At 42.7% G+C, this 144,179-nt stretch overlaps 1 pseudogene; it reads right to left on the bottom strand.

Annotated features, from left to right (window-relative positions):
* Positions 1-62,730: 62,730 nt before the first annotated feature.
* LOC126087496 (G protein-coupled receptor kinase 4-like) lies at positions 62,731-63,819 on the bottom strand (annotated as a pseudogene).
* Between the last annotated feature and the right edge of the window lie 80,360 nt (positions 63,820-144,179).

The raw sequence follows: 144,179 nt of genomic DNA, 5'->3' as shown, positions 1-144,179 counted from the left end.
TTAATAGCCTTGCCCAAAGCCGCTTGAGGAAGGAGGCTGCTGGCTGTCCTCCCTCACCCTCTTCAGAGAAACTTTAATCAAGGTTTATTCGCTCAAGGACTCTTGAGGCCAACAGCTTTGTTAGCTCTCAGAGAGCCTTTATTCCTTCCCACCTTGCCTGTGTCTTTCAAACCGTTGAGGCTTGTGCACTTGAACAGGCTTTCCTGACCATCACAGACAATTTCTGCCTCTTGAGGAATAATCCCCTTCAAATGGAGCAGCACAAGGGACTAATCATGGTAATGGTTTCACCCCTGCCTTGTTTAACTGGCTGGGGCTGTGGGCAGAGGAGCTGAAATGAGGAGACAGAGGCTGGCAGGGTAGACCAGAAAGCAAGATATGAAAAACTTTAACTTCGTAATTCTTTCAGGGCTCCCAGGACCCATTCCTCCTTTGTAGCTACTGCTCTAAAACAAAAACAAGACAAAACAAACAAACAGCAACAACAACAAAAAAACCCAAACACAAACTAAGCCATTTGCCATCAGGTTGATCCTGATTTCTGTGTGTTGCAGAGTAATACTGCACTCCGTAAGATTTTTAAGGCTGTGACCTTTTGGAAGCAGATTGTCAGGACTTTCTTCCGAGGGGCCTCTGGGTGGGTTTGATTCACCAACCTCTTTGCCAGTAGTCAAGTGCTTCACTCTTTGTGCCACCCAGCGACTCTGCAGCTACTGCCCTAACCCACTGTCATCAAGTCGATTCTGACTCATAGCGACCCTATAGGATGGAGTAGAACTGCCTCATAGGGTTTCCAAGGGCTGTAATCATTACGGAAACTGACTGCCACATCTTTCTCCTGCAGAGTGGTTGGTGGGTTTGAACTGATGATCTTCGGGTTAGCGGCTGAGTGCTTAACCACTGCGCCACCAAGGCTCTTCACTACTGCCCTAGGATGCTATAAACTAAGACAAAGACCGTTGAGCTGAGAAGATGAATGAATGGTCTATTTATACAATCAGAACATTTTGGGCCCCATGTTGAACCCAAAGCTAGACTACAAAGCTCAGACATGACAACGCTCCCTGTTCATAAAGACAGGTCTGCAATTTCTAAAAATATGACATAATTATTTTTACAACAGCCTAAATGTCCATACATCTTATTCCCCAACAAACGAGAAACAGGAAGAAGAATAATAAAGATAAATTTCCTGATAACTATTGGTATCAAGACCAATGCCTGCTGGGATGCTTCTCTGGTTTGGGGGCATGGGGCAGGTGCGACATCAGGAGAACTCAGGTAGGGTACATAATCCAGCTCTCAGGATGTGGAATTGAGAGCTACGGGTTCAGGTACAGTTCTGTGAATCTCCTATCCTATGTAATTATTGAAAAATTGAACATCAGATGAAAACTCATCAGACGTCTTCTTGATGCATTTCTTAGGTCATTAGCACCTGTTGCAGAGGTGGCAGGAGTGGTGTCAGCAGTGGGATGAGCCCCAAGCTTCCTGAATCAACCAGGGAGAACCCCTCACTGGTTTAGGAAGAATTCTAACATCCCACAACACGGGACTCACAAAATGGCCTGGCCCTTTCTCACTTAGGAAAAAGGCTTTCACAAAGATTTTAAAGCTCCAAATTACAATAGTTTTCAAAATCTTCTCCTGTCAATTCTTTCTCCTTCCCAAAATAGCACTGTAGCCCCCCAGTCATATGTGAATGGGAATAGTGGTAGATTTTCCACGTGGTGCAAATGGCTTCAGACTGACTACTAACATAAAGCTTGGTGGTTCGAACACACCCAACAGTGATGTGGAAGAAAGTCCTGCCGATCTGCTTCCATAAAGATCATAGCCAAGAAAACACAGGTGGTTGCCGTGAGTTAGAATCAACTTGACAGCAACAGGTTAATGGGGAATGGTGGTGGTGGGGGAAGATAGGAAGATACTGACTTATTATGACAGACCATGACATTTTGGCCTAAGAAATCTGGTATTCCAAACCTTGATATAGATTCTTTGTCATCCTTGACAAACCTCAAAAATTCTAATTCTAGATTTTATATATCAGTGTATCAGTTGGGAATGTGTTTGGCTGCATGTAACAAAGAGTGGCTTAAACATTGTAAATTTCTTTTCATGTGACAAGAAACCCAGAGAGGTAAGCAGTCCAAAAAGGGGACAGTCGGTTCTGCTATTATACGACATACATGCTAAAAATCACTGCGCTATGCAGATTTCACAATAACAACCACAGGGCTTATGGGAAAAATGCGTTTAGGTCACAACACTCAAAATCTTCGTCAGGGACACGTTAACAAAAGATACTGCTTGCTGTTGAGTTGACTCCAACTCATGGCGACCCCATGTGTGTCAGAGTGGAACTGTGCTTCACCAGGTTTCCAATGGCTGATTTGAAGCAGGATCACCAGGACTTTTTTCCAAGGTGCCTCTGTGTGGACTCGAACCCCCAACATTTTGGTTAGCAGCCGAACTCTCATAACTGCTTGCATCGCCCAGGGACTCCTCTGCTTTGTAAATCCCTTGCTTTTTTTGACTCAGATGGAACTCAGGTTGCCAACCACCGCGTCTACCTCCTTAGTTCAGAAATGTTGCTCTTCACTGAACTTTGTTGGAAACTTCGTGATGAGTGAATAGACATGTCAGCACAGGCTCTGGGCTATTCCCCACTGACATCACTGTCTAGGTTTTGGCACTTTTTCATTCCCTTCAAAGGGAGCCTGGTTGGGGAGGAGGAGGCTGTCTGGAAAGAGATGTACTGGCAATCACATTTAATGTAGCTCAGTGACAAATTTTTTTTTTTTCAGTGACAAATTACTGTCTACTGTGAGTATAAATTTTTGTTTTATATTGGCATAGTCAAAAGAGATGCACTAAAAAAGTAAAACAGCAGCAACAACAACAACAAATGGCTTAGGAAAAAAAAAATCAGGCAGCTACGGTCTGACATGGTCTCCGCACCAAGCCTCGACAATAGATTCTTCTAGGTGCCTTGTTCTTATTCTGACGGGGAAGGAAATGCCCTCAGGTCTTCTCTCTCTCCCTTCCTCTTGCTGCTTTTTCATTGTGATGGTGCTTTTTGCTGTCACCTTTCGGTGACAAATGTGCACTCGTGGGCGTTGAATTTATGCAACTAGTCCACCTAGCAAAGATTACAAATGAGGAACAAGGGTAAGATCTATGAAACACAATTGTAAAAGGAAAAAGAGTGGCTTTAGAATGATGTCGGTGTAACATCTCCTCCAGCTAGCTGGCAAAGAAGTGAGACAAATCCAGTTCAGTTCTGATTACTACATATTTACAGAGGGAGGTGAAAGGCTAGTAGGCAAGGGAATGGGAAAGATGACCTGAATAGTAATTATGGACAATCAAATGCAAAACAAATTGGCTCAAGCTAGGTGATATTTGGAGCCCTGGTGGCGAAGTGGTTAAGAGCTCAGGCTGCTAACCAAAGGCCGACAGTTCGAATCTGCCAGCTGCTCCTTGGAAACCCTGTGGGACAGATCTACTCTGACTTACAGAGTCACTATGAGTCGAAATTGACTTAATGGCACACCACAACAAGAAGGTGATATTCAGGAGTCCCTGGGTGGTGCAAATGGTTAAGCACTGGACTGCTAATTGAAAAGTTGGTGGTTCAAATCCACCCAGAGAGCCTCTGAATAAACTCCTGATGACCTGCTTCTGAAAGGTCGCAGCCTTGAGAACCCTATGGAGTGCAGTTCTAGGCTGCACACATGGGGTTGTCATGAGCTGGCATCAACTCAGCCGTAACTAACAATAACAACAGGTGATATTTGGTATTAACCCTGCATTCCTTTCACATTTGTCTTCTTCTGAGGAAGACTGGATGTGGAGGATGGGGGGCTGAGGAATAATACTGTGCAAAAGTAATTCTTAAAACAAGCATAACCAAATGATGGATGCTCTTTCAGCGAAGAGACCTGACATTCAAGAGGCGATGGTTGGATAAGGAACGCAAACAGCTGGTACTTACTGGGCTGTTGACAATAAATCTTGGTTCAAGCCGCTAAAAACTTGCTGCGGTGGTGTGGGAAGCCTTCTGTTGAGCTCTTTTCAGAAGGAGGCTGGGAGGAAGTGGGAGAAGGGAGAAAGGAACGCAGGGTGAGATGAAAAGCGACTGCACCAACTCCGTTCCCTACGTTGAGGTGTGTTGAAAGGCACTCATAGGGAAGAAGAAAGATGTCCCCAGCGCAAGGTGAAGCCTGTTGCTCATTATTGGTTCCTGGCTCTGCACTGAGTGCTTAGTTATTATCTTTAATTATCACAATAACTGTGAAAGTTAGGTAACACTATCCCTATTTTTTTAAAAAAAATTAAACCTTTTTAGAAACATTTTAGACTTGCAGAGAAGCTGCAAAGCTAGTGCAGAGATTTTCAGCAGACCCCTCAGCTGTTTCCCCAGTTTAACGTGTTACGTTGAAGGGTAGCGGAACCTAGTGATCCCTTAGAGCAGCTGTGACTAAAGAACTCCCCAGCCTTTGTTCCAGAGAACTGCTTACTGCAAACTGTTGCCCAAGACAGGCTTTAATGATCTCCTCTGTTTGAATTAACTTTGCTGTTGTTAGCTGTCATAGAGTTGGCCCATGACTTATGGTGACCCCATCCACAACTGAGCTAAATGCTGCCTGGTTCTGTGCCATCCCCATAATTGGTTGCGAATGGGACCATTGTGATCTAAAGGGTTTTCATTGATTGATTTTTGAGGATTGCCAGGGCTTTCTTCCTAGTCTATCTTAGTCTGGAAGTTCTGCTGAAACCTGTTCAGCACTGTCACAACACGCAAGCCTCAACTGACAGATGGGGGGCGGCTACACATGAGGTGCATGGGTCAGGAATCGAACCCTGGGTCTCGGGGACAATTCTATCACTGAACCATCACTGCCATCACAAACTTTACACAGGCCTTTTCCTGCTTTATCTCCCTGACCATTCTCTCTCCCTCAGTCTTTACAACCTTCAGGTGTCTAAGGAGAGAATCCCTTATCTCTTTCTTCCCCTGGGTCTCCCAGGATTCAGGTGGCCTTAACATGAGAAAACATTCCCAGCCAATGGCCCTAATTACAAACTTGGTATACCAGCTGTTCATCCCAACGATCAATCCCCCTTAACTTTCTTTAACAAACCTCTCAGTTCTCTGCCCCTGGTGGCACAGTGGTTAAAGTGCTCAGCTGCTAACCAAAAGATTGGCTGTTCGAACCACCCACCGCTCTGTATGAGAAAGATGTGGCAGCTTCTTCTGTAAAGACCACAGCCTTGGAAACCCTATGGGACAGTTCTGCTCTGTCCTGTTGGGTTGCTATGAGTTGGGATCGACTTGACAGCAGTGGATTTGGTTTTTTTGGTTTTCTTTGTCTCAGTGGAGTAGGAGCTGGTCTCTCTCATCCCCTCTGCAGCAGTGTCCCTCCTCTTATCCTTCTGTGGAAACGCTGGTGGCGTTGTGGTTAAGAGCTCGGCTGCCAGCCAGAATGTTGGCAGTTTCAATCCACTAGATGTCCTTGGAAACCTTGTGGGGCAGTTCTACTCTATCGTATAGGGTCGCTATGAGTTGGAATCAACCGGACAGCCGTGGGTTTGGTTTGGATTTCTCCTCTTGTCTCTTCCTTCCTTACAACTATCCTTCTGAATAAAAGTCATCCTTGCCTATTTTCACACTGTCCAAAACAGTTTTTTCTTTGACAGAGCATTTTCACAACTAAGAAACTGATATGGGTACGTTTGCTATTAACCAAAGACCAGATTTTACTTGGATTTTGCCAGTTTTTCCATGAAGGTTCTTTCTCTCTTCCAGGATTCTATCCATGGTTGTTGGGTGCTGTTGAGTCAATTCTGACTTACAGTGTCCCCATGTAGCAGGGGAGAACTGCCCCATAGGGTTTTCTTAGCTGTCACCTTAATAGAAGCAGATCGCCAGGCCGTTCTTAAGTGGTACTGCTGTGTGAGTTCAAACTACCAACCTTTCAGTTAGCAGCTGAGTGCTTAACCATGGCATCACCAGGGCTCCCTGCCATCCACGGTACCACAACGCATTTAGTCATGTCTCCCTAGTCTCCTCTGGTCTGTGACAGTTTCTCAGTCTTTCCTTGCTTTTCATATAGTTGACAATGCTCATCATTTTTATTTTAACAGATCAAAAAATTAAGAAATTAAGCCTCAAGAAGGTTAAACGACTTGCCCAATTTCAGACAGTTTATGGAGCAATGCTAGGCTCCTTCTGAGCCAGTTTCAAGCCTGCTGCTCACACTTGAGCGTCCATCAGAATCACCAGGAGGGCTTGTTAAACTCGGGTTGCTGGGATCCAACCGAGTCTCAGATTCAGTAGGTCTGGAGTGAAGCCCAAGAATTTGCATTTCCAACAAGTCCCCAGGTGATGCTGTTGCTGCTGGTCTGAGGGGACCTCACTTTGACAAGCACTGTACTAAGCTGAATCCCAGAGCAGAGTTATTTTTAGGTGGAAAAGATCCATTTGAGCTGTTTACCCAGGTCACATTAATTAGATAGTTGTCAAATCTCCATTTCACTGTCTGAAGTGTAAGAATGAAATCAGACTCTGAAGTGATGTTCTCTCCACCCCTCTTTCCTCTCTCTCCTATCCTATTTTGAATATCACTAGGTTTTTTTTTTTTTTTTTTTTAGGTGCTAGTGGCTAAGAGCTCAGCTGCTAAGCAAAAGGTCAGCAGTTTTAATCTACCAACTGCTTCTTGGAAACCCACCAGGGTTTCTATCCATATGTAGAGGGGTTAGAATTCCAACACATATTTTTGGGGGACACAGTTCAATCCATAATACCTTGTGACTTTCTAGGAGTCTTGGGTCTTAGTTCCGTCACCCGAAAAATGTTGATAATAATTTCTACCCAGGTACGGAGTTGAGGCTGTTTGCTCTTAGGAAGAGGAGGCTGATGAATGAAACGATACAAATTCCCTCTTTTCTCTTGGAGGTATTCCTATTTTTGTTTTCTTTTTTCTTGAGAAGGTTTTCATATTTAATTCTTTTTTTCTTTTTTAGCTTTATTTCCTCCTTTTTTATACTGCTGCAAAGCTGACATGTGCTAAAAACAAATTTTGGAGCTCTTTAACTACCCATTTGAGAATTAAGCCACTAAGGGGAATGGACAATGGGCCCTCACTAAAGAGGCCTAAGTTTTTATTGAATTTCAAAAGTGAATAGCCAAATAAACCTTTATGCCAGCGTAACTGTGGGCCAGCATTGAATAAAGCCACGGGTAAGAAATTACCACGTCATTGTTACGTACTTGAAAACAAATTAACTATATTATTTGTTGCTTTCAGGAGCAATTTAGAAAGTAATAACTCAAACTCATGTGCCTTCCTTTAGATGATCTTGACCCTCAGACTGTTTTAAATATTTCTTAAAAAGGACCTCGAGGGAGAGAACAATAAAAATACTCAGTCTCTCAGCGTTATCCACAGAAGTGCTATAAATTTTCTGAAACCCTTGAAGAATTCATAACCTTAAGTACTCTCTTATTAATGATTAATATTATTTTCAAGCTGTCTCCCTATTTCGTATTTTGACTGGAATTAAGTCAGACCCAGTTCACGATAAAATATGAAGCGTTAGTTGCTTCATTTGTTATCCGTTACATCTCTGCTCCTTAATCATTTAACACTGCCAAACAATTGCAGGTTTTCTAAAACAAAGTACAAAGTACCATGCCCATAGGCCTGGGGCAGAGAACAGGATTCTGCGTGTGTTAGCATATTTAATCATCCCATTTTGGGGAAGATAATCCATTTTAATTTTCTGAGACCGCGTTCACTTGCTTTCATTATTTTCTTTACTTCAAAGATCAACCTGACAACTATTTTTCTTCACGAGAAGGCTTATGGTATTACCCCAAATCCGTCTGATTTCCTAGCCTTCAGGGTTGCTTTCATGTATTATGAATGTCTGAATTGGCAGTGTTGATTAGATGGAAACTTAAGACTCTTCACAAAAGTATTATCTTGCAGAAATTGTTGCTAGGGTTTTTCAGAAAGAGAAGGAAATATTAATGCTTTCAGAGAAAGGCGGAGGAAGAGTTTGCTAAACCTACTCAATAATAGTGTGTTAGGTTGTGCACTAGTTTCTTTCTGCCTCCTGGTATTTCTCTCTCACCACCCCTTCTAAGCAGTGAATGGGCTCTGTGCTCTTTGCCTCAGGCAAGGTTTGTGTCAGAACCATCTGATTTCTTTCCTTGCCACTTCAAAATCCTAAATGAATTAATAAGAATAGTTTGAGCACAGAGGATTTTTTTCCCAGACTTGTAATAGGGGTTTTGCAAAGAGTTTACAATTGGCAAAGATTTAGTCGCTCTGGGACAGGACTAAAACAGCAGAGAGAGCTAACAGATTTTGTAGCATGAATTGCACATGGCTGCAAGTAACTCCAAAAATAGTGGCCTAAGCAGAATGTTTTTTTTCTTTTGCCCTCACATAAAGAAGTCCAGAGGCAGGCAATTCAGACCTGGTGTACCAGCAATACAAAGTCATCAGGGACTTGTGCTTCTTCTATCTCTTTGTTCATCCATCCTCACTTTATGGCTTGAATCCTCAAGGTTACCTCATAATTCAAAATGGCTACCAAAGCATCAGCCATCACATCTGCATTCCCAGCAGGAGAAAAGTTGAAAGGCTGCTTCTCTCAGTCAAAGGAACTTCTTTTGAAAGAGTTTTACCAGAAGTCATGCACGATATGTCTACTTATATCTCTCTAGACAGAACTTAGTCACATGGCCTGCCTAGATGCAAGGGAGGCTGGGAAGTTTAGCATTTTATAATAGGGTCTGTTACTAAGAAAGAAGGGGAGATGGGTATTTGGAAAGTAACTAGAGGTGCCTGCAACAAGCCTGAAGAGGGTGATGGGACACTCAGCAAGAGTAGTCCATAAGCATGAGCCTTTGGCGTATTGAGTCTGTTGCGAGATGCATTTATTGATTAGGAGCAATGTAGGAAGAATGTCATGATGGTGAATAAAGCATGGATGATGGTGCCTCAGAGGCACCTGTCTGTTTCAGTGAGGAAAAATCTCTGTCCCTTCTGTGATAGAAGGGGTCCAACGTAACCATCTTGCCACCAGGTAGTGGCAAGGGAATGGTAGTACGCAGGCAATGGCGTACTATCAAGCTTCAGCGTTGCTCTCTGCCGTTGGCAGATTAGGCACTCAGCAGAGGCCACCTGGTTAGCATTGCGGTGGGCCATTCATGTGGCTGAACTCATGCCATGGCCTCCATCCCTGCCACCATGCCCAGTTTGTACATGGGCCATTGAGAAAGCACTGAGGAAGCTGGGAAAGAGGCTGATGGACATCTACAGAGCATGTCATTTTGTGTACCAGATTATTGAGAACCTTTTCTAATGTAGATGCATGGGACACAGAAGGCTTCTTATTCTGAGTCCATTCTAGGATGTCCATCTACATACTGCTTCCAGAGAACCCAATCACTAGGCTCTAAGTCTCTTTTTTCCCAAGAACCTAACCATCCAGCCAATCATTAGCAACTCCCATGTGTCAGTGTAGCTCAGGAATTCTGGCTATCTCTTGGTGCAGACAAAACAGACAAGCAAATGTTGTGCTCTGAGTCCTGCCCACGGGGCAGATTCTCCCTCACCACTGTCCACAGGGCCACTTCTGAGTGGGGCTGTGAGGCTGCAGCTGCCCATTTCTGGTTGGTGCCAGCTAGGTCTAGCATCTGCCTTTATTTCCGGCCCTTTCTCCTGCCATTTCCCATCATGCTCTATCTTGCAGGCTTCCGGGTCTGGCTCAGCCTAGGAGGACTTTCCCTCTCTGTCTGCTTGCGAATCAGCTGGAAACAACACTGTGCCTGTCCACGCTGTCCCTGGGGCACTTGGCGCACATCTCTGCTACAGGACTTGTCTCAGAGTTTTATTATTTAAGCCACACAGTATCAGCTGGGGGTCTCCTGGCCTCCTTCTAATCTAGAGCTCATTAGCTTGAACTACCATTTCTCACCCCTTCAGAGCTTGGAGAGTGAAATGGAGATATTTCCTCATGCTAAGGAAGTATCTACTTTTTTAAACGAGTGGGTGTTGACTCTTATAAATACCTTTTTTACTATCTATGCAGATGATATTCTGATTTTTCTCTTTTACTCTATTAATATGGTAACATAGTGAATTATATTTTTTAATAGGGAGTGTGCTTCAAGTGGAGCCCTGGTGGCGCAATGGTTAAGAGCTCGGCTGCTAACCAAAAGGTTGGCAGTTTGAATCCACCAGCTGCTCCTTGGAAACCCTATGGGGCAGTTCTACTCTGTCCTAAAGGGTCGGTATAGGGTCACTATGAGTCGGAATTGACTCAACGGCAACAGGGTTTGGTTTTGGTACTTCAAGCAATCCTTGCATTCCTGGGAGAAACCCCACTTGGTCATGGTATGTAAATGTTGTTGGATTCTGTTTGCTGGTATTTTATTTAGGATTTTTGCACTGGTATTTATCCATGAACGTGAGAACGGTGTTTTCTTTTTCAGCTTCATGAAAATACACGCAAGCATTTTTTTGAAAAATCTGTTCTCACCAGAGGAGTCTCTGGGTGACGTAAACAATTAAGCTCTAGCCTACTAATCAAAAGGCTGACGTTTGAACCCACCCAGAGATGCCTCAGAAGAAAGGCCTGGCCATCTGCTTCCGAATGGTCACAGACAAGAAAACCCTACTCTGCACGTGGGGTCACCATGAGTTGGAATCAACTCAACAGCAGCTGGTTTGGTTTATTTTATTCTCACCTGTTGTTTTTCCCTGTTGGTTGAACTCGGAAATGCATCTCACCTATAAACTAATTTGGGAAGGCATCCTACTTCAACAATCTTGGGTATTCCTATCTTGGATGGATCAGATATAGTCTGGATTTAATCTCCAATTTATAGAGATCGAGGGAAGAGTGGCTTGAAGTAAGTCTGGAGAGAGGTAGGAACCTTCAGGCAAAGCTTTGCAAGGATTTGGTTTCATTTTAAGAACAAAAGCCAGTGAAGTGTTTTCAACGGAGCAGCAGCACAATCAGATCTTATATTTTCAAGCTCATATGGGCTTTCTGAAAATTACTTTCCCCCTCAAAATCACAGAAAAACAAAATGCTATGTATGCCACAGTGTTTGAGAAGATCATTTGAGGTAACACCTACGAAATGCTTCTCCCAGTGTCTGGCATCTCATAACCCACTGCTGTGGAGTTGATTCTGACTCATAGCGGCCCTGTAGGACAGAGTACAACTGCCCCATAGGGTTTCCAATGCTGTAATCTTTATGGAAGCAGAGTGCCACATCTCTCTCCCACGGAGCGGCTGGTGGGTTCAAACCACTGCTCTTTCGGTTAACAGTTGATGGCTTAACCACTGTGCCACCAAGGCTCCTTTGGCATATCATACGCATTTATAGATGAAGAGATTATTATTTCTTGTGCATGTTCATTCAAGTAATTTTTCATGTTTCAGCAATAGTTTTGTACTTCCTTCATATAAAAACCAGACCGTTCTTGGAAAGGCCATTCCTACACCTATATAAGTACTTTTGTGAGTGGGACCCTTCTACCTTGTTAGCTTATGGGAAAGCCATTGACTTCTGTATATTTATCTTGTATCCAGCCATCTTACTGAGCCTTTTTATTAATTCTACCCATTTTTTCAGCTCCTTCTCTTGAACATCCTGGTTATTTAATCATGTCTGCACAGAGGTCATTTCCTTTTCGAACCATTATTTCTGAATCCCCTTCAACTTGAATTTGTTTAGAGGATAATATTTATCCTTGGAATCCGAGCCAGAACTGAATATTACATATAAACTGATGGTGAAGTGACCTGAAGTCTAAATTACCTCTGCTGCTGAATAGGATGGTAATTGCGATGACTGTGTAAGATATCATTTGGAAATTAAAAGCTGGATTTTTAAACTACCAGGTGCAATAGAAAACAGGCTATTATGTGTGATTGATTTTAATGTGCTGTTTATATGACCTCCATGGTCCACGTTTAAAATCATGCACTTATTCCATTTTGAACTAAAGAAAGGTCAGAGAGGTTTAAATACATACCTCTTCCTCTCATACTTTAATATTGACTTGGAATATCAAATGGATCTTTATTTCTAAAATTGCTGATTATGCTTGACACTCAATAAACATTATGTACATTTAAATATAAAGAGCTAAGATATGAAGGGCACCTAGCATAGCCCCAGGAATATGAACTTGCAGCTGCCATAGAATGTACTCTGACTCATGGCAACTTTATGTACAACAGAACAGAATGTTGCCCAGTTCAGTGTCATCCTCACAAACGGCCAGCACGTTCAAGTCCATCATTGTTCCTATTGTGCCAATCCGTCTCACTGAGGGTCCCTCTCACCCTCTCTGGCTTTCTACTTCACTAAATACGACGTCCTCCTTCAGCGATTGATCCTCCGATGACATGTCCAAAGCAAACGAGTCAGACATTGTTCTACTGTGATCCATAAGGTTTTTATTGACTAATTTTTTGGAAGTAGATTGCCAGGCCTTTCTTCCTAGTCTTTCTTAGTCTGGAAGCTCTGTTGAAGCCTGTCCACTATGAGTGACCCTGCTAGTATTTGAAATACCGGTGGGATAGCTTCCAGCATGGCAGCAAAATGCAAGCTGCCACAGTACGACAAACAGACAGTTGGGTGGTGGTGACATATAATAGGCATACAATAAACATGGCTTTTCCTTTCCTCCCATTTAAAGGTATATGTTCAAGGACTATGGCCAGTCTTTCAATTCCCAAATTTAAGTTCTTGCTGTGCCCTACCAGGCCTCCTAGACTTCCCCTTTTCTACCCTGTACCTTCCTCTTCTACGACTTTTCCCTTGCTCCCTTTGTTCTAGCCGCAAAGGTCTCCATCTTCCTCAAAGCTTTGTGCTGGCTGTTTCTTTTGCCTGAAATGCTCCTTCCCCAGGTAGTCACATGGCTTCTCTCTGGCTTAATCCAGTTCTCTTCTCAAACCTTTGCTCACCTGGAGTTAGCACCCCCACCGTTGCCACGTTGTACCCCTTTTGGTGTTCAATTCTTCTGCATAGCACTTAACACTAGCTAACACATTTTTTCTATTTATTTTGTTTATTTATGTATTTATTGTTCTCCTAACCCTCCGACACACACACTACAATGTTAGCTTTGTGAGGTTACATCCTACCTACCTTGCTTTCTGCTCCATCCCCCATTTTTAAGATTGTGCCTGAAACACATTATTGTTATTGTTAGTTGCCTATCCAGCTCTGACTCATGGTGACCTTAAATATAACGGAACAAAACATTGCTTGGTCCTGTGACATCTTCATGATCATTTATATGTCTCAATCCATTGTTGTGACTTGTGTCGGTCTATCTCATGGAGGGTTTCTCTCATTCGCACTGACCTTCTTCTTTACCAAACATGATGTTTCTAGAGATTGGTTCTTTCCTGATGACGTGTTCAAAGTAAGTGAGCCAAAATCTCACCGTTCTTCCTTCTAAGCAGCATTTTGGTTGTAGTCTGGCATGTAGTGGGTGCTTAATACATGTTTGTTGACCGAATGAATGAATGGATGTTCCAGCCTCTGGTGCGTCCTTTGTGATGATGAGCAATGAAATGATTGTGGCTTGAATTAGCAGAATCAAGCAACCAGATGCTGTTGTTTCCTGGGGGTTCCCTTGGACGCTGAAGTCTTACAGCTTACACATATAGAGATACTGTTTGCAAAGGGTTCATGTAGCCTTCTAGTCTGCTGAGAGAGGATCTGGAACATAGGAGTGGCTATACTTTTAATAGCTAAGAAATAGGCCTAGGTTCAGGTCTCTCCATGTGTTTCATGTTCTCCTTGGACAAGTGCCTACGTGGATCATGGGCTTCTCATGATGAATGGCAGATGTGCAAGGCAGTGGGCAGAAATACCTGATGTCTCTTGAGGCCTGTTCCGGGAACTGGCACATTCTATTGGCCAAGGCAAGTCATGTGACCAAGACAATCTCAGTAAGATGGGGAAATATACTCTACCCGCTCTAATGGGAAGGACTGCCATTGCAAAGGGTGTGGATGTATAACTAATAATACAGGGAGGGCATGAAGAATTGTAAACAATGGTCCAATCTACCACAGTTGTTTTTATTATTATCACTTGAGCTTGAAGCTAAATAGAGGAAAATAGGACCAAGAGATGAATGGAGGGTAAGCACTTTTAACAGTGTTTGATTTCTGAATCCAGCTGTACCTGAAGCCCGATTCTTCCCTGAGCTAAAGCACTAGCTTTTTTTTTTTTAAAACTTAAGTTGGTCAGAGTTGGATTTCTAGTCCTTGCCATTGCAAGTGTCTTAACTGATTTAAAAAAAAGAAAAGTGGGGTTGGGAAGAATTTATTACGTAGGCTAGTAGATTAGATAATGGTTAATAAAATTTTTATTTAGTCTCTCTGCCTCAATAATAATAACAAAAAATTGTTTATTTATTTATTTTTTGCCTCAGTAAGACCGGTATATTCCCTAGCCCAATGATTTGGGTTGGGCCATGGAACTTGAACTGACCCATAATTTGTGGGTGGGAGTGACATTGTGAAGTTCTAAGATTAGACCTTCAGAGACATTGCATGTTTCTGCTCATCTCCCTGGGAGTTTCCAACTCCTGCCAGCAAGTGAACATGTCCCCAGGGAGCCATTGCTCCCAGAATGACAAGAAACGCAAGGGTAGATGAACTGAACCTGTAGCCTGGAGTCAGGACCAGTTGAGCTCTCTCCCACTTTCTTTCCTCAGCTGCTCTGCTTATGCAAAGGCAAGAAGAGACAGAAACCTTGGGCACAAACAAATGGATCAGGTCCAGTTCTACCATGAATGATGCTTGCCTGTCTCCTAGATCATAACTGAGTCAGAACCCAAATGCCTAGATTTTTATGCTTTTGCACTTCTCATAACACTTTCATGTTCATTTAACAATAACGTTAAGAGTTTGGCATTGCAGGACTTATTTAGTCCCATTTTACAGATGAGGAAACTGATCCTGGAGAGGGCGAGTGATTTGCTGAAGGTCATACACACACAAGGAGCAGTGGCAGCGCCAAAACTCAAGCCTGGCTCTTCCTGCTTTAGTACATGAGCTGCTGTTCCATGGCATTTCTTCTATGTTCCCTTTGTGCAGTCTCATCAAGTCTGCTCAACCTGTAATATCAGTTTTCTGCATCCTATTATCATCCATCCTGCAACCTCCTTAAAGCCAGGAGAGCAGTGTCTCAGCAATCGATCAATGCTAATACGCCAGCGATTTCCCAGGGCTTTGTTGTTGAGGAGCCTGTCTTGCTTTATTATTCTAAGAGTGTTGCTTAGGCAACATTGATTAATGATCAGTTTCTATATTACAAGGCAATCATAGGGCCTGATGAAGAGTTCAGGAAGTAGAGATGGCCTCTTGAGCATGTATGGGATGTTCTGCCCTATACCAGTGTGACTGCCGCTCTATACATTTTCGGCCAAGTCTTTACCTGCATGCTACACTGATACCACATGTGGGCTCCCAGACTTCTGGGAAAGATATTGGCTTTCAGGTTCTAGTTTGTTGTCTGTGACTACATTGCAGGGTACGGTGCAGACAACATGTAGTGGGATGGCTTTGGACTCTCAGTTCTATTTTTGCCAGTGGCAAGCAATGCCTAGCTCTTAAATGTTGTTGAACAAATGAATGAATGAATGGGCCCTTGGGTACCATGCACAGTTCTCGCAGCCCTGGATGGACATCACCATCTGCAGGCTTCCTGGACATTCACATGTGAACATAAAGGTACCAGAGTCCCCTTGATTCTGCAATGGCTGGGTAGGGTCCATTCACTTTGGAAAATACCTGGCGGGAAGCAATAGAGTGATATTGTTAGTTATCGCTGAGGTCCGATGGTCTGGGTTTGAATCCTGCTTCTCATGTGACTTTGGGCAAATTTTTACCCCATTGAGCCTCAGTTTCTTCATCTGTAAAATGGGAATTCTACAGTCAGTGCTACCTCATGGGGGTGGTGCAAGATTAAATGAATTAATAGCACAGTGCCTGGCACTTAACCAGTCCTAAATGGTTATTAGCTTTTATTACTATTTGTCTTAGTCTGCTAAAGCTGCTGTAGCAGGAATACCACAAGTAGGTGACTTTAAAGAAGAGAAATTAATTTTCTCACAGTTCAGGAGGCTAGAAGTCCAAATTCAGGGCACCAGCTCTAGGCGAAGGCTTGCTGTCTCCTTCAGCAGCCTAGCGTTCCTCGGATCGTTGGCGGTCTTCAGGTGGCATCTATCTTTTCCCCTCATATGTATGTGCTTGCTCGTCTCCGCGTCTAGGCTGCCCTCTATATCACTCAGAAATGATTAGGTTTAGGGCACACCCTACGCTGATATGACCTAATTAACATAACAAAGAAAGCCCTATTTCCAAATAGGATTACATCCACAGGTGTGACTCCAACACATATTTTTGGGGGGGCATAATTCAGGGCATAGCACTATTTAACTCAAGACTTAACAATGACAACATTAAGGATGAATGAATCCATCCAACAGAATGAGAACTCAATAAAGTCTTCTAAAGAATTAATTCAAGTCAAATATTTATGATCACCAGGAAAGGGATCCCAGAGGGATTGCCAAGATGCTTAGTCTGATGAGGCTAAGAGAAAAGGGTTTACTCTTGCTGGCTTGGAGCTTGCTTTCCTTGCAGCCACCACAATCTGCTGATCTTACCTGCGTTTCTCTCACTGTTCTTGGACCTCCCAGTCTGCACTGGGATAGGGTTTTTTGCTTGTTTGTTTCTGATTTTTCATTCTCAGTCTCTGCTTTGATAATTTGTCAAAACTCAGATGTCTACTAATCAGGACTTTATCAGCTGTATTCCCAGGCACATGGCTTCTCTCCAACTCCCTTGCAAACTGCCTGTTCTGTTTGTCCAGGAAAGTCATCAGTGTTTCCTTTTGCTCATCTCTACGGCCCTTAGTCTCTTAGCAGTCTTGGGCCTTACACTTCGACAAGTTTTTAATGGCTGCATAATGACAGAGAGTAAAATGCTCAGATTTTAAGTGTACAGTTGGATGTATTTTCACAGTGTTTACAGCTATGCAACCAAAACCCCTATCAAGACATAGAACATTTTTATCACCCCCGAGAAAGATCCCCTATACCCAGTCCATCCCCCTTCCCTCCAAAGGCAACTATTGCTCTGATTTCTGCCCTTATAGATTAGTTTTGCCTGTTTTTGAACTTCTTTGGCCCAGTCTTATGTCTGTCATCACCTGTCTTGTTGCTGCATGTATTAGAAGTTCATCCCTTTCTACTGCTGAGTGGTTTCCATCGTATGAATATACTGTGGCTTATTTATCCATTCTCGTATTGGACATTTGGGTTGCTTCCAGTTTTTACTATTATGAATATAGCCACAATTAACATTCTTATACAAGTCTTTTTGTGGGTGTATGTTTTTGTTTCCCTTGCAGAAATATTTAGGAGTGGAATTGCTGGATCATAAAGTGAATGTTTATGCAAATTGCCAAACTATTTTCCAGAGTGACTACTGTATTTTTATGCAAATAATGCATATCTTATACGGTTTTTGCTGACCTCACAACCCCCTTCCTATTTTTGTAAGCAAGCTATGCCGTGGACACGTTATTTGCGTGGATGTGCTATTTGTGAAAAAATATGGTATACCATTTTGCATTCCCACCAGCAATGTATGGGAATTCCAGTTGCTCCACACCCTCACTAGCACTTAATACGGTCAATCTTTTAAAAAAAATTTCAACCATTTTATTAGGTGTGCAGTGATCTCATTGTGGTTTTAATTTGCAACCACCTGATGGCTAATGATGTTGACCATCTTTTTTATCTCACTTGCATTTTTAAACTAATTAGTATTTATCCTATAGCCAGGAAGAATAACTTCCCAATTAGGGTCTACACTGAAAACTCTTTTCCCCATGAGCCCAATTATGGATGTCACCCATCTCCTTTGGAACTCTGCTAAACACCCCCTCCCTTCCTGCCCGCTCCTTCCAAAGTCCTCCAGTTCAGCTCTATTTCTGCATCAGCATTGACACACAGTGAAACAGGCCATAAAAGTGTGCAGCACTTTCACTTTACACTTGGGGCTGCAATTAAAAACCTTTGCTGGAAAAAGTTATCTTAAGGCATTCAACGTTCAGAAAGGGTGACCTCCATTAGCACCGCATTAGAGATAACTGCGGGCGGTGTGTCCCTGGCTCTTATGCTGCTGCTCTTTAACAATGTTTTCCAGCTGAAAGATATGATCAAGCAACATAAAAATGAAATGGTTCTTGCCCTCCTAATAGCAGAGTGACTAATAGAATAACCAGAAGGATGATAAACCTCCACCGAAGAACGATGATTAAGGGCGCTGATGGATGCTGCAGTGCTAGAATAAAGATCTGTCGCCTTGTTTCGGGATGGATGCAAACCCTTTTTTACTTTATTTTTTTAATGATGTGAACTCAAGCATAACATTCTGGAGAGCAGAACACACATTCATCAAAAGCCTGCCTGCACTGCTTTAGAGACATGAAGAACATGTTTCTTGCTCCCTCTCTCGGCAAACAACTTTATTTATTTACTTGTTTATTTATTTTAAGGAGCCCTGGTGGAGCAGTGCTTAAGAGCTTGGCTGCTACCCAAAAGGTTGGCAGTTCAAATCTACCAGACGCTCCTTGGAAACCCTATGAAGCAGTTCTACTCTGTCTTATAGGGTTGCTATGAGTCGGAATTGACTTGACGGCAAAGGGTGTTTGTTTTAAAGATGTGAACAGAATGACTTGCTTCCCCAGATTGGAGTAGAATGTAGTCACACCCTTTTCATTTATCTAATTAACTCCCCCCTCATATCCATGTGGAGGAGTCTCTGGGTGGTACAAATTGTTGACACACTCAGCTGCTAACTGGAAGGGTGGAGGCATGAGCCTACCCAGAGGCACCTTGGAAGAAAGTCCTGGTGATTTTCTTCCAAAAAATCAGCCAGTGAAAACCCTATGGATCACCACAGTCTCATCCACAACCACTCATGGGAATGGCACAGGACCAGGCAGTGTTTTATTCCACTGGGCATGGGGTTGTCATGAGTCGGAGGCCCACTCGACGCCAGCTAACAACAGTTACCCAGTATAGACCTTCATACAGATCGTTTCAATCTCTTTTCCATGTCCCTGAGTGCGCGCACGCGGGCGCGCGCACACACGAGACTGAATTATTAGCATTATATCGTAACTATTTTTTTTCACTCAATAACGTATTATTCATAAATTCATTCAAAGGTATCTATTGAGTATCGGCTATATGCTAGGCACTGGGCATGCAGCAGTGACAAAAATCCCTGCCCTCACAGAGCTTTCTTTCCAAGTGGGGTGGGAAAAGATGGATAACAAGCAAAACAATTAGGCGCTATAGTATGTCAAATGAAAAGCATGAAGGAGAAAACATAAAGAAAGGAAAAGGGATATAAAGAGTAGTTGAATGTGTGAGTGCGTGTGTGCTTAGGGATGTTGGCATGTTAGATGGGGTGCCTCGTGCACAAGGTGACTACCAAGAAAGGCCTTGAAGGAGGCTAGAGAGGCACGCCTCCAGGCAGAGGGGACCAATGGTGCAAATACCCAAGTCCACAGTACGCTTGGCTTGTTGCAGGAAATTCAGGGAGGCCCGAGGGGGGTGTAGTGGACAAAGGGGAGAGGGAGAAGGCGGGCCAAAGGTGTGAGGAGAGAGGGGAAGATTGTGACAGGAGGCTCATCCTTGCTATTCACTATATTCTGTAACAGGATTCTTTTTTCTTTTCTTTTTTAAATTTTGTTGTCGTTAAGAATATACACAGCAGAACAAATACAATTCGCCAATTTCTACACGTACAATTCAGTGACATTGATTACATTTTTCAAGTTGTACAACCATTCTCACCCTCTTTTTCCCAGTTGTCCCTCCCTCATTAACATGAACTTGCTGCCCCCTAAGCTTCCTATCTAAACTTTCAAGCTGCTGTTGTCATTTTGACCCCATACAGATAGTTCTTAAAACGGCACAATGCTCAAGGCAGACATACTTTACTATTGTTTGGGTTTAAGAAGACTTCAGAGGATATTTTTCATTTCTAGTTTAAAGATTACCTCAGGGTAATTGTTTCAGGGGTTCATCCATCTTCCATGGCTCCAGAAAGTATAGATTCTATGAGAATATGAAATTCAGTTCTGCATTTCCCCCAATTTTGATCAGGATTCTTCTATAGAATCTTTGATCAAAACATTCAGTAGTGATAGGATTCTTTATTTTTTTAGCAATAAAGTATTTAAAAAAAGTTTTTTTTTTTTTTTTTTACTGTACTTTAGATGAAGGTTTACAGAACTAGTTTCTCATTAGTACACATATTGTTTTATGACATTGGTTAACAACCCCATGACATGTCAACACTCTCCTTTCTCAACCTTGGGTTCCCTATTACCAGCTTTCTTGTTCCCTCCTGCCTTCTAGTCCTTGCCCCTGGGCTGGGGTGCCCCTTCAGTCTCTCTCTTTTTTTTTTTTAATGGGCCTGTCTAATTTTTGGCTGAAGGGTGAACCTCAAGAGTGACTTTATTACGGAGCTGAAAGGGTATCCAGGTGTCATGCTCTCAGGGTTTCTCCAGTCTCCGTCAGGCCAGCAAGTCTGGTCTTTCTGAGTTAGAATTTTGTTATACGTTTTTCTCCAGCTCTGTCCAGGACCCTCTATTGTGATCCCTGTCAGAGCAGTCAGTGGCAGTAGCTGGGTGCCATCTAGTTGTACTGGACTCAGTCTGGTGGAAGCTGTGGTAGATGTGGTCTGTTAGTCCTTTGGACTAATCTTTCCCTTGTGTCTTTAGCTTTCTTCATTTTCCTTGCTCCCAAAGGGGTGAGACAAATGGAGTGTCCTAGTTGGCCGCTCACAGGCTTTTGAGACCCCAGACGCTACTCACCAAAGTAGAATGTAGAACATATTCTTTGTAACCTATGTTAAGCCAGTTGAGCTAGGTGTTCCCCAAGACCATGGTTGCCACAGCCCTCAGTCCAGCAATTCTGTCCCTCAGGGAGCTTGGGTGTGTCTATGACCTTGTCCTGTACAAGTTGTGCTGACTTCCCCAGTATTATGCACTGTCTTAACCTTCACAAAAGTTACCACTTAACTATGGTCTATTTAATGTTTTTCCATCCCCACCCTTCCTCTCCCTTATAACCATCAAAGATTGTTTCTTTTTGTGTGTAAACCTTTTCACGGGTTTTTACAGTAGTGGTCTCATACAATATTTGTCCTTTTGTGATTGATTTATTTCACTCAGCATAATGCCCCCCAGACTCATCCATGTTATGAGATGCCTCACAGATTCACTGTTGTGCTTTATCTTTGTGTAATACTCCATTGTGTGTATGTACCACAGTTTGTTTATCCATTAATCTGTTGATGGGCATCTAGGCTGTTTCCATATTTTTTGCTACTGTGAATAATGTTGCAGTGAACATGGGTATGCATATGTCTATTTGTGTGATGACTCTTATTTCTCTAGGAGATATTCGTAGGATTAGGATTGCTGGATCATATGGTATTTCTATTTCTAGCTTTCTGAGGAAGTGACATATTATTTTCCAAAATGGTTATATCATTTTACTTTCCCACCAGCAGTGTATAAGAGTTCCAATCTCCCCGCAGCCTCGCCAACATTTGTTATTTCCTGTATTTTTGATTTGTGCCACTAATGCCAGGGTGAGTTGGTATCTCATTGTGGTTTTGATTTGCTGGAGATTGTGAGCATTTCCTCATGTGTCTGTTGGCCACCTGAATGTCTTCTTTGGTGACGTGTCTTGTTCATTTCCTTTGCCCATTCTTTTAATTGGATTATTTGTCTTTTTGTTGCAGAGGTGTTGGATTTTCTTGTAGATTAGACCTTTGTCTGATTTGTGACAGCCAAATTTTCTTTTTCCCAGTCTGTAGGTTCTCTTTTTACTCTTTCGGTGAAGTCTTTTGATGAGCATAAGTGTTTAATTTTTAGAAGATCCCAGTTATCTAGCTTGTCTTCTGGAGTTTGTGTGTCATTGGTTGTGGTTTGTATCCTGTTAATGCCATGTATTAGGACCTCTAGCATTGATCCTGTTTTTCTTTTTTTTTTTTATGAACTTCATAGTTTTTGGCTTTATATTTAGGCCTTTGATCCATTTTGAACTAATTTTTGTATATGGTATGAGGTATGAGTCCTGTTTTATTTTTTTGCAGATGGACATCAAGTTTTGCCAGCACCATTTGTTAAAAAGACTGTCTTTTCCCCATTTGATAGACTTTGGGCCCTTGTAGAAGATCAGGTGACCATGGGTGGATGGATTTACATCTGGGTTCTCAAGTCTGTTCCATTGGTCAATGTATATGTTGTTGTACCAGTACCAGGATGTTATGACTACCGTAGCTGTATAGTAGGTTCTGAGGTCAGGTAGTGTGAGTCCTCCTACTTTATTCAGCTTCTTCGATAGTGCTTTACTTATCTGGGGCTTCTTCCCTTTCCATACAGAGTTAATGATAAGTTTTTCCAACTCTTTAAAGAATGCTATTGGTATTTGGATTGGGATTGCAGTGTATTTGTAAATTGCTTTGGGTAGAATGGTCATTTTCACAATGTTGAGTCTACTTATCCATGAGCATGGTATGTTTTTCCATTTATGTAGATGTCTTTTGGTTTCTTGCAGTAGTGCTTTGTAGTTTTCTTTGTATAGGTCCTTTACATCCCTGGTGAGATTTATTCCTAAGTACTTATTATTATTTTTTTTTTCCTTAGGGGCTATTATATTGTTTTCATGATTTCCTTTTCATCATTCTCTTTATTGGTGTATAGGAATCCAACTGATTTTTGTATGTTTATCTTGAATCCTGCAACTCTGCTGAATCTATTAGTTTCAGTAGTTCTCTTGTGGTGTCTTGTGGGTTTTCTATGTATAGTAATTGATAGGATTCTTGATTGCTGCTTCCTTAGGTGCCATAATTTATGTAGCCCACCACCCATTACTAGACTCTTACATTGTTTCTAGTTTTCCAACATGATCAACTATGTGCACTTGCTGAGACTTTCATTATTGACGGAAATGTTATAACATTACAATGTTAGAGATTGTGTCCTAACCCCTGGTACCTGTGAATGTGACCTTGTTTAGAAATAGGGTATTTGAAGATATTATCAGTTAACATAAAGTTGTATCAAAGTAGAGTAGGTCCTAATCCAATCCTACTCATGTCCTTATAAAAGAGGAGAAAAGACACAGACAGACAGAGGGAAGACAGTCATGTGAGGATGAAATGATGCTGCAGCTGCAAACCAAGGAATGCCTGGGGCTACCAGAGGTCTGGAGAGACAAGAAAGGATCTTCCTCTAGAGCTTTCAGAGAGGGCACTGCTCTATCGACCCCTGATTTGGACTACTATTCCCCAGAACTGTGAGATAATACATCTCTGTTGTTATGAGCCACCCAGTTTGTGACACCTCATTACGGCAGCCGTTGGGAACTAATGGTACACTGGGTATCATGATCGCAGAAGGAAAGCAGAAATGGGTGAGAAATAGGTCTTTGGTTTCAGCCCATTTAAGCAGGTGAGGTGAAATTTTTAGTCATTGCCCTCGACTCCCATTTGTTTTAGATTTGTGTAGCAATCTTTCTGGTCCTGAGCAAAATTAATGGGATGATGTAATGCCTGTTAATTTACAATATAGAGAAAGGGAACAAGAAATGAGAATCAGAAAGGATAAGGACAAAGAAAGACATACAAGAGAGACTTGGAGGGGAAAGCTGGACATCTTTATAAAATTAAATTTTTTTTCTCTGATTAACAAAGTAAAGCACGTAGATTACAGAAAATTTGGGGAAAAAATTCAAAGTAGATATTTAAATAAAAATCACCCATAATCCATAATATCTACAATAACTACACATCCTATTGCTTTCCATGTAGATATTCACGTGGTCATATTTGTACGCAGTTTTGGATTTTGCTTTTTGTCACTTACAATTTTGTCTAGAACACTGATTGACTCGGAACAATCAGGCTATTTAAAAACACGATTTTTAATCACTGTGTCATAGTGCATTTGTAAATGAGCCAGTATTGTAATTTATGCTATGATTTCTTTATCATTGGATGCTTTGGTTGCTTTTAATATTGTACTACTATAAATAACGCAGCTATGAAATCCCTGCTCAGGCATCTTTGGCCGTGCCTCTGAATATTTTATTAGAACGAATTCCTAGGAGATGGCTGGTATGAAGCCGATGGAATTTTCTGTTTTTACATCCCTGACGTCTTGAAGAGACAGGAGGGAAGCAGTTGAGAACTTTGGTTAATGATAGTTGATCTGTTTAACTAGTTGTAAACAGACGAATGGCTGTCAGATCATGATTCTATCATTTTGGTATGACTATTGACTTGATGGAAGCTCCTTAGATTGTATTCAAAATATTTTGGAGGAAGCACAGGGAGTCTTGAATTATCTGTGGACTTAATTTTTTTTTTTTGAAGAAAACATACCTTATAGCTAAAAGACATGAAAATGGAATCAATGGGAAAAAATATAAAGGAGACTTGAAAGCATAATTAATTGCATCTGATCAATTGTATCTTAATTGCATCCGACTAAAAAAACAACTTTTAAACATTTATAACATTTATAAGATACCTGGAAGTTTGAATGGTGATTGGGTATTTGATGATATTAAGACACTCTTGTTGATTTTTTAGGTGTGATGTTAAAAAATGAGTCCTTATCTTTTAGAAATATATTTAGAAACATTTAAGATGAAGTAATATGGTGTCTGGGATTTGCTTTCAAGTAATTTGGGGAGGGGTAGCTAGGGGCGTGGATGGGGTAGCATTGGCCATGGCTTGATGGTAATTGGGGTTGGGGACTGGGTATATAGAGTTTCATTTATATCAAGGGTCAGCAAACTATGACCCAAAGGCTAAATCCAGTCCACTGCTTGTTTCTGTAAATAAAGTTTTATTGGAACACAGCTACATCCATTCATTTACATATTGTCTATGGCAGCTTTCGTGCTACAGTGGCAGAGATGAGTAGTTGCAACAGAGACCATCCAGCCTGCAAAGCCCAAAATGTTTGCAGCCGGCCTTTAAAAACATTTGCCAACCCTTGATTTATACTATATTACTTCTATTTATATTCAAAATCATTTATAATAAAATATTTATAAATCATTAATATAAGAAGTTCTATATGGTTCCTACAAGTACCACCACATACCCAACCAACCAACCTATTGCCATTGAGTCGATTTTGACTCTAAGCGATCCTATAGATCAGAGTAGAACTGCCCCATAGGCTTTCCAAGGAGTGTCTGGTAGATTCGAACTGCCAACTTTTGGTTAGCAGCCGAGTTCTTAACTACTGTACCATCAGGGCTCCAGCACCATTCATCTACTATCACCGTCTCAAACACAGTAAATCACAGCTGAAATGCATGGCACCCATAAGAAACTGCTGAAACATCTGTGAGTTTTTTTTTAAATAAAAATTTATTGTTCTGTATAGATAACACATGCACCATACAAGATTCAGTCGTGCCCTGGAGAGAAAATCTCCTTCCCTCTCCTGTCCTCACCTACCCTGCTCCCCTCCCCAGAGTTTCTTGTTTATTCTTCCAGGGATAACCATCCATGTACAAACATAATATAAATATATAGTATCTTTTTCTCCTCCATAGAAATGATATTTGTTGAAAATGAATGAATGAATGAAATTTTTCACCACCATTCTTAACACTGAGAATTATAACATAACACGTCCTCTCTCTGCAGTCAAAGACATCTTGGTCAATACGTCAATTACCAGTAAAGTCATTCGGATTATGAGGACTTAGTGAGAAATGTGCCCTACGTAAATGAGTGACATAATCCTAAAATAACTCACGAACAGTCCATTTATCACTAGAACCCCTTGTACTAGGAATAATCAGCACCTAAAAAGTAATGGCAAATATTACAGTCACCAATCATTACTTCACGGACAGTCAGCATTACTTAGGGTTAAAAAAATTCCTGATTTCCTTTAGGCTCTTTACATCTTATAATGTCACCGACTGTGTGAACTCTAGGTCCCTGCATGGCACCAACTGTTTGTGCCTGGTTACTAACCTAGAGGTTGGAAGTTCAAGCCAACTCAGCTGTGCTGTGGAAGAAAGGCCTGGTGATCTGTTTCCATAAAGATTACAGCCAAGAAAACCCTATGGAGCAGTTCTACTCTGTTACACATACAGTCGCCATGAGTCGGAATCTACAGCAATGGGGTTGTTTTTTTGGGTTCTGGTGTGAACTCTATGCATAATTTTTTTTTTTTAATGTGACTTACATATACTTTGGAATTACAAAATGCTGTATGGCTCAAACTGGATGGTGGCTCAGAATTGGCATGTATGGTTGGAGGATTCCACTCTGAGGATGAAGACGGGCTGGGGCCCTGGGATCTTGGGGATGGGGCCTCTCCCACACAGGGCTGCCTGTCCCTCTTCCTGGTGCAGAATGAAAGATGCACTAGGAATGCCAGTCTCTCTGGAAGGAGCAGAGAGATGACAGTATTTACATTTTGGCTCACAGCCTTCAAATTAGGGTTTATGATCAGATGAAGCTCCTGGAACCCTTGTAACTGCCACCCTGTTCTGCTCCCAGGCCTTTTCCTAGGGCTTCTCCTTTGGGAAATGATTCCACTTGTCTTAAGCTTGTTAGCATGTTGCTCAAGTCTCCCCCCATGCCTCTGCTCCAGAAAAATGTTCTCATTTTCTTCCCCTAAACTGCCCAAGAGGGTCATAGCCCAGAAAGGAGCCGTCATGGAATTTTCTGTTCTTTACAATGATTATTTTTAGAGACATTCCTAGCTTTTAAATCCCAAACAAGAGAATAAGGGCATTGAAAAGTCTCTGGTGATTGTTTTTTTTCCCCCTCCAAATACCTTTCTTTCTTGATTATAAAGGTAACACAAGCTTGTTGTTCAAATTTGGGAAATAAAAAAGAAGAAAGTGTTAAGAAGAAAGCGAAACCACCGATCATTCTACCACCAGAAATGATCATCGTTATTTGGGTTTATTTTCTTTCAGTGCTTTTTAAATGAATATGTATGTGGATGAATATCGATATATAGTCACATTTATATGATTACACGCCATATATTATAAAATGATTACTCTACTTTGCATATAGGGTTTTCAATATTTTATTGTGAAAATTTAAACATATAGAAAAACTGAAATAATTATATAGTGAACATTCATGTACCGATCCTCCACTACTCTGGGGGAGGCCGTGGTTATAGAGAGAGGGGTCCAAGCCAAAATCCACTGCTGTTCAGTCCATCCCAACTCATAGTGACCCTATAGGACAGAGAAGAACTGCCCAATAGGGTTTCCAAGGCTGTAATCTTTAAGGAAGCAGGCTGCCACATCCTTTCTCCTATGGTGTGGCTGGTGGGTTCGAACTGCCGACCTTTCAGTTAGCAGACAAGTGCGTTAACAACTGCACCACCACTGAGATTCCTCAGCAGCAGTGCAGGCATTGCTAAAGCTAACCCACAAATTTCAATTTGGAAAAATAATTCTTTGGGTTCTTGGTCAAATTCACTGACTACCCTGCCCGAACACAGCTTTGCAGAGGATTTTCTGAGCCATCCAACCTTGCCTGCAGCTGAGAACAAGAAAGACAAGCCGCTGGGGCTCCAGGTCAGGGAGCTGCTGTGGGATTTGCTGGGAGAGGGCTCAACCGAAACAAGAGATAATATGGACTGATAGAGCTTGCCTCTCTTCTCCCCTGGAGGGCAGAGAGGTGTGCACAGACCGTGGCTGCCTCCCTGTCCTCTCACAAATGATGTGTGAGGGGACAGACACCAGCCACTTTTCTGGACTCCTTTTTTTTTTAGGACAGGCCAGGTTTAGAAACCCATGATGCTCCTAGCTTGGGAGCCAAACCAACCAGTTGCAGTGGAGCCGACTGTGTCAGAGTAGAGACGTGCTCCATAGTGTTTTTGATGGCTGATTTTTTGGAAATAGACAGCCACGCCTTTCTTCTGAGGTGCCTACCAACGTTTCTGTTAGCAGCCGTATGTGTTAGCGGTTTGCACCGCCCAGCTTGCGAGCAGCGGCCTTTTTTTTTCTGACCACAAGATGGCGCTCCGATGCCTGCATTGGTAACTGGGTCGGCTTGGGAAGCGGGCTCTTCCGGCGACTGTACCAGCAGAAAGCCACTCTCTCATCCATATTTGCTTTACATCTTTATGCTAACAAGATGCAGTAATTTTATTCCAAATGCATAAATATTATTGGGTTTTCCAAGGATGTTGCCTGAATCCAGGACAGAAGACTGACGTTGATGGCTAAGAGGGGAGGGGAGAAGCAGGATGGGTAAGGAACAGAAAAGCTTGCCCACCTGGCTTGTGTCAGCCCTTAATTCCATTTATTTACACGCTTTAGTATTAACACGCTGCAGGGTGGCTTTCTTTGGGACTGTGGCTCACACAGGTTCTGTTCTCTGGGCTCAGTAGGTGGCCTGCTGTTCGCCTATGGTCACAGGAGAGATTCCAGAAGGTGAGCTGATTGCCCAGCCCGTTTCCTTTGATTGCATCTCCTTCCTCCTGATGGATTATTATCTGATACCTTGTTTCATCGAGGGGCCAAATGTCCTTGAAGATCAGTTCTTCCCAATTTTAACAAATGAGAGCCACTACCTGTCTCTATCCAAGTCAACGCGCCCCAGTTCAGACACTGGGGATTCTGCAGAACTAGGGGACATCCAGCTGGGGGCTGGTGTGGCAGTTTATGGACTCATTGCCTGGGATTCGTTGGTCTTATCCGAGTTATAGGATTCCCTGGGTAGCGCAGATTGTTAAGCATTCAACTACCAACAGAAAAGTTGGTGGTTTGAACCCACCCAGAGGCACCTCTTTGAAAGACAGGTCTGTTGATCTGCTCCCAAAAGGTCACAGCCTTGAAAACTCTATGGGGTTGTTCTACTCTGTACACCTGGGGCCATCATGCATCGGAGTCGACTAGATGGCAACTAAGAACATCCAAGTTGTAGAGAGAAGGGCCGTCTTAGTTACCTAGCGCTGTTATAACAGAAATATCAAGACTGGGTGGCTTTAAAGAACAGATTTTTTCCCCTGGTTTGTTGTTGTTAGTTGCCATCTAGTCCATTCCAACTCATAGCGGCCCCATGCGTGCAGAGCAGAATTGTGCTTCATAGGCTGTGCCCTTTTGGAAGCAGATCACCAGGTCATTCTTCAGAGGCATCTCTGAGTGGGTTTGAATCGCCGACCTTTCGGCTAGTAGTCTGAATTCCAGGCACTGGCTCTAGGGGAAGGCTCTCTGTCCACTCTAGGGGAAAATCCTTGTCTTAGCTTCTCTAGCTCTGGTGGTCCTCAGTTCCTTGGCAATCTCCACGTGGCATCTATCTTTCCCACATTTGTGCTTGCTTGTCTCTGTGCCTAATTTGCTCCTTTTATACAGGTTTCCCCCGATATCTGAAAGAGCGTTCCTATGAAATGTTTCATAAGCCGAAATGGCATAAAGCAAAGAGGCATTTACCATTACTTTATACGGGAAAAATTTTTTTTGAGTGTTTCCAGAGCCAAAAAACTACATACCAAATCATGCCAAATAACACATAAACGCTTATTGCTGCAAGAATGGAACAGAACAAAAATCCACAAAACAGTAAATGCTGGCGAGGGTGTGGGGAGATCGGAACTCTCATACACTGCTAATGGGGATGTGAAATGGTACAACCACCTTGGAAAATGATATGGTGCTTCCTTAAAAAGCTAGAAATAGAAATAGCATATGATCCAGGAATCTCACTCCTAGGAATATATCCTAGAGGGATAAGAGCTGTCACACGAATAGACATATGCACACATGTTCACTGCAGCACTGTTCACAACACCAAAAAGATGGCAACAACCTAGTGCCCATCAACAGATGAATGGATAAGCAAATTAGGGTACATACACAATGAATGCTACTCAATGATACAGAACAGAAACATCTCACAACATGGATGAATCTGGAGGGCATTATGCTGACCGAAATAAGTCAGTCATCACAAAAGGACAAATATTGTATGAGATTATTATTATAAAAACTCAAGAAATGGTTTACACGCAAAAATAATCTTTGATGATTACCAGGGAGGGGAGGAGTAGGGAGGAGAAATCACTAGCTAGATAGTACCAAACCCAGTGCCGTTGAGCCGGTTCCGATGCATAGTGACCCTATTGGACAGAATAGAAGTGCCCCATAGAGTTTCCAAGGAGCCCCTGGCGGATTCGAACTGCCGACCCTTTGGTTAGCAGCCGTAGCACTTAACCACTATGCACCATGGTTTCCAACTAGATAGTAGACAGGTGTTGACTTTGGTGAAGGGAAAAGCAGTACACAACATATGGGAAGTCAGCACAACTTGACCAAGGCAAAGGAAGACACCGAGAGGAACGCAAGGAAAAAAAAAAGACAATCACAGTAAATAATATACACAACCGTAGGGAAACCCTGTTGGCGTAGTGGTTAAGTACTACGGCTGCTAACCAAAAGGTCGGCAGTTTGAATCTGCCAGATGTTCCTTGGGAACTCTATGGGGCAGTTCTACTCTGTCCCACAGGGCCGCTATGAGTCGGAATCGACTCGGTGGCAGTGGGTTTGGTTTGGTTTTTGATACAACCCTATGACAACAGTAAAAACAAACAATAATTTACAAGCAGATACGCAGGTAGATATGTACGCTGAATAGGGAAAGGAGGGAATACGGGAGTATACCCACACATATAGGTTAGGCTGTGGGTATTTTCACATACATGCATATTTATATGTGCAGCATATATGTGCATACATATAACACGGCACAAAGTGGGCACAGTCATAGAAATGTTGGCAACACAATCAAACACCTCATGGGACCAAGTTACTGAGACTGAGGGCTGGGGACCATGGTTTTGGGGCACATCTAGCTCAACTGGCATAACATAACTCATAAGGAAAATGTTCTACAAGCTACTTTGGTGAGTAGCGTGTGGGGTCTTAAAAGCTTGCGAGTGGGCATCTAAGATAGATCTATTGGTCCTGTCACGTTTGGAGCAAAAGGGAATGAAGAAAACCAAAAACACAGGACACGGTCTCAAGGACTAATGGACCACAACTACCATAGGCTCCACAAGCCTGAGCCCAGAAGAACTAGATGGTGTTTGGCTACCATCACCGACCGCTCAACAGAGGGTCCTGGACAGAGCAGGAAAAAATGTAGAACAAAATTCAAATTCACAAAAAGGACCAGACTTACTGGTCTGACAGAGGCTGGAGGAACCCCCAAGACTATGGCCCTTGGACGCTCTTCCAACTCAGAACTGAAGCCACTCCCGAAGTCCACCTTTCAGTGAAAGATTAGACAGGTGTATAAAACAAACAATTATACCGTAAGGAGCATGCTCCTTAGATCTATTGACTATACAAGACCAAAGGGGCAACACCTGCCCAAAAGCAAAGATGAGAAGGCAGAAACAGGCAGGAAAACCGGAAGAATGGAAACAGGGAAGTTCGGGTGGAAAGGGGGAAAGTGTTGATATACATTGTGGGGATTGCAACCAATGTCACAAAACAATTTATGTATAAATTTTGAGTGCCAAACTAATTTGTTCTGTAAACTTTCACCTAAAGCACAATAAAATGTTAAAAAAAATTAAAAAAAACACATAAAACCCTTAGGAGCTCTCTTTGGCTTTTCTGATACCTTAGGACACGTTGTGCTAATGGACAGACAGAATAAATTGAAATAAAGCAGATACTCACAGACACAGCTCAAAGCTATGGCGACGTGATGCTGAGTGTAGTTCCCAGGGGAGGAGCTTGGCAACACAACTCTTGTCGGTTAGGTTTAGGGATGCCTCTTTTAACAGCTTGTTGCAAACCAAATGCTGAAAGCCATTTCCGCTTTTTTTTTTTGTAGAAGTGAAAATCCCCTTTGGATTTCTTTCAGGTGTAGGTCTTTTGTAAAAGCAAAGTGGTGTAAAGTGAACTTTCGATAAGTGGGGGGTTGGCGGGGGGATACCTGTATCTAGAAAGAGATTAGGTTTAAGATGTAACCTCGTTAACATAACAAAGAAAATTCTATTCCTAAATGGAATTACATTCACAGGTACAGGGGTTGGGATTCCAAGATATATTTTTTGTGGGGTACGATGATCTAATCCTAATAGAGGAGGTGACCAAAGGACTGGTTTTCTCCTTGGGCTTCCGCAGAATGCAGGGACGGCGGGGGGATTTCCGATTTCACTTGAGTTTCCCACATTCCCTCCTCAATGCTTTCATAGGAGCCTGGAGGCTTTTGGGTAAGGATTTTCTTAAAAACAGCAACAGCCAGAACAAAAATCAAAAGCAAAAAAAAAAAGAGAGAAGAGGAAGGGGAGCTCTATATTTATTTAATTACTGAACAGGAAATTCTAGGCTGAGTCATTGTCATCTTTTACAAGCGTCTCATAGCTGAACTTGATTGATTTTACTCGATTATAGAAAATTTTGAAATATAAAATTTAAAAAATGTATACATTTATTTCAACTATGTTAACTGCCTCAGAATAGTTTTTCAACTATATTAACTGACCCCATGATTTATTTTTCTTACTACCTCTCTAGGTTTATTCACTTCTCATCCTAAACTACAACTGTACCAAGCTTTTGGCAGATCTTTGGTCTGCAATGTGCTGTTCCAGTCCTTCATGACTTGAGTTCTTATTTACCCCTTCACCTTCCTATTAGTTAGGGTTCTTTTGGTTGCAAGTGACGAAAATGCAACTCAAGTTGGCTTGATTAAAAAAAAAAATGTGTATGTGGGATTTCTTGGTTCATGTAACTGGTAAGTCCAGGGGATCTGTGGTTTGCTTTCAGGAGTGGCTGGATCTAGGGGCTCGAATGGTGTCACCAGAACTCCACTCCTCTTTCTCTCTGTCTACCTTTTCTTTCCATGTAGGCTTTATTCTCAGAGAGGCTGTCTCCATGTGAAGGCCCACAGGAGCTCACGCTTCCATCCTACTATCTTCGTAACCCCAGAGCAATGCAAGTTCCACTATGAGTTTGGGCATGGAGGAGCCCTCATTAGATTAGATTAGGCAAATGACCAATCCCTGTTGTCAGGGAGAGGTTGTACTAGTTGGCTAAATCTTGGTTATGGGATCACCCTGGTGGCTGCAGATAGCAACTTGGGGAAGGAGAGAGAGACAATGTATAAGTAGGCATGGTTGTAAATTATTTAATGGCAGGATCCCTGTATAATGCTTATTTTTATGTTGCTAGAATCTTGGCACGCAGTAGGCACTCTCTTGATTAAAGGGAATATTGGAGAGTATTGAATGAGGCTAACTATTCCTGCAGGATGTGGGACAATAGACATACCAATGGAGGGAAGAATTGGTTAAGTCCAAACTCTAGTAGACAGAAACAGTTGTCCTGTAAATGTTGGTAAACTTCATGGGAGTTGGTAAACTTCATACCAAATTCAGTGATATAAGCTAAACTGATGCATTAGTACATTTTTGGGGGGGATACCTTCTCTTTTTTCTTTTACTCCTCTTTGCTTCTTGTTCTATGATTAAGACATGAGAAGAGATCATTTTCCTATTTAAAACCAAAGGGAAAAGCTCAGATCCCCAACATCTCTTTAGTCCAGAGTGAAGGACAAGCTGACAGCAGATGACGACTTGGTTTTACCTGGCTCCTTCCTCCTGGAGTGTGACTTTCTGGACTTGGCCCAAAGTTGGATTTGCCTGTCACTTCAGATGTGGTAAAGAAGCTTTGCAAAAGCTCTATCAGGGAACTTGCTGATGGAGGGAAGGAATGATGCAGTTGAGGCTGGAATTTTCTGAGAGATGAAGTGAAGTAAAACATTGATTATCAGGGAAAGATCAAGAAAGTAACTTTCCTGAAAAAAAAAAGTAGCAGCATTATTAAAGTATTAGGCCTCACTGCATGCTTGAAGACTATAAATTTTTATTTGAAAAGTTTTGAAAATACAGAAAGGAATATAGACTAGAGGAATATAATAATATAATGTAGTACAGTAGAGTATAATATATATTGTTCTGTTGTTAGGTGCTGTCGAGTTGGTTCCGACTCATAGTGACCCTACGCATGATAGAATGAAACCCTGCCTGGTCCTGTGCCATCTTAAAATCGTTATGCTTGAGCCCATTGTTGCAGCCACTATGTCAATCCATCTTGTGGAGGGTCTTCCTCTCTTCTACTGACCCTGTAGTTTACCAAGCCTTATGTCCCTTTCTAGGGACTGATCCCTCCTGACAACATGACCAAAGTATGTAAGACGCAGTCTTGCCATCCTTGCTTCTAAGAAGCATTCTGGCTGCACTTCTTCCAAGGCAGACTTGTTCGTTCTTTTGGCAGTCCATGGTATATTCAATATTCTTCACCAAGACCACAATTCAAAGGCGTCAATTCTTCTTTGGTCTTCCTTATTCCTATAACAATACAATGTAATAGCTACCCATTGCAGAGAATTAACAAATACTAACATTTTATTGCACTTTGGATATTTTTAAAACATAAAACATTGCTGATAAAGTGATTCTCCTGAGTAGATATGATTGATGTACCACCCCATGTCCTCTTGGCCAATCTGAGTCCCCGTACAACAATGATGGACAGCCCCTGTGCATGCTGACTGCTTGCCACCTCAAGAGCCCACACCTTTGAGCCTCTCTGTCCAAGGACTTCCCCCAGTGGCAACAGAACATGCTTGGCCTGTCCACAGAGCAATCCAGAAGGGCCAGAGAGATAATGCTCCAAGACCAACCCTTAATCAATGAGACATGGAAGTTGGAAAATAAACATTCCAGATTCCTTATTCCTTGGAGGTACAATTCTGAAGTGTGTTCCATGTGGCTCTTTAGAGGGTCCCCAATGCGATTTTACCCTAGTAGTCCACTCAGATTCATACACCATTTATTGGCTTTTCTTTTCTTCCTGTCTCTCTTGCCACACATCATCATCACACATGCTTTCTGTAATCACCACCCTGTGATGGTTAAGGTTGTGTGTCATCTTGACTGCGCCGTGATTCTCAGTGGTTTGGCAGTTGTGTGATGTTGTGATCACTTCCATGATGAGATCTGATATAATGTGATCACCTCCATGATGGCATCTGCTGTGAGTAGCCAACCAGTTGAAAGGGAGTTTCCTTGGGTGTGTGGCCTGCATCTAATGTAAGTGGACATTCTGGCAAGGCTTATAGGCTTTTGCTCTCGATGGATCCTGCAGCTGGTTCCTGTTTGTCTGACCTCCAGTTCTTGGGACTTGAGCTAGCAGCTTACCTGCGGTCTTGCCTGCTGCTCTTGGGATTTGTCGGTTTTCACAGCCTGTGAGCAGGAGCCCTGCTGTCTGACCTGCTGATCTTGGGTTTACCAGCCCCTTCAGCTAGGCGGGTTAGGAGAAGCTTCCATTCTGGCCCATGGACTTGAGCCATTCCAGTCCCTACAACCATGTGAGCCATTTCCTTTATATAAACCTCTCTCTTTCTATATATATTTATATGCTTTACTGGTTTTGTTTCTCTGGAGAACCCAGCCTGAGACAGATACTACTTTCCTTCCCCTTCACTTATCAGAGGCAATCACTTTGATGAATTTGGTGTAAATGTTTCTGCTCTATGTTTTTAAACTTGTGGCTAATAAATCAACAATATATAATTTAATTTAAATAATTTTATGAATGGTGCCATTGTGTGTGTATGGTTCTGTAACTTCTTTTTTCACTCGATGTGTCTTTGAGATCACTCCATGTGATAATAGAGATCTAGTTTATTATTTTTAACTAAAAAAAAAAAAAACTGTGTGTAATTTTAACCATTGTATGACTGAACCACATTTAAAAAATAATTTATTTTATTTTTGTTGAAAATATGCACAGCAAAACATATACCAGTTTCTGTGTGCACAATTCAGTGACATAGATTGTATTCTTCAAGTTGTACAACAGTTTTCACCCTCCTCTTCTGAATTGTTCCTCCCTCCTTAACATGAACTCAATGCTCCCTAAGCTTCTTATCTAAACTTTCAAGTTGCTGTTGTCAGTTTGATCCCATATAGAGAGTTCTTAAAAGAACACACTGCTCAAGGCAGACATTCTTTACTAATTAAGCTAAATTATTGTTTGGTTTAAAGTAGACTTCAGGGGATACTTTTGGTTTAAGGTTTAAAGATTATCTCAGCACAATAGTTTGGGGATTCATCTAGCCACCAAGGCTCCAGAAGGTCTGGATTCCATGAAAATTTGAAATTCTGTTCTGCATTTCCCCTTTTGATCAGGTATCTTCTATAGAATCTTTGATGAACCACATTTTAATGACTGCCCCAGGGAAGTTAAGTGTAGGCATGTGACTTACTTTGGCCAAGGACATGCAAACAAAAGTAAAGTGTGTCTGGGCAGAGAGTTTGTGAGTTTGTGCTGGATCCACACACCCCTTCCTGTGGTTATGATGATGGTGCCGATCGTTTCAAGACGAAGCCTTCGTTGCCCTGAGCCCCTTGGGAACGATGAAGAGCAGGCGTTTCCCTCCCTCAGGACCCGCATTGAACATGTAGCATAAGTGAAAATAAACTTTTGTTGTGTTAAGTCACTGAGATTTCGGGTGTGGTTTGTTACTGCACTGTAACCTGGCCTATTCTGACTGATACATATGACTACAACATAATGGCACTTTTTGTTATTTTAAAAAACAAAATGAAACAAAAGACCACAAGTGTACTCAGCTGAACCGAAGCTTCCTGCAAATATTGGCCTCTTCAAGGTCTCCCTTTGGGACTCTATCTATTACCCCATTACTGTCATCCCTTGAAAGAGACTTTTCGAATTGCCACAAGAGCCTGCAGCACATTTACTTGCAAGTCCCTGGAGCTAGCAAATCTTCATTCTCTGGGTAAGAATTTTCTGTTTGCAAAGACAGCATATCAACAGGCACTGCAGTCAGGTTTAGAGAAAGTGTCTAAGTTATCTAGTGCTGTTATAACAGCAATACCACAAACGGATGGCTTTAACAAACAGAAATTTGTTCTATCACAGTCTAAGAGGCTAGAAGTCCGAATTCAGGGCGCTGGCTCCCTGGGAAGGCTTTCTCTCTCTGTTGGCAGTGGGGGAAGGTCCTCATTCCTTGACTCCCTGGTGATCTTCATGTGGCATGGCATCAACCTTCCCCCATCTCTCCGTGTGCTTCTCTGTGCCTACTCCGCTCCTTTATATCTCAAGAAGATTGATTTAAGACACATGCTACACTAATACTGTCTGATTATCATAACAAAGAAAATCTATTCCCAAATGGGATTATAACCACAAGTAAACACCTATTTTGGGGGGACACTTATCAATCCATAGCAGAAGGTAAGATTAGGTAGGCTGTTATCATTTTGGGGACTATAAAGAAATGAGGTGTGTTTCATGGCTTATAATCCAGCCTGGAATTAATAGTATGGGCTACTGCTATTAAAAAACAAACAAACAAGCAAACAAACAAGCAAGCAAACAAGAAAGCAAACAAACCTGTTGCTTTCAAGTTGATTTGGACTCAGCGACCCTATAAGACAGAGTAGAAATGCCCCATAGGGTGTCCAAGGAGCAGCTGGTGGATGCGAACTGCCGACATTTTGGTTAGAAGCCAAACTCTTAATCACTGTGCCACCAAGGCTGTTATTAAATGTATATTACCACTGTGCCAGGCTGATGTACTTCTGAAGAATCAGCTATTGAAAACCCTGTGGATCACATGAGACGGAGTCGACTCAATGGCAGTTGGATAACTGGGTATGTACTAGGCATACTCTTTACAATGGTCCTGAGATGTGGGTTTTAGGACTCGCATTTTACAGATTGGCTCAGAGAAATTAAGTTTCCCCCTAACAGTTGTGCGATGGGAAACAAATTGGATTTGCCTACTGGTTTATCTGACCCCAAATCATTCAGTCTCAAGAGAAAGAAGAGCCTGACCCTCTGCTACAGAACAGAAGAAAGCAGGAACTTGGGTCCTTCAGCTCTTCTAGAAACATAGTACCTCACAATGGTTAGTGCTTGTTTTTGAAAACCTGTTTGCTCATCTGCAAAATGGAGCTAACAATCATCCCGTGACCAGGTTATTGTGAGGACTGGATTGGTTGTCTGTAAAGCATTTAGCATAGTGCTTTACTTAGAATTACTCCTAACCTCACTATGACCTAACATCAAAAGCAGCTTCCATTAATTTGAACATTTACTACATACTAGAGAACTAACTGCCTCCTGCTGATCAGTTTGTCATACTGTGGTGGCTTGCGTGTTGCTGTGATGCTGGGAGCTACGCCACAGTTGTTTCAAATACCAGCAGGGTCACCCATGGTGGACAAGATTCAGTGGAGCTTCCCAATTAAGACAGACTTGTAAGAAAGACCTGGCAATCTACTTTCAAAAAGGAGCCAGTGAAAAACTTATGGATCACAACAGAAAGTCAGAATATTGTTTGACTTGCTTGCATTGGACATATCATCGGGGGGATCAGTCGGTGGAGGAGGACATCATGTTTGGTGAAGTAGAGGACCAAGGAGGGTGTGGGAGACCCTTGGTGAGATGGATTAGCACAACAGTCACAATGGTGGAGGGGAACATGCTGGTGGTTGTGAAAATGACGCAGGACTGGGCGACATTTCTTTCTTCTGTACATAGGGTCACCATGAGTCATAGTTGACTCAATGGTGTCCGTCCGTCCGTCCGTCCGTCCGTCCGTCCGTCCGTCCGTCCATCTATCAGTCTATCTATCCAACTAAAGGCACAGACTCTAGAGCCAGACCACATGCATTTGAATCCTAGTCACACTCCTTCTGTGGTCTCGGACAAGCCCTTGAATACTCCACTAACTTTTTGTATCTGCAAAATGGGGGTATTAACTGTATCTACTTCATAGAGTTGCTGTGAGAGTTAAATGAGTTATATATGTACAGTTTCTAGAACTGTGCCTGGTGGCATCATTAACATCACCATCATCACAACGCACATCGTCTCTTAACCCTCACAACAACTATGCAAGATAGGTGATGCTACCCGTTTTATAGAAGAGGAAACTGAGGGAAGTGGTGGATCCAGGATTTGAACACAGATTCACTCTAACACCTGTGCTAAATAGTTCTTCCCATCTACCACTTCCTTCAGATCTGCTAAACATCATAGCTGCTCTGCCGCCTGATCTTGTGTCTTCTTATCTGGGTTCTAAATGGCAGTCCGGAGCCCCTGCTTCACTTTCCTTTTTTTATTTGCTGAGATGGATCCCCTGGCTCTGGCAGTTGGGGTTGGAGTATTTTTCTTGAGAACTGGAACTTGATTTCTGCCTGCGTACCTGCTGCAAACTGATCTTCCTTCTCCTTCTGTGGATCACTACTTGAATTTGCTCCTTTTGGAAAGGCTGAGTGAAAAATAAAATAAAACGAGAGCTGGAAATTCAAAAATTAGCACAGGCCCTGATTTAAACTTCACCCACCGGCTTTTTAAACTGGTTATTTGTGGGCCAGGAACCCAGCAACTTCCCCAGGAATCTCTTTGGGTGAGCTCTGGGGTGCCCTTAGAGAGGGCTTTGCTGTGATGTGTTGCATTGAACCAGTTTGGGAGCGGGGTGGGCTGGAAAGGAGAGGTTGAAGCTGCCCATATCACTAAGCACTTTAAAGCACACCATTTTCAGCACAGTTGAAAGTAAAGAAAACCGCTTACGTTGCAGAAGCGGGACACAGAGTTTAGTAATGCAAACAACACACAAAACTGCAGACGTTCGGGAGAGCTCTGTGGCTGGGTCTCTTGGCAGAGTGCTTCCATAAAATGTTTGTTTGAACAGCAGGGAGGCTGGGCCTGCATGGGTTTATATACTGGTCATTAGCAGCTGGAGAAGATGGGGACCAATAAGCTGAGAAGCTTCAAAGTAAAAGAAATTTCCACCATTGAGGATGAAGAAATGGTTATAAGAAAATTTCTAAAACTCCAAGGCAAATTATCAACAACGACAAAAAGGGTCCCTATAACCCAAATTCTACTTACCAGCAGCCACCTCTAAAGTTTAGCAGACACTGGCCCCTCTGCTTGGCTCACTCTTTGAAGCCACATCTCTGCCTGCCTAATCCTATTTACCACCACCCGTCTGGCCGTTGTTGTACTCTGGTATCTTGCAAGTTGCTATGGTGCTGAAGGCTGTGCCACTGATATTTAATACCAGCAGGGTCACCCATGGTGGATAGGATTCTGTGGCACTTCCAGACTAAAACAGACAAGGAAGAAAGGCCTGGTGATCTGCTTCTGAAAATCAGCCAATGAGAACTCTATGGATCACACGGTCCGATCTGCAGTGGGTCATGGGGATGGTGTAGGAGTGGGCAGCGCTTTCTTCCCTTTTGCATGGGGTCACCATGAGTCGGGGGTCAACTGGACAGTAGCTACAAACAATAATAGCAAACAGAAATATACATAAAACAAGGCATTTTGAAACAGAAACACATATAAAGAAAGAATGGTTGATGAAAATGTTGTGACCAGAGGCTCACAGGAACCTAACCCTGTTATTTCTCCTAGGAGCAATGGTTCAGTATTAGCTAATTCGTTGTAAATGGTGACTTTATAGAACATAACTATCCCAGATAGCTGGAATCAACTGTTTGTTCTACAGGTTCTGCTTCTTTGGTTGAGTTCTGTTATGGATTGAATTGTGTTCACCAAAACTATGTGTTGTAAATCCTAATCCCTGGACCTGTGGAAGGAGCCCTGGTGGGGCAATGGTTAAGTGCTCGGCTGCTAACTGAAAGTTTGACGGTTCAAACCTACCCAGTGGTTCCTCTGGAGAAGACCTGGCGATGAGCTCTCATAAGCATTGTAGCCTAGGAAACCCCATGGGGCAGTTCTACTCTGTCCTATAGGGCTGCTGGGAATCAGAATCAACTTGACGCACCTAATAACAATAACGTATCTGTGGATGTAATCCCGTTTGGGAATAGAATTTTCTTTGTTGTGTTAATGAGACCATATCAGTGTAAGGTGTGTCTTAAGCCAATCACTTTCAAGATATAAAAAGAGCAGATCAGGTACAGAGAAGGAAGCACAGATGGGGAAAGATAGATACCACTCCACATGAAGATCGCCAAGGCGTGGAGGAACAGAAGCTGAAAAGAGGTAAGACCTTCCCACACAGCTGATAAGAGAAAGCTTTGCCTTAGGGCTGAACGCCCTCAATTCGGACTTGTAGCCACCTCATCTGTGAGAAACTAAATTTCTGTTGATTAAAGCCAACTACTTGTGGTATTTCTGTTACAGCAGCTTTAAGAAACTGAGACAAATCCTGGCTGATACAGCGGGCTTAGAATGTATTTCAGAGGCAGAGTAAGAGGTTTTGTTGATGGTCTGGATGAAGGGGTGAGACAAAGCAATTGATCAAGGATTGCTGGTACCTTTGGCTCATAAAATTATCCTTTCCACATCCCCTTTACCCTTCGAAGACTAACAGCTTCGCCAAAGTCAGGGCCAGGCCATTCACTCGCACCTGTCTAAGTGATTTCATCCTGAGCCTTTGACATTTTCCTCCAGAACAGGGCTCACCTTTTCAGATCCTATTTACTCATTGTTCCTTGAAGCGAATGCATATTATCCTGGCCATGCTCACTTGGCATTTTAAGAACAAACCTGTTGGAACTGTCGGCAGAATTCCATGAGGCACAAATGAGCATTTTCCAAACAGTGCCAATAGCTCCAGTCCCGAAATATCTCTGAACACATTTTTTATCCCTTTTCCTTTTAGTCTATTACCTTCCTGTTGTGTTTAAAGGGTTAGAAGTGGCTTTGAGCTGTACGTATCCTTCTGGAAGATCCCCAGATTGGGGGAGACTGAGGAGAGAAGATGGTTCTGAGAATTTCTGTATGTGTGCAGTTTAACAGGTGGTATCTGGAGCCGTTTCAAAGGAGTCTGGCAGGTGAGGGGAGGGGACCGTTTTTTCTCGTGGACTATTCATTGGGGGATTGCTTAGCTCACCCCAGAGTCTCCCAGAAGTTTCTAGAAGCTATTGAAAATGCATGCTCTGTGTGGGCAAAGAGGAATTTGAGAAGTGGAAAATTGGGGCAGATGCCCCCACTGAGGCTCAAGAGGGGGTCTGTAGTTTCAGATTTTTCTGAGCGGCGAGAGTGAGTCTAGACTGCAGGGATGAAAAGTTTAAGGAAGCAAAGTTCATTTACAAGTCGGTCAGCTCATGGCCCTTTCCTCTCTTCCCATCATGAAGGCAAGGAGGGGGGCGGTTTCCCTGTGGCTTCTGCCCCTGCTCAAGGCTTTTCCTTGAAAGTCACAAAAAGCAGGAAACAGCTACCTCACTGTAAAAAGCATGTCTGGTCATTATAAAAACAAAATTCACATGGTACCGAGATACATACACAGGAAAGACAAACTCTCCAAACTCTCATGACCCAGAGATAATCACTGTTAACATTTGGATAATCTTCTGGATATCACTACACACACACACACTCACACACACACTCATGCACACACACTCTTACACACATTGTCATACACACTCATGCACACAGTCATTCTCATACATACTCACACACTCTCATACACTCACACACACACTAACAATACACTCACTGTCACACACATGCTCACGCACATACGTATGATCACTTACACTCAAACACACTCAGTCACACATCCTCACCCTCACTGTCACATGCACACACACTCACACACTCACATGTACTGTCACATACATGCTTATGCACACATACTAATATACACTCCTTCACACACCCTCACACACTCATACACACTCACACATACACACACACACAATACTCAGTCACACACTGACATATACTCACATGCTCATGCACACACACACTGTCAGGACTAACACACACTGCCACTCCTACTCACATGCAGTCGTTCACGTACTCCCGTATACTTGGACACACGCTCACACGCTAACACACACTCACACCCATCCAACGCTAACACATACACTGTCACACACACTAATGCATATACTGTCACACACACACTAACACACACACTGCCACACACACTAACACACACACAGTCACACATACTAACACATACACAGCCACACACACTAACACATACACAGCCACACACAAATACACTGACACACACAGTCACACACACACTGACACACAGTCACACACACTGACACACCCACAGTCACACACACACTGACACACAGTCACACACACTAACACACACAGTCACACACAAATACACTGACACACAGTCACACACACACTGACACACAGTCACACAACACTGACACACCCACAGTCACACACACTGACACGCAGTCACACACACTGACACACACTAACACACACAGTCACACACACTAACACAACACAGTCACACACACACTAACACAACAGTCACACATACTAACACATACACAGTCACACACACTAACACAACACAGTCACACACACACTAACACAACAGTCACACACACTAACACATACACAGTCACACACACTAACACACACAGTCACACCCACAGTCACACACACACCGACACACACACACAAATACACTGACACACACAGTCACACACACACTGACACACCCACAGTCACACACACACTGACACACCCACAGTCACACACACACTGACACACACTAACACACACTAACACGCACAGTCACACACACGCTAACACACACAGTCACACACACGCTAACACAACACAGTCACACACACACTAACACAACACAGTCACACACACTAACACACACACTGTCACACACACTAACACACACAGTCACACATACTGACGCATACACAGTCACACACACTAACACACACAGTCACACACAACAACACATACACAGTCACACACACTAACACACACAGCCACACACACTAACACACACAGTCACACGCACACACCGACACACACACAGTCACACACAAATACACTGACACACACAGTCACACACACACACTGACACACACTAACACACACAGTCACACACACTAACACAACACAGTCACACACAGTCACACACACTAACACACACACTGTCACACACACACTAACACACACTGTCACACACACTAACACATATACTGTCACACACACACTCATGCACACAGGCTAACACAGAGGTGCACATTCTCATACATAGTTGCACATACTTACACACTGTCACACACACACACTTGCTCCCATTCCTATGTAACTGGGATCACATCGCGTGTGTTCTCTTGTTCTGTGGCCGTCTTTTTTACTCAACATTATGCCATGGTCCTCTTTCTGGGTCAACGAATTTAGAAATAGTTCATCAATTTTAATGGCTGCTTAAAATTCCACTGTGTGCTTAAAACATACGATATTTAACCCGCTCCCTATTGGGCATTTAGGTTGAGATCAGTGTTTATTGTAGAGAACATTGTTATGAAAATCCTATGGTTACACTTTGATCCACATACATAATTTGTTACTTACATACTTGTGTAAGTCTTTTTTTTTTTTTTTTTTTAAGTATTGAGCTAATACAGTCTTTTTGAGAGGTTGAGATGAGAAAATAATGTGGTATTTCCAGAGACTTCTGAATCCCCTAAGAGAGTTTTCAGCATGGAAGCAAAACCCAGAAGCCAGGCCTAAGTCATTGCTGCCCACACTTGCCTGATTGTATGGATTGGGGGACACATGTTAAAGTTCAAGTTTCTGGGCTCTCTCTGACCTACGGTATCAGTCCCCTTAGGGACTGAGACAGAGGCAGCAGGTGTGAATGGCGATGCAGGCGTAGAGAGAAGGGGGATGCTGTGGCCATGTAGCTAACATTTGGGCCACGTCTAAATGTCTCAGAGGGCCGCAGGAACCCAGGCAATTACAATACAGTAAGATAACTGTGGAGTACCAGTAAGACTTTCAAGTCCTCGGAGGCCTGGAGGGCTTCTTGGAGGAGGTTACCTCCAATCCGAGTGCTCTGAAGTTTGAGAAAATGGTCAGGTGATGGAAAAGTATAGAGGGTTTTAGGAAAGAATGTCATGGGAAGAGAACAAAACTATTATAAAGGCCCCCCAAGCCCATTGCCATAGAGTTGATTCCAACTCATAGTGACCCTATAGAACAGAGTGGAACTACCCCATAGAGGTTCCAAGGAGTGCCTGGTGGATTTGAACTGCTGAACTTTTTGGTTAGCAGATATAGCTCTTAACCACTACGTCACCAGGGTTCTATCATAAAGGCCAGGAGGTGAGAAAGCACGCTCCTGGTCCTCACCGAATCACAAATCTAGACTAAGGAATGAAAAGGTAAGTTCAAAGCAGTGTGCTAAGTGTGATGACAATGGTGGCTGTACCTTTACCAGGTGCCGTGGAGTCGACTCTGAGTCATGGCCACCCCCTGTGCTGCAGAGAAGAACTGTGCTCCATGGGGTTTTCGTGGTTGTGATCTTTCTGAAGCAGATCTCCAGGCCTTTCTTCTGAGGTGCCTCTGGATGGATTTGAACCACCAACCTTTTGGTTAGTAGTCAAATGCTTAACTATTTACACTACCAGAAATTTGGGGAAGTGCTTAGGGTCTGACAAAACTTCCTGAAACCTGATAGTCTCCTGAAGGACATTTCTTCCCTCTTGTCCTTGGGGACCAAAAGGATTTTTTCTGTAAATCAGAAAACAATATACTCATGCTTGCTTCAGTGCCCAATATTATTGTTATTAAAGGTGCTTCATTCTCATGTGGCCAAGATAGTAATTTCAGTAATTTACTGGTCGGTCGGCAGAACTCAGGCATGTAAATGAAGCCAGGCTTGCTCTGTGATTACTTCTGGTTTTAAATGAGAAGGGGAAGACAGCTTCATAATTGCCAATATGGGATTATGGGAAGAAGGAAACTGGGAGAAGAGGTCCATTTTAAGAAACCAAAATACCTCTTAGAGTTGGTTTGACATGAACTTCATAACCTAAAGTTTCCAGGACTTCAAAGAATTCCCTTTTCAGGCTGCTGTGGTTTCTGAAATTTCTACAGTGGTTAAGAACTCAGGCTGGATGAACCAAAAGGTTGGCAGTTTGAATCCACCAGCTGCTCCTTGGAAACCCTATGGGGCAGTTCTACTCTGTCTTATAGGGTCACTATGAGTCAGAAACAACTCAATGGCAACGGGTTTGATTTTATTTTCCTTTTTAGATCTTGCTTAAAGGAACCCTCGTAGCACAATGGTTAAGCCCTCAGCTCTAACTGAAAGATCAGTGATTCAAACCCACCAGCAGCTCTGTTGGAGAAAAGACCTGGTGATCTGCTCCCATAAAAATTACAGCCTAAGAAACCCTATGAAGCAGTTCTACTCTGTCCTATAGGGTAGCTATGAGTCAGAATCGACTCGATGGCATACAACGATAACAACAGTCTTGCTTAGGGCAAATACAGACAAGTATCTACAGCATGATGTGGGCCGTGGTTCATGCATCATATACTTTAGAATTATCTGGAAGCTTCTAGAAGGCACATCACTGGCCCCACCTTAGGCCAATGGAGGTGAACACTTCCATTTCAGCTTTCCCTCCTACCTTTCCTCTTTCCTAACAGAACCAAGATCTTGTGGTCCAGGTTTACACCCTTCCTTCATGTCACCATGAAACTCCAAGAAAACAAATCACAGGTGTGGTCCCCCAAGAAAATGCTATCTTCCTGCCAGTGACTGTTCCAATAATGGGCATTTGACTCAACTTGGTCCAGTAAGAAATAAAGGAAAGCCTGTTGAAATCTCCAGAAAAAAGTTTCTTTCTTCCTTAAAAAAAAAAAAAGCTTCTCTTCTTCCTCTGTATGTTTTTGAGTCTTAGTGTCCTAGCTGGAACTGCTGTTGCAGGTGTGTGACTCACCTGAGGATGGAGCCAACAGTGAAGAGGGCAGAAAGAAGAGCCTGAAAGAGCCTGGTTCTTGATGGCATCACTGAGTGGCTGAATCGACCTGCCCTGAAGCTTAACCTCTCTCTGGACTTCCTGATTTGTGAGCCTTGGGCTTTCTATTACTTGCAGCAGAAGCATCTTAACCGATATAATCAACCAATCAGTTGCCGTGGAATTGCTTCTGACTCATGGCGACCCCACATGCATCAAAATAAAACTGTGCTCCTCTGGGTTTCCAATGGTTGATTTTTCAGAAGTAGATCAGCAGGCCTTTCTTCTGAGGTGACTTTGGGTGGACTTGAACTTCCAACCTTTTGCCTAGCAGTTGAGTGTGTTAACCACTTGCACCATTCAAGGAACCCCTAACCAATATACACCCATTCAATTAGAATCTCTGGTGATGAACCTGCCTCGGGACATCCTGACAGACCCTAAAGTGTGAAAACCACTGGAGAAGTGGAAGGTACACTGAGCGGGCCGTCACAGGCCCAGGCTCTGCCACTAACTTGCTGAGCCACCTGAGCGAGTCATTTTCCCTCTCTGGGTCTCAGCTTCCTCCTGCGACAAAGGAGGGATTCACCCTAGAGATCCTCTCTATCTTCACGTTCTCCTGTTTTACCACAATGTAGCTCTTGTGGCAGGGGAGAACAGAAATAAAGGAAAAGATTTCACCAAAATGGCTGACATTAGTACTATACAGCAAGAAGGAACGTTATTGCTATATTAGACAGGAAACTTGTCTTTCTAGAGGAAAGGCACAATTAATCTCAGGGTTCAATGGTTCTATTGTTTAGGACAAGGTTAAGAAAGGGGGCCTGCTCCTTGCCCCCAGCAAAGACTGAATGGGTGATGGTGAAACAAAGAGAGGGCTAGATTTCTCTGTACTGTGTATTGAAGTGTGATGGGATCTTGAATTTCCAGCAGTCCATGGAAAAAGAGGGTGGGGGGCCCCAGAACAGAGAGAAGGGAGATGTGAGGAAGGTCTAGGTGGATGGCAGTGACCAGGGCCACAGGAGGACGCGGTCCGAGAGGAATTTCTTGGGATGGGGTTGTTGTTGGGAAGCTGTTGAGTCATTTTCATCCGATGGCGGCCCCAGGTGGCAGAGTAGAACTGTCCCATAGGGTTTTCTTAGCTGTGGTCTTTACAGAAGCAGAGCACAAGTTCTTTTCTCTCACGTAGCAGCTAGTGGGTTTGAACTGCCAGCCTTTAGGTTAGCAGCCAAGTGCTTAGCCATTGTGCCACCATGGCTCCTTCTGGGACGGGGAGTGGCCCATAAATATCAGGACCAGTTTCCTCTTGCCATTGAGTTGATTCCGACTCACGGCAACCCTGTGTGTCAGCGTAGAACCGTGCTATGCATGGTTTTTAATGGCTGATTTCAGAAGTAGATCACCAGGCCTTTTTTTCCAAGAATCCTCTGGGTAGACCCGAATCTCCAACGTTTTGGTTAGCAGTGGAGCACAGTAACTGTTTATACCACCTGGGACATGATAAATCCATTGCTGTTGAGTCGACTCCGACTCATAGTGACCCTACAGGACTGAGTAGACCTGCCCCATAGGGTTTCCAAGGAGCGGCTGGTGGATTTGAACCGCCGACCTTTTGGTTAGCAGCTCTTAACCACTGTGCCACCAGGGCTCCAGGGACATGATAGGGGTAGCCATACACCAATAAGACCACAGCTGGCTACAATTTTAATAGCCAAACAATCCTCTCCACTCTCCCAACCTCATTGCCCAGTTATAGGCCGCTGAAATCACAATCTTAGTCAACTGCCCACTCTCCCTGCATTTCTGTTGCCAAGTCCTGTTGAGTCTATCTCAGCAATAGCTTACAGACTAGAATCCTTCACCCCAATTGCTCTTTAACTGCTCCTGGTTTATTAGTTCAGCCTTTCATCATCTCACACAGGGATTATTGTCATAGCCCTTAGCTAGTCTCCCTCCTCTGTCTCTAAATTCTACGTATTCTTTAATTGACCATCAGAATTGTCTTAGCCTTTCTTAGCTCTAGTGTCATAAAGAATGCCCTTGGCTTTCACTAAATCTCACTTGTATTTCTCTTATGTTTCCAGGTTCCCAACCTTCATTTTCCTCTTATAAATACCTTCAGGAGATAAGAGCTTTTAAGCACCAGACTCCACTTGTAGATTCCAGAGGCAATCAGATAAGCGATAAAGGATAGTAACATACTGGCAAATTTTAATTATTTTTTATAGCTCAATATTAACTCATAGTGATATGAGCCCTGAATTTCCATTTGAGATTTATTTTTGAGCACCTTCTCTCTGCTGGGCATCAGAACAATTCTGTAGAGAGGTAGGTTAGTCAGTTCCTGCTCAAAGGGACTTATAATACTTGATAACTTTCTGTAAGACTTCATACTCTTGTCTAAATTGACAAAAAACATGTCAAAAATTTTCCAGTTCTTATAAACATCCAAGAGGGTGCCTGAAACCACCTCATTTTTGCCTTTTTTTCCTAACCTAGTATTACTCAGGCTCCTTCTCTATGGCTGTCATAACTCAATAGGAAAGGCATTTGCAAAACCTTTTCTAATGAAGTGCAAAGGAAATTGAGTTTTCAATGCGGTCAGCTAGCCTTATGCTTCATCTGTAAAAGTTTTCTCTAACTTTGTTTTAGCACCATAAGATAAAATTCTTTTTTAATGCAAATAAGGCAACCTTCAAATCATTTTTATCGAAGTTTAGGATGCCATGGTATAGGAAAGAGTAGACAAAAATTAAAGGCTCAGGCTTCTAGTTCTGCTTTTGGTTAAGGACTCGGCTACTCACCAAAAGGTCAGTGGTTTGAACCCATTCAGTGGCGCTGCGGGAGAAAAGACCTGATGATCTGCCCCCATAAAGATTATAGCCTAGGAAACCCTATGAGGAAGCCCTACTCTGTCCTATAGGGTTGCTATGAGTTGGAATTGACCTGAGAGCACACAACAACAACAAGACTTGGGCCATGTGTTTAATTTCTAAGGACCTGAGTTTCTAATCTGTAAAACTGGGGAATAGTCCTAGATGAGCAATATCAAATAGGTTCCAACACAAGTCATTGCCAGGAGTTCTGTGTTGAGAAGAATTCTAAGGCTGAGCATCCAGGATCAATTAGTGATGCCTGTCCACCATGACCAATTAGTGATGTCTGCCATGGCTGCAGGAGGAAAGAGAAGCAGCACAGGTGCAGTACACTGCCCATTCTTTCTATGTGACTTTTATGTCACTTTTCAGCATGTAAAAGTCCATGCTTCTATTCTTTATGAAATAATGAGCCACTTGGGTAAACTATCTCCAATTTTTAGCATAATTTTAATTTAAACATAGATTTTAACACAAACATACTCTAATCCCAATTCAGCCATCACAGTTTGGAGCAGTGAACTGTAGCTGATGCTTGACATTTAGGGTTCACTGCCTATCTTTTTGTTCTGTACAAATATCTTTTGACATTTGGTCTCTGGGAATCAGAGACACTCTTCATATTATTTCCCTTACATTGAGTTATTTTGAAGGAATTATTATTATTATTTTTTAAATTTATTGTGGGGAAAATACACATAACAAAATACACACCATCTCAATAATTTCTACATGTACCATTCAGTGACATTGATTACATTCTTCAAGCTGTGCAACCATTCTAGCTATCTAGAAGTAATTACTCTTAACATGATAATCAAAGGGATTTGTGTGTGTGTGTGTGAGTCTGTGAACTTGAAAGTACCTGGGAACACATGAAGAACAAATGGGATATTATGGCGACAATAGTGAAGTGAAATATCAAAGACCAAACTGTGAAGCTCTAAATGATGGATAAAACCAATTGCCATCAAGTCAGTTCTTACTCATGGTGACCTCATGTGTGTCAGAATAGAACTGTGCCCCATAGGGTTTTCAGTGGCTCATTTTTTAGAAATAGATTGCCAGCCCTTTCTTCCATGTTGCCTGTGGGTGGACCTGAACCTCCAACCTTTCATTTAGCAGCCCAGTACATTAACCGTTTGCACCCAGCACTGTTCTAAGCACAAATAGCATCTCATTTCACCTTCATAACAACTCTAAGAGGAAAGCACTATTATTAATCCCATATTACAGATAAGTAAAGTGAGGCCAGAGAAGTTGTATAAGTTGCTGAGGTTGCGTAGTTAAAAAGCAACGAATCCAGGATTCAAACCCGGGAAGTCTGTCTCCAGAGTCTGTTCCCTAAACCTCTCCACCAAGTGCTTTTCAAAACAAAGCAGAAAATGCCACCTTTGCTTTCTAATTAATGTAGAGTCATAATCAAAATGGACAAGTGGAGTAAAGAGAATGCAAATGAGCCAGACTGCTCTGACTTCATTTGTAGTTGACACTTTGCAAAGCTTGGTAAGGACCCGGCCAATCCCTTCTCTGTATCCATCATGGAAATTATCCCCCGAGCCCAGTGAAGCCCCCATTCTCATCTCTTCTGTAATGTGGCTAGATTATTGCAGAGGGGGAAGATGGCTGCGAAATCCGAAAAACAGAGAAAAGAGATGAAGTATTAGTCTCCCTATAAAAGATAATTAGACCCAGAGAGATGATTTTAAAGGCTACCTTAAAAAGAAAAAAGAAAAAAAAAAAAAAAGAGGCAGACACAGCTGAATTCATTTCTAGCCATCAAAAGTATTCTTCATAATGTCAGTGTCCAGGCAGAGGAGGGGAGAGGGGGCCAAAGGTGCATGCATATTTATGTTCCATCAAGAAAGCTCAAGGCACTCCAAGGAAAGAAAGCAGCAGCCACTTCTGTCTGCACTCTTTGACACAGATGGTGTGGTCAAAATTGCTGAAAGTCTACCAGCAGATCTGGGCATGGCCCCAGGCCCTGCTAGCCCCGTAGGCATTACTATAACAGACTGACAAAAGAAACAACTCTGTGTTTTCCAAGTGCTAACGAAGTTCCTGCAGGGCCATCGGGAAACCAGTGAGTCTCCGAAAATGAGAGACCTCCATGTGGTTGAAGGCGTGGGGTCTAAGATCATCAGGTTCTCACTTCCCTGTGGTCAATTTTCGTTGGTGGAAATGAGGAGGAAGCCAACCAGCTAATGGTTTTCACACATGGTGGGAGAGATGGGTTTCTTTCTCTTGGAGGTTAGGGCTACGGGAATCCTGGGAGGAGAAGCCAAGTGGAAAGGAATGTGAGAGGAGAGTTGGAAAACCGGAGTTTAGCCTGTACCTCTGACTTTATGTGCAACTGAGTTGGGGATTTCTGGATCATGAGCTGTCAACACAGGCTCTCTGGAGCAGCTGGAAGGCCCAAGAAAGTCTCATGGAGAAGGAGCTCTGGTTCACACTTCCCAAATGAGGCCTGGAAGGAGGGATCTAGGGTATACTTTCAGCCTGACTATGTTGTTGTTAGGTGCAGTCCAGTCGGTTCCAATTCATGCAACCCTATGCATAACAGAATGAAACACTGCCCTGTCCGGAGCCATCCTCACAATCATTGTTATGCTTGAGCCCATTGTTGCAGCCACTGTGTCAATTTATCTCGTTGAGAGTCTTCCTCTTCTTTGCTGACCCTCTACTTTACCAAGCATGATGTCCTTCTCCAGGGACTGATCCCTCCTGATAACATGTCCAAAGTATGTGAGAGGTAGTCTCACCATCCTTGCTCCTAAGAAGCACTCTGGCTATACTGGTTCCAAGACAGATTTATTTGTTCTTTGGACAGTCCACAGTGTATTCAATATTCACCAACACCATAATTCAAAGGCGTCAATTCTTCATTGGTCTTCGTTATTCATTGTCCAGCTTTCGCATGCATATGAGGCGGTTGTAAACACCATGGCTTGGGTCAGGGGCACCTTAGTCTTCAGGGAGACATCTTTCCTTTTTAACACTTTAGAAAGTGTTCAGCTTAACCAGAGATGAAAAATACCTATCACAAATGCTGACTCTTTTCTGTACTGCACCCATGGTAGACATTGCTGATCAATCACGATGCTTTTCAACACTGCATTCTAGGCAGCCACTAACCAAGTGAACTATGCATGAGAGAAGAAACATACATTGTTTCCATAATGCCCTTCCCAAGACCTCATCTATTTTCTTCTCCTAATTCCACCACATTGCGGGGAAGCAGTATAGCATATTAGCTAAAGTTCTGATGTCAGACCGCTGGGGTTTAAATGTCAGTTCCACATTTACTTTGTGTGATCTTTGTCCCATTGATTAACCTTACTAAGCCTCAGTTTACCCTCCTGTGAAATGGGGCAACACCAGCCGTCTGTCTCAGGATTTTTGTGAGATGGCAGAGGTGGGGACAAATACAACTCATCTAGCACAATGCCAGAAGAATGAACAAAACAGTCTTGGAGGAAGGATAGCCAGAATGCTCCTTAGAAGCAAGGATGGTAAGACTTCATCTTACTTATTTTGGACACATCATCAGGAGGGTCCAATCACTGGAGAAAGACATCATGCCTGGTAAAGTAGAGGGTCAACAAAAAACAGAGAGACCCTTAATGAGATGGACTGACACAGTGGCTGCAACAATGAGCACAAACATAACAATGATAGTGAGGATGGTGCAGGATCGGGCAACGCAATGTTTCATTCTGTTATACATAGGGTCACTATTGGTCAGAGCTTGCTCAATGGCACCTGACAACAACAGAAAGCACAATGCCTGGCTAGATGCTCCAACAAACGAGTTTCCTTTCTTTTCCCTGTAAGGATTCCATATGTGGGTTACAGGAATGGGTTTGGTGTTGGCTAGAAGATAGAGGTGTAAGGGGTAGAATAGGATTGGAAAGAGATGGGGTAGTCAGAGGCCATGCAGGGCCTTTCAGTCAAGGTAGGGACTTTTGTCTTTTACTTAAGAGCAACATGGAGCAGGAGACAGGCAGGTTTCGATCTTCAAAGTTTGCTATGCTTTTTTCTCCTACCACAGACAGCTCTTGTACAAACTTGTCCCCTTTGCTAGAATGCTTGTTTCTTATCTCCTGTCCCAAACCTCATCCTTCATCTAGTTAACTCCTGCAGATCTTTCAGATAGATTTCAACTATCACCTCCTCCAGGAAGCCTTCCCTGGTCTCCCCCACTCCTCCTGTTATATGCTTCCAGGTCTCTGCAACCCTCAACTTTTCTAGCAGTTAGAGCCCTTGAAAATTCTCATTTATTTAATCTCACATTTGTTTGTGTGATTATGTGATCAACTGGATACTGTCCACTAGGCTGTAAGCTCCACGAGGCCAGGGTCTTGTTCTGTTTTGCTTACCATTGTCTCCCCAGAGCCTAGCACATTGCCTGGCACACAGCAGATGCCCAACACATTACTTACTGAATAAATGAAGGAATGTAGGTCAGAGTTGCACTTTAGAAATGCTACTCTGGCTGCAGGGTGGAAAGTACATGGGGCCACAGTGGAGACAGGGAGACCAGCAAGGAGGCTGATGCCTGAAATCAAATGAAAAGCTACAGTGGCCTTGAGCTATGATCATAACAAGACAGATGGAGGGATGCGGATAACGTCAAGAGAGAGGAAGCTTTGTCTTAATAAATTACTGGCAGGTATTTTCTTCATTCCCCTTTTCTTTTTTGGATTTTACAACTGCCTTAGGTCCCTAGGTGGCCTAAATGGTCGCTTGGCTACTAACCTAAATGTTGACGGTTAGAACCTACCCAATGGTGCAACAGGAGAAAGTCCTGGCAATCTGCTTCCGTAAAGATTACAGCCAAGAAAATTCTACAGAGCAAATCTATTCTCTAACACGTGGGGCCGCCATGAGTCTGAACTGACTTGACAGCAACAGGTTTGGTTTTGGTTCTTGTTTAATAGAACTTCCCAAAGGGAAGAAGTAGAAGGAAAATAAAATATAAACCATTTTGCAACTGGGGGTTGGGGGACAAGGTTCATAATGCCTATGCTAATCAGAAGTGGGTGGAATCCATCTGGCATCCCCCTTTTCTCAGGTCCCCCAACAAAGGCCGTTACCAGCCTTTGAAATCTGTACCTTGCTCTGCCAACTCTCAGCTCAAAATACCCAGTAGGAGTGTCTTATGTGCTCGCTGAATTAACTGCCGAGTGGAAAGAAACAGGCTTATTGAAGTCGTCAGGGCTGAAAGCGTGTTTGAACTGTGATGTGTCCTGCTGAGCATTTTATGAATATGCAGCATCAAACAGGAACTCATAGATGCCAGAGGGAGTAAGGCTTTCTTTAAAATCTTTAAAATCCCAGCCAATGGAGGCACACATTTCAACTCATTAAAACACACAACAGGCTGTTATAGACACTTTCAAAAAGAGCTTTTTACTGAGTAATATCCTGGGGGACTTTTTAAAAATTTTTCTTTGTAGAAAGTTTTCCAGGGGCAACACCAAATGTTCTAAGGCTGGCGGTGTCTCAAAGGGTTGGACGACGGCCTTGGAGGGCAGCCTTTCTGTGGGTGACAAAGAGATCCGCGATCTGGGCTTTCAAAGGGCCCTTCCCTCCTTTTCCAAGTTCTGTATGTAATCTCCCAGGTTCATTTACACTTTTCAGTTTGATGGTCTTCACTTGACAGCGTGGCCCATATGCTTGCTGCTTTTGATGGACATGGTTCTGATTGAATTCCCTTATTTAGTTTTAATTTCCTAATTTTAGGTTTGACTCTGCACTTTTTTAACCACCTGTGAAAGCAAATAGCTCCCTCTCTTTTTGCAGGCCTCCACGGAAGGCTCCCTCTCCCTCCCCAAAGCCTGAAGTTCCTGCACAGAGTCACCTTGAAGATGTTTTGGTGAAATGCTGGTGTGGAGCAGATCTTTATTATCAGTTATCCCTGGGTGGTGCAAATGGTTTGTGCTTGGCTACTAACTGAAAGGTTGGTGATTTGAACCTACTCAGCAGCACCATGGAAGAAAGGCCTGGCAACCTGCTTCTGTAAAGATTACAGCCAAGGAAACCCTATGGAGATGGGTTGCCATGAGTCAGAATTGACTGGATGGCAATAGTTGTTGTTTTTTAAATTACAGGACCCCTCTCACGTGGGGTGACACCAAATGTTGTCATTTTTCTTATCTGATACTAAAGTTTTCTCTTTTTCCTTCTTTTCATTGAGTATCTAAACCACTGGGTATCTTGGATGTCAAGTTCACAGGAAGCTTATGTTTTGATCCCTGTTGTAAATAAGAACCACTAAGGAAATGTCAAAAGATGTATCCACATTGGACAAATAAGTACTCCTCATTTGTATTGTCCACATGCCAGCTAATTAGATCCAAGTCTGCCTTTATCACCAATCTCATGGCAGTCTCCTGTTCCCCAAAACGGCCCAATTCTTCGCTTCTCCCTGATCTAAGCTTTTTGCCATGTGACATTGCAGGGACCTCCCTTTCTGACCCTGGACTCAACCTTGTGACTGGATTTGGCCCATGGGATGTTAGCAAACATGACAGAAGTAGAGGCAAGAAAGCACTTCATGAATGAGCCTTTCTGCTCTTTCCCTGTGCTATTGCCATGAGAAGGACAGTCCCAGTCTAGCCCACTGGTCTTAGGGGGAGGATGAGAGACACATGGAATAGAACAGAGTCCCCCAGTCATGCCAGCTGAGGCCAGTTGACATTTAGCTGAGACCAGAAGAACTGCCCAGCCAGGTAGACTCATGAGCTGAAATAGCTACCTATTGATTATAGCCACTGAGTTTTAGGGTGCTTTGTTATATACGCAGCATTATTTTGGCAATGGATAACTGCTACATTCCCAGAAAGTAACTACAAATTAATGATGGCTCTACATACTCACCTCTACTGTAGGGAATAGAGAGTAAGCAGGTTTATCAGCTGGGCTGGTTTCTTTAGGCGGAAGACCTCAGAGCTTTCAGCCAAAAAACCAAACCAAATCCCTTGTCGTCAAGTCGATTCCAACTCATGGCGACCCCACATGTGCGAGAGTAGGGTTTCCTTGGCTTTGTGGAAGGAGGGCTTTCTCCCCCAGTGTTGCTGGACGGGTTCAAACTGCCAACCTTCAAGTTAGTAGTTGAGTGCAAACTGTTTGCACAACCCGGGGACATTTCAACCAAGAAAGAAAGTCAGAAATTTAATTTAATTCCTGGGAAGTGTACGTGGTCTTCCTTAATTTTAATTTTTTTTCCTCCTTATTTTCTTGGTGGGGAGGTCTTATTGAGTAGTGATAAATATCTCTGAGAGTCAGCATACCACCTATGACAACTAAATCTAACAAGCTGATTCCAGTTTGTAAAACGCGTTGGCTCTTTTTTGTGTGGCTTTGGAGGCTGTGTTCAGGAGTGAAACTCATTGGTGTTTGGGTTTACTGCCCAGTCAAACTCTGTAATACCTAAATCTCTTTCAATAGTTTTTTTTTTTTTTTTTAAGGTACACCTAGTTTTTGCAGTGTACAACCTTGAGTGTATCCCACCTAAATTTGGAGATCATCTCAACAATAGATTTGATGCATTAAGCACTAATGACCGAAGACCAGGTGAGTTGTGGTCTACACGAAGAAAGCAAGAGGTCATTAAAGAAACAGGAAAGAAAGAAAAGACCAAAATCGATGTCAGAAGAGACTCTGAAACTTGCTCTTGAATGTAGAGTAGCTAAAGTGAATGCAAGAAATGATGAAGTAAAAAAGCTGAGCAGGAGATTTCAAAGGGCAGCTCGGGAAGACAAAGTAAAGTATTACAATGAAATGTGCAAAGACCTGGAGATAGAAAACCAAAAAGGAAGAACATGCTCAACATTTCTCAAGCTGAAAGAACTGAAGACAAAATTTAAGCCTCGATTTGCAACACTGGAATATTCTATGGGTAAAATATTGAATGATGCAGGAAGCATCAAAAGAAGATACAAGGAATGCTTAGAGTCACTGTACCAAAAAGAATTGGTTGATGTTCAACCATTGCAGGAGGTAACATATGATCAGGAACTGATGATACTGAAGGAAGAAGTCCAAGTTACACTGAAGGCACCGCTGAAAAACAAGGGTCCAGGAGTTGACGGAATACCAAATGAGATGTTTCAACAAATGGATGCAGTGCTGGAAGTGCTCACTTGTCTATGTCAAGAAATTTGGAAGATAGCTACTGGAAGAGATCCATATATGTGACCCTTTCAAAGAAAGGTGATCCAACAGAACACGGAAATTATCAAACAATATCATTAATAGCACATGCAAGTAAAATTTTGCTGAACTTAATTAAAAAATGGTTGCAGCAGTACACGGACAAGGAACTGACAGAAATTCAACACAAACTCAGAAGAGGATGTGGATTGCTGATGTCAGGTGGATCTTGGCTGAAAGCAGAGAATACCAGAAAGATGTTTTCCTGTGTTTTATTGACTATGCAAACACATTTGACTATGTGGATCCTTACAAATTATGGGTAGCATTGAGCAGAATGGGAATTCCAGAACACTTAATTGTGCTCATGAGGAACCTGTACGTTGACCAAGAGGCAGTTGTCCGAACAGAACAAGGGGATACTGTGTGGTTTACAACCAGGAAAGGTGTGCATCTGTGTTGTATCCTTTCACCGTACTTATTCAGTCTGTATGCTGAGTAACTAAGCAGAGAAGCTGGACTATATGAGGAAGAATGAGGCATCAGGATTGGAGGAAGACTCATTAACAACCTTCAATATGCAGATACAACAACCTCCCTTGCTGAAAGCGAAGAGGACTTGAAGCACTTACTTATGAGGATCAGAGATCACAGGCTTCAGTATGGATTACACCTCAACAGAAAGGAAACAAAAACCTTCACAAATGGACCAATAAGCAACATTATGATAAAGGAAGAAAAGATTGAAGTTTGTCATGGATTTCATTTTGCTTGGATCCCACAATCAACACCAACGGAACCAGCAGTCGAGAAATCATATCTGCTGCGAAAGACCTTTTTAAAGTGTTCAAAAGTAAAGATGTCACTTTGAGGACTAAGGTGTGCCTGACCCAAGCCATGGTGTTTCGATCACCTTATATGCATGCGAAAGCTAGACAATGAATAAGGAAGACCTAAAAAGAACTGATGCCTTTGAATTTTGGTGTTGGTGAAGAATATTGAATATATCATGGGCTGCCAGAAGAAAGAACAAATCTGTCTGGGAAGAAGTACAGCCAGAATGCACCTTAGAAGCGGGGATGGCGAGACTTTGTCTCAAGTATTTGCCCGGCAGTTCTACTCTGTCCTATGGGGTCACTATGAGTCGGAATTGACTCGACGGCAGTGGGTTTGGTTTGGTTTTTTTTTTTTTTAATCAGGAGGGACTAGTCCCTGGAGAAGGATATTCTGCTTCTTAAAGTAGAGGATCATCAAAAAATAGGAAGACCCTCAATGAGATGGATTGACACAGTGGCTGTAACAATGGGCTCAAACATAACAACAATTGTCAGGATGGTGCAGGACCGAGCAGCATTTCATTCTGTTGTACATAGGGCTGCTATGAATTGGAAGCTACTTGACAGAGTCCAACAACAAGTTTTGCAGTAAGAGTGTGATCTATGTCTCCATGAAAAATCCATTTCCTGATGCTTGATTCATAACTGTAATTTTGGGCTGTCCTGAAAAACCTTTTATCTTTATAAATAAAAAATGAGTTTCTTTGAGGGATTGCATTTTTTTAGGTTGACCTCCTCAATCTTAACATAAAACACCATGTGGAGAAATGGTCGATTTTCAAGTGGGGTTGGGGATCATTGTTGTTTATTCCCTGCCCAGAATCTGTATATCCTTTCTTTGGTAAAGTGTATCCTAGTTTTTCTCTCAGTTACCATCTCTCTCTCACTTCTAGTCCATGCACTTCTGGTGAAGTTGACTCCATCTTTGCTGTGCCCCTCAATCTCGCCCAACACTCCCCAGAGGAGTGCATGACCCAGGCCGTGCCAGATTCTCCCATTGTTCAAGCCACTGGGGTGTTGTCACATGACTCAAACCAAGCCAAGTAGGTCAATAAAAGCTAATTTTGGGACTCTGACTTGCATGGCCAGAAAAGGGGCACTTCCTCTTTCCTGTTGAATTTAGAGCTCTGAGAATACAAGCCTGGTTTTTCTGGAAGCCGTCTTGTTACCACAAGGAGACTATCTGTCTGAGAATGGAGCTGGCCCATAGGAGATGGAGAGTGACTTGGCCCTGATGATGTTGTTTGAGCTACTGGATCCAGCTACGTCTGAAGCTAGAACTACCCCTGAAATTTATATTTTTATGAGCTAATTTCCTTTTTTTGTTTGTATGTTTGGGATGGGATTTCTTTTACTCATAGGTGGTTCAAGGGCGTGTGGGACTGGACTTCAATAGCACCAGCTACAACAACCTAGGTAGTGACATTGGCTTATTTGTGTCACTCAAAGAAGATTTTAAAGGCCATTAAGCCGAGTCAACTGCCACTGCATTTTATATGAAAAATAAAAATCTTGCAGATGAACAATTGAAAGTAGACTCCTCAGTTGAGGTAGGCATGAAGGTTAATGCTTTCCGAGATCTGGCACATAGTAGATGATTAATCAATGTTTAGATGAATGTTTACCATAGCTCTTAATTCCAGTACACTGCTGGTTGAAAGACATACCATTGATTTAATAGCAGCTCTTTTTGGGAAAAAAATGACATTAAATATACATATCAGTTACATGACACATTCCAATTTCAGAAGACTTAAAATATGGAAGGAAAATGTATCTGAGAAACAAGAAAATACATTACGTTCAATTCCACAATATTAAGTACCTACTAAACGCTAAGCTCTGGTCTAGACTTTGATGTGGCTCTTCTATTAAAATTAATCAAAGCATTTATTTTAAAAATCTTTTATAACATCTTTATTGAGGTATAGTAACATGCCATTTAATTCACTCATTTAAAGTACTCAGCCAATGATTTTTAGTATATTCACAGAGTTGTACAACTATCGCCACAATCAATATTAGAACGTTTTCATCATCCCCAAAAGAAAGCCTGTATCCACGAGGTCACTCCTCATTCTCCCCTAACTCAGCCCCCGGCAACCACTAATCTACTTTCCCGACTCTATGCATTCTGGACATTTCTTATAAACAGAATCATACAATAAATGCAAACACTTATTGAACTCTTACTCTATATACTCTTATTCTTTATACTCTATGAGCACAGTCCTAAGCATTTGAAGAATATTATGTCATTTAATCCTTACAACAGACCGATCAAATGAAGAGCACTGTCCCCATATGCCAGATGAGAAAACTGAGGTACAGAGAGGTAAAATAGCTTCCGTAAGTTCACACAGCACATGCACGTGGTCACCATGAGTCATGGATGACTCAACAATGTGTCTTAGGATAATGCTTTAGAGAAGGGTTTGGCAAACTACTGGTCGAGTTGAACTGTTTTCGTGCACCGTTTGAGCTTAGAAAGGTTTTTTACATTTTTAAAGGGTTATGTCTAAGGCTGGGTTTGAGAGAGTAAGAGAGAGGGTGGAAGGAGAGAGAAAGAGAGGAATTTGTATCAAGGAAATGGTTCACACGGTTATAGAGGCTGGAAAGTCCCAAGTCAGTGGTTTAGTCGGGAGTCTTCTCCTGACTCACATAGCTGCAGGGGCCGGCAAACCCAAGGTCGGCAGGTCAGACAACAGGCCTCTGGCTCACAGGCTGTGGAGGCTGTTGAATCCCAAGACTGGCAGTTAAGACAGTAGCTCAAGTCCCAAGAACCAGAGGTCAGATGAGGATCTAGAGTGAGCAAAAGCCAGTGAGCTTTGCCAGAAAGTCCACATAAATTGAATGCAGGCCATACCCCCAGGAAACTCCCTTTCAAATGACTGGCTGCTCATTGCAGATCTCATCATGGAGATGATTACATTATATCAGATCTTATCATGGTGGTGATTACATCATTACATAGCCGGGAAACTACATCATAGCTTCAAACTACATACACCACTGAGAATCATGATCCAGCCACATTGACACACAACGTTAACCGTCACAGATCATATATATAAAAAAAGAGAGAAACAAAGAACTTGTGACAGAGGCCACCTGTGCCCCTCAAAGCCTAAAATATTTACTATCTGGCCCTTTGCAGAACATATTTGTTGACCCCCGGTTTACAGCATGAACTCTGATGTTAGCTGCTGTGAGTCAGCTCCTGTATCTGTGCACAACAGAATGAAATGCTGCCCAGTCCTGCACTGTCCCCAGGATTAATTGTGGATCACACCACTGTGATCCATAGGGTTTTCACTGGCTGATTTTCAGAAGTATCTCACCAGGCCTTTCTTTCTAGTCCCATCTTAGCATTAGACTTTCTCAGCATCACTTTGAGTCCAAAACCCAGCTCTGCTGCTCACTGGCTTTTTGACCTTGATTGCTCTGATACCTCATCTGTAAAATGGATTTAAAAGAGCACCCGCCTCATAGGGCTGCTGTGAAGGTTAAATGAGCGATTATATGTAAAAGCCTTAGACCACTGCCTGGCACTCTGTAAGGACTATATCAGTACTAAAAAACAAACAATAACAAAACAGTTGCCATGGAGTTGACTCTGACTCATGATGACCCCATGTGTGTCAGAGTAGAAACGGTGCTCCACAGGGTTTTCTTTTTTTTGGCTTTAACAAAGAGAAATTTTTTTCTTCACAATAAAGTAGGCTAAAAGTCCAAATTCAGGGTGTCAGCTCCAGGGAAGTCTTTCTGTCTCTATCAGCCTTCTCATCAATCTTTTCCTGGACTAGGAGCTTCTCCTCGCAGGAACCCCAGGTCCAAAGGATGGGCTCTGCTCCCGGCGCTGCTTTCTTGCTGGTATGAGGTCTCCCCGACCCTTGCTTCCCTTTCATCTGTACACAATTCTTTCCCGCTGTAAATCGTCCAAGCCACAGCACAGCTCTGCAGCATAGAACACAGCTCTGTGCTCATCAAAGCCAGGATTGCCCAGGTTATAGATGTGAAACTTCAGATCCCCTCCATGCATGATGGTTAGCACCAAGCACACGGCGTCTCTGGTTTCTTACGTGTAGGATAAACTAACTGCAAATCTGCTGTGCACTTTTTCTAAGATTCTTTTCTCGTTCAGAGCCATGGCTTCACCTTTCCTCTTCTTTATCCTCTTCTTCTCTAGTTTTTTTTACAGGCATACATTTTTCCTGTAGCTCGCACTTGGCAGGCACACACCTCTCCAAATCCACCTTTTCCTAGAACTCTGTAATGTCTAAATGTGCTCCTTGTTACTGGTTGCCTTTCCCACCATTTCCACTGTAAAAACTGAGAAAAATATGAGCTTTCTTGGTATTCTTCAAATGGTTTTCCACTTAAATAGTTATGGACAATTCTAGTGCATTCCTCGAAGACTTCCTTGGAAGAGTCCTCTTCTAGTCTCTCTTTACACTTTGTCACAACATCCTGAGGTATTTCTGGTAAAGGGGCTTCATGCGTATCCTCACTGAAGAACGTACCTAGGACCTTCAGTCCACAGTCTCTTTGGTGCTCATCAGGGGCCACTTCATATTCTGCCACTGCATCCAAGAACTCAATGTATCTGTTTAGATCAGGTTTTGTTTCACAGAATTGTCTGAAGAGAAGTCTTCCTATCGGCTGCTTGTCACAAAGACTGCTATAATCCTTTTCGATGGAATGTGTAAGCTCGCTGCACTTGCTGACAGGGGGTAGCTCCAGCATCTCCTTTCATTTTTTACTACGACTGCTTCTTTTTCCATATCCTCCTTCGTGGGCCTTCAGCAGCAGCCTGTTGGCCACCATGTTCTCGATCTCCACGTTGCGCCGCCGCCGCCCGCCACTCGCCCACCCTCCATAGGGTTTTCAATGGCTGATTTTTTAGAAGTAGATGACAGGCCTTTCCTCTGAGTCTCCTCTGGGTGGACTCAAATCTCCAACCTTTCGGTTAGTACCTTAGTTCTAAACCCATTTTGCCTCCTAGGGACTCGGTATAAGTACTATCTATTATTATTATAAGGTCCCCTGGTGGCACAATGTTTAAACACCCAACTGTTAACTAAAGGGTTTGCGGTTTGAACACACCAGTGGCTCCACAGGAGAAAAGACAGGTGTGATGGTTAAGGTTATGTCTCAACTTCTGTAGGCCATGATTTTCAGTGGTGCAGCAGATATGATGTAATAACCATCCATCATGTAATCTGTTGTGAGCACCGATCAGTTGAAAGGGGAGTTTCCTTGGGCGTGGTCTGTCACCAATATATATGGATGTTCTGGCAAAGCTCGCTCTCTCTGGATCCTGCATCCGGCAGGTCATCCTCTGACCTCTGATTCTTAGGATGTAAGCCTACCATCTGACCTACAGATTTTGACATTTGCCAGCTCCTGTAGCCCTCTGAGCCAGCGGCCTTCTTTCTGATTGGCTGATTTTGGGTTCTTCAGCCCCTGTAACCACATGAGTCAGGAGAAGCCTCCAGCCTGACATCTGACCCATAGATTTGGGACTTGCCAGCCGCCACAACTGCGTAAGCCATTTCCTTGAAATACATTTCTCTCTCTCTCTCCATATATACACGCTTTGTTGATTTTACTCCTCTAGAGAACCCAGCCTAAGACAACTGGCAGTCTGCTCCTGTAAAGATTACAGCCTTGGAAACCCTGTGGAGCAGTTCTACTCTGTTGGATTCGATTCTGTGGCATACAACAACAATGGTATTATTATAGGTAGTTGGGTTGTTGGGAAGATTGGATGAAGCGAGGCAGAGCTTTTGTTGTGCTATATTGACAAAGCATAGGACTTGGCACACATGCTTTGAGTTTCAAATGTCTATAACCCAAGTTCTGTTTAGGCCCTGGTGTGCAATGTGCTGTATTCTTAATCACACTTACAGGAGTATCTATATATGTACAAAAACACTAGAGAGAAATGCAGGCTGGTCTCATTCCAACAGAATGGCATGTGAATCGAGGCTTGCTTCAGTTCTCCCAGCTCCAACATGCTGCTCAGTCATCCCCTGGACCTTCTCAAGCTCTCCTGTCCTGCTGCTCCGCTGATGGCTTCTTAGCAAAATAAGGAGGTGGAGCAGCTGTTTCCAAGGCATGTTCCAGCAAGCCGTTTTTGGCTGGTGTCTGGGTGCAGCTGCTACCACTACCACACACTGAGCCCCACGCTGCCCCGTCAGCAGGCTGGGCCGAGGTGTGCAGAGAAGGACGGTACCCATTCAGGAATAGAAGTCATCATTTCACTTTCCTAAGTGATAGCTGTGAGAACTTTCAGATAGGCATTCTAGAGGACCGCTTCCAGGACCTTGGCGACCACTGTTACCAGTTGGAACTTGAGTGTGTGTTATCTTAAAGCCACTTTAAAACAAACAAACAAAAAAACCTGTTTCCATCGAGTTGATTCCGACCCATGGAGACCCCATGTGTTACAGACTAGCACTAAACTCCATACAGTTTTTTTTGGCTCTAATCTTTACTTAAAATTTTTTTTTTTTTTAATCTTTACAGAAGCAGATTGCCAGGCCTTTCTTCCAAAGTGCTGCTGGGTTCTAACCATCAACCTTTTGCCTAGGAGCTGAGTGCAAACCATTTGCACCACCCAGGGACCTTAAATCCAATTAACTTTCCTAAACTTCAGTCTTCCTCATCTAGAAAATGGAAACAATGATGGGTTCTTTATTTTTTTATTATTATTTATTGAGCTTTAAGTGGAAACCCTGGTGATGTAGTGATTTAGTGCTACGGCTGCTTACCAAAGGGTTGGCAGTTTGAATCCGCCAGGTGCTCCTTGGAAACTCTATAGGGGCAACTCTACTCTGTCCTGTAGTGTCACTATGAGTCAGAATTGACTCAAGGGCAATGGGTTTTGGTTTGTGCTTTAATTGAAAGTTTACAAATCAAGTCAGTGTCTCATACGAAAACCAATACACACCTTGCTATGTACTCCTAGCTGCTCTCCCCCTAATGAGACAGCACATTTATCCTCTCCACCCTGAATTCCCCATGACCATTCAACCAGCTTCTGTCCCCATCTGCTTTCCCATCTCACCTCCAGACAGGAGACGTCCACATAGTCTCATGTGTCTACTTGAGCCAAGAAGCTCACTCCTCAGCAGTATCATTTACTTTCTTACAATCCAGTCCAATCCCTGTATGAAGAGTTGGCTTTGGGAATGGTCCCAGTCTTGGGTTAACAGAGGGTCCAGGGACCATGACCTCTGGGGTCCCTCTAGTCTCAATCAGACCATTAAGTCTGGCCTTTTTATGAGAATTTGAGGTCTGTATCCTACTGTTCTCTTGCTCCATCAGGGATTCTCTGTTGTGTTCCCTGTCAGGGCGGTCATTGTGGTAGCCAGGCACCATCTAGTTCTTTTGGTCTCAGGCTGATGTAGTCTCTGGTTTATGTGGTGCTTTCTGTCTCTTGGGCTCATACTTACCTTGTATCTTTGGTATTCTTCATTTTCCTTTGCTCCAGGTGGGTTGAGACCAATTGATGCATCTTAGATGGCCACTTGCTGGTGTTTAAGACACCAGATGCCACTCACCAAAGTGGCATGCAGAACGTTTTCTTAATACATTTTGTTATGCCAGTTGACCTAGATATCCCCTGAAACCATAGTCCCCAGGCCCTGTCCCTGCTACTCTGGCCTTTGAAGCGTTTGGTTGTATTCAGGAAACTTCTTAGCTTTTGGTTTAGTCCAATTGTGCTGACCTCCCCAGTACTGTATGTTGTCTTTCCCTTCACCTAAAATATTTCTTGTCTACTATCTGATTAGTGAATACCCCCCGCCTCTTCCCACCCTTGTAACCATTAAAGAATATTTTCTTATATGTTTAAATTTTTTCTTGACTTCTTATAATTGTGGTCTCATACAATATTTGTCCTTTTGCAACTGACTAATTTCACTTAGCATAATGCCTTCCAGATTCCTCCATGTTATGAGATGTTTCATGAATTCATCATTGTTCTTTATCATTGCCTAGTATTCCATTCTGTGAATATACCATAATTTATTTATCCATTCATCTGTTGATGGGCACCTTGGTTGCTTCTTTTTGCTACTGTGAATAGCGCTGCAATGAACATGGGAGTGCATATATTTGTTCCTGTGAGGGCTTCTGTTTCTCTAAGATATATTCCAAGGAGCGGGATTGCTGGATCCTATGGTAGTTCTATTTCTAGCTTTTAAAGGAAGCACCAAATCAATTTCCAAAGTGGTTGTACCATTTTACACTCCCACCAGCAGTGTATAAGTGTTCCAGTCTCTCTACAACCTCTCCGACATTTATTCTTCTGTGTTTTTTGGGTTAATGCCAGCCTTGTTGGGGGTGAGATGGTATCTCATTGTAGTTTTGATTTGCATTTCTCTAATGACTAATGATCATGAGCATTTCCTCATGTATGTTAGCTACCTGAATGTCTTCTTTGGTGAAGTGCCTGCTCATATCCTTTGCCCATTTTTTAATTGGCTTATTTGTCTTTTTGCTGTTGAGTCTTTGCAGTTTCATGTAGATTTTAGAGATCAGATGTTGATGGGATTTGTCACAGCCAAAAACTTTTCCCCAGTCTGTAGGTAATCTTTTTACTCTTTTGGTGAAGTCTTTGGATGAGCCTAAGTGTTTGATTTTCAGAAGCTCCCAGTTATCTAACTTCTTTTCTGGTGTTTGTGCATTGTTAGTAATGTTTTGTATACGGTTTACGCTGTGTATTAAATCTCCTAGCGTCATCCCTATTTTTTCTTCCTTGATCTTTATAGTTCTAGATTTTATATTTAGGTCTTTGATCCATTTTGAGTTAGTTTTTGTGCTTGGTGTGAGGTATGGGTCTTGTTTCATTTTTTTGCAGATGGATATCCAGTTATGCCAGCACCATTTGTTAAAGAGACTGTCTTTTCCGCATTTAACTGTTTTGGGGCCTTTGTCAAATATCAACTGCTCATATGTGGATGGATTTATGTCTGGATTCTCAATTTTGTTCCATTGGTCCATGTATCTGCTGTTGTACCAGTACGAGGCTGTTTTGACTACCGTGGTGGTATGATAGGTTCTAAAGTCAGGTAGAGTGAGGCCTTCCACTTTGTTCTTCTTTTTTAGTAATGCTTTACTTATCTGGGGCCTCTTTTCCTTCCACATGAAGTTGGTGATTTGTTTCTCCATCTCATTAAAAAATGTCTTTGGAATTTGGATCGGGATTGCATTGTATCTATAGATCACTTTGGGTAGTACAGATATTTTTATGATGTTGAGTCTTCTTATCCATGAGCAAGATACGTTTTTCCACTTATGTAGGTCTCTTATGGTTTCTTGCAGTAGTGTCTTATAGTTTTCTTTGTAGAGATCTTTTATGTCTCTGGTTAGATTTATTCCTAAGTATTTTATTTTCTTGGGGGCTACTATAAATGGCACTGATTTGGTGATTCCCTCTTTGACATTCTCTTTGCTGGTATAGAGGAATCCAACTGACTTTTGTATGTTTATCTTATATCTTGATACTCTGCTGAACTCTTCTATTAGTTTCCATAGTTTTCTTGAGGATTCTTTAGGGTTTTCTGTGCACAAGACAATGATGGTTTTTTATCTTATATAGTTAGTGGGAAGATTACAAGATATTGTAAAGCAGGGATCTGCAATAGCCTGCAATTTGTTTTTGTATGGCCTGCGAGCTAAGAATGGTTATTACATTTTAAATGGTTTAAAAAAATCATAAGAAAACAATATTTCATTTTGTAAAAATTACACGAAATTTAAATTTCAGTGTCCATAAATAAAGTTGCATAGGAACACTGACTTGCTCACTCATTTCTTTACATATTGTCTGTACATGCCTGTGAGATGTAATGGCAGAGTTAAGTAGTTGTGGCAGAGACATCTGGCCTGTAAAGCAGAAACACGTTACTATCTGGCCCTCTACAGAAGTTTGCTGACCTGGAAGTAAAACATTATCTTAGTTTGGTTTCCCCAGAGGCAAACTTTAAGACAAAGATTTGAGTTTTTGTTGTTAGTTGCTATAGAATCACTCTGACTCATGGCGACCCCACGTACAACAGAAAAAAACGTTGCCTGGTCCTGCACCATCTTCAAGATCATTGGCATGTTTGATACCATTGTTGCCGCTATTGTGTAGTTCCTTCCAACCTAGGGGGCTCATCTTCCATCACTACGTTGGACCATATTCTGTTGTGAACCACAAGGTTTTCATTGGCTAATTTTTGGCGGTAGATTGCCAGACCTTTTTTCTCAGTCTGTCTTAGTCTGCAAGCTCCACAGAAAACTGTCCACCGTGGGCGGCCCTGCTGGTATTTGAAATACCGGTGGAATAGCTTCCAGCATCAGAGCAACACACAAGCCACCTCAGTATGACAAACTGACAAACAGGTGGTGGAAGGATTTGAGTGATCCCAGGAAACACCATTGGAGAGTGAAGGTGTAATGCAGGGAAGCAGCCAGCAGTGGGTGTGTTATCAATCTTCTTACCATGCTGTGTCACTGGGGCTTTAATCTTGCCAGGTAAATCTGGGAAATCAGTTTTGGGAATAGATCACCTGGCCTCTTCATGGGTGCAGTGTAGACCACAGACTTCTGAGTTATTCTAACCAAGGGACAAGAGTGCTGGAGTATTTATCTACCATGCCCATCAGTCATTGGTTGAGAGCTGCTCTGGGAGAGAAGGCCAGCATTGAGACCCTAACATTCCTGGGAACAAGCATACCCGTTGCTGTCAAGTCGATTCCGTTTCATAGTGACCTACTGGACGGAGTAGAACTGCCCCATAGGGTTTCCAAGGAGTGGCTGGTAGATTTGAACTGCTGACCTTTTGTTTAGCAGTCCATCTCTTAACCACTGTACCACCAGGGTTCATACTGCCTGGTATATAATAAGGGCTTCGTGTTATTGTTAGCTGCCATCAAGTTGGCTCTGACTCATGGCTACTCCATGTACAACAGAACAAAATGTTGCCCAGGGCTGGGCCATCTTCATGATCATTGGTATGATCATTGCCATGCAGCTGTCAGCTTGTGGTACTTAGGTGCTTGCATGTTGCTGTGATGCTGGAAGCTATACCACTGGTATTTCAAATTCCAGCAGGGTCACCCATGTGGGACTGGTTTCAGCAGAGTTACCAAACTAAGTCAGACTAGCAAGAAAGGCCTGGTGAGTTATGAAAATAAGCCAATGAAAACCCTATGGATCACCATAGAATATTGTCTAATGGACTTAAACATGCCAACAGACTCTGTAAATATTAGCTATTAATACAAAAATAATAAGATTGTCAACTTTGGAAACTGGTAAAGCATGTTGGTTGAGTCAGATTCCGTGTGACCCTGTAAATCTCATTAAGGCTGTAGTTTTAGGATTAAATGAGATAATGCTTGGCACCAAGTTAAGTGTGCCATAAATTTTAATTACTGTGAATACTTATTGGATTGAAATATATTCAAATATTGAGTCGGATTCATAAAACTTTTATGAAAATTGTGTCTCTTTTAAAATCCCTGAGCATGTAATAAGATTCTGTAATTAAAATATTCAAGGCATCTGAACGCCAGAGAAGCCAAATCTTAATGAGTTAAGAAGGCAGAACATGGGCTGGTGGTGCCATTCTGTGGGGGTGTCATCAAGTGCATGGGTGCCTGTGCATGAGCATAGACATGTCCTAATACTTAATTGGTTTCCAAGGTCTCAGCTGTAGATTTCATTTTTATGGAAGCAACAGGGTTCAGGAAGTCCAGGACGCATTGCTATAAAATCTTTGGGTATCCTTGAGAATTTTCAAACCAGTTTATTTCAACAAATGAATGTCTTGGTACATGAGTGTTGGTCATTGTGTTAGGGACTGGGAACACCAAGCCAACCAAGGATAGTTATTCACTTTCAAGGTGTTCCTAATTTGGCTGAGATGTTTTCACCATAAGCACATCAGCCTAACTAAGGCAATGGAAAACAGAAGAGGGAGGTTGACTGTGTGTGGGAATCAGTGAAAGTATCCCCAGATTGGTAACAAGAGGAGATGGATTTTGATAGCCAGGAAAGGGAAGAATGGACGATTATTTCTGGCAGAAGGAGGACAAGCAAGGACAAAAAAACTGGAAGGTGCGTGGAAGACAGTGCTTAGTCCGTTAGAAATGGAGCTGGAATCAGAAGGACGGGGTTGGGTTTGTCCTGCAATGGCGCCTCCTATTGATTTTGAAGGTTATTATATTAATAGCAGGGAGCCATCTGATGTTTCAGGGCAGGAGACTGACATGATAAATTTTCTCTTAGAAATGAATGAATACACAAAATGTGGTATATACATACAACGGAATATTACTCAGCCACAAAGAGAAACGAAGTCCTGATACATGCCACAACATGGATGAACCTTGAAAATATTATGCTGAGTGACATAAGTCAGTCACAAAGGGACAAATATTGTATGATTCCATTTATATGAAACATCTAGAATAGGCAAGTGTATAGAGACCAAAGTATATTAGTGATTACCAGGTTGGGTGGGAGGGAGGAGGACAGCAAGACACAATGCTTAGGGGACATGGAGCCTGTGTTAAGGGTGATGGGAACGTTTGGAAATGGTTAATGGTGATGGTTGATCAACATGATGAACACAATATCACTGAACTGTGCACGTGAAGATTGTTGAAACGGCAAAGGTTCGGTTACCTATATATGTACCACAATAAAAAAAAAGCTCATTTTTTTTTTTTTTTTTTTTTTGTGCCTGTGTTGGAAATTCTTCTGACCCAAGCAGGAAGGATCGAAGGGAAGAAGAGGGAGAAAGCAAGGAGACTGTTCCAATCAAAGGTCGAGATAAGAGCTGGAGTTAGCCACAGGCTGGAAGAAACAGCAGTGGGCATGAGGTGGTATGATAGAGTGATACTGGACTGTTTTCTGAGGGGCAAAAGGGAGAGAGGGGTGGAGTGGATCGAACGGTGTATTTCCTGTCCATTTTGCTGGGCTACTGCAGTGTTCAGGAAACCCATTCCTTTCTCTCTTCTGGGACCTGTTCGTCTCTTTGAAGACTGGTTTTATTTGGGGGGAAGTCCTGGCAACTAAGTTGTTTGGCTTGGGCTTTTGGGTGAGTTGGCACTTAAAAAAGTTATTTGCACTTAGGCGTGGATCCAAGAGAGGTCATTGAAGCAGAAAGCAAATAGAGAAAAATTGTCACAAGGTGTCTTAGCCAGCACTGTTATGATGGAAATGCCACAAGTGGGTGGCTTTAATGGACAGAAATCTATTTTCTCACAGTTTAGGAGGTTAGAAGTCCCAATTCAGGGCACTGGCTCTAAGGGAAGGCTCTGTTTGTCTGCTGCAGGGGAAAAAATTCTTCCTCAGCTCCACGTGGCATCTATCTTTTCCCATTTGTGCTTGCCTTCTTCTGTGCCTAATCTGCTCCTTTAGATCTCAAAAGTGGCTAGGTTTAAGATACACCCTACAGGGATATGGCCTCAGTAACAATAACGGGATCACATCCACAGGTATAGGAGTTAAGACATACAACACTTTTTTTTTCTGGTGGGGGCAGGAGCACAATTCAATTCAAACATGTGCTAGGAAAAGACAGGACCCCTAGAAGGGTGGGGAGTCTCAATAGGAGAGAAGGATGTGAGGAAATACAGAGTGGCTCCTTTTTTTTTTAAAAAAAAATTGAGGTTAAATTCATCTGACCTAAAATTAACCATTTTCAAGTGTATAATTCACTGGCCTTCACAATGTTGTGGAACCATCACGACTATCTAGCTCCAGGACATTTTCACCTCCCCAAAAGGGAACCCGACACCCACTGAACAGTCACTCCCCATTCCTCCCTCCTCCCAGCCCATGGCAACCCCACATCTGCTTTCTGTTGCTGTGGATTTACTGATTCTGGATGTTTCGTATAAATGGAATCAGACGATACATGAGCTTTTGTGTCTGGCTCCTTTCACTTCGCATGACAAACCTTGAAAACATTATGCCAGGTAGATTCCTATATAAGGAGACAAGTATATGTGGGTTCTAGCCACAGGACATTTGTATTTGCTGTTCCCTTTGTCTGAATGCTTTTTTCCTTGAAGGTACACATAGCTTACTCCCTCACTTCATTTCACAACTCTCTCAAATATCACCTCCTCAGAGGACTCTTGCCTGGAGGGACTGGGGAAGAGTTGAGAGGACAAAGAAAACTCGAGAGAATAAACCTGGGCTATAAGCAAAAGAACTCTGCAAGGTCAGTGTCAGTGTCAGTGTTAACGAACTAAACATTTTGTGACTCTACCTTTCTCACTTCGTTTCACCTGGAAGCTCCTCTTGCATGTGAAGAAACTCTAAGACTAGGAAACTCATTGGGCTGGTGGCTTTTGGGAGATGGGTTGGGCTATTAGCCTTTGTGGCAGCTTGGTGCTTTGATTGCTTTTCTTGACCATTGCTGCCTCTGAGGAGGGTCAAGACCACCCAAAGAAGTTTGGATAGGGAGAAGGGAAATCAAAAAGGATAATTAATGCTACGTAATAATGGCTTCCCGTCTGTCAGTTTATAGTAGTGTGGCGGCTTGTACGTGATGCTGGAAGCTATGCCACCAGTATTTCAAATACTATCAGGGTCACGGAAACCCTGGTGGCATAGTGGTTAAATGCTAGGGCTGCTAACCTAAAGGTCAGCAGATCAAATCTACCAGGCGCTCCTCGGAAACTCTATGGGGCAGTTCTACCCTGTCCTATAGGGTTGCTATGAGTCGGAATCGACTTGATGGCAATGGGTTTTGGTTTGGATCAGGGTCACCCATGGTGGACAGGTTTCAGGTAAGCGTCCAGACTAAGGCAGGCTAGGAAGAAAGGCCTGGCAATATACTTCCAAAAATTACCCAATGAAAACCCTATGGATCACAACAGAACATTGTCTGATAACAGTGCTGGAAGAAGAGCTCTCTAGGTTGGAAGGCACTGAAAATACGTAGTGGCCCAACAATGGACTTGAACATACCAACATTCATAGAGCTGCTGCAGAGCCGGGCAATGTTTCATTCTGTTGCACAGGGGTTTGCCATGAGTCAAAGCAGACTTCGCAGCAACAAACAACAACAAAATGGCTTTTCTCTAACTGCCCCTCCAGCCTCCGAAGTGGGCTGGTGCAGTGCGCTAGGCAGTAGCTACGAGGGATACCTGGCATGGAGACGCTGTCTTTCAGTGTGAGGGAGTTCCGGGGCCCCTGGTCCCCAGGGAGCCGTTTATTTAGCGTTTCTTCATTTAGGGGATATTGCTCTTTCACAGATTGCTTGGTGGCTGCTGCTGCCTCTCCTTCATCGGATTAGTCCTGCTTCTTAGAGACGTTCAAGGCCTTTTTTTTTTTTTTCCTTTTGTACCGTATGTTTTTCCTTTGAGTCTGTAGTAATTTATGCTTGAATTCTGGAACTGTGATGTGGCATTTCTCTCCTGATGCTTCCTAGCAGGTGGCTTATCTCAGCAGCTGGTAATGGCAGCGATGGTGTACTAGGGAGAAACCAGGGAACATGGATCTGTGTGTCTGCAGACCCCTCTTTGACTTCTTCTCCAGGATGAGTCCCTCCTCGTGTCTATTGTCCTTGCAGCTCGTCTCTTACACGTGCCAGCATTGACTGCTGCTCTGACGTCTATCCAAGGAATTCTCTGTCTGACAGTGACAGACCGTGGGGCTATCCAGGGAGCAGAGATTATATTTAAAAGATGATAATAGAAACATTTATTGAGTCTTAGTGTGTGCCAAACATCGAGCTAAGCATGGTCATGCATTAACTCATTTATCCCTCCCAATGACCATTTCGAAGAAGCCCTGTTGGCACAGTGGTTAAGCTCTTGGCTGCTAATTGAAAGGTCAGAGGTTCGAATTCACCCAGCAGCTACATGGGAGAAGAACTGGCAATCTGCTCCCGTAAAGACTACAGCCTATACCTGGGGTGGGAAAGGGGAGAGTGTTGGCACATCTCGGAGATTGCAACCAATGTCACAAAATAATTTGTGTATAAATTGTTGAATGAGAAACTAATTTGCTCTATAAATTTTCACCTAAAGTGCAAAAACAAACAAACAAACAAAAGACTACAGCTTAGAAAATCCTATGGGGTAGTTCTACTCTGGCACATGGGATCGCTATAAGTTGGAATCGACTCAACAGCGCACAACAACACAACAATAATCCAGGAGAGGAATCCCTGGGGGATGCAAATGATCACCTGATACCTGAAAGGTTGACGGCTAGAGCTCACGCAGAGGTGCTCGATCTACTTCCAAAAATGAGCCACTGAAAACCGTATGGAGCACAGTTCTACTCTGACACACGTGGAGTTGCCATGAGTTGGAGCCGATGCAACAGGTTTTTTTTATTTAAGGCTAGATGACTGAGTAGGCAAAATAAAATGAGGCATTCCAGGTAGAAGGAATTAAATGTGTGTAATGAGGACAAGAATTTTTTTTAAGTGTGAGTGTTCCTAGCTTTTTCTATATCCCTCCTACCTTTATGTTAAAGGAGGTGAGTCTTTGCCAGTCCAGTCACTTCCAGGCTCTTTGGGATGAAAAATGAGAGGATGAGTAAAGAGAGAGACAGGACCACAAGGTGGCAGGGAAGAAGAAAGGGTTTTTCCCTGAGGCAAAAAGGAAGGGGAGAAAAAGGAAGTCAGAGAGGCTACATGAAGAGTAGAGAGTGGAGAAAGGAGAGAGGAAGAATCATTTCTGTGGTATGGAGGTTGGGGAGAGTTTTCTGGAATGTTGGCAAGAAAGGGGACCTGGAGGTATTTTGGTGTGAGAGAAATCTGAGGAGAGGGAATGGTGTTTGGGGAAATCTAGCTGAGTTATATGACTCGGCTCTCCTTTAACGTTTCCTGACAAACTCAAGTAAAGAATGCAGTTCCTTTCTAAATTCCTTTGGCCACTAGACTGTGTTTCTGTGTCTGTGACTCCATGTAGGACCCAAGTCACATGAAACCTCAGAATTTATTTGAGTTACATGTGTGTCTTAGGCTGGGTTCTCTAGAGAAGCAAAAGCAGTGAAGTGTCCGTATATATGTACACACACACCCACACGTATATATATATATAGAGAGAGAGAGAGAGAGAGATTTTATATCAAGGAAATGGATCATGTGGTTGTAGAGTCTGGAAAGTCCCAAGTTCGTGGGTCAGGCTGGAGGCTTCACCTGAATCACACAGCAGCGGGAGCTGAGGAACCTAAGATTGGCAGGTCAGACAATAGGCCTCTGACTCCCAGGCTGTGGAGGCTGACCAACCCTAAGATCAGCAGGTAAATTTCTAGCTCAAGTCCCAAGAGCCGGAGGTCAGATGAACACGAGCCACCTGTGGGATCCAAAGCAAGCAAAAGCCCATGAGGCCGGCCAGAAAGTCCACCGACATTAGATGTAGGCCACACCCCTAAGGAAACTCCCTTTCATCTGAATGGTTACTCACAGCAGATCCTATCACAGAGGTGATCACGTTATGTCGGATCTCATCAAGGGAGTGATTACGTCATTATATGACTGCCAAACTAAATTGTAACTGCCAAACCACTGAGAATCATGGTCCATCCAAAGTGATACACAACCTTAAAGATCACAATGTGCTAGGGCTCAAAGACATTCAGTAACATGTTTATGGACAGAATTTTGGTTGTTATTGGAATTTCATTGGCCTATGCATGGTAATGGTCCCCTGAATGACTGGTATTATTCATTCATTCATTCATCTCATTACTGAGCTGTGCTATGTGTCTGTTCCATTTTAGTCCAAGTGGTTTATCATTCTGTATGTTGCAAAGGTGCCAAAGAAAGGGAAGAAAGGATGGTCAGTCTCCAAGGTGATGAATTACTATCAGATGGCCTTGGTTTCCTCGGGGATCAGTCACTAACTTCACTGGAAATTCTTTATGTTTCCAGCCTGTTTAGGTTAAGAAATTACATTGATTGAACACCTACTATGTGCTACTCTTTTTCATATATAAAAAATGAAAAAAAAATTTGGGTTGTTATTGGGGGATCTCATCATCCTGTACATAGTAATGCTGTCCTAAATGACTGGCATTGATCACCCACTCAATCATTCATTCGACTCCTTATTGAGCACCTGTCACGTATTTGATCTTGTCCTTAAATAATTTGCAGATCCGTGAGGGAGACACCAAAAAACAAAAACAAAAACAAAAACAGACGACTTCATTATAAAGTGGAAGACACAGGACAAAAGTGGGCAGTGCCCTGCAGGAGCACAGAGGAGGGGGGCACTTGGCCTTGCCTAGGTGTTTTTGGAAGGGTTCCTGGAGGAGGAGATGCTAAGCTGAGTCTTGGGGGATGCGGAGAAATTGGTCAGGTAACAAGGGGGGTATGTATCTATCTAAGCCACAAAAACAGAAAGGGCGAAATCATGGCAATATGAAAGAGCACATGCAGGGAGTTCCAAGGAGTTCATTGCTCACTTTAATTCATTCAGCATTTACTGAGTGTAATATGTGTTTAATATGTAATATACATATTCATATGTTATACGAGTATAATATGACAGTAGACTGTAGAATCTCTAACCAAATCAAAACCAAACTCATTGCTGTCAGGTCGATTCTTACTCATAGTGACCCTATAGGACAGAGTAGAACTGCCCCATAGGGTTTCCAAGGAGCAGCTGGTGGATTTGAACAACCGACCTTTTGGTTAGCAGCCAAGGTCTTAACCACTGCACAGCCAGGGCTCCAGAATCTCCAACATGACCTTAGAATTTAGTGTCTATAACATGACATTGGAAGTAGCTCTGGCAGTGCAGCGGTTAAGGGCTTGGTTGCTGAGAGGTTAGTTGTTGGAACCCACCAGCCTCTCTGTGGGAGAAAGATATGGCAGTCTGCCTCTGTAAAGATTACCGGTTTGGAAACCTTATGAGGGCAATTCTACTCTGTACCACAGGGTTGCTAGGAGTTGGAATTGACTCAACAGCAATGGGTTTGGCTTTTTGGGTTTTTAATATGGTATTAAAATGTAGCATCTACAATATGGCACCATAACGTAGGCTGGGAATATTTGTTTTTTTCAACTATATAAATGTATAAATGAAACTTCTTTATAATGATATTACAAGTAATGTAGTATGAATACATATTTTTACAAAGCAAAAATTTATCATTTCTAATTTGTGAATGAAAAATACTGCAATTCATTTATCAAAACACACTATGTGTCAACATTCCTCAGTCTTGCCAAACTGTCCCACTATCCCAGGGAAATCATGGAAAGAATAAGAAAGTAAGGGTCTGACTTTAACGCTTACAATGGGGACCTTGGGAGATAACACTTTTTGTCTCTGATCTTTAGTTTTCTCATACATACAATGGAGATGGCCTCAGCAGTTTTGGGGGAGGATTAAATGATAAGTGGGTAAAATAGCTTGCAGAGACTGGCCTATCACAGGAGCTCAGGGATTAGTATCAATGTGGAAAAATATGGGCTTTGGAATCAACCTGGTTCTGACTCCAGATTTACCCACCAAGTTGCTATTTATTGGTCAAGTGACTTAGCTTCTGAGACTCTGCTTCCTTATTGTTACAGTGGGAATAACACATGCAACACCTGGAACTGAATCATGGCAGCTAATAAACCAGACTTGACAGTAATAGCTGTCGAGTCGATTCTGACTCATTGCGACCGTATAGAACAGAGTAGAACTGCCCTGTAGGATTTCCAAGGCTGTAATCTTTTTTTTTTTTTTTTAAATTATGCTTTAGGTGAAAGTTTACAGCTCAAGTTAATTTCTCATATAAAAATTTGTACACATACTGTTAGGTGACACTAGTTGCAACCCTGTAATGTGACAGCACACTTTCCCTTTCCACCTGGGGTTTCCCATGTCCATTCAACCAGCTCCTGTCTCTTTCTGCCTTCTAATCCCGCCTCCAGACAGGAGCTGGCCATTTAGTCTCGTGTATCTACTTGAACTAAGAAGCACACTCTTCATGAGTATCATTTTATGTTTTATAGTCCAGTTTAATCTTTGAAGAGTTGGCTTCAGGAATGGTTTTAGTTTTGAGTTAACAGAGCGTCCGGGGGCCATGTCTTCGAGGGTTCCTCCAGTCTCAATCAGACCAAGTCTGGTCTTTTTACATGAATTTGAGTTCTGTACCCCACTTTTCTCCCTGTAGACAAGAATTATCTTAGGTGAAGGGAAGGACAACACATAATACAGGTGAAGTCAGCAAAACTGGACTAAACCAAAAGCTAAGAAGTTTCCTGAATACAACCAAACACTTCGAGGGACAAAGTAGCAAGGACTGGGGTCTGGGGACCACGGTTTCAGGGGACATCTAGGTCAATTGGCATAACAAAGTTTTTTAAGAAAATGTTCTGCATCCTACTTTGTTGAGTGGTGTGTAGGGTCTTAAATGCTTGTGAGTGGCCATCTAAGATGCATCAGTTTGTCCCGACCCACCTGGAGCAAAGGAGAACGAAGAACATCAAAGACGCAAGGAAAATATTAGCCCAAGGGACAAAAGGGCCACATAAAGCAGAGACCCCATCAGCCTGAGACCAGAAGAACTAGATGGTGCCCACCTACCCCAATGACCACCCCGACAGGGAATACAACCAAGGCTGTAATCTTTATGGAAGCAGACTGCCACATCTTTCTCCCTCAAAGTAGTTGGTGGGTTCTAACTGCCCACCTTTCGGTTAGTAGTCAAGTGCTTAACTACTGTGCCACTAGGCCTCCTTGCAGCTACTAAGGTGGCCCCATATATGCATTTAGCTTTTATTTTTATTTACATTTTTTTCCCTGGAAGTTTGTAGAGTGCATTAGGATAGACAAAGCCAAGGCAATAAACAATCCTCCAAGTGTTTAGTGGCTCCAACACAATTCTATGGATGTTGGATGTTTCTGATCAGTGAGTAACTCTTGTCTACATGGCAACTCAGGGACCCAATATCTGGCCATTGTGTGTCTTTGGGTTAGCCTATAGGGTCCCATCACTATCTGTATCCTGCTGCATCTATTCATGAGAACCAATCAGATGGCCATACCTAACCACAGAGAAGCTAGAAGACATAGGCCAGCTGTGTGCCCAGGAAGAAGCAAGGGATTTGGGTGAACACTTAGCAATCTCTGCCACACTAACCATTTGCCGTTGAGTCAATTCTGACTCATGACGATCCCATGTGTGTCAGAGTAGAACTGTTCTCCACAGGGTTTTCTTTTTTCCTTAAATATATTTTGTATTTTAGTGAAAATTTACACAGTAAATTAGGTTCTCATTTGACAATTTCTACACAAATTTTTCAATGACCCACCAGGTTTCAATGTCTGATTTTTTGTAAGTAGATTGCCTTTCGTCCGAGGTGCCTCTGGGTGAACTTGAACTGCCAAGCTTTCAGTTAGCAGCTGAGAGCAGTAACTGTTTGCTCTATCCAGGTACTCCCTCTGCCACATTATGTGTCTTTAAAAACTGATTCTTGCCACTTCATCTCTGTGTCTCACTATGCTCACGAGAACGATCTTTTCCTATGCATCACAGGAAGTGCTGCTTCTACCTGGAAAGACTAATTAGGATTTGTGCCTCCTCTTTCTGACTTCCTGGGAGGAGGTGCAGGGACAGAGCAAAGGGGCAGTTTAGACTTCTGGAACTCCTTCTTTGATTCAGGAGAACTGTGTTGCAAAGAGCTCTGCAATTCAAGGGTATGATGTTATTAACCAGCAAAAAGGTTCCAAGCCGATTAATTTCCTCTCTCTCTCATTCTGCATGTGTGTAACGGGTTGCAAACTCAATGTCTATGACGTGCAGACAGGTAACATCAGTGAATGAAGTGGGTTGGTTAGGTACTGTGATGAAATGGAAAATTCTTGCCCTGTCAACAGTGGGCAGCCACTTCACAGTCCTCATAGATTTTTGTATTCTGGCAATGCGGGACTGATGTCAGGATTGCCTTATTTTCCAAGAGAAGTTGGAAACATGGATTTTTTTTTTTTTTTTTTTAACGTAAAAGCTTCTTACTTTTAAGTGTTGGTAATTCATTCATATCCCTGGAGAAGATAATTCATGATGCAAGGACATCATACTCGGTAAAGTAGAGGGTCATCGAAAAAGAGGAAGACTCTCAATGAGATGGATTGACGCAGTGGCTGCAACAGTGGGCTCAAGCATAGCAATGATGGTGAGGATGGAGCAGGACTGGGCAGTGTTCCGTTCTGTTATACAAAGGGTCGCTATGAGTCGGAAACTACTCAATACCACCTAACAACAACAACAATTCATTCGTATAAAAGTAAGAGTCCAGGTCAAACAAGATGCATCCATGGGCTATATGTGCACCCAGGAGCTGGCAGTTAGTGACCTCTGCTGTACCTAATACAAACAGGGGGAGTTTCATGTTCTTATTTGCAAGGTTGGATCGGGGCTGCTAGGAGGAACACTGCAGCTGGATGACAGTGATGGAAATTCATTTCTTTCTCTGCTGGGTGTAGGGTTTAGCAGAGGAACCACTGTGGCAACCTGATCATAAAGGGGTCCCTCCCTGCAGGTGTCTGGGCCTTCAGGACAGATATTATTTGGGTTTCTCCTCTTTGGTGGCTTTCTTCTTGTTATTTAAGAAAGTAATAAATAGGAATGAAAGGTGGAAGTGGTTGATGGAGCAAGGGAGAGGGTCTATGTCCCTTCCCTACCCTCGTCATAATCAACACAGAAGGGTGGAGGGTTGATTTTCTTTCTTTCTTTCTTTCTCTCTCTCTCTCTATGTGAACGAGAGAGAGAGAGAGAGAGAGGAGATAACAGGAAAGAGAGGAGAGAGAAGTGGAGAGAGAGAAAAAGAAGATAGGAGGAGGAGGTAGAAAGGGGATAGACAGAAAAAGAAGGTAAGAAAGAAAGAGAGAAGAAAGGAGGGGGAGAGAGAGAGAGGAAGGGAGGAGAGGAAGACAAGAGGGAAGGGGAAAGGAAAGGATGGGAGGAAAAGGGAGGAGAGGAGGGGAGAGGCTTTGGCTTATTCCTGAGTTCCAGATTCCTATTTCCAAATCCCTGCTGGGCCTCTCTACCAGATTGCCCTACAGAAGCTCAGATTTAGCTGGTGCCAAATTTATCAACTCATCCTCACCCCGACCCAGATTTCTTCTTCTCTGTTGATTGTCTTTGGTTAAAAGTCCTCACCTGCAGTCACCCAGTCATAAAACCGCCAGCCTCTGCTCCATCTTTGCATCGCCAGCTCCTTTGCCTCATTCAGCTTTCTAATGAAGTATCACCTCCTCAGAGAAGCCCTCTCTGGCCTTATTACCTAAAATAGCTTTCCCTTATCCATCACTCTCACAGCAGCTGCATAGGGTCTCACCCATATCCCATTGGCATTGACCAGGTCCCTGCTCCTGGCCCAACTTCCATCTTTCAAAACCTGTGGTTCTTCGTCTGAGGGCTTCCTGTGGCCACGAGAGCCTACCTTACCTAGGTACAGAGTAGGATGAAAGTGCCAGGGAATGAATGCCATATGGGAATGGCTCTCAGCTAATGATTGACAGGAGTTGATGCATAAATACCCCAGATACCGCAACTCCAGTTTCCCATAGTGGTCCCTTGCTTATGAGGTATCCTGTATTGGCTGCCTTTTTGTTTTCTATGTCATTTCCCTAATCCCTGCTGGGGTTTCCTGCATCTCATAAACATGCTACGGTAAAACTTGTGAAAGCCAGAACCTGTGTAAGGTGGAAATTTGTCAGAGAAGGGAAACTCAAGTATTTTCCACTACAATGATTACTTCAGCCTAATAAATATTCTCTGAAAGCTGGAACCTTCGAGACAGAGACAGAATCAGAAAAACGTTGGTCTTGCAACCAGAATACGAGAAGTGCAGATGCAAAAGCTGGGAATAGTTCCAGGAAGTACAAGTAAAAGTGAATTTTACCCATATCTTTGAATTTTATATGCACATATCGGGACATAATTTGAATAAACATGCAAATCATAAAAAATGGTTTAGTTTCTTTTCCAGTCCTATAAAATCGAAGAGAAACACTTTCTGGGTGTTTATGAGGTAGGATTCTGAATAGAGAGCAATAGAAAAGTGGTAAGACTGTACCCTGTCAAAGATGGAAAACTTTTAAAACCTAGAAAAACAAGGCAGTCCCGTCGAGCTCGGGCTCTCACGGGTTGCACTGTACTTGTATGCAGACCCTTCTGGATCAGCCCATACCAAGACAACTCTCTATCCCATAGTCATTGTTGTTAGCTGCCTAACAGCATGAAACATTGCCTGGTCCTACACCATCTTCATGGCTATTGGCATGAATCCATCACTGTATTTTGAGTGTCTTCCAACCTAGAGGGTTCATCTTCTAGCATTATATCAGGCAGTGTTCTTTTGTGATCCATAGGGTTTTCATTTGCTAATTTTCAGAAGTAGATCACTAGGTCTTTATTCCTAATCTGTCTTAGCCTGGAAGCTCCACTGAAACTTGTCTACCATTGGTGACCCTGCTGGTATTTGAAATACCAGTGGCATAGCTTCCAGTATCACAGCAACATGCAAGTCATCATAGCACAACAAACGGACAGACAGGTGTTGGCTCTATTCCATTACTCTGCTTTTGTTTTCTTCTTCCCACAATGTGAAATTATTTGCTTTATTCATTTGCCTGACTGGTTATTATCCATCTCCACCATCCCCAACTCCAACTTGAATGCACACTCTTTGAATACGTGGACCACATTCGTCTTTTTCAAAATGCCTAACACAGTACTTGATACTTGGTAGATGTTCAATGAACAGCCGTTAAATGAATGAATCAATCAATGATTTTTTTGATATAATTTTCTCTTTCACCCTCTTTAGAAATTGGTTGCCAAGACCTGTGGTCTATACCTTGATCAAGAGTAAAAAAATACACACATGCACATTCATCGTCAAGGGCTTGTCTTCTGTCATCTTGATACAGATTGAGTTAGGTTTGTCAAATTCACTGGTTCTCAGTGGGGATGCTTTTAGCCCCCAACGCCCACCCCAGTGGAAAGCTGGCAATGTCTGGAGACAATTTTGGTTGTCACATCTGGGGAGGGATACGCTACCGTCATCTAATGCACAGAGGTCAGGGATGCTGCTAGACATTCTAACATGGAAGGACTAAAACCCATTGCCATTGAGTCGATTCCGACTCATAGCGACCCTATAGGACAGAGTAGAACTGCCCCACAGTGTTTCCAAGGCTGAAGTCTTTATGGAAGCAGGTTGCCACATCTTTCTCCTGTGGAGCTGCTGGATGGGTTCAAACCAGGGACCTTTTGGTTAGCAGCCGAATGGTTAACCACTGTGCCACCAGGGCTTCTTCATGCAAGGACAGCCCAAGATGTCAGTGGCATCAAGGCTGAGAAACTCTGGCCAAGTATGACCTTGGTTTGACTTTTATAAGATGGCAGCTTTGGAGATAGGTTTGATCTCCACTGAGATGCAGAGCCAGTAGAAATCAGCAAGTTTGAAAAGCTCACAACCTCTCTCTGCTACCAGATGGGGCTGAGCACCTCTTGATATTTCTTCTTTTAGTAGAAAATTCTACAGAAGGAGTTGCTGGGAGTCGAAAATTCATCAGCTCTCATTTTCGCAGGCATTTAGGAAAATAACTTTTCTTCGGCAGAAGAAATTACATGAATTATATTAAAATTGATGCTAAGGTAATAAAATTACATGCTCAGGACTCTTCTACAAAACTCCCTTTGTGTGGCAGAGTAATTTGAGAGTGGGGACGACAGTCTCCATGGTGGCCGTACTTCCACATAAAGAGGGAACAGAGGAAGCTGGCCCCACTGCCATCTTGCTGCATGCAGCCACTCTGTGAAATTCACTTTTTTTTTTTTTTTATAACTTCAGATTTAATCACAAAGGCAAACTTTCGGATACAGGCCCACGAGAGGAATGGTTTAGTTTTTTTCTGGTGCATATTTATAGGAGGATACTTTAAATCACAAATGGATGGCAGTGCCCAAGCAAGGGGCCAATACCCTAGGGATGGGGGTAGAAATGGACCCTCATGTGAAGTGAATTATCATTTTGGGGGCCAGTGCTCTACTGGTTTGAAAGGAAATGCACCGAAATGCACATGTGATGAGAGAAATCTCTTTTGTTTCCAGTGAGGTAACAATTGTACCTGACAAGGAGAAAAAAAAAGTTGTCCTTGCTTTAACGTACGAGAAAACTGAAATGAAAGGGGAATGCGACGTTTGTTCTTAAGATTCCTGGTGCAAACTTGACTCATTTAGGGGCAGATCGATGCATACAATGTATTGGCCATGGCCATGAGGAATGAGGCTAGCAGGGCAGGGAAGGTGCTTGATGGCGTTGAAAGAGCATAGACTGGGATGGAGAACCAGTTAGCATCCTGGCTTGTGTGAATTCTGGGGTTTGGTCTCTTAGAGCAGGGGTTGTCAAGCCAGAGTAATGGCACACCCCTAGAACACATTTGGTGGGAGTGGGAGTTCAGTAGTAGAATTCTCACCTCCCATGCATGAGACCCGGGTTCGATTCCCAGCTAATGCCCCTCCTGTGCAGCCACCACTGGTCTGTCAGCGGAGGCTTGTGCATTGCAGTGGTGTTGAACAGATTCCAACAGGGCTTCCAGGTGGGCTAGGAAGAAAGAACTGACGTTCTACTTCTGAAAATCAACCAGTAAAAACCCTATGGAGCACAACAGTCCAATCCGCAACTGATCATGGGGATGGTACAGGACTGGGCAGCATTTCCTAATATTGTGCATGGTGTCTTCAAGAGTCAGGGCTGACTCAATGGCAGCTAACAATAACAAAAGAGGACATTTAGCAATGTCTAAAGATATTTTTGGTTGTTACCACTTGTGGGGAGCGGGGGACAGGGTGCTACTGGCATCTAGTAGATGGAAGCCAGGAATGCTGCTAAACATCTTACATTGAACAGGACAGTCCCCACCACATAGAATTATCCGGCCCAAACCCTGTTTTATTTTATTTTTTCCTGTTCCTGCCTCCTCATCTTTGCTTTTGGGCAGGTGTTGTCCGTTTGGTCTAGTATACTTGATTGCACTAAGAAGCATATTCCTTATGTGTATGATTGTTCTTTTTATCATATTCCTTATGTGTATGATTGTTCTTTTTATAAAAAAAATTATAGGCCTGTCTAAATAACCTTTGGCCAAGGAGCCTTGGTGGTATAGTGGTTAAGCGCTTGGCTGCTAACCAAAAGGCTGGCAGCTCGAACCCACCAGCCGCTCGGAGAGAGAAAGATGGGGCAGTCTGCTTCTGTAATGATTACAGCCTGTGGGGTGATTCTACTCTGTCTTATAGTGTTGCTATGTGTCAAAGGCAATGGGTATGGTAATTTTTGGCTGAAAGGTGGACCTTATGAGTGGCTTCAGTTCTGAGTTAGCAGGGCGTGTGGGGGCCGTATCTCAGGGGTTCCTCCAATCTCTGTCAGACCAGTAAGTCTTTTTTTTTTTTTTTTTGTAAATGAGAATTTTCTACATTTTTCTCCAGCTCTGTCTGAAACCCTCTATTGTGATCCCTGTCAGAATGTTTGTTGGTGGTAGCTGGGCACCCTCTAGTTCTTCAGAAACACTGTTTTAGAGCTTCAATTCCCTCATTTGTAAAATGGGGGCAGATGCAATACCCCTTCCACCTGGTTGTTCCAATTACTAAAGGTGATAATACATGAAAGAACGCTTTCTACAATCTGTGGTTGTCTTCACTGATTATTGAGATCCCTAGGGCATCCCCAACTGTATTTCCTTACCCCATTCCCTGCACCATAGCCACAGAAATTTTCCTAAAATGCATATCTGGTCCTGCCACTTCTCTCCTTAAAACCCTTTTGTGGTTTCCCTTTGACTTCCTTAATACGCCCAAAACTGGTCTTTGCAGCCTCATGTTTCAACCTTGTCCTCCTCCTACTCAGCCCTCTTGCCAGAAAACACAATATGGGTCCTCCCATCTCTATGCTTTGGCACCCCCTGTTCCCTTTTCCTGAACCACTCATCACTCTTCCTCCCTTGTCACCTAGTTAAATCCTGTTTTTCCTGATGGTCTCAGCTTCGATGCCACCTCCTCCAGGAAGTCTTTCCTAACTACTGCAGAGGAGAGGAGGTACCTGCCATCTGTGCTTCTCCAGTGCCTTGTGCTTCCCCTATTCCAGCACTTGCAGGACTATATTGTAATTGCCTTTTGAATTTTTGTGTCTTCTCCCACAGGTTGTGAGCTTCTTGCTCACTACTATATTCTCAGTGCCTCGTACAGGGCTTGGCCAGCTTAGTACGGTTCAGTCAATGTTTGTTGAATGAATGGTTTAACGAATTAATGGGGTTTTTTTTGACCACAGCTCCCTCCAGTAAAAAATAACTCACTTTGATTTGTTTCTCTTCTCCTTCCTCGGTTCTTCTGCTGTGGCTGTGCTAATGTACCACTGTCAAAGGGAGAAGGGTGCAGAGAAAAGCACAACAAAGGGCAAGATAATCTTCAGCCTTGACTAATGGCCTTGACATAATCCAGAGGGAAATGTCTTTGGATGAAAATAACATTTTGCCTTTAAAGCACCTTAACTGCTATCTTCTGGAAAGTATGTTAGTCAAGAAGAGATGAGGGCTTTGTGACTTGTTAGCAGCTATGGGCTTACTTTGTGTGTGTGTGTGTGTGTATACTCCAGACACTGTGTGTCCGTATACATTCCACATTCTCTGCTATGCATTGAGCTTCCGGGGAAGAGGGACAGCCTCTCCTTTGCCTTGGAAGGCCTTGGGCATCTTACATAGATCTCATTGTCAAAGCATCTGTGTGAGGAGACCTTTCCACTAAATTCTCTCCATGAGGAGGATCAGTATCCCCATTTTACAGATCAGTAAACTAAACATCCTTAAAAGGGGTGAGCAGCCATGTCCCAAATCACAGCAGGAGTCAGCAGCAAAGCCAGGACTCAAAAAAATGACATCGCTTCATTGGAGACAAATTATGGAAGCTGCAATGTCTTTAAATTTAGAAAACAAAGTTAGCTTCTACCAGAGTTGCAAAGCAGTTTTGACATCTTCCTTTTGAAAGCCATTGCTCCCATCCAATTTTATTCTTAAAGTAGGAAGCAAAAGCTCCTGGGGACACTTGGGTGTATCTCCCCCCTCCATTTATCAGTATTTTTGCCTTTCATTATGCTCATGGCCTACTTTTCTTGGGCTCTTTAGATGTCAATGAGCGTATTACACTAAGCATTGTCCTTGTAACTTTTTGAAGTTCTTTAGGCATTATGAGCAAGGTCTTAAACCCCAGCTGGGCGCCACAGCCTACTTTGGCTCTGCTCTATTTCCTTAAGAAATCTAAAGGATGGCGGCGGCATCTTCCAAAGCAGAAACCAATAAAGGAAAGCTGCCCTCGTACAGAGAATTTCCCCCCTTTCTCAGAGGCAGCAGAGAAATTGCTAAAATTGACTTTTATTGTGTAAGATGCTACTGTCTTCTAACCAATAGAGAGCAAGCTGATGGTAATGGAAGAATGGGGCATGATTTGGGGGAGGTGAGACCACTGGTACATGAACATTCTATATTGTAATTCCAGGCTGTTTCTGATGGGGAAGCAGAAACCAGCCTACCCCAGCTTTCTACATTCTGGGTACATGGCACAGGGACATCGGGTCCAGACCTCTGGTTACCGCGGGGCTTTTGAAGGGATCTGGGTCTCTGTTTTTTCTCCTGCTCCAGGCTTTATTCGACCAAGTGTAAAAATGATTAGCAGTTCTCGGCAGACTCCTTTGCTGCTGAGTTGGCATCTTGCAGGGTTGGAGGGGGATGAAGGGGGAGTTTAACTACAAGATTTGGAAGGGAGTGTGTTATGCTGTGGGCTTGCCCCTGAGTGGGAGGAGTAGGCTCATGCAATCTAATTTAAGGGACTTCAAGAAGACCCACTCAAGCCCCAAAATATCACCCCTTCACATTTGAGAAATGTCATCTTTAGCATCCATTCCTACGTGTCCCTCACGTCTTTCCACTACATTCTGTGAGGAGGAAGTACATTCAGTCTGCAACACTTGGGTGTGGGTGGTTTTCTCTGACCAGCTTTTCCTCTTGACTGTACATACTGGCTTGTTGGGTGAGGAAGAAAACCTGGAAGATACAGAAAAGCTATAACCAATATTTCTGTTTCAACAGGTCATGGGATATTGTATTTCTTTTAACACTCATGTTGATATAAGTAGGGTATCTTGGGCCAGTCAGCCTGGATTCACACTCATTAGTGACCATACTAGCTCTTTGACCTTGTTCAATCCACTGCATCTCAGCTTCCTTATCTATAAATGGGATCACCTACACTGTAAACCAACAAACCAATCAGTTATCATTGAGTCCACTCTGACTCATGGCGACCCCATGTATGTCAGAATAGAGCTGCTCCCCATAGGGCTGTCAATGGCTGAATTTTCTGAAGTAGATTGCCAGGTGTTGGAGTGGATTAGAACTTCCAAACTTTTGTTTAGCAGGCCAGTGTGTTAACCATTTGCACCACTCAAGGACCCCACCTACACCAGCGGTTATTAAATTAGACATACATGTAAAAACATACTCTTCCTATTTTAGTGCTTGGCACATATTTGCAAAAAAGCCATTATTACCCCATTTTGATGAGGTTATGTCAAAGGGACAGAGGAGTCAACTGAAAGAATTTCCAATGGCCAAAGCTAGAAAAATTTAAGCAACAAAATAAAATAGCATTAGATTCTAACCCAAAGTATAAAATAAACATCCATAAGTCCATGCTGATATAAATAAATGATTCAACAAATAAATAAACGGGGGAGAAAAGATAAATGTCCCATAAAAAAAATTCCGAATATGTAGACACTCTACTCTTCTTAAGCGTGGGCTGCACATAGTGACTTCCTTCCAAAGAGTTAAGTATGAAAGGGGGAAGACAAAGAGAAGTTTTTACAGCAGAGGAACCTGAAAAACACCACTTCAGCCAAGTAGTTGATGTTGATGATCTTGATGTTGACCAAGGTCAACATCGACAGTGATAAGTCATGTTGGTACTATGTGCCCTTGATATGATGTGATGAACATGGCAGCTTATCTGTGTGGTCTTCTTCCCCCAAACCCATAACTCCAGTCTAATTATGAGAAAACCACCAGACAGATTCCCATAGAGGGGAATCCTACCAAATATCTGATCAATACTCCTTAAAACTGTGGTCATAAAAAATAAGGAAAGCCTGAGAAACTGCCACAACCAAGAGAAGCCTAAGGAGGCATGAAGACTGAATGAGATATAGTGTCCTGGATGGAATCCTAGAACAGGTAAATGGCATTAGGTAAAAACTAAGGAAATTTGAATAAATTATGGACTTCAGTTATTAGTAACATATCAATATTGGCTCATTAATTGTAACATATGTGCCAAACTAATGTAAGATATTAATAATAGGGAAAACAGAACAGGATATATGGGAACTCTTTTACTATCTTCTCAATTCTTCTGTAAGTCTAAAACTGTTCTAAAAAGTAAAGTCTATTTAAAACAGTATATTATTACTGTTATTTCCTTTTGGGATTTCTCTCTCCTGTGAAAATTGCAAGACTCCTAGGAGGACCTTTTGAAACCAAGACATCAATCCCAGTTGCAACTTCCTTTGTTAGCCAAGAAGTCCTGTTCTTCTTGGATGTGGCTGGTGTGGCTGTCCCATGGTGCAACACAGGCAATCTGGCTATCCATATACCAATCTAGGGGAATCCATAATAACTCTGAGAATGGCAACCTAGCAGCATAACAGAATTGATGTCCACCAAAGAAAAATGTTTGAGCAAACTAGGAATTAGCTTCCCTCTGAGGTAAAATTGATCGTTCTTTTCTCTGCCAACACAGCCTTGTACATAAAAAAACTGTGGCTAAATCACTCTTCACATTGGATTTTCACTATTCACCGCCCCTACCCATCTGAGAACTCCCAGTGGCAGGGAGCTTTCTCATTTACCTTTGTATGTCCAGGGCTTAATTCTATGCCTAGCATAGATGACTCAAACAATGATGGTTGCACAGAGGACAGGAAAACAGTGTTTAAACCTGCAATGTTGAGACTCATCTTGATCACCTGAGCCAAAAGGAAAGAGATGGTTGGCAGATTGTATTTTCCAAGGACCTCCAAAGCAATAGCTCTCATTCCACATGCTCTTGTTTCAAGGTGACCTAGACTCTTTCCCCATAGGATGGGGAGGTTTATGTTCCTTCCCCTTGAAACGGGCGAACGTTTGTGATTGCTTTGACCAACAGGATTTGGCAGAAGTGATGCTATGCAAGTCCTGAGGTTGTAGCATAAAAGTGCCACGGACCTCTCTGCCTTGCTCTCTTGGGATGCTCATTCTTAGAACCCAGCTACCACAGAGTGAATGAGCCCAAGTAGCCTATTGAGAGGTCTCCATGCAGGAGAATTGAGGTCCCTGGCCCACATCCTCAGCTGAGCTTCCAATACTAAGTTGGCAATCATCTTGGAAACGGGCCCTCTAGCCTCCAGCCAAGCTACTCTGGCTGATGCGAAATGGAACAATATTCCCAACATGCCTTGTCCAAATCGGAGACTCATGAGCCAAGTCTATGACTATTCTTTTAAGCCATTGAGTTTTGGAGTGTGTTATGCAGGAATAGACAACCAGAACAGACAGGCAAAGAAAAACTCCAGGTGACTGATAATAAGACTCGAGAGTTATTTTACCTTCCTCCCTATTTCAGGCAAAGTGCTCTGATGCTGGAGCGTCTCATAATGAGTGAGAATTGACAGTGAGGTATAGAGCCACATTTGGAAGTAAAGAGTCCCTGAGTGGCACAACAGTTAAGTGCCTGACTTCTAGTTGAAAGGTTAGTGGTTCCAGCCCACCCAGAGGCACCTCAGTAGACAGCCTGGTGATCTGCTTCTGAAAGGTCACTGCCTTGAAAACCCTATGGGAGCTCTGCACACTTGGGGTCACTATGAGTTGGAATCAACTTGATGGCAATCATCACTACCACCACCAACGACAGCAACTAAAAAGATCTCAAAAATGAATTAATTAATGAGCTAATCAATTGGTTCACTAATTCGGTAATTATTTGGGTACCTGGCATAAGAGGAGCCCTGGTGGTGCAGTGGTTAGAGTGCTTGGCTGTTAACCTGCTCCACTGGAGAAAAATGTGTCAGTCTGCTTCTGTAAAGATTTATAGCCTTGAAAACCCTACGGGGAGGTTCTACTCTGTCCTAAAGGGTCACTATGAGTTGGAATTGACTCAATGGCAATGGGCCAATAAGCTGGCATAAGAGGAAGCTGAGGTTCCAGAAATTAGGTAACTCACCCAAGTTCATTCATTTGATGAGCTAGATTTAAACTCAGACTGAATTCAGCAACTATGCTCTTTAGTCTTCGGTGAATCTTATTCCATCGCTGCCCTGAGAGCTCATAGGATTTCACCCCCTTTTTCTTATTTCAGATAAGGCCTGGTGCTGTAGTGGTTAAGTGCTTGACTGCTAACTGAAAGGTCAAAGGTCTGAACCCATCAACTGCTCTGTGGGAGAAAAATTTGTCAGTCTGCTTCTGTAAAGATTACTGCCTTGGAAACCCTATAGGGCAATTTCTACTCTGTCCTATAGGGTCACTTGGAGTTGGAATCAATTTGATGACAACAGGTTTTTAGCTTTTTTTTTTTCTTATTTTATGTCCCAAAAATGGTCCCCAAACAATAAAGGTAAAGCAAAAAATCTTGAGTGGTTGGATCCTGAATAATAGAGAGTATTTCGTATGGAAAAAAACTCAGGCATACCACACAGTAGACAATGATGAAGAAAATGGTCCTCAAAGTGCAATGGGTCCCATACAAGTGGAGGAAGCAGCTCCCTCTAAATAGATCATCTGCAGTCTTGCTGGGTGTGTTTCTTTTTCTTTTCTCCCTTTGCTACTCCATCCCCTCCACCCTGAACCATTTTGACTCTCTCTTTCTGCACTAAACTAGCTTTATTATTATTATTGTTTTACTTATCTTTGAAACTTGGAGCATCCTTCCCATCCTGACTGACTCACTGTGGGGTGGATATTGACACTAACAAAGGGTGTGTTCGTGTGGGCGAGTGATTTGAATTGCCAGTAGTCTGTTTGATGACTGTTTCCCAGTAGCAGGCACATATGATCAGATTCAGCAGAAGTTTCTTTTAGAAATGTGCTTGAAAAAAATCCCCAAGCTCGACCTGATCATTTATCATTATTTTAAATCATAGGGAATTCAGAAGGTTCCTATCATTTCCTTAATTGAATAAAGGAGACAGTCTCAGGAAGGTCCTGTTGAATGCCGAACAGACTCCAAGCTCCTAATTAGAGTGTTTATCAGCAGAGTTCTTTCTGCAGGGGCTGTTCTGAGCCCTGTACCTCTCCCCACCTGTTTCTGACGTGTTTCTGCGTGCTAGCAGGTTAACGTTGAGGCCAAGCCAATATACTCCCCTTAACAGTGTACTTCAGCTCGTTCCTGTTGCGGGGTGACCGGATGATCTTCTAAGAATCTTCCAGGCTTTTGTTAAGTCTATCTGGATGTTTCCAAGGAGATGGAGTCCAGCAGAAGGCAAAAGGTGGTTGTTGTCTGTTGTTAGGGAACAGAAAGCTTTGTTTACTGAACTGGGTTTGAAAACTCACCTGTTTGTTATTCACCTCCAGTTCCCAAACCAGGCGATGCTTGAGTTTAGGAAGGAGCTGTATGCCTTCCCTGTGCCACAGATCTGAAACTCCCAGCTTTGCGTGTCTCACATCAACTATTTCAGACTAAACAGAGGTACATGACATTCTCCAGACCCATAAGTCCTGCTGGCTTGACATAAGAGACATTGGCTTCTTAAGCCTAGAGTTGTAAGTTTGAGTCCCACGCAGTGGATGGTGAATCCATTTGGGGGCCCATGGAAGATGCTGATAAAAACAGCTGAAGTTAATTGAGTGTGCCAGGCACTGTACCAGGGAGCATAGGTCAATGTTGCTTCCATTGTTAACAGGGAAACTAAGACTTGGGGCCTCTCCATCCCTGAACATCAAGGGTCCATTCTAACCACAGATAGTAAAGCTGTGAGCACCATAGTTCAGCTTACATTTCCAGAACTACAGAGCAGCTGTTTTTAGTAATATTGGACCCCTAAATTTGTAGGCAGAGTCTCTGTGTGGTGCAAATGGTCAATGTACTGGGCTGCTGACCAAAAGGACGGAGGTTTGAGTCTACCCAGAGGTACCTTGGAGGAAAGGCTTGGCAATCTACTTCTGAAAAATCAGCCAGTGAAAACTCTATGGAGCACAGTTTACTGTGATGCACATGGGGTCACCATGAGTTGAAATTGACTCCATAGAAGCTGGTTTTTAAAGTTGTAGGCAAAAATCTATAAACTCCATGACCTCAGTGATATATCTTTTTTTTTGTTTGTTTTTGCTGGCTTTTGTATTTATATTTCTATTACCTAACATAGCACGTTAGGTGGGTCTGGGTTAACTTAGCACAGGGGTCAGCAAACGTTTTCTCTAAGGGTCCAGACAGTAAATATTTTAGACTTTGCCAGCCATCTGGTCTCTGTTGCAACTACTCAGCTCTGCTCTAGTAGTGCAAAAACAGCCATAAGCAATATGTAGACGAAGGGGTGTGGCTGTATGCCAATAAAACTTTATTTACAAAAAGAGGCTATGGTCTGTGGACTGTGGTGTGTTAATCCCTGATACAGCACATAGTAGGTGCTTCATAAATACTTGTTGAATAAAAAAAAAATCTAGATAAGAAAGGTCAAATAACTGGAATTTAAAGCACAGAAGCAAGCTTTATAAACAGTTTATAATAGCAACACCTGCTTATTGTAGAAGTTTTAGAAAAAATAAAAAAGCATAAAGAGGAAAGTAAAAATCATGACCTAAATCTTACCTGGTAACACTTAGGTGTATTTCATTTTAGTCACTTCCCTCTGCGTGTTTTTTTTTTTTTTTTTTTAACAGAGTAAACAACTAGAATTTAAAAAATGTTTTAACATGTGTTCATTCTATTTTTATGGAACATGACTGATGAAACCAGCTTCCCTTGGGATCGAAGCAAAAGGAGTAACTCTTCCCTCCAAGACTCTTAAAGGATCTTCCCTAAACCAGCCCAATCTCCTCTACCCCTTGACATCCAAGATCAGATTTCTGCCTAAGACTCAGGTTCTGAAAAACCCAGAAGTGCTTTTAGGATCCCAAAGGAAATTTTAATAAAAAAATTCATTCAGATTTTAGCTATGTGTGCTGTGTTGCTTGCCTGCGGGCTAACTCAAGTAACCAAAACAATGACATTTCCCCCTGAGTTCTGGATGCTCAAGAGTGTTTACCATGCTATTGGCAGGGGCCAGGGCATTTTGAGAAGTCGTTAACCTAAATCAGGTCAAGAAGGGCTGTGATGAATGGTTGGGCCATAAAAGAGTTAATAATAACTTGGTGTGAAGGAGGGTGATCTGGAATTTTTTGTTTCTGTGGCAAGGAAAACGATAATATTCCGATCTCCCTGCCCCCAACACTTATACACACACGATACCCTGTGTGCATCTTGGAGGGTGTTTCTACTGTGCCATTACCCCTCTTGCCCCCATCTCTTTCCACCACTTCTCCACTCCTGCACACACATAGGCTCTGAGTTGCTTAGTTTTAGACGCTAGAGAGCACGTGGTCATCAAACACAGCCTGAAGGCTGCCAAGAAACCCGCCATTGCTCAGAAGGCCTCTAAGGCTGCCAAGCATGTGATGGCCACTCCCTACTCAAACTGGGACTGGAAAGCCAACGGAAATCATTTACATTTTGCAACTTTTAAATTATGGATATTTGGCTTGGTGGCCGAATCATGTGCACGAGGCACATTTGAGATGCGTCCATCTGGGCTCTTGCTATTCTTGACGATGACTATGCAGAATTCCACCCCCGACCCTGAACACCTCCTCTGTTCTTCTCAAAGTCCTATGATGGCCATTTACCAAATATTCTGCACCGTGTCCCCTTGAGCTGCTGGATGCAGAATCTGGGAGCTTTCCCTCCATACCAGGAGGGACAAGCATGGGGAAAAAAGGGAGGAGAGGAACGTGCCCATCATGTGCCTGGTGCTGTCTATTCACGCTCTAATTTATTCCACCCAACAACACTGTTGGAGGTGGAGTGTCCATATTTTATACACTGGGATAGGCACTTTGTGTTGGCAATAACCACATTTCCCCCCGTCTGCTCCTCCTAAAGCACTTAAAGTAAAACCTGTTGCTTTTGACTCCGAGTCATGGCAACCCCATGTATGTCAGAGTAGAACTATGCTCCACAGGGTTTTCATGGCTGTGATCATTCAGAAACAGGTTGCCACGCCTTTCTTCTGAGTCACTTCTGGGTGGGTTTGAACTGCCAGTCTTTCAGCTGGCAGTAGAGTGCTGAAATGTCTTCACCACCCAGGGACTAAAACAAAGTAAATGCTATCTAATTGTTAGCTATTATTGTTGTTGCTGTTATCGTGCTCAGCCTGACTGTGTGGACAGCAGAGCAATTAGAGCCACTGGCTCTGACCTTGGACAGACCTGTGTTTGAGTCCCAGCTCTGTCTCTGACAAGGCACGATCTCTTGGGCATGCTATTTTCTGACTCTCAGTTTCCTCATCTGAGAAATGGGAGTGAGGCTAGAACCTCCCTTGTGGAGCTGTTGTGAGAACTGGTGAGATAATGCATAGAATGTGCTCAGCACAGTGGCTAGTACTTAGCAAGTGCACAATAACTGGGAGGTCATTTTTTAAGGTCCTGGGCTGGGATGAAAACTTCTCACTAGTCAAAGATGTTTGCCACCTAGCTTTGCCAACTGTGGAAAACATCTGGCCAACTGTTCTTTCCACAAATGTTTATGGAGTGTCTATGATGTGCCTGTTGATGTTCTAGGTCCCAGAGAGGTAGTTGTGAGCTTACTTTTCAGGTAGAAAGAGAAAAACAAATAAACAAGAAAGCAAGAAAACTAATAGATACCTTAGATAGAGATAAGCATTATTAAGAAATAAAACAGGGTGCTGTGATAGTGTCTGGAGGCAGGCAGGGGAGGCCAGCACTAACAGGGTAACCAGGAAAGAGACATATGAGGGGTATCAGATGAACTGAGAATGATGACAACAAGCCAGCCAGGGGGATGTTTGGAGATGAGGGCAGAGAGATAGCAAGAAAGGCCTGGTGATCTACTTCTGAAAATTAGTGAAAAACTATGGATTACAACAGAATATCATTGCCCAACATAGGGCTGGAAGATGAGCCACCTAGATTGGAAGGCACTCAAATTAAATGGCGGACACAACAGAAGACTCAAGCATACCAACGATGGTGAGGATGACACAGGACCAGACAACGTTTTCTTCTGTTGTGCATGGAGAGCCAACTCGACAACAGTAAGCACTTTAACCGCTGTGCTGTTGCCAGTTTTTTGAGGGTCTTTTTTAGAGATACTCGATGCATGTCTGGATGGGAGAGTAAAGGTATGATAGCCCTCTTTTCCCTGCCCAAGTTCTGAACCATTTGAGAGGGGGGATTTGGGTACAGGGAGTCAAAATGTTGGCTTTATTACTGATATCACTGCTGCAGAACATGACATTATGGGTGGGGAGAGGTGATAGTGTTACGTCAGGTGACGTCTATAAACATGAAGTAAACAGCAGAAACAAAGAATTAACTGTTCCCATCTGCATTAATTTCCTAGTGTTGCTGCAGCCAATTACCACAAATTTGGTGGAGTCCCTGAATGGTACAAGCATTTAAGTGCTCGGTTGCTAACCGGAGGGTTGGCAGTTTGAGTCCACCCAGGGGTGCCTTGGAAGAAAGACCTGGTGATCTACTTCCGAAAAATCAGCCATTGAAAACCCAGTGAAGCACAGTTCTACTCTGATGCAGATGGATTGCCATGAGTAGGATTCAACTTGACAGCTACTGCTTTGTGTTTTTGGTGGATTCAAACAACAGAAAGGTATTCTCTAAAAGTTCCAGAGGCTGTAAGTTCAAAATCATGGGATGGGCAAGGCCACACTCCCTCCAGAGGCTCTAGGGGAGACTCTTTCTTTGCTTCTTCTAGCTTCTGGTGGCTCCTTGTGCTCCTTGGCTTGTGACAACACAGTTCTACTCTCTGCTCCTGTCTTCACCTGGCCTTCTCCCCTGTGTCTCTGTGTTTCTGTCTTTTACAAGGACAACTGTCACTGGATTTAAGGCCCAGTGGTTAACCCAGGATGGTCTCATCTTGAGACTCCTCAAGTAATTGTATCTGCAAAGAGGCTCCTTCCAAATAAGATCATATTCAGAGGTCTTGGATGTGTCATTTTGGGGGTTAGGTCTTGGATGTATCATTTTGGGGGTCACCATTCAACCTAGTATACCATCTAACCATGGATTTAGACCTCCCCTCTAAAAATCACAAATAGCCACATACGTGGATGTTGATCTGTGCCTTGCTTTTTACCCTTACATGTTCATCTTCAAGAGTGCTTCTTATCAGTGCATAGACATCTTTTCTTTTTAAGAGATATGGAGAATTCCATTGTTTGGATGGACCAGTGTTTGGATGGACATTTAGGCTGCTTCCCATCTGTTGCTATTACAGACAAAGCTGCAATGACTCTCTTTATGCATGCGGGCAAGTACGCCTTGATCTTCGGCCTGGCTGGTGGATTAAGCCACAGCTCCAAGGATCGGGGCTTAATTGATAATAGTGTGGGTTCCCATAGAGACTAGGTAATTAATGCTACTAACATTGAGATGCCTTTATCTCTTCCTTGGCAGGGGGGATCTTATTTTGGTGGCTTGAATTCTGAACTGTAAGATTTGTGTTTGGTAAATATTGTACCCTACTGGTTGTGACTGGCTAGTTAATAATTGACGGTGGTGAAACTGGGACCATCAGACAGACAGAGCCTTGTCATTTAACCAGAGGTCCGTCTTATAGAGGAGGCATTGCCAGCAGATGGAATTTTGGTACAAGGCTGCAAGCCATCAAAAAAAAAAAAAAAAAAAAAAGCTTGTTGTTGTTGAGTTGATTCTGACTCATGGCTATCCCACATGTTACAGAGTAGAACTGCTCCATAGGGTTTTCTTGGTTGTAATACTTATGAAGCAGATCACCAAGCCTTTTCTTCCATAGTACTGCCTGTTGAGTCCGAAGAGCCAACCGTTTGTGCCACCTAGGGACTTGTGGCTGCAAACCAGGCAAGAGAAATCCCAGGAATTTTAAAAGATCCTTGACTTGTTTGCGATCCACCAAGATCTCTCTATTCCTGTATGTGCTCCTTTGATTCAAGAGACTTGTATTAATAATTACAATTAATAATTATAGTCTATGAATGGGGTTCTGTATCAGGCTGCTCAGGTTTAAATTCTGGCACTTCAATTTATTAGTTGGGTCACCTTGGGAAATCACTTAACCTCCACAATAGAGTTTCTCATCCTCAGCACTATTGACATTTGGGGCTGGATCATTCTTTGTTGTGGGGGGCTATCCTGAACATTCCAAGACATATTTGTTTGTTCTTCTGTCTTGGAAGAGATAAGACCAGAATGCCCCTCAGAGGCAAGGATGGTGAGACTACGTCTCACATACATTGGGCATCTGATCAGGAGGGATTAGTCCCTGGAGAAGGACATTGTGCTTGGTAAAGTAGAGGGTCAACAAAAAAGAAGAAGACCCTCAACACAATCGATGGACACAGTGGCTGCAACAATGGACTCAAACATAGTAACCATTGTGGGGATGGCGCAGGACCAGGCTGTGTTTTGTTCTGTTGTACGTAGGGTTGCTATGAGTCGGAACTGACTCAATAGCACCTAACAACAATAACAACCCATGACTTAAGACCCAGCCAGTGCTACTTCCACCTGACCCCACTGCCATGACCAGGTTTGGGATGATCCCCTAGTAGAAGCAGGGAGTGGACTGCCCAAGCAGAGACTCAGGGGGGTCTTCTGAGCAGAAGATGAGTAATCTGAGAAAACTGAGCATTTATACTTAGAAAAAAAAAAAAAAAAAAGCATTATCTGAAGGACTCCTTTAAATCGTTGCACCAAATTGGACTAAATTTATTTTCCTGTGTGCTTTTCCTGGAAACCGTGGTGGCATAGTGGTTAAGTGCTATGGCTGCTAACCAAAGGGTTGGCAGTTCGAATCCGCCAGGCTCTCCTTGGAAACTCTATGGGGCAGTCCTACTCTGTCCTATAGGGTCGCTATGAGTCAGAATCAACTTGACGGCACTGGGTTCTGGGTTTTGGTGTTTTTCCGCTACCTAGTGGGTGGGTTAGTTTTTTTTTTTTTAGTGGGTGGGTGGGGGCTGATTAGAAGGATCACATCTGTAATAAACACATTTTATCTGCACGTCTTAGGGGTAATGTATATGAACATGAAACCCCAAATCATTTATATGTCTGACTTTTTGGAGGGGCTGAGGAGTAAAGAGAGTCCTTAGCTCTTATCAGGTTCTCTAACAGGTATACGACCTCAACAGATTAAGTGCCTCCAAGCTTCTAGCAAGCATGAGCAGGGTGTTTTGCTTGTCATAAACAGCACTGGGCATGTGGACTCCAGGCTATGGCAATCAAGTCTGGCTCCTTCGAGGAGTAGTGGGAAGAAGAATGGTGAAGCTTACTTTATTTTCATCCACTACCGATAAAAGGAGCTGCTAGATTCGAACTACCCACCTTTTGGTTAGCAGCCAAACTCTTAACCACTAAACCACCAGGGCGTCCATCCACAGGCATAGAAGCCAGGGTTTCAGTACAGGTTTCTGGGGACACAGTTCAATCCATAATACATACGTTGCTTTGGAAGATTCCTACTGAAAAAAAAGCTGACATGTATGTATGGAGTTCATCCCTCTCCCCATCTTAAACATGCGGTTCTATGAGTTTTGAGGAATGCCAACACTTCCGTAACTCACACCTTTATAGAAAGTTGCCAGATTCTTAACAAGTTCCCATAGAGGTGTTTTTTCCTGGTAGAATCTGAACTGAGTAAACTTCTAGGATATACCAACATGTTATCTGTTTGGACCAAGACCACAGACTGGATGTAAGTCTCATAACAACTGTCTAGTGAGAGGGTATTTTGTACTACTAAATGCGTGGTGAATATATTAATGCGTGAGGCAATAGCAAATCTTTCAATACCCTAAATACGAACGGGAAAAAAATCTTTTCACAAAGACCCATGTGCAAGCATATCGATACAACATTGTTTGTAATGGGAAAATATTAAATACAACCTATTTATCCATCGAGCTCTGGTGGCAGAGTGGTTAAAGCGCTTGGCTGCTAACCGAAAGGTTGGTGGTTCAAACCTAATAGTCACTCCGTGGGAGAGGGATGTGTCAGTCTGCTCCCATAAAGATTTACAGCCTTGGAAACCCTATGGGATAGTTCTGCTCTGTTGTTATAGGGTCACTATAAGTCAGAATTGACTCAGTGGCAGTGCGTTTTTTTTTTTGTTTGTTTGTTTATTTGTCCATTAGTAGGAAACTAATGAAAAATTATAGTTAATCTATATACTGGAATAATAATACTTATAATAATAATACCAAAAACATAAATGAAGTCCTTTGCCATGGAGTCAATTCTGACCGATAGCGATCCTATAGGACAGAGTAGAACTGCCCCATAGAGTTTCCAAGTAGCACCTGCTGGATTCGAACTGCCAACCTTCTGGTTAGTAGCCATAGCTCTTAACCACTATGCCACCAAGTTTTCCATAAAAACAATACTAGTACTAAAAGAATGAAACAGATCTATGCATACCGAAATAAAACAATCTTTAGGCTCTATTATTAAGAATTCTGTATAGTGATGCTGGGAGTCCCTGGGTGGTGCAAACTGTTAATGTCCTCAGCTGCTAACCAAAAGGTTGGAAGCTTGAGTCCATTTAGAAGTGCCTCAAAGAAAGGCACTTCCAAAAAATCATTGAAAACCCTATGGAGGACAATTTTACTCTGACACACACGGGGTTGCCCTGAGTAGGAATTGACTCGATGACAATTTTTAGTACTAATGGTCCCATCAGTGCAAAAAATGAGTCTATATATCTATATTTACATCTATACCTATAATTGTACCTGCATCTATCTGAAACCATGCCTAGATCTATTACGTTTGCTTCGATATGCATATGATATTTCTGGCAAGATTTATAGGAATTAGGACTCTTTCTCGCTTTTATGAAGAAGAACTGGAGGACTAGGGAGTCAGAAACATGAAGAGAATTACTCTTCATTTAAAAAGCTTTCATCCCATTTGATATTTGAAAAAAGACTATCTGCATGTTTTACTTAAAAAAAATTTAAATTAGAAACCCACTGGATTAAGATAAGTGCTTTAAGATGATAAAACAAAATAGGAAGTTGGCCACACACAGACATACAGCACCTGAGGTTGAAGGTTAAAGTTAATTTGCCAGGCAGAATCTGGTTTTTACTAAACTGCAGCTGTAGGATTTAAGGTTTTAATCTTCTTTTCTAAACTGCCAGATGAAAAGGGAGACCCCAACTGGTTCTATCCAAGTTCAGTTGTTCTAGGTTGAATCAAAATGGTGGGGAGAGGAGCCGAGAGGAGGAGCAAAGAGACTTCTACTTCCTTTGGCATGTGAACTTGGCGGTGAGGCATTTACTGATGACTTAGACCAACACTAGATGAGAAATCTCAAATCAGCCAGAAGAGAGTGAAAAGAGGGGAAAGGAAGCATCATTTGTTAAGTACTTTTTAGGTTTTGAAGGAGCCCTGGTAGCGCAGCAGTTAAGTGCTCAGCTGCTAACTGAAAGGTCGGCAGTTTGAACCCACCAGTTGCTCCATGGGAGAAAGATGTGGCAGTCTACTTCCATAAAGATTTATAGCCATGGAAACACTACAGGGCAGTCCTGCTCTGTCCTATAGGGTCGCTATGAATTGGTGTAGACTTGATGGCAATGGGTTTGGTTTTTTTGTTTGTTTGTTTTAGGCTTCAGGGACTTTACAAAAGTATTTTCCTTAATCTTTAAGACTTCCCATTTTGCATATAAGGAATCTGAGGCTCAAGGGGTGAAAGAATTTGCCCAAGGCCATCCAGCTAGTGAGTAAGAGAGCTAGGATTTGTACCCTGCTCTGTATAGGGTGGAAACCCTGGTGGTGTCGTGGTTAAGGGCTATGTCTGTTAACCAAAAGGTTGGCAATTTGAATCCACCAGGCGCTTCTTGCTTGGAAACTCTATGGGGCAGTTCTACTCTGTCCTATAGGGTTGCTACAAGTCAGAATTGACTCGATGGCAATGGGTCTGTATAGGGTCTCTATGAGTCAGAATTGACTCTACGGCAACAGGTTTGGTTTGGCTTTGGTTTCTGTATGGGTCATAGATCTTCCCACTGCACTGTGATTTGCAGGTTGAGGTTTGTCTAGAGTAGGAGGTATGACTTCAGCTCCCAGGCAGTATGGCAAACCACAAGGTAAATGAGCCCTAGAGGTACAGTCCGCCATGCATCTGTCAGTTTGTCATACTGTGGGGACTTGTGTATTGCTGTGATGCTGGAAGCTATGCCACCAGTATTCAAATACCAGCAGGGTCACCTAAGGCAAACAGGTTTCAGGTGAGCTTCCAGACTAAGACAGACTAGGAAGAAGGACTCGACAGTCTACTTCTGAAAAGAATTAGCCAGTGAAAACCTTATGAATAGCAGCAGAGCATTGTCTGACATAGTGCCGGAAGATAAGCCCCTCAGGTTGGAAGGTACTCAAAATGCCTGGGGAAGAGCTGCCTCCTCATAGTAGAGTTGACCTTACTGACATGGATGGAGTAAAGCTTTCGGGATCTTCATTTGCTGATGTGGCATGACTCAAAATGAGAAGAAACAGCTGCAAACATGCATTAATAATTGGAACCTGGAATGAATGAAGTATGAATCTAGGAAAATTGAAAGTTGTCAAAAAAATGAAATGGAATGCATAAACATTGATATCCTAGGCATTAGTGAGCTGAAATGGAGTGGTATTGGTCATTTTGAATCAGACAGTTATATGGTCCACTATGCCGGGAATGACAACTTGAAGAGGAATGGCATTGCATTCATTATCAAAAAGAATATTTCAAGATCTATTGTGAAGTATAACACTGTCAATGATAGGATAATATCCATATGCCTACAAAGAAGACCAGTTAATACGACTATTGTTCAAATTTACACACCAACCACTAAGGCCAAAGACGAAGAAAGTGAAGATTTTTACCAACTTCTGCAGTCTGAAATTGATTGGACATGCAATCGGGATACATTGATAATTACTGGTGATTGGAATGTGAAAGGTGGAAACAAAGAAGAAGGATTGGTAGTTGGAAAATATGGCCTTGGTGATATAAACGATGCCAGAGATCACGTGATTGAATTTTGCAAGACCAACGACTTCTTCATTGCAAATACCATTTTTCACCAACATAAATGGAAAACATGGACCTTGCCAGATGGAATACACAGGAATCAAATTGACTACATCTATGGAAAGAGATGATGGAAAAGTTCAATATCATCAGTCAGAACAAGGCCAGGGGCTGACTGCAGATCAGACCATCAATTGCTCATATGCAACTTCAAGTTGAACTGAAGAAAATTAGAACAAGTCGATGAGACCCAAGTATGACCTTGAGTATATTCTGCCTGAATTTAGAGACCATCTCAAGAATAGATTTGACTCGTTGAACACAATGACCGAAGACCAGATGAGTTGTGGAATGATATCAAGGACATCATACATGAAGAAAGCAAGAGGTCATTAAAAAGACAGGAGGGAAGAAAAGAACAAAATGGATGTCAGAAGAGACTCTGAAACTTGGCCTTGGACCTTGAGTAGCTAAAGCAAAAGGAAAAAATGAGGAAGAAAAAGAGCTGAATAGAAGATTTCAAAGAGTGGCTCAAGAAGACGAAGTAAAGTGTTACGATGACATGTACAAAAAGCTGGAGATAGAAAACCAAAAGGGAAGAACACACTCAGGATTTCTCAAGCTGAAAGAGCTGAAGAAAAAATTCAAGCCTCGAACTGCTGTACTGAAGGATTCTACGGGGAAAATATTAAACGACACAGGAAGCATCAAAAGAAGATGGAAGGAACACACAGAGTTACTGTACCAAAAAGAATTGGTCCACATTCAACCATTTCAGGAGGCAACATTTGATCAGGAACCGATGGTACTGAAGGAAGAAGTTCAAGCTGCACTAAAGGCATTGGCAAAAAATGAGGCTCTGGAAATTGACGGAATACCAATTGAGATGTTTCAACAAATAGATGCAGCACTGGAAGTGCTACTTATATATGCCAAGAAATTTGGAAGATGGCTACCTGGCCAACTGACTGGAAGAGATCAATATTTATGCCTATTCCCAAGAAAGATGATCCAACCAAATGTGGAAATTATGGAACAATCTCATTAATATTACATGCAAGCAAAATTTTGCCAGAGATCATTCAAAAGCGACTGCAGCAGCATATCGACAGGGAACTGCTGGAAGTTAAAGCCGGATTCAGAAGAGGATGTGGGTACTAGCGATATCATTGCTGGTGTCAAATGGATCCTGGCTGAAAGCACAGAATACCAGGAAGATGTTTACTTGTGTTTTATTGACTATGCTAAGGCACTCGACTGTGTGGATCATAACAAATTATGGATAACATTGAGAAGAATGGGAATTCTGGAATACTTAATTGTACTCATGAGGAATCTGTACACCGATAAAGAGACAGTCGTTTGAGCAGAACAAGGAGATACTGCATGGTTTAAAGTCAGGAAAGGTGTGTGTCAGGGTTGTATCCTTTCATCATACCGATTCAATCTGTATGCTGAGCAAATAATCCAAGAAGCTGGACTCTGTGAAGAAGAATGGGGCATCAGGATTGGAGGAAGACTCATTAACAACCTGCGTTATGCAGAAGACACAATCTTGCTTGCTGAAAGTGAAGAGGACTTGAAGCACTTACTGATGAAAATCAAAGCCTTCAGTATGGATTACACCTCAACATAAAAAACAAAAAAACCCAAAATCCTCACAATCAGACCAATAAGCAACATCATGAAAACAGAGAAAAGATTGAGGTTCTCAAGGATTTCATTTTACTTGGATCCACAATCAACACCCACAGAAGCAGCAGTCAAGAAATCAAAAGATACATTTCATTGGGCAGATCTGCTGCAAGATACCTCTTTAAAGTGTTGAAAAGCAAACATGTCACCTTGAGGACTAAGGTGCGCCTGACCTAAGACATGGTGTTTTCAATCACCTCGCACGCATGCAAAAGCTGGACAATGAATAAGGAAGACCAAAGAAGAATTGATGCCTTTGAATTGTGGTGTTGGTGAAGAATATTGAATATACCATGGACTGCCAGAAGAAAGAACAAGTCTGTGTTGCAGGAAGCCCAGCCAGAGTGCTCCTTAGAAGCAAGGGTGGTGAGACTACGTCTTACATACTTTGGACCTGTTATTGGAGGGGTCAGTCCCTGGAGAAGGACATCTTGCTTGGTAAAAGCGAAAAAGAGGAAGACCCTCAACGAAATGGATTGACACAGTGGCTGCAACAATGGGCTCAAGGATAGCAATGATTGTGAGGATGGCACAGTACCGGGCAGTGTTTTGCTCTGTTGTACAAAGGGATGCTATGAGTGAAAGCCAATTCAATGGCACCTAACAACAACAACAAGAGTGGTACTGTGGTTAAGCGCCTGAACTCTGGCTCTGACACTTAGGAGCTGTGTGGCCATAACCAAGACACTGAACCTCTAGGAACCTCAATTTCCTCCTATATAAAATAAGAATAATAGTAGTACCTACCTCATAGAGTGGTTACAAGGACTAAATGGGTTAACATATAGGCAAAGTTCTTAGTTCCTGGCACATAATAAATGCTTTCCAAATGTTTATATCACTGATATACTTTAGTAATGCAGCTCCATGTTATGGATAAAGAAACTGAGGGTCAGAGAGGTTGAGTAACTTGCCCAAGGTCATTGAGGTAGGAAATGGTTAGCAGGGGATTTGAATTCAGGTCTGTAGGCATCACTGCTACACAGCCTACCTTGTGAGATAATCTGCATCATGAATTCCCTCTCATGATGGTCTGTTTTCTTTGCATTTCTAAGTGGTCTGTGTGTGCTAGGGTGACATACAGAAGGTGGGGACAAGGGACACTTCCAGAACAGTCAGGATGTGGGGTTGGATGAATGGATGTATTGTAAGTGGGTGAGGTAGTGTGGTAGAAGTGACAATATCGGTTCTGAGCCTAGGCCTCAAGAGTCCTTGCAGCCGTTTTCTCTTGATATTCTTGGAACCCTCGAGTACCAGGTGAACAATCACAGGCTAGCATGCTGCATGATGAGAGTCATGCGGTTAGAGAACCATCCAGCCAACCACCAGACATGTGAATGAAGCCATCCCTAGCCAGCCCCAACCAACCCAGCAGCTGATCACAGATACACGCATGAACTTTTTGAGATCTGCCAAAACAGCTTGGGCCAGAAGAACCTCCTAGGTGAACCCAGTCCAAACTGCTGACGTGTGGAATTGTGAATGAAATAAATGATTGTTGTTTTGAACCACTACGTTTTGGGGTGTTTTGTTACACAGTAACATATAATTGATACACTAACCATGTAGAGACGGGTGGCCAGGAGAATCAAGATTAAGCTTTGAAAATTTTGATTTTGAAGCCCTGATATCTAGTCAGGATTTCTCTGGATAAGGGGCACTTTTAGATGCCTGTTGTCTCTGGTCATTGATTCATGAGGGCCTTTGCTGTCATAGTTAGTTGCTGACAAGTCGGCTCCGACTCACGGCAACCTTATGTATAACAGAACAACGTGTTGCCCAGTCCTGCACCATCGTTGTGATCATTGGTATGTTTGAGTCCACTGTTGCAAGTACTGTGTCAATCTATCTCATGGAGGGCTTTCCTCATTTTTAGTTGGTCCTCTATTTTACCAAACATGGAGTCCTTTCCTAGTGACTGGTCTTTGCTGATAACATGTCCAAAGTAAGCACAGTGAAGTATCACCATTCTCGCTTCTAAGGGAGCCTTTAGATCCAAGGAAAGCCCAGACCCAAGCCTCTCCCAGCATGGCAGGGAAGGAAGGAAGGAACGTCTATGTGTTTTTCAAACTGTGATTAGCTTCTCACAGGGGTGAGAGAGTTGGGACAAGGAGCTGGAGCTCTAGAACCCCACTCCCCAGCTTTAATCAGAGCAGCTCTACTTTTATTTATTAGTTCATTTAAAAAAATACACTTTTGTGTACCTACTTTGTTCCAGTCAAATAATTTTTAAACCTGTTGCCATCGAGTCGATTCCAACTCATAGCGACCCTGTAGGACAGAGTAGAACTGCTCCATAGAGTTCCTAAGGAGCGGCTGGTGAATTTGAAATGCCAGCCTTTTGGTTAGATGCCAAGCTCTTAACCACTACGGCACCAGGGCTCCAAATACTTTTTAGAAACCTTGATTTGTTGTTGTTGTTAGCTGCCAGTTGAGTTGACTCCAACTCACGGCAACGTTATGTACAACAAAACAAAACGTTACATGGTCCTGTATCATCCTCACAATCGCCAGCACGTTTGAGCTCATCAATGGGGCTACTGTGCCAATCCATCTCACTGAGGGTCTCCCTCACCATTGCTGGCCCTCTACTTCACCAAACACGATATCCTCCTCCAGTGATTGATCTCTCCTGATAACATCTCAAAGCGAGTCAGGCTATGTTCAGCTGTGATCTGTAGGGTTCTCACTGTCTGCTTTTTGAAAGTAAATCACCAGGCTTTTCTTCCTAGCCTGTCTTAGTCTGGAAGCTCTGCTGAAACGCGTCCATCATGAGTGACCCTGCTGGTATTTGAAATACTGGTGGCATAGCTTCCAGCATCACAGCAATGTGCAAGCCACAACAGGACAACAAACTGACAGGGGGGTGGTGGAGGAACCCTCATTACCAGACCATTCAATGATAAGTGTGTTTGTTTACTGACAGAAAGATTAATCTGCTTGACAAAAGTTTGCCATCCTCAGCTGTGTCCAGTATTTTCTCAATGTCCTTTTCAGAAAGTGGAAGTATTTTCCTGGGAAGGTAATTTTGGCTGTAGTTACCGCCGAGCCATCTGTGTGTGTACCTGCCAGAGGCTGGCCTGGCTGGAGGAGGGGCAGGAGCTGGCTTCTTAAGGACTGGCTGTGTGAAGGCTGCAGCAGAGGTTTTGATTGGCTTGCAAGGTCACCCCAGGCCCCCTCCCCAGTCCTCCCTTGCTGGGGGTGGCGGACTCCTGAGCCCCAGTTCCTGGCCCACTGCAGCTGCTTCCTGGCATGATTCCTCCATCCCCTCCCTCTGTACACTAGAGGGTTCCTGCTGGCAGTGGCTGCAGCCAATGGAGCAGGCTTCCCTGACAGCGGGGAGTTTGACTGCTTTATTTTCCAGTCTGGTTCTCACATCCTTCTGTCTTTTCTCTAAGGCCTGGTGCTCAGCAGCCTGGCCTGAGAGGAAAAGGCCCACCCTCCTGCCCTTTGCCCGTCTCTCCCCTTTAAGAGATGGGCAGTCTGTTTTCTCCCCTGTTGTTTCTTGGAAAGGAGCCAGGGTGGCGCTAGTGGTTTGTGATTGGCTGCTAACCTAAAGGTTGGTGGTTTGAACCCAGCCAGCAGCTCCACAGAAGAAAGGCCTGGCGAACGGCATCCATAAAGGTTATAGCCAAGAAAATCCCATGGAGCAGCTCATGGGGTTGCCATGAGTCAGGGGGCAACTCAATGGCAGCTAACACCAACAACATTTCTTGGGATCTTTCTCTCACAGGCAGACAACCGACCAGCATTCAAGAGATGGAGTTTATGAGACCAGCTTGGGAGGCTGAGAAAGTAGCCTCTTGTCTCTGGGTCTGTTTCCTCAACAGCGAAGAGAGGGAGTCATCGTGGCGCCCCCCAAATGTGTCAGCCCATGCCACCCACAACGCCCACAATGGCACCTCTAGACAGAGCCTGACCAAGGCTCCAGCCTGAGGCCCGCCCTTTCTTTGTTGAAAAGCAGGTCAGCAGGTATTAGACAGGTGTTTGAATTCATTGTTATGGCTATTGTGTCAATCCATTTCATCCAGGGCTTCCCTCATTTTTGCTGACTCTCTACCAAACATGGTGTTCTTTTCTAGCAATTAGTCTTTCTTGATGACGTATCCAAAGTAAGCAGGGTCGGATTAAGGCGTGTGAGGGCCCTAGACACTGATAACCTGTGGTGCCCCCTCCTTTACTTACTCACGCATTGGAACGGGATATGTAGAGGGTCAGTGAAAGAGAGGAAGACCCTCAACAAGATGGATTGACACGGTGGCTGCAACAATGGACTCAAGCATAGCAATGATTGTGAGGATGGTGCAGGATCAGGCAGTGTTTCATTCTGTTGTACACAGGGTCACTATGAGTCGGAACGGATTCGATGGCACCTTACAACAACAACAGCATATATATACAGGTATATATATGTGTGCGGTCTTAGCGAGCCATGATATAAGTCCTTTTTAAATGTGACTATAACATTAGCAATTGAATGCAAAAATGGCATATGCCATTTTAGCAGAATGAGGTGAACTGGCTTATAAAATTTTTAATGGGTGCAGAGTACTAAGATTTTTACTATATACCACATTTTCTACAAAGAGAATATTCCACAACAAAGAAAATCAGTCCGTGAGCTTAGCTGTTTCAACAATCAATGTAAAATTCTGTTGATCTCTCACAATGAAAAATTGACTTTCACCAGCTTTGCTTTAAATGGCTCATACTTCAATTTTGTTGCTTGTCTCATAATAAATGCTATAATTATAAATGAACAAAGGAAAAGGTGCCATAAAGGAAAATTTAATGATCAGAAAACAAATTACAATGAATTACTACATTTTGTTTTTAGACAGATCTTTCATCTCTAGCATGTTATAATTAAAAACATTTCTATTCTTTGCTCTTACAAATTCTTCAACGATTTCATCACAATTAAGCTGCCAAATAATGTTTACTTCCATACGTAATAAAGACAATTAATCGAGTCTTTCTTGAATCATTGCTGTACCCTGAGGGTTTTTGAGTCTCTTTAGGTGGGAGAATGAGTGTTTTGTTGTGCAGTTTGTGATCATTAAAGTTAGGAATATGCATAAAGCAATTTCAACATTGGGAAATATGCATTGTATTTTATCTTCTAGTATGGAATCATACATGCCTTCATGAGTAAAATTTATCTTTCCTGAATCTGTACTTAGTTCTCAGGTAAGAGGACATTGTCTCCGTAAAAGTTTGTACAACATCAGGATAAAAACCCAAAAAAACCAAACCCATTGCCATAGAGTAGATTCTGACTCATAGCTACTCTATGGGACAGAGTAGAACTGCCCCATAGAGTTTCCAAGGAGCACCTGGTGGGTTTGAACTGCCGACCTTTTGGTTAGCAGTCGTAGCACTTAACCGCTACGCCACCAGGGTTTCTGTCACCAGGATAAGCCTGCACTAAATTCTTGGATGCCTTCATGCATTCTTCATCAGGTATATCCATACCCTCTGTTGCTTTCTTGGAAGACAAATTTAGAAACATACTCATTGTTGCAAAGCAGAAACATATTTGTGCAAGATAAACAAATGTTGAATTTTATATTCTCTTAATACCTCCTTTATTATCATATATAGAGTAATATCAAGCACTGTGTGCTACACAACAGACAATAAAAAATGAAACTCCCTTGATACATAAATTAAAACTTTTTGTGTTAGATATATATCAATATTTCCAGTATTTTTTGGATGTTTGCTGTATTAGTATTTGCCATGGACTGAATTATGTCCCCCCAAAAATGTGTGTATCAATTTGACTGGGCTATGATTCCCAGTATTGTGTGGTTGTCTTCTATTTTGTGATTGTAATTTTATGTTAAAGAGGATTAAGGCAGGATTGTAATACCCTCCCTAAGGTCACATCACTGATCCAATGTAAACGGAGTTTCCCTGGGTGTGGTTGCACCACCTTTTATCTTAGAAGAGATAAAAGCAAAGGGAAGCAAGCAGAGAGTTGGGGACCTCACACCACTAAGAAAGCAGCACTGGGAGCAGAGTGTATCCTTTGGACCTGAGGTTCCTGCGCTGAGATGCTCCCAGACCAAGGGAAGACTAATGCATCACAAGGACCTCCCTCCAGAGCTGACAGAGAAAAAGACTTTCCCTGGAGCTGGCACCCTGAATTTGGACTTCTAGTCTACTAGACTTTGAGAAAATAAATTTCTCTTTGTTAAAGCCATCCACTTGTGGTGTTTCTGTTACAGCAGTACTAGATGACTAAGACAGTATTATATTAAATTATTACCCATGTTAGTATTTTATTAAATGTATGCAAGATTGTGTCTGTGTGTATGACAAACATATATTTCAAAGTTAAAGTTATAAATATCATTGTTTACAAAACTTAGAACAGAACTCTGCATGTAAATGCTATATAGTTAAAAAGTAACTTGACTGAATTCATTGCAATGGTTGACTTATTCAAGTTCCCTTGCTTTTGCGTGTCATCTGGGACTGGAGTTTCTATTGGTTGTTTACCAGGACACGCACAAGAGCATACCCTTGTGTTTGTTTCGTGGCAAAGAGCATTGCTGACCCTCCTGGCTGGAGTTGCTGCATCAGCAGACATGAATGTACAAGATGGTTCTCTCATAATGGATCAGAGAACTGTTATCTATTAATATAATCCATCCTTGCTAATAACTGCTCATGTTGGATCCAGTTGCATGTTGGGTGAATGTAGCAAGAGTTAGACTTGACAGCTCACCCTCACCTCTTGCTTATTAGAAAGAAATAATATACTCTTAAGAGGCTCACCGAGGTAAAGAGTTTCAATTACATGGGAGGGGACTGTAGGAGACAGATGTTAGCGAAGGTGTTGAAGTGGTAGCAGGCTAGTAGCTTAAAACAACCTTGCCCATGGCTGACTCTGCATGAACTTTATTTCTGGCTGGCACATTCTCACACACAGGAGCTGGTATCAGTTTCATTTAGTGCCCTGCCAGTTCCCTTCCACCGCAGCACTTGCTTTTCCTCGTGTCCTGTCTGCTTGACATCTATGCGTCTTTGATTTGGACAACTAGTGCCCCTGTATTGTTGATGCCCTATACAGGTGCTTACCTTGTTTATTGGGTAAATTCATCCCTAAAAGTAAGCAAGATGAAGTCTTCCAACCTTACTTCTAAGGAACATACCAACAATCATAATAACGGTGCAGGACTGGGCAACATTTAGTTCTGTTGTACGTGAGTACCCATGAGTTATTGCTTGATGATGAGAGACTCATGGCCCAGTCATTCTAGCACACCAGCTGACAGCCAGCCAACACCAGACACATGAGTGAGGTCACAGCCAGCCCCCAGCCAACATACCAGGTGACGGCAGCTACACGAGCAAGCCCTGCTGATATCAGCTCAGCCTGGTCCAGATTAGCAGAATGACCCAACTGACCCACACGCTTATTAGAAATAACAAATGCTTATTGTTAAACTACTGAGTTTTGAGATGATTTGTTACACAGCAGTAGCTAACTGATGCACCAAAAAACAGACAAACGAACAAAAAGAATGCCCAGTTGCTATGGAGTTGATTCTGACTCATGGCGACCACATGCATGCCAGAGTAGAACTGTACTCCACAGGATTTTCAAGAGGCTGACTATTTGGAAGTCAGGCCTTTATTCTGCCAGTGCCTCTGGGTGCACTTGAAAGTCCAATCTTTCAGAAAGCAGCCAACTAATGTGCCAAAAAAAAAAAACCAAAACCCAAAAACCCGATTGCCGTTGAGTTGATTCCGACACATAGCAACACTGTAGGACAGAATAGAACAGCCCAATAGGGTTTCCAAGGTTGACGGAAGTAGATTGTCACATCTTTCTCCTGTAGAGCAGTTAGTGGGTTCAAACCGCTGACCTTTCAGTTAGCACTGTGCCACCAGGGCTCCTTAACTGTGTGCCAGGTCCCCTGATTTCCAGATCAGGGGTCTTCCTTCTACATTTCAATTTTCCCTCTCTTTTTCTACTTGAAGGAACAGTGACCTGTTCTCTCCATTCCTGGGGAGAGGCTAGTGGAAACATCACTATGGGAACCAGGAAGAAAACCTCGCAGTTTCAGAAGAAGAAGAAGAAAAAAAAAAAAGCACCATCTTAAGTGGCATTTTGGATTTTATTACTTTTTCTCTGTGCCTCAGGCTCCCCTACTTACAAGCCTTGCCATCTGGCAGTGTTTTCCTGGCTCCTGTGATGCAGACAGCCGTTTGACAAAAGCCACCCCACTGAGGATGCTGGAGGCTGGGGTGTGCCCAGAGATCTGTCTTGGAAGGTCTTGAATTACAGCACCTCTAGCTTTGCCTGGTGCCTGCAGTCCTTGAAAAGAGGAATATCCTGCTCAGTGACCAATAGGACTAGAGCTGGCATGGTACCAACTGAAAAGCCAAGAGACTGAAATTCTCTTCAAAGTGTCTTAGACGTTTTCCTCTCTTTTGAATATTCATAAGGTAAGCTTTCAGTAATTAAAAAAAATTGTGATATATAACACACATTCAGAAAATTGAAAATAACCAATGTGTACAGCTCCATGAAATATCACAAAGCAAACAAGTGTGCAACCATCACCCCGTGATGAAATAAGACATTGGTGGGACCCACAAGCCCCTTTGTGACCTTTCCCAATGCCGACTCCCCACCTCCTTCCTTAAAGTACCCACTATTCTGCTTTCTTGCATTCCTTTGTTTTAAATGTCACAAATAACATTGTAAATATTCGAACAATAACAAAGCTAAAAGAGCATGATTGATCATGTGTGGGCATTTCTTACTAGTAATTCATCTTTCTACTAAAATGTTATGAAGTAGTTCAAACATAGCACCAATACCAATTGCCATTGAGTTGATTCCGATTTATGGCAACCCCATACGTGTATCAGAGTAGAATTGTGCTCCATAGATGTTACGGTTTGAATTGTGTCCCCCAAAATATGTGTCAACTTGGCTAGGCCATGGTCCTCAGTATTATGTAATTATTCTCTATTTTGTGATCCAATATAATTAGCCTATGTGTTGTAAATCCTAACCTCTATGATGTTAAAAAAAAAAAAAAAGGCACTGTTTTTTTTTTTATGTTTGTTAATGAGGCAGGATTAGAGTCAGTTATGTTAATGAGGCAGGACACAATCTTCAGGATTAGGTTGTTTGTTGATTCAATACCTTTTGAGATATAAAAGAGATTAAACAAGTGAGCAGAGGTTGAGGGACCACATACTACCAGGAAAGAAGAGCCAGGAGCAGCCTGGGGTCCCTGTGCTGAGAACCTTCTAGATCCAGGGGAAGATTGATGCCAAGACACATGGAGATCTCTGAGGAATGCTGGGTCCACAGATGTTGAAGGTAGACGAGAACCTTCCCCCAGAGTGGATGGAGAGAGAAAGCCTTCCCCTAGAGCTGGTGCCCTGAATTTGTACTTCTAGCCTCCTAAACTATGAGAGGATACATTTCTGTTTGTTCAAGCCATCCACGTGTGGCATTTCTGTTACAGCAGCGCTAACTAACTAAGACAATAGGGTTCTCAATGCCTGATTTTTTGGAAGTAGATCTCCAAGACTTTCTTCTGAGGTGCCTCTGGGCGGACTTGAACCTCCAACCTTTTGGTTAGCAGCCAAAGGCATTAACCATTTGCAGCATTCAGGGACTCTTCAAATGTAATAGCATCCACAATAACATAAGGGACAGCTGGTACCCACCACGTTGCTTAAGAAATAAAACATAATACAGTCGAAGCCTTGTGTGTTTTTCTTCCTGATTGGTGCCTTCCTCCCTGGAGTTTGGCATTTATTAACTCCATGCATATTGTTGCATTTTTACTGTATATGTGTGTGTTCCTAATTAATATGTAACTTTGTTTTGCATATTTTAACACTGTATCATACTGTGTGTATTCTTTGTTGCTCAACACTTGTTACGAGATTCACCCAAGTTAATATGTGGAGTACTTGTCATTCATTGTAAAGCTATGTCAACCTCTTTGGGTTCTGAGAAAGGAGATGGATCTCCCATTTCTACATTTGCCCCAGTCACTCTCATCAGAAGTAAACACGATCAGTGGTTTGCACACAAAGTTCCCAGCTCTCTATGCATGTATGTGTCCACATACAGAGATACAGAATTAAAAAAAAATTAATCGTAAATATTGGATCAGCACAGCAGACATGAGCACAAGCTCGGGCGTCAGACTATCGCTCTCCAGTTCTGTGACCTTGGGTAAGTTACTTCATCTCCCCAAGTTTCATCTTAATCATCTGTAAAATAGAGATAATAACAGTGCCTATGTCAAAGCGTTGGTGAGAGGATTCAACGAGATGATGTATGTAAAGTGCTTACCTTAGTTCTAGTCTGTAGCAAGTGCTCAATAAATGTTAGCATTTCTTATTAGTAACTCCTCTCTCTATTAAATTATTATGAAACAGTTCAAACATAATACCAGTACCAGTTGCTGTTGAGTTGATTCCAACTCCTTGTATTATTGTTACAAAGAAGCCCTGGTGGTACAGTGGCTAAGTGCTAACCAAAAAGTCAGCGGTTCAAATCTACCACCTGGTCTGAGGGAGATAAATGTGGCAGTCTGTGTCTGTAAAGATTACAGCCCAGGGAACCCTACGGGGAGGCTCTTCTCTATCTTATAGAGTCAACTATGAGTCAGAACTGGCTCAACGGCAATGGGTACTATTGTTACATGTTGTTGTGTAATTAGCTTTTTTAACTCAATAATTTATCATGCCATCTTTCCATGTTTGTAGATGTAGAAAGCCAGCTGCCATCAAGTTGACTCTGACTCATAGTGAAGCTGTGTGTGTCAGAGTAGAACTGCGCTCCATAGGGTTTTCGATGGCTGATTTTTCAGAAGTAGATAACCAGGCCTTTCTTCCAAGGTACCTCTGAGTGGAATCGAACCTCCAACCTTTTGGTTAGCAGCAGAGCTCTTAACCGCTTGTACCACCCAGTTGTAGAACTATATTATAATGGTAACACACACACACATACACGTGCTCGTACACAATATCTATAAGAGAGTACTAGTTTGGAAATTCCTCATTCATGATCAATTTCAACCTATTTTATTGACCACTTTGTGTGCCTCCCTTTCCACCTATAACTGGAGGGCTAAGCAGGTTGGAATATTCAGGAGGTGAGGAGTTCTTAACCTAGGGTCCTCCCCCCGCCCCCACATATGCAACCCTCTGGGATAGACTCTAAAGGCGTAGTCAACTTGGATAGGAAAATTTTTCTTTCACTGACCTCTAACTCATTTTTAGCATTTCTTTAATTATAAATGTAGGTAACAAAGCCACAGTGGAATTAACAATACCTGTGACTTTGCTGCCTTTAGAAATCATAGCTATTTTCACATCTCATTACAATTGTTACAGAGCCTTCAAATATCTTCTATGCTTATCATATCTTGGAAATTACAGTAATTGTTAGACACACTGTTAGATCTAGTTCTTAATGAGTTCATAAAGAATAATGTGTATGGCAACTATATTACTCTATCACAAGTTTGTTTTACTATTTTGATAACCACATTTCAATGTAATTGGTTTCCTTTGTAAGCCAAAGTATTTTATTTTATCCATATAAAAATTATTATACTGAAGGAGAGTCAATAGTCTTCACCAAATTCCCAAAGGAATCCATGCCACTAAAAAGATTAAGAACTCCTTGGTAATGAAGGGGAGTCTGGAGCCAAGAGGGGAGTCTCTGGGTGGTGCAAACACTTAACATGTTTGGCTGCTGACCAAATGGTTGCAAGTTCGAGTCCACCCAGAGACAACTTGGAAGAAAGGCCTGGTGATCTACTTTCAAAAAATCAGCCATTGAAAACCCTATGGAGCACAGTTCTACTCTGACATACATGGGGTCACCATGAGTCACAGTTGACTTGATGGCAACAGGCTTTTTCCTAGTTGACACCAAGAGAAAATCTTGTCCTTTGTCTTAGTTATCTAGTGCTGCTATAACAGAAATACCACAAGTGGCTTTAACAAAGAGAAATTTATTTTCTCACAGTCAAGTAGGCTAAAAGTCCAAATTCAGAGTGTCAGCTCCAGGGGAGGTCTTTCTTTCTCCGTTGGCTCTGGAGGAAGGCCTTCTCATCAATCTTCCCCTGGACTAGGAGCTTTCCCTGTGCAGGAACTCTGGGCCTAAAAGATGTACTCTGCTACTGGTGTTTCTTTCTTGGTGATATGAGGTCCTCGACTCTCTGCTTGCTTCCCTTTCCTTTTACCTCTTAAGAGATAAAACGTGGTACAGACCACACTCCAGGAAACTCCCTTTACATTGGATCAGGGATGTGACCTGGGTAAGAGTGGTGTTACAATCCCACCCTAATCCTTTTAACATAAAATTACAATCACAAAATGGAGGACAACCACAGAATACTGGGAATCATGACCTAACCAAGTTGATACACATATTTTTGGGAGGACATAATTCAATCCATGCCACCCTTGTCATTTTGTTAGACAATTTCCATTCACTCTTCAGAACCTTGCTTTCCTCGTCTGCAAAATAACGCATTGCTGTAGAGTTAATTCCAACTCATAGCAACCCTAGAGTAGAATTGCCCCATAGGGTTTCCAAGGCAGTAATCTTTATGTAAGCAGATTGCCATATCTTTCTCCCAAGGAGCGACTGGTGAGTTCGAGCCACCGACCTTTTGGTTAGTGGCCAGGTGCTTAACGACTGCGCCACCAGGGTTACTCTCATTTGTAAATGAAGGCATGGAACTTCCTAGATCATTTATGTCTAAGGTTTTTTCTAGTTAGTGTCTTAGTTATCTAGTGCTGCTATAACAGAAATACCACAAGTGAGTGGCTTTAAGGAATAGAAATTTATTCTTTTAGAGTATAGGAGGCTGGAAGTCTGAATTCAGGGCACTATCGCTATGAGTCGGAATCGACTCGATGGCAGTGGGTTGGGTGGGTAGCTCTAGGAGAAGGCTTTCTCCCTCTGTCAGCTCTGGTGGGAAGGTCCTTGGTTCCTTGGTGACCTTCACGTGGTATGGCATTTATCTTCCTCCTTCTCTGCTTGCTTCTCTGTACCTAATCTGCTTGGTTTAGGTCAAAAGAGATTGACTTAAGATACACCGTACACTAATACTGTCCCATTAACATTAAAAAGAAAATCTTATTCCCAAATGGGATCATAACCACAGGTCTACTAGGATTTACAACACATATTTTTGGGGGACACAGTTTAATCCATAACAGTTAGACATGCACTGTGTCCTAATTGGGCCACATTTTGTAAGTGTAGTAGATATTTGCCATATTTTTTTGGATGCTCAGTGTCTGCACTTATGTTTGGAGATGAGGCACAACCTGCCTCTTTGCATAGAAGCTAAAAATGGGGGGCACCTACCCTCTCAGTCTTCCCTGCAGCTAGGGGATGGGCCCGTCACATGGGACATCAAATGATTCTCCCAATCCAATGCACCTTCCCTAGACTTTGAATCAGAAACTAGCAAAGGTAGACACCACCAGAATCTATTCTGGCAATCAGAAGCAGCCACTTCCTCTTGCTAGAGGCACGGGGAGTTGCAATTCTAGCAGCAACCTTGATGGCCCGCATTGACATTGTTGGGGATGCAAGCTTCAATGTCTCCCCAGGATTGACTCTAATGATGCATTTTCCATGTTGTGTCTGGCTGTGAAGCTTCCAAATCTGTAGCGCTCTGGCCTCACAGGGTATTTTGTAAGCTACCCAACATCTTTAAATAGGTCTTTTCCTGTTTAAAATAGCCAGAAGGTTTCGTTGGTTGCAATATGAATCTTGGGCTTAGGCAATGTTGGAAAGCATAGATAGATAGCTGCCACAGAATCAACTCCAAGTCAAGGTGACCTAATATACAACAGAATGAAACATTCCCAGTCTTGTGTCATCCTCACAATTGCTGGCATGTTCAAGACCATTGTTGTGATTGTTGTGCCAATCCATCTCACTGGGGATCTCCCTCACCCTTGCTGGTCCTCTGTTTCATCAAACATGACATCCTTCTCCAGCAATCAATCGATCCCTCCTGATCATGTGTCCAAAGCAAGTAAGTCTGACTATGTTGTGTTGTGATCCATAAGATTTGCACTGACTAATTTTTGGAAGTAGATTGCCAAGTCTTTCTTCCTAGTCTGTCTTAGTCTGGAAGCTCTGCTAAAACCTGTTTATAGTGGGTGGAACCTGCTGGTATTAGCTTCCAGAGCAACATGCAAGCCTAGGCAGCATGACAAACTGACAGACGGGTGATGGTTGAAAGGCATGTTGTTGTGTGCCATCGAGTCGATTTCAACTCATAGCAACCCTATAGGATAGAGTAGAACTGCCCCATAGGGTTTCCTAGGTCATAATCACCAGATCTTTTCTGTCGTGGAGCAGTCGGCGGTTTTGAATTGCTGACCTTTCAGTTAGCAGCCGAGCACTTAACCATTACGCTACCAAGGCTCCTTGGTTGAAAGGCATACACTCCTTAATTTTGGTAATCCATATTTGAGATTTAGGACTCTGAGTTTCTGTCTCATTTTCAAAAGTGCCATTCAGTATGTGTGTATTTCCACAGTGAATAATGGCAACAATAATGGCAAGACTCATGGTATGGTAGCCTGCTTCCAAGATGGCAACCAGTGACTCCTGCCTCTTGGTATTTACACTGATGGGTGATCAGTCCCTTCCCACACTGTACCTGGTACAGTGTGGGAAGGGACTGATCAATAGCAAATGGCAGAAGTAATGGAATGTCATTTCTGATATTAAGTTATAAAATACTGAGGCTTCCTTCTTAGGTGTTCTCTTGTTTCTGCTTCTCTTGGATCACTCACTTTAGGAGAAGCAATCTGTCATGTAGTGTGCAGCCCTGTGGATTACCGCACGTGGTGAGGAATCAAGGCCTCCTGCCAGAACTGGCAAACAACTGAGGTCTACCAACAACCACGCGAGTGAGCTTGGAAATGGATTCTCCACCCTATCACGTCTTTTTTTATCACATCCTAGGATGACTGCAGCCCTGGCCACAGCTTGACTGCAACCTCATGAGAGACTCTGAGTCAGAACCACTCAGCTGAGCTGCTCCCAGATCTCTAACCTTCAGAATCTATGATTATAAATGTTTGTGGTTCTAAGGTGCTAATTTTGGGGTTGTTGTTGTTAGGTGCCATCGAGTCAGTTCTGACTTATACTCCATGTACAGCAGAACAAAACACTGCTTGGTCCTGCGCCATCTTCACAATCATTGCTATGTTTGAGCCCATTGTTGCAACTACTGTGTCAATCCATCTCATTGAGGGTCTTCCTCTCTTTCACTGACACTCCACTTTATCAAGCATGGTGTCCTTCTCCAGGGACCTGTCCCTCCTGATAACATGTCCAAAGTACGTGAGACCAAGTCTCACCATCCTCACTTCTAAGGAGCACTCTGGCTGTACTTTTTCCAAGACAGATTTGGGGTAGAGGCTGGTAATTTGTTACACAGCAATGAACAACTAATAAACAAGCTTAAATAAGATCTTCTTGCTAGTTAGTTTATGTAACTCTGTGGCTAAGTAGCATGACACAAGGATAGTTGGAGGCAACATGGTGAGTCTTTCTCTTATTATGCAGACAGAATATATAACACACAAATGTTATAAATCAGTATGATAAAGATCAACTACCCAACAGAAAAATGTGTATGTGACCATGGGTAAATCACTTAATCAATTTCCTCATTTGTAAAATTGGTTATTAGGGGAGTATCTAGCACAGAGTAAGTACTATGTTAGTGTTTATTTAATAAAAACGAACAGACAGTTTTTAGAAAAATAGTTCCAAAATGGTCAATAAGTTCAAGAAAAGATGGTTTACCACACTAATGATCAGCAAGATGCTGACTCCAATCATTTGTGCTTAGGAGAGTGTCAGGCACATAGTAGGTGCTCAATAAATATGTGTTGAATGAATAAAACTGGAAAGATATGAGGGATAGATCAGTGTGCACCATGCTGAGAGAGCTTCATGGTGGAGGGAGCAGTAAGGCAAAATGCCTGAGGAAGGAACATGCCTGGCTTGCCTGAAGGCAATGAAGAATGTTGTGTGGCTGAAGCAAAATTCACAAGGAAGAGAATCAGAGATGAGCCTAGAGAAGTCCTAGGGGTGGTATGGGCAGATGTGAAGTGTCCTGTGGGCCATTGTAAGAACTGTGGCTTTTACTCTAAATGAAATGAGGCATCAGTGGAGGGTTTTGAGCAGAGGAAGGACGTGATCTGATGAACTGACTGCTGTGTTGTAAATACACTGAATGGGCAAAGGCAGAAGCAGGGAGCCCAGCGAGAAAATGACTACAATAATTAGTGAACGGTAGTGGCAGCTTAGACCACAGTGCTATCAGTGGTTAGATTTTGGAAGTGTTCTTGCAAGTAGAACCAGGACCTGCTTCCTTGGTGCACAGCCTGTGCAGTCAGTCACACAGAGCCCCATACTCAGAAGGGCACTGCACTTGGTTTGATGTTTTGCAGCCTCCATCTTGAAATTGCTAATAACTTTTGGACAAGAGGCCTCATGTCTTCATTTTGTACTGGACCCCCAAATTATGTAGATGGTCCTGAGCAGAACTGACAGAATTTGTCAACAGATTGGATGTGGGGTATGAGAGAAAGGGAGGTGTCAGGGATGTCATCAAGCCTTCTGGCTTTAGCAACTAGAAACTGGAGTTGCCATTGAAAGGAGAAAAACCACAGAAGGATCAGGACTGGGGAAGGAGAGGGATTGCAGAGAGATGGTCTTTTCTAGAAAATGGGGTCACTTGGGACCTATACTGCGGTCCTCTTTGGGGAGGTTTCTACCAAGGAGGCATCTTATCCCAGTCTGAGTCTAGCCATACTGACATAACAAAAAGTAGTAACTATAGCTATGGGGACAATGGTCTAACCTCAGGGATAGTATGTAAAACCAAAAAAAAAAAAAAAACCATACCTGTTGCCATCCAGTCAATTCTGACACATAGTGACCCTACAGGACAGAGTTGAACTGCCCCATAGGGCTTCTAAGGAGTGGCTGGTAGATTCGAACTGCTGACCCTTTGGTTAGCAGCTGAGCTCTTAACCACTAGACCACCAGGGCTCTAGGGAGGGTACATACAACTGACTTATTTTTAGAACTTCTCCCTCCTCCTCAATGGTCTGGATGAAACTTTCCAAGGTGGAATGCATATGGTTGAATAAAAGCCATTTTTAATTAAGTGTTAAAGACTTTAATCTGCCTATAACTTGGTTTTATTCCTAAATCCTGCCATCTGAAAAAAAAAAAAAAAAAAGACAACACAAAATGCCATCCAACACAAAACCACGAAAATTTTGAGCCAAAACAATTGTGGCACAATTGTTTGACAATGAAACTCTCCACACTTTAGACTGCTGCATTTTCAGGTCTCCATCTGAACTGTGAATTTTTCTCCATGCTTGCCAGGTTTGCTGACGCGCGCGCGCGCATGCGCGCACACACACACGCACAATACATATACCTATATTTTTTCTTCCTCCCTACAAACACCCCCACAGGTTCCTGTCGCGTTCACCTCTGTCTTCCTCTGTCCCCTTCCTCCTGGGTATCCCAGATGGACAGTCCAACTAAAATGGAGCTTCACTTCTTTAAATGGAGGAAAAAAATGTACACACTTCTTTTTTCATGATGCAAATTTCCTCCGGTTTGTCAGAGGAGGCAGGTTGCCCCTGACAGGAGAGAAGAGTGTTGTCTCTGTGGTGCCAGTTGCTGGCGTGATGGAAAGGGAGAGAAAACCCTTGGAGTTTCTCAGTTGTAAATAATTTAAGGTTTGAAGGGCTTTTCTCTGGACCCATTGGAGCCGCGGGGGACTTGTGTGGCAGGGGGACAGCAAACTGCTGAGGCCAGCAGGAGAGAGCAAGCCTGCTGGCCTGGACTTGATTCTGCTGGGGCAGCAGCTGTTGAGCATATGGGGGTAAGTCAACCAATTCAGGGGAAAGTAGGGGAGCAATGGGGCTGCCATGGGCACATGGGACAGGCTGGGCATGGGGACATCTCTCCAACACACTGTTTTGCAGAGCCAGACAACTCCTCCCACAGCGGAAGAAAGTGAAAATAGTAGTAATGAGGCACGTTAATATAGTTCTTACTACATACTGGAGTCCCTGTTATGTGGCAAATAAGCTTATGAAAAGATGCTCAATATTATTATTCATTAGCGAAATTCAAATGAAAACCACTATGAGATACCAAAGGAGCCCAGGTGGTGCAGTGGTTAAGTGCTTGACTACTAACTGAAAGGTCGGTGGTTAGCCACTCTACGGGAAAAGACATGGCATTCTGCTTCTGTGGAGGTTACAGCCTTGGAAACCCTATGGGGCAGTTCTACTCCGTCCTATAGGGTCGCTATGAGTTGGAATTGAATTGAAGGAAATGAGTTTATGAGATACCACATATATCTGTTAGAATGGCTTTAAAAAAAAAAAACTAACAATGGGTAATGTTCTCATTCATTGCTGGTGGGAATGCAAAATGTTACAGCTACTTTGGGAAACAGTTTTGTAGTTTCTTATGAAGTTAAGTGCATAAAAAAAAAAGTATATAGATACCATAAAATCCAGCTGTTACTCTCCTAGGTATTTATCCAAGAGAAATGAAAGTGGATGTTCACACAAAACCTGTATATAAATTTTTATAATAGTTTTATTCATAATTGCCCCACACTGAAAATAATCCAAATGTCCTTCACGTTGTGGTAAATCCACACTATGGAATAATACTCAGCAATAAAAAGCGACAAACTACCGATGCAGGCAACAACAGGGATGAATCTCAAATGCCTTGTGTTAAGTTAAAGAAGCCAGCCCAAAAGCTGGCCTACTCTATCATTTAAATGTACCATTGGAAAGTAGAAAAGTCAAAACTGTAGGAATGGTAAAACAGGGCAGTAGCTGCCACTGCTGCTAACTGAAAGGTTGGTGGTTTGAGTCCACTCGGAGGCACCTCAGAAGAAAGTCCGGGCAATCTACTTCTGGAAAACCAGCTGTTGAAAACCCTGTGGAGCACAGTTCTACTCTGACACACGTGGGATTGCCACGAGTTGGAAATGACTAGAAGGCAATTGGTTTGGCTGCTGGGCTATCAGAGCCTGCTGCGGGAAGTCCCTGTGAATTTATATTCTCCCAGAGCACACCAAAACCAGAGACTGACAGGTGCAGGAGTGTGCAATTCCAGCCCACTTACCATGGCTTGGACAACTGTGAGGTACAACTTACACTGTAGAGCCCCCCTGTGGTTGAGTCTCAGACTCCCCACTGTAGGACTCCCCCTGGACTTGTGCCCTTGCTTAGCTCTCTTTCTTTCCTGTCCTGCTTTTCCACTCTTCTATGGTTTCTCCTGGGAGTACTGTATTTTTACCCAAATAACGCACATGGTCTACATTTGTTTGCCAACCAGGCCCTGCCCGCTTTAGGTATTTTTGTAAGTATGCTATGCTGATTTTTTTTTTACAGCAAAAAAAAAATTGGCACAGTAAGCTTACGAAAACAATCGGGGGGCGGGAAGTGTGTGATTGGCAAACAAATGTAGATCACACGCATTATTTGCGTGAAATACGGTACTTTTTAAAGCAGTCGCTTGCATGTGAATCTTCTCTTTGGGAAACTTGACCTGAGAGCCACAACCCTTTCATGTTTTATTCTAAGTCTGAGTTCAGGGTCTCTGCAAAGAAACAAATCAACAAGCCAGAGAACCATACCGAAGTACTTTTTGCATACGCAATGAAGACAGATGCTTCATGGCTTAGATCTTTAAGCTGAAGACAAAGGAGACGTCAAATAATAATCATTTCGGGGAGAAGAAAGATCAAGGTTCTGTTTAGCTTGCAGAACTTGAGCCAGGAGGCTTAGTCTGAAATTTTGATTCAAAGATTTACGACATGCCAAAGAGGAGGGAGGGTAGAGCCAGAGACTCATTTGGACTTTATTTATTTTGTGGAGGACGGGATGCATAAGAAAGGTGGCAGTATTTCCTTCTTGTACTGCACACCTCTTGTGTAGCTCAGGTTGCCAATTAGGGCTGTGCTCTCGGTTACAGAACTTTTCCGTGGGAAAAGAGAAATGGAGACGTTACACATTTATGTATTATCTGCATGATTGGTTTTCTTTCTGCTACACTTAAGGGTCTTTATTGAGTAAACATTATTACCAAGTGGGCACAAAATCCAACCAGGTGACCTGTTATGTAGCTTGATGAAGTCCTAATTCTCTGTCTTTTTTAGGTCACTGGTTGTCAACCTTGGCTCTACCTGGGGAGCTTTAAAAATATTAACAGCTGAGTCCTGCCCCAGAGATTCTGACAAAATGGACCTGGGGTGCAACATATGAAGTTTAAAAAAAAAAAAAAAACTTTCAGGTTTATTGAGGCAAATTTTACATATAGTCAGGTTCATCCTTTTTTAGTGAACAGTTCTATATGTTTTGACAAATGCATGCAGTCATGTGCCAAAACCAAACCAAACCAAGCTTGTTGTTGTCGAGTTGATTATGACTCATATAGTCACCCTGCAGGACAGAGTAAACTGCCCCATACGGTTTCCAAAGCTGTTCTCTTCGTGGAAAGAGACTGTCACATCTTCTCCCATGGAGCGGCTGGTGGGTTCCAACCCACTAGCGGCTCCCTGGGACAGCTTCTGTAAAGATGACAGCTTTGGAAACCCTGTAGGGCAGTTCTACCTTATCCTATAGGGTCACTATGAGTCGAAGTTGACTTGACAGCAATGGGTTTGTTTGAAGCCATTCTAATAGATTTGTATGGTATCTCATAATGGTTTTCATTTAAATTTTCCCAATGAATAATAATGTTGAGCATTTTTTCGTAAGTTTATTTGCCACGTAACCTCTTTTGGGGAAGTTTAAATCTTCTACCCATTTTTAAAAACACGGTTGTGTTTTTTCTTATTATTGAGCTTTGAGAATTCTTTACATGTTTTTTATACACATCCTTTATAGCACATTTGTTTTGTAAATACTTTTTCCAGTTTGTGCTTTGTCTTCTTCTTGATCTTAGGGGTTTGATGTATTTCTTTATTTCTGTCTTCAGTGCATTGCTGGTTTCATAGGGTTACTTTATGCTTCAGGTGAGGGTTTGTGGTTTGAAGGGTATTTCTCAATGTTCTTGCTCTACCCTCAGCTTTTGGCCTTCTCTGTCTACCAGCTCCAGAGACGGGGTCTCTCTTACACCCTTGCTAGCCTGTGGTGGGCGAGAAAAGTCTCTTGGTGATCCTGATCCAGCCTCAGTTTTAGGTAGGCTCTGTGTACCTGATTCTCAGGGGTAGGGCGTTTTAATGATTCTGTCTCTTGTCTTCATGGCAGCCAGACCCTTCCTTATACCTTTGGTGGATCATATGTGGGAGAGGGATTCCTACCCCTTCCTCACTGGTATAAAAGACTTTCAGTCATACTGGTATAGTACCTGGGCACCAACAAGCATGAAGGTGACACAGAACAAGGCAACATTTCTTTCTGGCATACATAAGGTAAGGATCCCTGGTGGAACAGTGGTTAAGCACTTGGCTGCTAACTGAAAGATCAGCGGTTCGGAACCACCAGCCACTGAGTGGGAGAAAGATGTGGCAGCCTGCTCCTGTAAAGGTTTACAACCTTGGAAACTCTATGGGGCAGTTCTACCCTGTCCTCTAATGTCGCTATGAGTTGGAATCTATTCAAGGCCAATGGTTTTTTGGTTTATACATAAGTTGCCATAAGTTGGAGCTGACTCATTGGCAACTAACAACAATGACAACATTTTGAGCCTAAGACCCCACGAGTAGAGAATTTTTTTTTTTTCTCTTTTTGCAGCTATAATGGGCCTTCACCTGTGCCCTGGATTTGATGCCCCCTCCCATCATCTTGTTTTTTTCTGATGGAGAGAGGCTTTGGGTGAGAATGATTGCATTGACCACAGCAGCACCATCGGCTAGCACCACCAAGCCAGGCTGTGTACAGTCTCCCACCCTCTCCTGATCTTTCTTCTAAGCCCACTTTGGAGGCCTATAGAGAAGAGTCTGTGAGTGTGTGCCAGCTCCCCTGTGTCTGTGACTCCAGTTCTATAATCTCACGCTAGCCCATGCTTGGCTGTTAGCAATTTGTTAACATTTTTAGCTGAGTTCTTCTTTCCCGTGTGCATGGTGCCCGGTGTCTCTCCCTCCCATGCACTGCCACAGGTGGTCCTTGAGTGGCCTCAAGTGACCTTGAGTGACCTTGAATGATGCTTTAGTCTTATCTCTCCTGGAGGAGCCTCTCTTCCCTTCGAGGTCAGGTTACTTGGTTCACCTACAACCTCAGCTCTTGGATGGTTTTAAGAGAAGCTGTGGTTTTGTAGTTTATTTAACTATTTCTTGTTGTTAGAGTGGAAGTGAAGCTCTTTGCAGCTTTTCCCACCCAAATGGAAGATGAACTCGACATGATTAATAATTTAATATTTTTTTTCCCTGAAAGTATTCTTGCATATTCCCAATATAGAAGAGGTCACCTCCGTATTATATGAAAAGTAAAGTTACTTTAATTAAAAACAGAAAGGGTTTTAGTTTGGTGAATACCAGGAAGGACTGATTAGTGCTCTTAAAGGATCCATAATTGAAAAAGTCTTCTGCAAGCCAGGTTTTACCCTAGAACGAATTTTTAGAGCTAACTTAGTAAGCCACTAGAAAGCAAGTTTATCTAATAAGTGCTGATATATCTTTCCCAGGCATGGTATAGTTTGTTTTACTGTAATTTTTCCATAATCTCTTGGCTGTAACAAAAGATATGGTCCTGCTAGGTGATTACCTGTCCTTTGCATTGGCAAATCCTCAGGTATAACTTTTACACAGCACAGCCCTTTACAGTAATTAAACCTTCTATGCTCAGGGCATAAAGCTCACAGGGAAAGAGAGTTTATACTTAGGCAAGGCTCACGCAAGGGTAAGCATAGGGGATTACAGGGAAGAGTATATTGCTTAGTAAGGATAAAAAGCAGCTTCTAGTTTATTCAGAATAGGGAACTAGATTCAGAAGACAAAGAGGGAAGATAGTGTTTCTATTTCTGAGACTTCATGCCCACCCAGGTCTCAGTGATGGCACCAACACCATTGACTAGTTCATTTACATTTTCATAAGAAGTGTTAGCTCCATGAGAGTACAGCATGGTGTATGAGAAGGAGATTTTGGGACATCTTCAGGGGGCACCATTCCCATCATAGACTATGGGAGGGCTGCCATTGCCATCACAGACTATAAGAGGGCTGCCATTGACATCATAGACTATGGAAGGGGCACCATTCCCATCATAGACTATGGAAGGGGCACCAATTCCATCAGAGACTATGGAAGGGCACCATCATCATCACAGACTATGGCAGATAGATCCTTCATTTCCATCACAGACTATGGGAGGGCCACCATTGCTATCGCAGACTATTAGATGGCCTCCATTCCCATCATAGACTATGGGAGGGCTGCCATTGCCATCACAGACTATAAAAGGGCTGCCATCGACATCATAGACTATGGGAGGGGCACCAATCCCATCAGATACTATGGAAGGGCACCATCATCATCACAGACTATGGCAGATGGATCTTTTATTTCTATCACAGACTATTAGATGGCCTCCATTCCCGTCATAGACTATGTGAATGGTACTTGTGAGCTGGTGGTGCATATATTACCCAAGCAGACTTGGGTTTAAATGCTGATTTTCCCTCTGGGTGACTTTGTTTAAGCCTTTAACTTATCTGACCCTTAATTTACTCGATGGCAAAACAAGACTAATAATCCTTATTTTTTAGTGTTATTTGATGGAGGAAGTAGTAAGATCTATGAAATGTCTGAAACAGCGCCTGACCTTTAGTAGGTTCTCAGTCAGTGAGTTCACTTCCTTTTCTCCTTCTTCAGAACTATGCAGTGAAGTGGAAATACAAAGTTGGCATCCACAAACCCTTTCCCCTAGGATCTCGATTCCATGAAAATATACAATTTTACATTTGCAATTTTAGGAACCTGAAAGAATTTTCCTTGAATGGGTTGACTTTTGTACTTGTGCCCTGAGGTGATGTGATTGCATGGGGTGACATTTTATAAGTTTTTAATACTTGTTTCCATTTTACAACTTGGAGGTCTGAGCACTTCTTCCCTTGGCTCATTGGTATGGCTCAATCTATCCCTCAGTGAAGGTTGCATAACAAGGATCAGCAATTACAAAGGGCTTAGGCTTTTTGTATTAACAGTTGATCAAGTTAGCTAAGGACGTCTGGGTTAGACTGACCTAGGTTTTAATTATGCTTCTGGTACTTCCTGGCTGTGGGACCCAAAGCAAATCCTTTTTCCTCTCTAAGTTTCAGATTTCTTGGCAACAAAATGGAGGAAGGAGATAATGCCTGCTTCACATTGTTGTTGTTGCTGGGTGCCGCTGAGTTGGTTCTGACTCATAGCGACCCTATGAGCAACATAACAAAACACTGCTAGACCTGTGCCATCCTCACAATCATTGTTATATTAGAGCCCAATGTTGCAGCCATTGTGTCAGTCCTTCTTGTTGAGGGTCTTCTTCTTTTTTGCTGACCTGCTACTTCATAGCATTGTGATACTGAATGAGATCATGCCCATAATTTATTTAAAAATATTTATGTAAACACAATTTATCTAGCATTTATCATTCACCAGCTCTGGGCTAAGCACTTTATATAGATTGTAAAGTTGAATACCCACTACAACTCTGTAAGGTAGGTGCTATCATTATCATTCCCATTTTACAGGAGAGAAGACTGAGCTACAGACACACAATTAACTCAACACAGCCAGGATGTGGTGGCAGTGGGATGTGAACTCAGACCTCCTTTAGCTAACTTTATCAACTGTTAATGTTAACTAGGTTTGTCCAACTTCAGATCCAAGCTCTTAACCCCATTACTAAACTCCCATTTTCCTTAGTTTCTACTTTCTGCCACAACACTGTGAAATTTAGGAAGAAGTTTTGTGATTTGGTGACATATTGGGGAATTGCATGCCCAATATTGTCTTCTGGTTACATGTTTTAGAGCTTTTCACCTGCTATTGGGGTAGTGAAAGCAGCAACAGATATTTTCGGGGACAACCTTCCCATACGGTCACCGATCGGCATCTCAGATGTTTGAAACACTAGGTTTGTAAGTTGTCCTCATGCACAGGGTAATAGCTCAGAGAGCAGAGGCTGTGGGCAGAGAGTGGTACTGTGCTTTCACAGACCAGAAGAAAGATCAATTTTTCAGGGGCACAGAGTGACCAACAGGGACTCTGTCTGAGGTCTTGCTCTTTTCAAAACATGTCTCAAGTTCATTCTCCAGAACAGGCTTGATAACTGGAGCTGTGTGCCCTGGACGAGAAAAACAACACCGTGCACTGAATCAGACCCTTCTTAGAAGCTTCTGTACTTGACATATAGTCCACCAAGGAGAGATGGCTTGTCGTCCTCATTTTTCTTGCAGTTTCCCATCTGGTCCTAATTAACTCACAGCTGGAGCTGTGCAGTGCAATGAACAATGCTTCCTTCAACCTCCAAAGGGCTGTCCACTGGGGAAGGTACACCACGGGGGGGTTTATCTGCACTGGAATGATTCCCGTAGTTGTAGTCTACAAATGTACTTTTGACAGTCTCCAGATTTTCTTCAATTCTACCTCACTAAACAGGAGTCTTACTCAAATACTTACATTATCACATACCAGGCATTTAGCACAAGGATAGAACCTGATCGAACATGAAGAATACTTTTCCCCCCAACAGTGTCATTGATAGTTGTTATTCAATCCCTTTCTGTCTCGTGTTACTCACGTTACACAACTATGGTTAATGGTACAGAGGTACCATCAGGAGTTCGCTACATGAAATTTGTTTCTTTCTAAAGAAACTGAGTGGATAACCAAGGCCTTAACCATCTTCAATAATTGACCCACCACACAAAGGAATCTCACAGAGCCCATTAGAGAGGTGGACTTCCTAGAATCAAGCAACAAATCCTTGCTATTGGTCCTCAAATACACTCCTGACTTTCACAGAGTGTCGTGACAAATGAACAGAAATGATAAAACCCCCTTGCATTCCTCTCAGATTCGTAGCCATAAACACAATGATCACCATTTATTACATACCTATATTAACCCTGTGTCCTCAAGAATATTTACAACTCTGACAGATAAATCTTATTCTCTCCACTTTACAAGTTAGGAAATGGAGGCCCAGGAAGTTTAAGTAGATTGCTTAATATCATGCTCTAGTATGTTGTGAAGGGTCCCCGGGTGGGGCAGACAGTTTGTGGTTGACTACTAACCTGAAGGTTGGTAGTTAGAACCCTCAATGGCGCCACAGAAGAAAGGCCTAGCAATCCACTTCCACAAATATTACAGTGAAGGCAACCCTATAGAGCAGTTCTACCCTGTGTAGCGCACGGGGTCTCCATGAGTTGGAAATGACTAGATGGCAATTTGTTTGATTTTTGGTTTTTAGTATGTTGTGCAGCCAAGATTTGAACACAGCCTGAATGATTCAAAGCTTTTGCCCACCCCACTATTCCACAGCTTATAGAGAGTAAAATGAAGGGTAAGATTCAATCCCTTTCTTTAAATACCTTATATACAGTTAAGGATCCAAGACATAATTATCATAAGAAAAGGCTAAATTCATTGAGAACTTACATGTGCCAGGGACTGTGTTAAACCTTTCACATAGACAAGTCTCATTTAATTCTCATCAACACTATGAGGTATATCATACTATTATCTTCAGTTGGCAGGTGAAGTAGTTTCCATCATATGATGGACCTGGGTTTCAAAATGAGGCACTTTGACTCCAGAGTCCATGCTCTTAACCATCAGTGCTTCCCAAGACTGCTGCTCTGGGACACAGATTGATCAGAATATGTTTTAGTTGAAGTCAGGCTAAGTAAGGGGTCAGGTCACGTGAAGAGAATCAATGATACCTGCAGTTAAGGAGTTAAGGGTCAAGGCAATGAGAGGTGGTAAGTTGTCCATTATAGAAGAACTTTTAGAACCATGGATAGCCACCCAGAGAGGAGTTTTTATGGTTTGGCTAAAGTTTTAAAAAAGCAAATATATCACTTTGATGACTAAGGTGTGCCTGACCCAACCCATAGTCTTTTCAACCACCTCATATGCATGCAAAAGCTGGACAATGAAAAAGGAAGACAGAAGAAAAATTGAAGTATTCAAATTGTGGTATTGGCCAAAAATATTAAATATACCGCAGACTTCTTGAAGAATGAACAAATCAGTCTTAGATGAAATACAGCCAGAGTGTTCATTAAAAGCAAGAATGGTGAGACTTCGTCTTGGTTGCTTTGGGCACATCACCAGGAAAGACCAATCGCTAGAAAAGGACATCATGTTCGGTAAAGTCAAGACTCAGCAAAAATGAGGGAAACCCTCTATGAGATGGACTGACATAATAGCTACAATAATGGACTCAAACATACTAATGATCGTGAAGATGGTGCAGGACTGGACAATGTTTCCTTCTGTTATACATAAGGTCGCCATGAGTGGGGGTCAACTCGACAACAACAAATCAGGCAAAGCTGTTACACCCTCAAGAGCTCTTGATGTCTGTAGTTGGTATGAGACATTGCACGGAGCTTCCATTGAGATACAGAGCATACAGCAGGTTGGTTGGAGGCTGGAGAGGGTGGTAGGAGATGAAGGGAGAATTCTCAGCCTCTAAATCAATTGGTTTGTCCTCTGACAGCCCATTTTCTTCCAAGTTGGGGTAAGGTTAAAACTAGAGCCAGGGGCCCTGCCAATAAATGTGAACAGTTAAAACAGTTCAGTTCAAGAATCAGGCAATGTCAAAAGGAAGATCATGATTAATTGCCAAATGGATGGTACAGTCAAATGCCATTGGAGGGTGAAATCACAGTGAGCTGGAGTGGTCTCAGAAGGCAACTGAACGATGTATTTGGATAAGAGGAGATTAGGGGAGAGACCGTTCAGAAAAAAAAAGTCCGGGCACATAACAAATCACAGAGGTAGGAAGCTATAAAATGCCTAGGGGAGAATAAACAGACTGATTTTTTTCTGGAAGACTATGATAGAGTCATATTTGAAGGTGATCAAGTGTGATTCTAATTTTTATGTAGATAAGTAAAATATCACCAGAACAAAGAAACATTAGACATGTTTTCAAGCCATTTGGGGTGTGGATGTGTATACACAGGGACTCACGCACCTCTTCAGCCAGACAGCTTTATTAACATTGGATTTCTGCTACAATTATAAAACATCGTTGGAGACAAGCTGCGCAGTAACATTTATCCCCAAGCAATGAGGGGGCCCAGGGAAGCTGGCTTGTCATTTGCAGGAGACAAACGACAATGATCCCGTAAGATGTAATGTGCAGAAAAAATACAATCTTATTATGAGGCTGTCATTGCAAAGATTTCTTCTTATTCCCAGCTCAGACAGAGGAGGGAGACAAGGTACCATGCTAATAACAGGACTGGGATTTCACCCCAGTACAGAAAGATCAGCAGATGCTTGCCATTTCTGAAAAACAATCCTTCGGGGTTGAATCAAATAAAATGCTTTAGGGGGGAAAAAAGTTTTGGTGTTCCAGAGAAGTAATATGGCATAACGACTGAAATTCCACTTCTGATGAACTTGGGAAGCTTTGGTAATGGCATTTAATTCCCACAATTCTTAAAGAGACCACAAACTCCATTGGGCAGGGAGAGGCTACCCAAGTGAAATTCTGGAGCTTGACCATTTTTAGGGAGCCAGGGGCTGGTAAGAGACATCATCCTTAATTTTTTTTTACTTCTATTTTTTGGTGAAGATATACACAGCAAAACAGATCAACAATTTCTACATGTACAATTCAGTGACATTGGTTACATTATTCAAGTCGTACTGCCTTTTTCGATATCCTATTCCAAGTTGTCTTACTGTCATCAACACGAACTCACAGCCCCCTATGCTTCTCATCTCACCTCTCAAGATGCTGTTGTCAATTTGATCTCATATTGATAATTCTTTAAAAGAACACAATGCTCAAGGCCTACATTCTTTTTTAGTTAAGCTAAACTATTGTTTGGCTTAAGATGCCTTCAGGTGATTGTTTTAGTTTAAAGTTTAAATATTTCTTCAGGGCAATAGTTTCGGGGGGTCATCCAGGCTCAGTGGCTTCGTAGAGTCTGGATTCCATGTTAATTTTGATTTACGTTCCATATTTTCCCCCGTTTTGATCAGAATTCTGCTTAGAATCTTTGATCAAATTGCTCACTAATGGTAGCCAGGCATTGTCTAGTTTTTCCGGTCTCATGGTAAAGGAGAAGAAAGATAATATTGTCCTTTACTTTAGCTCTATGTGCTGTGTGGTGAATGATGAAGGGTTATGCAGATTCAGTACATGCTACAGGAAAACATGTGTGTGTGCATCTGTGCACATGAATCTGCAGACTTTGGTCCCTAGTATACTGAATATTAAGACATTCACCCTTCTACACCAAGCAGTCACCCAGCTTATTTCATGCCTGATGCTTGTTACTCAGTAAAGCACCAGCGTGATATATAGGAAAGGGTAGAAGCTTTGGTATTAGAGACATGTAGGTTCAAGTCCCAGCTCAACCACGTTCTAACAGTGTGATCTCGAGGTCAACTTAACCTCTCTGAGCCTTGGTTTTCTCATTTGTGCAATGGGGATACTAATACTCTCTGCAAAGTACTTAGTATAGTACCTGACATACATTGTTGTTGTTGTTGGGAGCCCTTGAGTTGATTTTGACTCATAGCAACCCCATGTGACAGAGTAGAAGTGACCCACAGGGTTTTCTTGGCAGATCACCAGGTCTTTCTTCCAGAGCACCTGAATGGGTTTGAACCACCAGCCTTATGGTTTAGCAGCCAAGCTCTTAACTGTTCGTGTCACCAGGGCTCCTTTCAGCATATATTAAGTGCTTAATAAAAGTCCATCACACATCTCTTGTTAGGATCAAAAGCAGTTTTTTTATTGCTTACTTGGTAGGATGGACACCTTTTGTTTTTGTCTTCCATTATCTCTTCCCTCCTCTTTGGTTAACACCACTTTGATTTTCCTTCAAGAAAACCATCACCTCCCCCCTCAACCCCAGTCCATGTGGTTTGGATAGAGTGCTTTCCTCACAGCAGAGGTGCACATATCTTTCAATCAGGTATTCCCTCCTCTTGCCCACAGTGATTGGTTCAGGGATGGGCATGTGACCCAAGATGGGCCAATGAGACTCAATTTCAGCACTTTCCTGGATCTTTCTGAAGGGAAAAACTCTAGTCCTCTGGCAGTTGTTAAGAGTATATTAGAAATTCTTGTAGCCATGTTTCCCACCATGACAAGACAGTAGGAGGTCTTGTTTGAGAATGAAGTTAACAAAGAGGAAAAGCCAAGCTGAAAGATGGAGAACCATGACCCCTGACAACGTCTGAAGCCATTGCTCTTACACATTACAGTTCTGTGGTCTAATAAATGTCCTGATTTTTGCTTAAACTAGCTTGATTTGGACTTCTAATTACAACCAAAGAGTTTTGATGGATATATAATGTTGGTGGAACTAACCGTATATCTAAAAACATGTAAATATATATTGTATGTATGATTGTATGGATATGATAGGCTATGATATCAGTGTATGGATACTTCATCAGGAAAGACAAATCACTAGAAAAGGACATCATGTTTGGTAAAGTAGAGGGTCAGCAAAAATTAGGAAAGTGCTTAATGAGATGGATTGGCACAATAGCTACAACAATGGGCTCAAACATAGCAATGATCATGAAGATGGCGCACGACTGGGCAACGTTTTGTTCCATTATACATAAGTTCACCATGAGTTGGAGCCAACTCAATGGCAACTAATAATGACATGTATGTATGTAAATAGAGTTACATCTCAAGCCCAGACCTCTCTCCTGGGCTTTAAAGTTGTCTAGCCAATTGACCCTCTCTCTCTCTTTTTTTTTTTAAACATTTTACTGGGCTCTGGGTGAAAGCTTACAGAGCAAATTAGTTTCCCATTCAACAATTTATACCCATTTTATTTCGTGACATGAGTTGCAATCCAACTGACGCTTGACAATTCCACTTGGATGTGTTATTAGGCATCTCAAACTCAACATCTATAACACCATATTCATGAATTTACAACTCCCAAACCTGTTTTACTCACAATTTACCCAATCTCAGTTGACAGCAACTCCATACTTCCAGAGGCTCAAGTCAAAAACCTCAATGTCACCCTCTCTTCCACATCATACCCAAACTATCGGCAAATCCTTTCAGTTCAACCTTCAAAATAAATCGAGACTCTGATCTCTTTTTTTCACCTTCACTGATACCACAATGGCCAAGGGACTGTCCGCTCTTGCCTGGATTGTTGCAAGAATCTCCAAATTTATACTCCTGCTTCCTCCCTTGTCACTTTCCAGTCCATTCTCACAGCAGCCTAAGTGATCCTATTAGAAAGTAAGTCAGATTATATCACCCCCTGCTCAAAACCCTAGTGCTCCACTTCACTCAGATCAAGGCCAAAGTCTTCACTGTGGCTTATGTGTTCCCTGAGCATGCAAAGTATGCCAAAGGCAGACAAAGATGGAGAGAGAGTATTATGGATTGAATTGTGTCCCCCCAAAATGAGTGTCAATTTGTCTAGGCATGATTCCCAGTATTGTGTGATTGTCCATCATTTTGTCATCTGACGCGATCTTTCTGTGTGTTGTAAATCCTATCTCTATGATGTTAACGAGGCAGAATTATCGGCAGTTATGTTAATGAGGCAGGGCTCAATCTACAAGATTAGACTGTATTTTTAGTCAGTTTCTTTTGAGATATAAAAGAGAGAAGTGAGCGGAGAGATGGGGGACCTCCTACTGCCAAGAAAGCAGTGCCAGGATTGGTGCAAGTCCTTTGGGCTCCGAGTCCCTGCACAGAGACACTCCTACGCCAGGGGAAGATTAACGACCAGGACTTTGCTCCAGAGTCAACAGAGACAGAAAGGCTTCCCCTGGAGCTGACACCCTGAATTCGGACTTCTAACCTCCTAGACTGTGAGAGAATAAACTTCTCTTTGTTAAAGCCATCCACTTGTTTTATTTCTGTTATAGCAGCACTAGATAACTAAGATACAGGGAGAGATTAAATCTCTGACTAATGCATGTTCCTGGAGGGCAAAACTGAACCTGTCCTCCCTATATGTTTATTTAGTGACTGCTTTGGAGAAACCCACTTCCTACGAGAGACAGTGCCCTTGACTCAGATGGAAGGAAAATATTTCCAAGACCAGACTGCTCCATTCTCCCCACAAAAAGAAAGGCCATATGCTTTTCAAGGAGTCCTTAGGTGGTACAAACAGTTACACACTCAACTATTAACTGTAAGGTGGGTGGTTTGAACCTACCCAGAGGTGCCTTGGAATAAAGGCCTGGTGATCTACTTCTGCAAGGTCACAGCCTTGAAAATCCTATGGAGTCAGAATTGACTCCATAGCAGTTGGTTAGGTTTGACTTCATGCTGTTTTAACCCCGCCCCCCATTGTTCTCTCCTCTGCGTGAGCTCCCTCTTGGGTGGGACCCAGCTAAGACGCTGCTTTCTCCAGGAAGTCTTCAAAGTTGAATTTAATAATTCCCAGCACCTAGAGGGAACCATTTTTATTTTATTAAGTGTCGGTTTGCCCCACAGGAAGGAGAGTTCCTGGGGGCAAGCGACCATGTCTTGTTATTATTTATATCTCTCCTCGGTAGTGCCTACCACATGCCTGGTACACTGTGTTTGCTCATGAACACTTGATTTGAAGTGAAATCTGGTCGTAATTACATGTGAGAGTTACACATAACTGTATTCCATATCTAGTTTTGGTTAGCACTTAGCATGACACTTTGTACAAAGTATGGATATGTCTATGTTGCAATGGTGATTCAGTGATAGAATTGTCACCTTCCATGGGAAAGATCTGGGGTTTGATTCCCAGCCAACATACCTCATGCACAGCCACCACCCATCTGTCACTAGAGGTTTGCATGTTGCTTTCAGAATAAGATTAAGTAGGAAGAAATGCCTGGAAATCTAATTCCAAAAATCAGCCAATGAAAATCTTATGGATCACAATGAACATTGTCTGACCCTCTTGCTTTGCACACATCATTAGGAGGGATCAATTGCTGGAGGAAGAAGTTATGTTTGGTAAAGTAGAAGGTGAGGGAGACTCTCCGTGACGTGGATTGGCACAATAGCCACAACGATGAACTCAAACATTCCGGTATGAGGATGATGCAGGACAGGGCAACATTTCATTCTGTTGTACATAAGGTCACCATGAGTTGGAGGTGACTTGACGGCAATTATCTCTCTATTTTTCCAGTCACTTCATATGCATGCAAAAACTGGACAATTAAAATGGAAGATTGAAGAAGAATTAATGCCTTTGAATTATGGTGTTGGCAAAGAATATTGAATATACCATGGCCTGCCAGAAGAATGAACAAATCTGCTTGGAAGAAGTATAGCCAGAATGCTCCTTAGAAGTAAGGATGGTGAGGTTTCATCTCACTTAATTTGGACGTTATCAGGAAGAACCAGTCTCTGAAGAAGGAGATCATGCTTGGTAAAGCAGAGGGTCAGCAAAAAAGAAGAAGACCTTCAGTGAGTAGGATTTATACAGTGGCTGCAAGAATGGGCTCAAATATAGCAACAATTACGAGGGTAACGCAGGACCAGGCAGCACTTTTTTCTACGAGTTGAAACTGACTCAACAGAACCTAATAACATCCATCTATCCATCTCTTCATGCATCTGTCCATTCATCCATTCATCCACCCTCCCACCCACTCACCCACCCACCCACCCATCCAACCATCCATTTATCTAAGAGAAACCCAGTGAAGCACCTGGGCCGTCCTGGCCTGTTTGGCCTCACATCCATTCCTCACCTCTCCCTGCTCTGCTAGCTTTCAAAGGGACTTATGATCCCTGTAGACCATGCTTCCCAGACTCCCCCATCAGCAGACTTTCACCTGGGTCTGGTCAATGGGAGGCTCCAACAGGAGACTGGGGGGTGGGAGGAAGGGAGAAGTCGCTGTATTCCTTCCCCTCCCTGCCTCCCATGGCATCGCTAGCAGCGGCTGTGCCTACTCAGTGGCCCCGGATCACAGGACAAGCCCAACTTTTGCCCTGGGCTCCAGGACCATCTCCCCTTTGTTCCTTGTCCTGGGGGTTGTCTCTGGCAGGGCTGGAACTAGGGCGAAGTGAGTGAGACTGAGTTGTAGAAGTACAGAGTTGGATCCTGTCTTTATTAAGCTTTCTTTCATCAGGAACTTTTTCTGCATGCATGTAGACTTTTTAAAATACTTCATTAGAATATTATTTATCTTGATTACTGAGTACTTTGAAGTCCCTTTGTCCCAGCCCCGACTGGATTGCCTTTTTGTTCCGTCTTAGCCCTTTGTCACCCATGTAACTCACTCCCTGCATTAAAATCCTGCTGTTATAAATGCTCAGGTGGCTTCTATTCCCTGGTTAGACGCTGACTGATAGAGTGACTCACACAGACTTAGATTTAATCCTCACACAGCTCTATGACACAGGGACTAATATTATATCCAGTTTACATATGAGGAAAGATGCTCAGAAACCTTCAGTAAACCTTTCACGTGTACTCAGCTATGATGTGGCAGAAATGAGTCTTGAACCCAGATTTTCGTGACTATAGTGCCCTTACTCTTGACCATTAACTCTGTGGTTGTATTATATATACATATGTTCAAAGGACTCAACTAAGAACATAAATTCCTTTTGATAAGGAGGAAACCTTTTGATGGTGAAGTCTCTCAAAAGGGTTTCTATCAGTGCTCTTTCAATCTTGAAATTTATATGCAGAGAGTGCAACCATGTGGGTATGGGTGATATTTAGATGAAGCTGGGCAGGTTTATATTCTTCCCTGAGCTGATTTGTCTCTGTAAATCTGCAGAAAATATCACTTGTCTCATTTTCCTTCAATCCTTTTGTCTGAGTTTGAGCTGAGAAAAGGTTTAAAAAAAATTTTTTTCTTTGTAAATTCTCCTGATTTTGGTTATATAACAGGGCAAGGCAATTACTTTTACTCAACAAGAGTCTCAAATGAATAGGCATCAATGGTAATACCAGTAATTAACAGTTTCTCTCTGCAGTGCATGTCTGGAACTGCTTTTATTGATTTATTTTGACTCTGTTCCATATAGGACAATTTTTTCATCTCCCACAAACATATGCTTATCTCCTTTTTTGGTTCCAGCAATCCTGGGCCTACTTTCTAAAGACTAACTCCTCAGGACAGCTGTGACAGGGAAGCACATGAAAAGGGCTAACTTATCTCTAGCTGGGGCTTCTGGATGGCATCTCAGAGTTTGCAAATGAACTGTAACCTTGGAGGATCATCCATGAATGCAAAGGCTGGGGAGCCCTCTTGGTTTTGCAGTTTGATTTTCTGTGTTTCCTTTCTGATCTGATTTTAATGGAACTTGGAAGTTAATTGAGGTCCCTCGATCAGCCGTTAGCCTAAAGGTTGGAGATTTGAACCCACCCAGCGGCACCATGAAGGAAAAGTCCTGGCGTTCTGCTCCCATAAAGATTAAAAACCAAAACCAAACCTGTTGCCATGGAGTCGATTCTGACTCATAGCAACCCTATAGAACAGTGTAGAACTGACCCTTACAGTTTCCAAAGAGTGCCTGGTGGGTTCAAACTGCCGACCTTTTTTGGTTAGCAGCCGTAGCGCTCAGCCACTATGCCACCAGGGTTTCCCTATAAAGATCACGGCCAAGAAAACCTCATGGAGCAGTTCTATTGTCACGTGGGGTCGCCATGGATCAGAATTGACTCGATGGCAATGGGTTTGTTTGTCTTTTTTTTTTGGCTTTGGAGTTACATGAGGTTGTGGGTAGAAAGAAAAGGGTAAAGGAGGAGGAGTCGTCCAGGCAGAGATACTGGTTAAAGTAGAGAAAAACGGGAAGAGGGTGAACTAGTTGTCAGTTTTGTCTTGCCTTGGATAGTGCGGCTTCCCCTGATCAATCCCAGTTAGGCTATTTCCTTTCCCTCAGTCAAGGGAAAATGCAGAATACTGAAAGGGCAATTTCCTTGGATGGCGAGGTATGTCAAAGGTGTTATTTTTTCTCTGGAATTGAGCCCTTTTATGAAGTCTGATATAGAAAACTTATATAACATAGAAGCAATGGAGGAAGAGGGGGGGAACTAATTTTAAATATTTTCAAACAGCTTTTTGGTCATACATGCTGATAAGTTCTTTCTTTCTGTCTCCGTCTCTCTCTCTCTCTCACATATACACAATATGTCTGAGATCTGAGATCCCAGGGCCGTCGAATCAATTATGACTCAGAGCCCTGGTGCCGAAGTGGTTAAGCACTCCGCTGCTAACCAAGGGGTTGAACCCACTATGGGAGAAAGATGTGGCAGTCCACTCCCACCAAGATTCCAAGACCAAACCAAACGCATTGCCGTCGAGTCGATTCTGACTCATAGTGACCCTATAGGACAGAGTAGAACTGCTCCCTAGGGTTTTCAAGGCTGTAAATCTTTACAGGAGCAGATTGCCACATCCTTCTACTGCAGAACAGCTGGTGGGTTGGAATCGCTGACCTTTTGGTTAGTAGCCAAACGCCTAAGCTCTGCACCTTCAGGGCTCTTGGTAAGTATTACAGCCTTGGAAGTCATATGGGGTAGTTCTGCTCTGTCCTATAGGGTCATTATGAGTTTGAGATCCTAGTAAATGTGCTATTCTGTGACCTGTTTTTCACATTAGAGATCTGGCATAAACCTCTTGTCATGTCAATACTTACACATATGTATCATTTTTTTTCATGGCTGAATGATATTCCATTGAATGAATGTATATAATTTATTTAACCAATCACCTATTGCTGGATATTTAGTTTGTTTCCTTTCTTTCCCTTCTCCCTTTCTTTTCTTTTCTTCCCTCCCTTCCAATATGACCATTCTGAAGTAAATACCTTTTTTGATCTTTTTGCATGAATCTGAAGTGTTTCCTTAGAACATATTCTTCAATACTGAATTACCCATTTTTTAGATTTCTGATGCAATTTGCTATTCTGTCATCTGAGAAGATTGTACTGATGCAGATGGGGGTGGGGGGTGGGGATGGTGGTTTTAACCCTAGAATTATACCCTCCAGTAAGACTTCTCTGATAAAAGTGATGTTTCCACTGTGATCTCTAGGGTGGGTAAGAGTTAGACGAGGAAAGGTGACAATGGTGATGGTGGTGATGATAATAAGTGTTCCAGGCAAAGGAAACCTCAAGTGTAAAGGCCACGTGGAGGGAGGGAGCAAGAGGCCTTCAAGAAATTCAGAGATGGCCATTGCCAATTGCACACAGAGAATGAGTTGTGGGGAGGGGGGCAGGAGAGGAGATTTGAGAAGTGGGCAATGGGGGTGGGGAAGTGGATGGGAGAGAATGAGAACATGCAAGGTCTTGTGGACCACATCCAGGATTTGGGTTTTAATCTTTAGAGATATTGGAAGTTACTGAAGAGTTTAAGCAAGGCTAGAGGTGGGCTGACATAATCAGCTTCATGATAACCCTATGCAGCAGATAGGAAAACAATGCTTTGTCACATGACAGATGAAAAGACTGGGCTACAGAGTTTAAGTAGCTTACACAAGCCCTCTCTCTTTCTATAGTACAAGTTAGGGTACTTTTGACCCTACTAACCTGAGTTCGAGTCCTGGCCAGTGTACCTCATGCACAGTTATCTCCCGTCTGTCAGTGGAGGCTTGCATGTTGCTGTGATGCCGAACAGGTTTCAGCTGAGCTTCCACACTAAGATTCAGAAGAAAGGCCTGTGATCTACTTCCGAAAATCAGCCAATGAAAACCCTATGGATCACAGCGGTCCAATCCCCAATGGATCACGGGGATGACGCAGGGCGGGGTAGTGTTTTGTTCTGTTGTGCGTGGGGCCGCCATGAGTTGGGGTGGACTCAATAGCAGCATATGCATAGGGAATTTTAACAAGATTCCTCCAAATACACTCATGGGTGCTATCCTAGATGCTGTCAGTACTCCACCCACCTTTTACATACCGAAGGCTGCTTACGTCAGTCTGGAAGTGCCAGGGAGTTAATGTCTGTGGAAGCAGTCCTTAACTAACGACAGCTGGGGAGCTGGGGGATCAATGCTGCGGCTTCGCAGTTTCAGGGTTGTGGAAGCTCTCTGAGGTGTGTGCTCTATGGTGCTCTCCCAGAGCTCCCAAGGGGAGTGTGCCCCGGTTGCCCAGAGCAA

Source organism: Elephas maximus, chromosome 12 (genome assembly GCF_024166365.1).
Source record: "Elephas maximus indicus isolate mEleMax1 chromosome 12, mEleMax1 primary haplotype, whole genome shotgun sequence".
In the NCBI taxonomy this organism is placed as follows: Eukaryota; Metazoa; Chordata; class Mammalia; order Proboscidea; family Elephantidae; genus Elephas; species Elephas maximus.
Note: the sequence above shows the minus strand (reverse complement) of the source record. Positions and strands in the feature narration are given on the sequence as shown.